This window comes from Microtus pennsylvanicus, chromosome 2 (genome assembly GCF_037038515.1).
Source record: "Microtus pennsylvanicus isolate mMicPen1 chromosome 2, mMicPen1.hap1, whole genome shotgun sequence".
Taxonomy (NCBI): domain Eukaryota; kingdom Metazoa; phylum Chordata; class Mammalia; order Rodentia; family Cricetidae; genus Microtus; species Microtus pennsylvanicus.
In genome coordinates, this window is record NC_134580.1 from 12,178,391 (window position 1) to 12,297,114 (window position 118,724).

Genomic DNA, 118,724 nt, shown 5'->3' on the forward strand with positions numbered 1-118,724 from the left:
GGGCAACCTCGTGGGCTGGTTCTCTCCTGCCTTTCCATAGGTTCTAGGGATTGAACCCGGGTTGCCAGGCTTACATGAGTGCTTTTACCTGCTGAACCTCACCAGTGCCTAAAATTTTTTTCTTTAGATTATTAGTTATTTATTTATTTTTTGAGACAAGGTCTCTCTTTGTAGCCTTGGCTCCCCTAGAATCCACCAAGTAGACCAGGCTGGCTTCAAGTTCACAGAGATCTGCCTGCTTTTGCCTCCCAAGTGCTGGGATTAAAGGTGTGCCACGATGCCTGGAATTTTTAATTGTTTTAGGTTTATTTTATGTGTACAAGTGTTTTGCTTGGATGTGTGCATGTGTGCCACATGTGTATCTGATGCCTGTGGCGCTCAGAAGATGGTGTGAGAGCCCCGGGAACTGGAGTAGCAGACAGTTGTGAATTACTGTGTGGGTGCTGGGAACTGAATCTGGGTCCTCTGGAAGGCTGAGTACTCTTACCTGTTGAGCCATCTCTCCATCCTCACCAGCCCTTTAAAACAGTTTTCTTTTCTTTTTTTTTTAAACTAACAAGGCATTTTTATATAAGAAAAATCACCCAAGCATGGAGACTCTCACCTGTAATCCCAACACCTGGGAGGCTGAGGCAGGAGGATTGCTGTGAGTTTAAAGTCAGCCTGGACTACAGTGTAAAACTTTTTCAAACTCCACTATCCTGCCCCTCAAAAAGTGGTAAAGAAATGAGGAAAAAGCAAATTAATTAAACCTGGTGTGACAGGCAGGGCAAGCCTTGGCTAGGTGCAGGGTATGCTTCAGACTCAGGGGCTGGCTCCTGCTAACAGCTCCAGGTACCTTGGCAGGGGACAAAAGGCTGCCTTTCTAAGGGTTAAAAAAAGGAGGACTCTTTTGTTTTTCTTTTCTTGTAAGCCCTTAAATTGGTTTTCCTTTATACTCTGGGTTAGGTAATGCTTTATTCCATAAAATAGAATGTGCTCTTGGAGAATGCTGTTTTTAACTTCAAAGCATTGCAGATCCAGCTGAGGTTGGCAGGACCCATAAAAGAAGCAGCTGCTGCTACCTCGCAGCAGGCCCTAGGAGGTCGGGACACTCAGTAGGTCCAGTTCACGGTTCACGTTAAGTAACACAATGAATACCTGGGTGCTAGGCCAAGGTAGAATGTTCAGGATCTCAAGGGCAGGGCATTTCAGGTCTACAGCAGACCCAGCTGGCACTCCCCACACCCTCTCTTCTTCCCTCCCCGCCCCCCAGCATGGCCTGACACAGAGGTGATAGTGTCACTCAGAGGGAGGGTGCTGCTTTGTTGGAGAAGGATGGAAAGATGGCCCATAACCCAGGCAGAGAAGAGGTGGGTAAGTAGGAGGTTGGTGATGACACTGTGCAGGGAGGACAACTAGGCAGGAGGAGCCTAACCAGAAAACCAAGGACAGCGGCAGAGCCACTTAGTAGAAAAAGCCTATTGGACAAGTGTAGTCCCAAGACAAATGGTTACTCTAGCAGAGACTTGGGCATCAGAGAAGAAGGTAGGCAGAGTTGGGGGAGGCTATCTCAGAGCCTGGGGGAGAGGACAGCTCAAGCACCTTGCCGACGGGAAGCAGCCCCTGCGGGAAGCAGGTAGACAGGTTAACTCTGGGGCAGTTCACACGTATCAGGTCACGGATATAACTAGACTCTGTGGTCAGGTTTGGGATCCACACAGCATGAGGGGAAAGTAACAGGACTGTCATCCAGGACAGTCCCAGAAGGGGTGAGTGCCTGAACTGTGGGCTGAGTGATAAGCAGTCCTGTTTCCCATCGCTTGGTTCCTCAAGGCCTGCTCTGATACCAACACTTCCTCCTGGTGTGTGTTCTGGAAATGTGCAGAGGAAACATCTGCCCCAGGATGTGCTATCACCATGGCAACAGTTAATCTCACACAAATCTGTTTGGCAGGGCTTCACTTACACCTAGCAACCCAGTCATCAACAAACTGCCTATCACATGTTCAAAACAGCTGCGCACCCTCAGTCCTTCAGTGGGTCAGCTTGCCTGGCCAGGAACTCCCCCACTCCAGACCGCCTGAGAAGCAGGACCGTAAGAACCAAGCAGGCACACAACTGGAGAAGCTAAGCGTGAGTCGTCTCATCACCAGGTGCAGGGCAGAGGTGGAACCACGAGCCTTGCAATTCTTGGAGCCAAACCATGAGGGAAGTGAACCAGACACAGCCTGTGCAGCCCTTGTTGCTTTTTGAGTAAAGACATCTAACCTCCATTCTGCGGTTGTGGAGTCTGAGACAGAGTCTAGCTATGTAGTTCAGGCTGGCCTCAAACTTGCTATGTAGCCCAGGCTGACTCTGAATGCATGGTGATTATCCTCCCCTAACCTCCCCAGTGTACGAGTATAGCCATGTGTCACTGGATGAAGACGACATGGCTGCTCCAAGGTATGGTTGATGAGTTGGCCTCAAACTCACAGAGATCAATGTGTCTCTGGCTCCCGAGTGCTGGGATTAAAGGCATGCACCACTACCGCCTGGCTGGACTGAAGAGGTTTAAGGTAGGGGGCAGGGTGAGAAGCTGAGAGGAGCCACAGGTACTGAGTGGGCCTGGCAGCCAGTGGTACGCGACCAGGCAGCCAGTGTGCCTTTGGTATGCGACCAGGCACCCGTTAGTCTTTTGTCCTGAGTTTCTTTGGGACCACACCAGGTTCTCTTGTTTTCTATTGTAAAAAACACAAATCCCCACAGGACCACACAGAAAGCAGCTAAGAAGCAGAGCCAGGCTCTAAGCTCAGTTCTGGGTCCCATCACCAGCTCACAGCACTGCACCTATGCGGCACAGGGCACACAGAGTGTGACCCAGGAAGCCACATGGAAAAATCCCGTACCCCAACTGCAGCTTTTTCAGATTCTGGCTTAATGCCTGCTATATGACTGAGCCTCTCACCTTACATAGCCCCAAACACACTGAAGACGGCTTTTCCTTTATTAGCAATGACACATTAAAAACATGCATACATGTGTAGGGAGACAGGCACACATGATATGACACCCATTGTCCAACACAGCTGAGTATGGGAGTCTTTTTAAAACAAATTCCAGGTAGTGGGGAACATACACACCAGGCCGCAGGTATCAGATGTGACTATGAAAAACAGGCTGTGTTGCCGGGTGGTGGTGACACACAACTTTAATCCCAGCACTTGGGAGGCAGAGGCAGGTGGAACTCCGAGCTTGAGGCCAGCCTGGTCTACTGAGCGAGCTCCAGGACAACCAGCTACATAGAGAAAACCTGCCTCGATAACCAGACCAAACCCCACTTGCAAGCAGGGCTTATGTACGTGACTGCTGGTCTCTGCACATACGACTCCCTGGTTTCCAGGGGACTCCTTGCAATCTGCCGCCAGCAGCCAGCCATGCTGACAAAACCAGATGCCTGAGCCACACAACCTCCCCTCCGGATCTGTCTGTGCTCACCTGCTTCACTGTGCCTTGTCTCCAAACTGAAGTGGCAGCAGCAGGAGACCTGTACAGATAAACCCATCTGCCCCCCAACGCAGCAGCAGGAGACCTGTACAGATAAACCCGTCTGCCCCCCAACACAGCAGCAGGAGACCCTGTACAGATAAACCCGTCTGCCCCCCAACGCAGCAGCAGGAGACCTGTACAGATAAACCCGTCTGCCCCCCAACGCAGCAGCAGGAGACCTGTACAGATAAACCCGTCTGCCCCCCAACGCAGCAGCAGGAGTGAGGCAGAAGGGCTGATTAAGCTTTTTCACGGCAGCATTGCTCCACGAAACATGTCACATTTAACCTACAGAAAAATGTTTAACCTTCTTTAAAGTGAAAAGTTTAATGAATGGGAACCTTTCAAGAAGCTGCATCAGGGAGCTGGAGAGATGGCTCAGATTTAGTGTACTTGTTGCTCTTGCAGAGGACCCAAGTTTGGTTCCCAGATCGTACTTTGGTTGGCCTGTAACTCCAGCTCTGGGGAGTCTGGTGCCCTCTTCTGTTTTCCTTGGGTGCCACACACACACATACACACACACACACACACACACACACACAGCCAGATATGGTGGCGTACATCTTTAATCGCAGCACATGGGGTCAGAGGCAGGTGGCTCTCTGAGAGTCCCAAGCCAGCCTGGTCTACACAGTGAGTTCCAGGTCAGCCAGGGCTATCTATCTCAAAAAATAAAAATAATAAAATAAATTTTTAAAAAGAGGATGTTCCGCCACACAGTGACGCTGTCGTTTTCGTGAGCGTGTGTGAACCCTGAAGACATGGACTTCTCCACCTTGCAGGCTCTTTATTACAAGGGTGCAGGAAAGCACGCTAGAAAAAGGAAATTCCGATGTGTCGAGCAGGGTCCAGGTGGTGCAACTGCAGGAAGGCTGGGGGTCTTTCTTCCCACGGCTGGTCACTTCCAGGTTGTGAGGACACTTCTCCCCGAGTCTCTCGAACGGCCTGCTCTGGGCCCCACTGGCTGCCCTGGGCGGCTTCTGAGTTCTCTATCGGCTCCATCACCCTGGGCCAGCTCCTCATCGTACCTGCAACAGATCACTGGAGAATCACACAGAGTCTTGTTCAGGGGTGGTGACACAGAGTGGCCCCTGGGCTGCTGCAGAACAAACATATTCCTGGAAAGAGCCAACGAGGCTCAGATCCTCCACTGAATACAACACAAGACCACAGAGCCTGTGAGAGAAACCCAGTTAACTGCCATCGTGGACAGTCTGCCTGTCCTAGGCAGATGACTTTCTAACGGGCGTCTGGGCAGAACACGGCACTAACCTCAGAGGATCTGTGAATGAGAAACAAGTCAGCCCAGGGTGGGGAGAGAGGGAGCCCCTGCATGCAGTCACTCCACATACCCTGTGGCGTAGGGCCTTATCCCACTTCAGACAGGGAACCAGAGTCAGCTCAACGGACTGCCAGGAAGGGCTGGGCTGGGACTCCCCCATCATGACGTCACTGTCCTGCCATTGTCCTCCCATGGCCTGTGTTCCAGTTGATGTGTGTACCTCAGCTCTGTGCAGTGCTGAGGGACAGCCTGGACATCATGCCTTAAGAACCGGATATAGGTTTGGTGTCTGTCAGCAGGACTCCTTCCTTGGGGCTCCTGAGAAGGGTGAACATGCTACCCAGAAGAGACTGCCTCTCCTCACCATGACTTCCTACTACCTTCTGGCTCCAAATTCAGATGTGGCAGAGGGAGGGTTAACACTGGGCCTGATTCCTAATCCAAGGCTTTGCCCCGCAGTTGAGCTGTAAGAAAAGCACTTTGGGACACTTAAAAAAATTTAAACTGCAGTTTATTTACTTATTGGGGAGGGCTTTATTTGTTACATGCAGTCAGAGAACAGCTTGCAGGCACTGGTTCTCTCCTACCATGAGGGTCCTGGGAATAGAACTTAGGTCATCGGACCTGGTGGCAAACACCTTTATTTGCTGAGCCATCGTGTTGGCACTTAAATTTTTTTATTACATTGGCTGATGATCGATTGATTGAGGGCATACGTGTGCCAAGGTATAGAGGTCAGGGGAAAGTCTGTGGAAGACAGATCTGTCCTTCTACCATGTAGGCTCCAGGGATCAAACTTAGGTTGTCAAACTTGGCAGCAAATGCCTTTGCCTGCTCTGGTGGTTTGAATGAAAATGGCCCCTAGAGGCTCATAGGGAGTGGCACTATTATGAGGTGTGGCCTTGTTGGAGGAAGTGTGTCATTGGGGGTGGCTTTGAGATTTTGAGTGCTCAAGTCAGGCCTAGTGTCCCATTCTCTTCCTGTGGTCTGCCAATCTGGAGGTAGAACTCTCAGCTACTGTTCCAGCACCATGTTTGCCTGCATGCTGTCATGGCAATGGACTAGACTAAATCCCTGAACTGTAAGCCAGCCCCAGTTAAATGCTGTCCTTTCTAAGAGTTGTCATGTCATGGTGTCTCTTCACAGCATAGAAAACCAAACTAAGATACCTGCGAAGCCATCTTTCTGGTCCTCTGGTCTTTTTAGGTCTTACTAGGTAGCCCTGGCTGTCATAGAACTTGCCACGTAGTCCAAGCTGGGGGATCTCTGTGAGTTCAAGGCCAGTCTGGTCTACAGAGTGAGTTCCAAGACAGGCTCCAAAAATAGACAGAGATACTCTGTCTTGAAAAAACAAACAAACAAAACAAAACAAAAAGATAGAAACCTTAGAAAGACTTACTATTGATAAGATGCAAGCCTCAGAAAGACTTATTAATGATAATAAGAATTTGACTAATAAGATACAAGCTTTAGACTTACTAATGATAATCTGATTGATAAGATAAAAGCCTTAGAAAGACCTACCAATTAAAATAAGACAAATAATCAGACACAGACTGAAGAACTTAGAGCAGAGCCTACCATACCATCGCATTATGAAATTGAAGAAGAGCGAACCTAGGTTATTAGAAAACCAACTTTAGTTTATCCAGTTATAAGAATGACCACCAGATGATAGGAATCTCCAAGGCTATGCAGATGTTGACTGGAATCCTGTAGAAATTTTAGATTTGAAGACATTTAAAGAAGTAGTCAATGACATCTATTAAAGAACCTCCATATAGAGTTTGCATTCAATGTGGCAAAGCTAGTCACGGGGCAAGAAACTGCCCTTGTCTAGACTGATGACAGTATGCATCCAAATTGGACAAGCAGTACACAAAAGAAGGCAACTGCCAAACTTTGCCAAGACAAGGTAGGACAGTTCTTCAAAATTCCTGCTTCAAAGAAAAGTCTGGAAGATATTCTAGGCCCATAGGTCAAAGATGGATGCCCTTATGTTGCAGTGGAAACTTGGGGTGACAGTCCAGGTATCCAGATGCCTCTGTTGTTTCTTAGTTTTAGAAGTTGCTTGCTCTGCACTTCCATTTAATTAGGTAATATTATATCCTTCTTGGGTCTCTGATAGGGTTAAAGGTAGATTTTTTTTTTTTTGTGGTATTGGTTTTTGAGATGGGTTTTTCTGCGTAACAGCCCTGACTGTCCTGGAAGTTCTTCTGTAGACCAGGCTAACCTGGAACTCACAGAGATTCACCTGCTTCTGCCTCCCAAGTACTACACTACCACCACCTGACAAAGATAATTATATTAGATAATTATAGTTAACAGTCTTCTATAGATTTGATAAAAAGTAAATCAGGTACAAAACTTTAGATTCAACAAGACAGGATAGATAATGGAGTATTTTCTTTGAATTTGCCAAATACTAATGGACTGGACATTGTGAATATATATATAAAATTACCACCCAGCTAGTGATTCTTTTCTATCTCTGTTCCTCCTACTTAACATTTTTCTAATCCTCATGCCCTACCCTGGTAAGTGGTATCCTTGTTGAAGCATGATCCCCGACAGCACCTCACTCTCAGGAAGCTACACAGATGAAGATAGGGTACAAGCCTCATACCATGTGCACCCTGCCCCTAGCACCTCAGCAGCCTGTACAGGGGCAAGGCAGCGGGACTCAGATCTGGCATGAGGTGGATGCTTCGTAAGTATCGGCTTGCAGGACAGACCCAAACCACTGTTCTGTCACCCCTCACAGCAACAACAAACAGACACACTGCCTAAGAATAGTGAGCCCCCACACATCCAGAATAGCCAAAGGGCACCTCAGCACACCCTGGGCTAGAACACAGGACCCCTGCAGAGCCACACGCAGACTTACAGGATCTCATAGTTGCCCAGGACTTCCTTGGGGGGAGACTTGTTCCATTTGCAGTCTGGAATCTCACCGTTGGGGACCGCAATGTTGAGGGTGTCATTAATCAGGTTGTACTTAAGGATTCGATCATTGGCGGTGCTGGAGGTGAGAGATGGGGATGCGTTAACCTACAAGAAGAGAAACACACGTCCTTCACTGTGGCGCCTCCTCCTCTGGAATGAGAGGTGCAGGAGCCAGCGTGGCCCATGCACTCCAGGCTCTTGTCATCACACCTGCCAAGCACCTCACACAGAAAGCTGTCGAGAGTTAGCTGTCAACCTGACAAGCCCTACAGCTGCGTGGTGACAAACTGCTTCTTAGATCAGATTGGTCTGTGGGCACGTCTGTGAGGCATTTCCTTTTCCTTAGGCTTTTTTCTTTATGCATTGATTTATTTTTGTGTGTGATGTGTGTGCATTTGTGTGGGTACACACGTTACAGTGCATGTGTGGCGGTCAGTGAACCACCTGTGGGAGCTGGTGCTCCACTTCCACCATGGGGGTCCTGGAAATCAAACTCGGGTTGTCAGGCGAGTGCCCGAATACCCACCGAGCCATTTTGTTGGCCCTGTGAAGCATTTTCTTCAGAATGCCTATCTATGTAGGAGAGCCCAGCCCAAGGCGGGCAGTGCAATCCCTGGGCAGGTGGGCCTGGGCTGTGTAAGAAAGGCAGGGAAGGAAGCCAGCAATTAGCGTTCCTCCATGGTCTCTCTGCTCCAGTTCCTGCCTTGGCTTCCCTGGATGATAGACCATAGCCTGCAAGCCAAGTAAACCCTTTCCTCCCCAGAGCTGTGTGCTTTTTTTTTATGATTTTTTTTTTATGTTTTGTGTATGGGTGTTTTGCCTGGTATGTCTGAGCACCTCCTGTGTGCAGTGCCCATGGAGGTCAGAAGAGGGTGTTGGATGCCCTGGAACTGGAGTTCTAGACAGTTGTGAGCTGCCATGTAGATGCTGGGAATTGAACCTGGTCCTCCGGAGGAGCAGTCACTGCTCTAACCACTGAGCCACCTCTCCAGCCTCCTCCTAAGTTGCTTTTGATCAGTGCTTTGTTTTGGGTTTGTTTTTCTTTGTTGTTTTGTTTTGTTTTTTCCTTTTTCAAGATAGGGTTTCTTTGTGTAGCCTTGGCTGTCCTGGGTTTAGCTCTGTAGACCAGACTGGCCTCAGACACATAGAGAACTGCCAGTCTCTGCCTCCCTACAGATGGGATTAAAGGCGTGGGCCACCACCACCTGGCTTAATTGGTATTTTATGTGATCTGTTTTAGTGGTTGTTAGGTGAACTATAAATAATAAAGAGAGGATCACATTGCCTATTAACTCAGCTCCAGGGGGGGTCTGATGCCCTCCTCTGGCCTCCACAGGCACCTGCATTCATGTGCACATCATCGCCCCAATCACTGAACCCCCAACCCCTAAGACACACACAATTAAAAATAAAACCAATCTTTGAGAGAAATAATAGCTACAATTAGGATCTCAGTTCATCAAGAGAAATGGGACTTCCATTCAAGTTACTGTATGTAAGAGGCAGGAAGCCGCCACCTCTAACCCCAGCCCCTGGAAGCCTGACATAGGAGGATCCTGAGTTCGAAACCGGCTACACAAGGCACTGGTCTCAAAAGAAAAAAAAGGAAGGGTTGAGGTAAGGAGAGAGGGAAATATCACATCTCCCCCAGGCCCCACTCCTACTCACGGAGGAATTTGCTCTAGATAACTTGATTTACCACACTGAGGCTGCCTTGACTTTCCCTGTAGGGGGCCAAGCTCTGTTCTACACACTCACAAGAATCCTAGACTTCCTGGCTTGAAGTGCAACTGAAAGGCCTGAGCTGTAGTCTCCAAAGGGACTCGCTGAGAGGGCAGGTGTCCCAAGTGACACAGTGGGGGCTCCTGCATGCTTAGGGCATCTTCCTTCCTCGTCCTCTTGGCCACTGTGGCCTCAGACAGAGGCACCAGTGCCCGCCTCTCTAAAAAGGCTGTGATAGTTTGTCTCTAGCAACCTGACGGGGTTTGCAGTCACCTAGGAGACACACCTCAGAGTAACTTTGGGGGTGATTCCAGAGAGGTTTAACTTAGGAAGGAAGACCCACCCTGAATGTGGGTGGCACCGTCCCCTGGACGGACCCTGGGCTGAAGGAGAAAGGAAACCGGTGATGCACCCAGCATTCATCTCGCTCTGCTTCAACTCTGGGCATATGTGACCTCACACATCCTCCGCCATGCTTTCCCACCATGAGGTACTGCACGCTCAACCCATGTACCAAATAAAACTCCCCTGGATTTGATTGTTGAGTATTTGATCACAGTGTCAAGAGAAGTAACTGATACAGGGGTTAGGCCAGGAAAAAACCCTGCTGTGTGGCAGGATGTGTCCACCTCATCCGCTCTAGATTGGCCACCGTGACACCCTCTTCAACGGGAGACGGAATCACTTCCAAATTAGGCCTTAACACCCACGAGAGAACAGTAAGAACGTCCCCTCTCCCATGGCACTGCTGGCCAAGGTGTCAGTGTGGTGAGTTACCTCAATCAGCCAGGGCTTCAGCTTGTCGTCGATGATGATGTCGTAGCCGTAGCATTCAAAGCAGTGCTTGTCATTGTTCATCACCGGCTGTGGGGTGACCAACAGGTTATAAAACCACATCCTGCTGGGCAGTGGTGGCCCATGCCTTCAATCCCAGCACTAGGGAGGCAGAGGCAGGTGGATCTCTGTGAGTTCAAAGCCAGCCTGGTCTACATAATGAGTTCCAGGACAATCAGGGCTACACAAAGAAACCGTATCTCGTAAAAAACAAAAATAATAAACAAATAAATAAATAAATAAAGTCATCCTCAGAGACCAAAGGGGTCCTCCCAAACTGCTGCTGTCTTCCTGTCCTTCACACACACACACACACACACACACACACACACACACACACACACACACACACCAGGCTTCCTCTTATTCCTCTCAGCCCTGTGCAACCAGGTTAAAAACCAGATTATAGACCTGTTTCCAAGTAAGCCTATTTCCTTTCAATTTCTAGATTTCCATTGTAATTTTTAATTCACTTAAATAAAGTTTCCATGTGTAGTAAACAAAGGAGTGGGGGCTGGAGAAATGGCTCAGAGCACTGACTGTTCTTCCAGAGAACCCTAGTTCAGTTCCTGGAACCCATATCAGGCTGCTCATAACAGTCTGTAACTCCAGCTTCAGGGGAGCCAATGCTTCTGGCCTGTGGGCAGCCATACTCACCCACATGCAGACACACCCACCCACATGCAGACACACACACACACACACACACACTTACACATAATCAAACAAAACAAAAATCCTGCCTACTTTGAAATCTTGAGAACTGCCACCCAGAGAGTCAAAGAACAGACACTAGACTGCAGCAGGCTCGCAGAGGGCCAGGAGAAGCGCCCCTTCTGTGAGGCAAATGTGCATAAGACTCTTCTCAGGGAGGAAGATGGGAATTCTGCAACCGTGGGGTCATACCACCATCCCATGTCCCCAGGCCCTATGTCCTCAGGTCCCACACAAGTGGGTGGGTCTGTCAGTGGCTAGGTCAGTAGCAGAGGGTGAACTGAGGAACTCTGGGTCCTGCAAGAGACCTCAGCAGTGAGTTGGCTGCCTTCCTGCTCCTCCTGAGAGAGGGCATGGGAGACAAGGCAACCGGCTTTGGGTCAGGCGCCTTTTCCTCTTTTCTTAGCTCTGGGGTCAGAGCCCTCATTTGCTTGTGGGTTATACGGGGAAGCTAAGACACCTCAGAGACACCATCTGTGAAGTCCTGAAGATGAGGCACAGCACACCAGTGCTTAATCCTATCACTCAAAAATAGAAACGTGTCTGCCTGAAAACTGCAACCCAGCAACAAATCACAGACCCGAGGTTTGGGACAAAAAAGCAGGCTGTTTCCAAAGGTGCTATTCTTTTTCAAAACTATAAGGGGGGGCAGTTCCACAAGGGGCAGCGGTCAATGAGGACAAGTACAAACTATCACATTTCTATCTTATGCTGCCTTTCATAGTCTTAAGGATACTTTTCATTATGCAAAAATATCAGTCATATCATAGTTATTTTGGTATAAATATGCTGCTGTTTAAAACTTACATTTTCACAAACGGCTCTGTAAGTTCTCTGTTGTTTTTAATCAATAACACAAGTAAAATTTTATCCTTCTCAAAGATCTCTGATGCAGTTTGACAGCTGAGAGGTTTTGCCAGTTTAAAAGAACAGCCTCACCAAACGAATTTCAGCAAACTACAAATACAAGTTATTAAGGTGTGTGCCTGCAAGTTATAAAGGTGTGAGGACAAGTGCATGCTATCAAATTTCTCTCTCATGCTGCCTTTCATCGTCTTAAAGATACTTTTTCATTATGCAAAATATCAGTCACAGTCATTCTGACATAAATATGTTGCTGTTTAAAACTTATGTTTTCACAAACTCAAAATTCTTGTGAGTTCCAGGGAGCCAAATTAAAGAATCCACCTTGAACAGGTTTAGACACACCCTTCTCAATTCTCTGGTCCTAAAATTTTTCTTCCTAAACTTAACTTTGTCCTCTGTTCTGCCAACACCTTGCCAGGTCCAAAGAGACACTGGACAGTTCCATACCACAAACCCTGGACAGGAGTAAACCAGATACCCCAGGATGTGACCAGCATCCAGCTTTCTCAGGTGCCCTCCCCCCCCAACAATACCCATAAATAAGCAGGAAGCAGTCTTGAGAACCCACCGTCCCAATTCCTTTAACCTGCTCTGCCTAACCTCCCACCTTTTTATTATAAGAAAGAGATGGGAATATTATGATCTACTAGCCTGTCCTGTCACCTGGGTACCCTGCCCCTTTAAGAGACAAGCGCTGTCCACTCCCAACCCTCCCCTTCTACCAAGGCAAGATCTCCCACCTCCTCCAGCCTGACTCTCTCTCAGTCTCTCTCCTGAAGAGGTAACTTTCTCTCTCTCTCTCTCTGCCTCTCTTCTCCCCTCTGCACGGTGTTTCTGTCTGTCTCTCACCCCCTGCAGTCTTCCACCCGCCAAGGTGACCCACCTTGGTCTCAGGGGACCTCATAGGACCGGCTTTCTACCCTCACCCTTATATCTTAAAAAAAAAAAAATAACACCAGCCTTAAAGAGCCATGAAACAGCAACATCAAGTTGCCCGAAGAGAAGACTGTGCTGCAGATTCCGTCCCCCAGGAGTATCATCTCATGCCAATACCCACCAAGAAGGGCTGATGGTGGATAGGCAGAGGCAGGCGATCTCTGTGAGCTCCAGACCACCCTGGTAACATTGTCCAGGCCAACCCTGGCTACACTGTGAGTCCAACTCTCCAAAAATGAATAAAGGAAGGAAAAAGACGATGTTAATGGGACTCTATACTTCTGCAGAGGCTTCAAGCTCTGTGCCCATATCAGAGGCTGACCACGTGCAGAAACAGTCCCTTCCCCAAACTGTTTCAGCCCCTGGCTGACACATGGGCAGGCTGAGTGAACAGAAGCACTCTAGGCTGTGGAACACTTCCTGAGGACCACGGCTTAGACCAGGGCCTCCCACTGAGCTTTCGGGGCCCCCTAGCCCTAACCCAACCTGTCACTCACTGCCACAGCCTTGAGAGATTGCACGATGATCCAGTGGATTTCGTCAAACAGCTTGCTGGTCACCTCTCTGCCTCGGGTGCTCTCCAGGTAGAGTCGCAGGTTGTTGACAGTCCACTTGCCACCGTGGATGTGGTTGTAGTCATCCTGGTGAGGGAGGGGGGGAGGGAGGGAGGGAGGGAGGGAGGGAGGGAGGGAGGGAGGAGAGCAAGTGACCTTGAAGACAGCCTGGAGGAATTCAGTCTGTAACTGAGCGCCCCCTGGGTGTGAACAGCTACCCTGCAGCAAGACAGGGGACCCTGCCCAAGGCAGACTGTACTATCTACTAGACACACTGTTAGATGTTCAACTCCCGACTAATCTAAAAGCAACTCTTTCTACTCAGTAGCCCACACTGTAAAGTGCCACCTGGGTCCCCTTCCAGACCAAGGTACTCATCCCTCCCTCCCCAGAAGCTGCTCTAGGTTAAGGCTTTTGGTCATGGTGCTTCATCACAGCAATGGGGACCCTAACTAGGACAGATATGGATGCTAATAGTTCTGGTCCTTGGGAGACTGAGGCAGGAGGACAGCCTGGGCTACTTAGCAAGAGTCAATCTCAAAAAATGAAACAAGGAGGGCTGGGCATGGTGGTACACTCCTTTAATCCTAACACGCTGGAGGTAGAGGCAGGCGGATCTCTATGAGTTCTAGACCAGCCTGGTCTACATAGGATAGTCAAGGTAAGACTTTCTCTCAAAAAACAACACACACACAAAAAAAAAAAAACCCCAAAAAGACAACAAAAAACCCCAAACCCAACAATAATAACAAAAACATGAAAATGCATAAATCAGTAATGCATAATTTTAAGAACAAGAGATAAAAAGGAGGAAGGGTTTTGAGGGATGAAGTACCTCCAGCAATATATCACCTTGCACAGACGTGGATGTGAAAAGCAAGCATGCCTCCTGGTCCTTGGTCCCCTCAGAACACCTCATCCCACTAGTCCACAGGTGTCTTGGCTCAGGCCTGGCTTGCTCTTCTGTCTCTGCCTGCTAAGCCTGTGCTTTCCAGGCCTGCAGTAACCACGATCCATCCCCTTGCTTGTGAGCCCTGCCTACACAGCACAGAGGCTCCTCGGCCATACTGACTCCTGCTCTCACCAGAAGGGGCTGCCTTACAGTGCTCAGGGTAAGAGCTGTTCTCTTTCTAATTCTAGAAATTCTAGCCACGTAAAACTTGCCCACAAAGCTCAAGCTGCGCTTTCAAAAAAGGAAGTGCTTTGTCATTCAAAAACACTGCACAAAGCAACACACACACACACACATGCACACAGATACTATGATGTTCAATGGGTTAGATGAACTGAATACATTTTCACTCATACATACACACCAGAAATAACAATAACAGGCTGGGTAGTGGTGGTACACACTTTAATCCCAGCACTCGGGAGGCAGAGGCAGGTGAATATCTGACTTTGAGGCCAGCCTGGTCTACAGAGCGAGTTCCAGGACAGCCAAGGCTACATGGAGAAACAGTGTCTTGAAATACCAACCAACCAACCAAACAAACAAAAGAAATAATAATAGTAAAAGACAGGTTTAGACTGGGTCTGTTGGTACCGGTCTATAGCTCTAGCTACTCAGAAACCCAGGGAGGGGGAAATCACAACTCAAGACCTGCTACAGCCTGAGTTTAAGGCCAGCCTGAGTATCTTGGTGAGACAATGTCTCAGAGTAAAAAGCAACAACAGGCTAGGAGTCTGGAAATATAGCTCAGTGGTAGAGGGCTTACCCAACATGCACCAGTGCACCAGGCCCTATGGCCAGTTTCAGCACTGCTGGTGGCCAAGTCACAAGAACAGCAGGTGGCAATTGAAGTTCAAGGTGTCAGTCCACCAGGAGGAAATCTCTCTGATGGATGAACCTTGTTAAGCAACGCTATAAGGCTACAGACTCCGGAATGTCTTTTGCTTCTGTTGTGCCTTTACATGTTGATGCTACAATCTTTCCCTGGTATCTGGCATGGTGTGAGAGGGTGTGGAGAGACACCCACTGCCTATACAGTAGTGTGTTTATCTCATAGAAATATCCCACTTCCCTGGGCATTTTTATCTGTGCATTGTCAGGAAGATGACCCACCCCTCAGCTGTACTGTCTAACTGACAGTTATGATGATCGTTTATACATACACAGTTTTGATGACCAATAATAAATGCAAGGATATGTTCCACAGCTAAGGCTTATGAGTTCCACTTAAAGAGCTGCTTTAGATCGCAGCTCAGGTTAACGATTAAGATAAACAACTGGCTTTCCTCAGAAGCCAGGCTGGCTCTAATTTTCTTAATGCGGAAAAGATGCAGCCGCAGGTTTCGGTGTGCACCATTAGCGACAACAAAGCTTTAAAATAACTTTAGGTTAGACCAGATGCCTTGTTAATAGTTTTTAAGATAAACAACCCTAGAAGAATGATCTTAAACTTATAAGGGCTCATGGTTGAGCTGTCTGCTTTGGAGGGCTAGGGTTGAAAGCACAAAGTAGCCCAATTGCTGTGCACAGCACACTTTCCTTGCTAGGTCTGGTTGATAACCTAGGACAATGATTAATTCTCTACACAGATTCCTGACCTCAGTTTTCTGTATGTACCTTGAAGGTTCAAAGTTCAGCTGACTGTTTTTTATGTATAAAAATGTTGGGTCCTGGAATTGCACAGGTGACAGGGAGCAGAGAACTGAGGTCTAGAGACAGAAACAAGTTTTGTTCAGCAAGGCCACGGCGAGAGAAGTTCTGGCTGGCCAGGGCTACAGAGACTAACTTGACTCTACAGCCCTGAGGAAGGGCTACAAGTTTCTTTTCATGGTCAAGAGTGACACACAGGGAGAACGTACATTTTGAGGTTTAAAGTGCACGGTGTCACAGCTTCTTGGGAGTGCTGACTTGCGCTGATGCTAAAAGGTTTACAGTAGCTCAGGAATCTTGACCTGAGCCTGAACTAGAGGATTTATGACACCCTGAGCGTCTCTCTGTCCGAGACTAGGCACCTATGGGAGATTACAGGGTGATGGTTCAAAGTGTTTACATAGTTGTGCATCAGTTTAAATTGCCTTTCCTCTGCCTGGGAAAACGCAGGGCAGAAGATTGAAGTAGCTAATACATTCTAGGTTGCAAGTACACACAATTTTCTCATTTTCATGTGTTCTCCAGCAGTTTAGGTTTGTGATTCCTTCAAAATTTCTTTTAAGATTACTTCTCAAGACAGATAATGAAGAGACTGAGTTCTTCTTTATAACCACAATTTGCAGCCTGCCAGTGAAAGAGGTGATTAAGAAAACATGCTCCTTCCTTGCTCTGTGACAAGTTACTTAGCTATATTGCACGGGAGTTGTTGAGATGACTTTTTTTAAATCTACAATCATTCTCTTGAAAAATGAATGTAACCCCTTTGCGATGCTTGCATTGCCTAAGAGATTTTTGTTGGAGTATATAAGATGTGGAGAAAGCGAGAACGAGAAGAATACAGAGAGGAACCATCAAGAGAGTGTGAGTGTCTTTTTCCCCAACCCCCTCAGACAGAAAAGTCTTGGCTCATGCCAACACTGTGGATTCCGTTGGAGCCCTGTGAAGCCCGGAGGCTGGTCCCCCAGGTTGCGGTACAGGACAACAACCAACAGAGGTTTATCCGGACATCACCCATCTCAGATCAAGGTCCCTTTCTTTTACTGAAGGAGAAAAGGAGCCTCCTGCATTGAGCCAACTTGCCCATGATCACAGAAGCAGAAAGGTGGGGCCTCAACCTATACTCTTGTTTCTCTAAGTACCCCCACCTCTACTCCAACCCTAAGCAGGCATTTGGATAATGTGTCTGGGACATTCATACCTGCTACTCTGGGTCCCTTCAATGTTGGGTCTCAGGCTACTGGGCTGTGAACAGCTCTCCTAGAGCTAGCATGGTCCTCTCTTGCAAATACATGACAACGAGTACCACAAAGCCAGCCTACCTCCTGACGCACAAGGAGGCACTCACCCCGTGCTTCTGGATGGCTACATTGGTAAGGTGGACGAACATGTTGTCCAGCTCGCTGGTGCTCGGGGTGTACTTCACTGTGCAGAATCGGCAAAAGCCAAGCTTGTACCTGGGAGGGAACTCAGACTGAGACACGGGACATGAGAAAGAAAATACACCAGTCCACTGGATGGAGGAGTGGCTGTTAGCCTCCAGTGCTTTCCGTTTCACTACGTAGCCCAGGGTAATCTCACACTCATGACCTCCCCATCTCTACCTCCTGAGTGCTGGGATTTCAAGTGTGCACACCACACCCCACTTTCTTCAAATGTCCAAAAGAGTGGCATTCTTATCTGTAAGATTTACAATACCTTCTAGGCCAACTGTTCTTAAACAAGAGCTACCCACCTGATACCCACCCTGAGCCAGGAACGGTGTGCCCCCCACATCCCTGAGTCGTTAAGACTCGAAGTAGCACTAGGAAGTGAGCCCAACGGAAGAGGGGCCAGACTCTTACATATAGCAGCGCAGTGGGCGGTATGTGGACACCAGGACATACAGACGCAGGTCAAACTTTCTCCCACCGATGAGTAATGGATTATTGATATAGAGGGAGATCACGTAGGCTTCTTTTGTGGACTGAGACACGAACCTGCACACGTCAGAGGAAGTCACAATCAGATTATAAAAGCTACAAGATTAAAGGCACAGTTTGCAAAGGAGAGGAGTGCCAGCTTGCTGGCCACTGGGATGGTCTGCTTTCCTTTTTAATTAATCATTTAATGTACACGGGTGTTTTGTCTGTCTGTATGTCTGTGTACCACATGCAGGCAGTACCCATGGACGGACTGAGGCTACAGTTGTGAGCCGTCATGTGGCTGGGCTCAGATCTGGGTCCTCTGGAAAAGCAGCCAGTGTTCTTAACAGCTGAGCCATCTCTCTGCCCAGGTAGCTTCAATGATCAAATCCACCCAACCTAGGATCAGCTGGGAAGCGTCTCAATGAGGCACTCTCTACATTGGCTTGTGAGCATGTCTGTGGGTCTTTCTTTCCCTGTGCACCATAAGCATGCTGTGCCCGTGGAAGTCAGAAGAGGTAACAGAGCCCCTTGACCTAGAGTGATTACATGCAGTTGTTAGCAGCCATGTTGGTTCTGGGAACCTAACCCAGGTCCTCTGCAAGAATAGCAAGGGCTCTTAACCCCTGAGTCATCCCTCCAGCCCTCTGTGGGGGACTGACTTGATTATGTGGGGGATTAAATTAATTACATGGGAAGGTGGTCTACTGTGAGCAGCACCATTCCCTAGGCAAGAGGTCCCGAACTGCGCGTGAAGAAAGCCATGGAGCACAAGTAAGCAAGCGGGCACGCATATATTAATTTCTCTCCTCTCCTGACAGTGGACGCGATGTAAACAGATGTCCCGCATTCCTGCCCCCCTTGACTTTCCTGCGATGGAAGGTAACCTGGAACTGAGAGCTAAAATGGATTAACTCCTCCTCCTGAGTTGCTTTTCGTCAGTGTATTTTATCACAACAACATAAATCAGAGACAGCCATTAAAATTAACAACCTGTATACAGCTGGGGGTGGTGATGCACTCCTTGGCATTCATCCAAAGGAGCTGAGGATCTGATCACACTCACACACACACACACACACACACACACACGTATGCACGCATGCACGCACGCACACACACACGCATGCACGCACGCGCACTCACACATGCACACGCACACCCCTGCAGAGTGATGCTGACAACAGCATCAGTCACAGCTGCCAGGACATGCCAGCCACCAAGGCGGCCTTCAGGAGGTGAGGGGTAAACTGTCAGGAAACAAGCCAGACGATATTCTGAAAAAGGGGAAACTAGTCAATCAGTAAGAAGAGCGACCATTGCCAGAGGATGGGCCAGAAAAACAGGGGGATAGGCTGGCAAGAGGGGGAGGGGAACAGAGGCTATCAGCCCAGCGAAATTGCTTTGTATGACCCTGCGGGGGTAGCAACATCATCACCCGCTGTCCAGAGACACAGAATGACTAAGTGTGAGCCTTGACACATATGATAAACTGTGTGTGCGACTCTCTTGGGGTGGGATTTGGGGCGACAAGGGAACCATGGAGGATATCTCAGCTGGAAGTCATGGCAAGAGCCGCAAGGACAGCCCTCTGGGAACCCACCCAAGGAGGATCCTGAAGCGAGGTTAATCAGACTGAAACATTCCACACAAGAAGGGTCCTCTGCCACTCTGGGGACTACTGACGGGCGCCTTCACGCCTGGGAAATTGTCATACAGTGTCCTACTGAGACCTTGCTCCAGGCTCTCAGGCACTGCCAAGCAGGTTAGGATCCTCAGAGGCAGAAGAAAGCTGGCAAACCCAGGGGCGGACTCCATCTGCTAACCAACCTGCTGCCCACTCAGGTGTCCCTAGCAGGACACTCCTACTCTCCCCCGGGCTTTACCCTGGTGACCCGCTCCACCAGGACAGGAGACTTGACTATTCTTGGTCCCCTCAGACACAGGACACAGGCTCAGGGGCATGGACTGGACATGGGCCTCACTATTACATCTGTGCCTGCCTCAACCAGCTTGGGAACCAAGCGGCCTGTAAGGCCACTACCCAGGACCACTTCCCCCCATGGCTTACCATGGGGAAATCTGTGGTTAACGACATGTCTTCAGCCACAGAACCCTGCTGGGGTGCCACATAACAAGCACACAGCTAGAAAATCAGGCAAGGGCTGCCCAGGCCGTGACTGAGGGGGCTACAGGACAGCAGGATACGGCTAACCGGAAGCGTACATGCAGTTCGGGGTTTGTCAACTCACGAGGACGTCTTGCTGTCCCGGGACCACTTTTTGATCTGTGAGAGCTTGTTGATAAGGAAGATGCCCTTTCCCTGGGCTTTGCCGCAAGGCTTCATGATCCAGGTACTGGATGGGCTCTTCCGGAATTCCTCCACAAACAGGTTGTAGTCCGCGGGGAGCATGTAGGTGACCGGGACAAAGTCTGAAGTAAAGACACCCATTGCCATAAGCAGATGCCTGCCTGAGGCCAGGGGCACGAAAACATCACTATAGGGGCTGAAGAGATGGCTCAGAGGTTAAGAGCATTGCCTGCTCTTCCAAAGGTCCTGAGTTCAATTCCCAGCAACCACATGGTGGCTCACAACCATCTGTAATGGGGTCTGGTGCCCTCTTCTGGCCTGCAGGCATACACACAGACAGAATATTGTATAATAAATAAATAAATAAATAAATAAATATTTTAAAAAAACATCGCTATGGTTCAGGGCTCCTCAGCACCCTGTCACCTCAGCCCTGAACCTACACGACAGGACAGCTGCTGTCCTGTTCCTGTGTATACCAGGAAGGGACCCTGCTGAGCTATGTGCACAGAACTTTCAGACACACAACACCGAAACCCCCAGGAAGCTGTCCACTAGACAGCTACCATTCCCACTTAGCAGATGGGGAAACAGGCCAGAGAACTTGGTGATCAAATTCTGCCTAGGGCCTGGAAAGATGGCTCAGAAATTAAGAACACTGGCTGTTCTTGCAGAGGATCTGGGTTCTATTCCCAGCACCCAAACAGTGGCTCACAACCATCTGTGACTCCAGTTCCAGGTGATCCAGCGCCCTCTTCCTTGGACACTGCACACAGATGGTACACATACAGGTGGACAAAACACCCATATACAGAAAATAAAAAGAAGTAAAATCTCAAAAAAAAAAAAAAACATTGTTTTCATTCTGCTCTGGTGTGGGATCCCGAACTACCAAGCAGCTAGCTTTGATCCCTAGGTAGACCAGGAACACACACCATCCTGAGTGTGGCTCAAGGCAGTAGTGGCACTGGGCACACCCTCATCCATACTAAGTTTTTCTCTCAGTAACTCTGTGATCACAGAAACTCAAGCGTCCAAAGCAAACTGGGTCCCACCCATCCTGGAGAGACATCTATAGAACCTGCCCCAACCCACGCCCCTGGCAAAGCTGCCACCAGTGCCTCAGGGCCTTGCGGTCCTGAAATGATTAACTCAGCCTGCTGGCTAGGTTTTGTCAACTCGATACAAACCTAGACATATCTGAGGAGAGGACATCTTTTTTTTTTGTTTTTCATATATTTATTTTTCTTTTATGTACATTGGTGTTTTGCTTGCATGTATGTCTGTGTGAGTGTCAGATCTTGGCGTTACAGACAGTTGTTAGCTGCCATGTGGGTGTTGGGAATTGAATCTGGGTTCTCTGGAAGAGCAGTCAGTGCTCTTAACTGCTGAGCTATCTCTCTAGTTCTGGAAGAGAAAATCTTTTTGCTGTTTGTTTTTCTCTGTGTAGCCCTGGCTATCCTGGAACTAGCTTTGTAGACCAAGGTGGCCTGGAACTCAGAGAACCACTTGCCTCTGCCTCCCGAGTGCTGGTATTAAAGGTGTGTGCCACCACCGCCCCTGCGGGAAGAGGAAATCTTAAGAAAAAGCTTTCATTAGATTAAGCTATAGGCAAGTCTGTGGCGGTATTTTCTTGATTAATGACAGATGTGAGAGGGCCCAGCCCACCATAGGCAGTGTCATCCCTGGACAGGTGGTCCTGGATCATATAAGAAAGCAGGCTGAGCAAGCCATGGGAAGAAAGCCAGTAAGTGGTGCTCTTCCGTGGCCTCTACTTCAGCTCCTGCCTTGAGTTCCTGACTTCCCTTAATCATGCGTTGTGATCCGAGAGTTGTAAATTGAAGTAACCCTTGCCTCCCTAAGATGTTTCCGGTCAGGATGTCTTTCTTTTTTTAAAAAATATTTATTTATATATTATATATACAACATTCCTTCCACGTATGCTTGCACACCAGAAGAAGGCACCAAATCTCATTATAGATGACTGTGATCCACTATGTGGTTGCTGGGAATTGAACTCAGAACCTCTGGAAGAGCAGTTGGTGCTCTTAACCTCTGAGCCATCTCTCCAGCTCCCTGTCTTTCTTTTTTTAATACTTATTTACTAATTTTTAATTGTGTGGGTACATACATGTGTGTGTGTGCGTGTGTGTGTGTGTTGGGGGCTATGCATATGGGCATAAGTATTTCAGGAGGCTAGAGGTGTCAGATTCCCTGAAGCTGGAGTTACAGGTGGCTGTGAGCCACTATGTGGATACTGGGAACTGAACTCAGGTCTTCTGGAAGAGCAGTACATGCTCTTAGCCACTGAGTCATCTCTCCAGCCCCTGGTCAAGATATCTACCACAGAAACAGAAATGCTCACTAAGACACTCAGCTACTGACTTAGGACCCAGGGCAAACGGGAAGGCACCAACCCAGGTAGAGGTATTTCCCATTCTCGTCTTTTTCTGCCAGAGGACTTCCTTCCTTCTCCAGTTCCTTCCTGTATCTTTTAATGTTCTTCACCATCAGGTCCTTGCGGGTCAGTTCATAGTGGTTGGGGAAATGGTTGACGATCTGGTCATCTGAGAGCCGGTACCCAGTTTCCACGCTGAACACATTGCGAATGGTTTGCACACTCATCCTGAAACAGAGGTCAAAAGGGACAGGGGCTCAGAGCCATGTCACCCACGTGTGTGCTGGTTCACAACACTGCCCATCTTCAGGGAGCATGTAGGTGACTGGGACAAAGTCTGAAGTAAAGATACCCATTCCCATAAGCAGATGCCCGCCTGGGGCCCGGAGCAGGAAAACATCGCTATCCTGTCTCCTCAGCCTGTGACTGCAGCAAGGACTGCACACTCAGGGAGGGGCTGTTGCCAGGCTGAAGGACAGGGTGACTTTGACTCTGTGCTTCACATATGCATCAGGCTCCACGTGAAGTCCACTCACTGCTCAATGGTTGATGCCAGGCTTGTGTGTGTGCATGCTGTGTGCTCGGACATCAGAAGAGGCACTGGGTCCCCTGGAACTGGAGTTCCAGGCACTTGTGAGCTGCCGTGTGGTGCTGGGAATCAAGCCCACGTCCTCTGGAAGCCTGCCACAAGTCCCCTCTGTGGATTCTGTCCTCCTCGACACTGTCCCACCCCACAGAGCAAGGCCACTGGCACGGTAGGTCTAATGAATGGTCTCATTGGATACCTGCCGACCCAGCTTCAAGTTCAGCTTAGCCTCTCCCAGAGCTCAGCAGGTGGAGTGCTCAGCTAGTGTCTCAGTCACTCTCTTGTTTCTGTAACAAAACACTCTGACCAAGGCAACTTAGAAAACAGAGGTTTGCTTTTATTTGGTTTTTGGTTTTTTGAGACAGGTTTTCTGTGTAAATAGTCCTGGATGTCCTGGAACTCACTTTGTAGACAGGCTAGCCTCAAACTCACTGAGATCTGCCGGCCTCTACCACCTGAATGCTGGGATTAAAGGCGTGTGCCACTACCACCCTGCTAAAACAGAGTATTTAATTTGGGGCCCACAGTCCCGGAGGGTTAGAGTCCATGGTCATCATGGTGGAAAACTCTGCACCAGGCAGGTAGGCACAGCACTGGAGCAGTGGCTGAGGGCTTACATCTGAACGGCAAGCATGGGGCAAAGACAGAGACAGAACGGGACAGAGAGAGAGAGAGAGAGAGAGAGAGAGAGAGAGAGAGAGAGAGAGAGAGAGAGAGAGAGAGAACTGGGCTCTGGGTTTCTCCATGCCACCCAAAGAGGACAAAAATAAAGATGCCAGATAGTCAAGAGAAAACAAAGACCCAGCAAACACAACATCTGAGGGAAAAGGTCTCAATGAAGTGGTCCAAAGAGTAGGCCAAGCCCAACACCTGGTCCTACTGAACGAAACTGCAGGTGAGAACCCCAGAGGACGCTCCCAGCCACAAGCTTCTCACATCAGCACGGTCCCTGAGAGACTGACGTGTCATCTGTCCCTGGCCCGGCCGGCGCCTTAGAAGCTCCTTAGATAACTGGTTCCGAACACCAAGCTCAGGTTATTTCCACAGAAACACAGAAGGTGGAAATGCCTCAAAAGGTTCAACTGGCTATACGTTTGGAAAACTCAGACTTATTAATAAAACAAAAAACAAAATACAGCTCTTTACTCTCACCAGTAAAAATTCCAGTCTTCATTCTCTGTCACTTGGACCCACCCTCTCTTCTCAAAGTTGTTGATTAGCACCGACTTCTCGATGTCGGTGACCCACTTCACCCGTCCCGCCATGATCCTGGAAGAGACCCAAAGTGTCACATTTGTAAACTTCAATAGCAACCAACTTTCCCCAAACCAAAGGGATCCCCTAAGCACCACACAAAGTAAACATGGCCCCCCCCCCTCCAAGCTCACACTGGTGTTTCTTACACCGGGCTAATCCAGTCCCAGGGGCTTCTGGTGACATCCTGGTCACCATAAACGGGAAAGGAGGAGATGCTTCAGGCATTGTGTATGGGGGTTGGGGATACTGGTCAACATCCCACAGGCAGACAGGCTTCCATTCCTCCATAAAGCCCCCAGCCCCCATGTCAGCCAGGGATAATTTAACTCTCAAGCACCCAATGCACCTGTGTCGGGAACCACAGGAGAAGCTTGAAGCACCACAAGGGCGGGAGGGGCTCTGATTGGAGCAGGTGAGGAAGGCTGTTCTGGGAAGTGGGCTGCTGAGCTGAACCCCGATGAAGTAGCAAGGGTTTGCGCATCCACCCTGCTCTGGGCATCTTCATCCCCCTCCCACACTGCCTATCTCCCTGCCTCTCTTTTATCACATCTATTCTAACCATGCTCTTAAAACAAAACAAGGAACTGGAGAGATGGCTCAGTGATTAAGAATACCGGCCGATCTTCCAGAGGTCCTGAGTTCAATTCCCAGCAACCACATGGTGGCTCACATGAAATCTGGTGCTTTTTTCTGGCCTGCAGACATACATGCAGACAAAGCACTCATATACATAAATAAAAATTAAAAAAACAAGAGCACTTTTGCCAGGTGTTGCCTGGCACCTGGCATGCCTTTAATGCCAGCACTCAGGAGGCAGAGGAAGGCAAATCTCTGTGAGTTTAAGGCCAGCCTGGTCTACAAGTTGAGTTCCAGGACAGCCAGGGCTACACAGAGAGACCCTGTCCCCCCAAAAATTAAAAAAAAAGCATAATCAACAATGATTTTATTTATTTTTATTTTATGTGCAAGAACATCGCCATTCACAGAACACCTGGTGGCTGTAGATGTGACATACACCCTCACCCTCATCCTGCGGGGAGGGAAGCAAGCCTGAGCCTTGGGAGGCCAGAGCTTCAGGGAGACCAGCCAGGGCTCTTCCCAGACATCTTATTACACATTTTCTGTTCCCAGTGTTAGTACTCACAATAGGTCCTTCTGCAGCTCCTTGAGTGCTCAGAATCTCTCCGTTTCACTGACAAAAACACGGGGGACACAGAACTGAGTTCATTATGGAGCAAAGCTTGACCACACAAACAGACACCCAGGGGTGGCGTCTTGGCTAGCCAGTGTGCACAGAACAGGCTCTTAAATGATAAAGGCTTTGGAGTTGCCACCCATGGTGAGTCACATGTCATCCTAACACGTGGAGGGCAGAGGCAGGAAGATGCCATGCAAGTTTGGGGTTAGCCTGGTCTATAGGTCAGGTTCAGGCCACTCAGGGTTATATAGGGAGACCCTGTCTCAAAAGAAAATACAGCCAGGCACCTTCAACCCCCAGACTCAGAAGCAGAGGAAGGTGGATCACAAAGAGTTTGAGGCTAGCCTGGTCTACATAGTGAATTCTAGGACAGTTGGTCTATACAGTGAGACTCTATCTAAAAAAAATAAATAAAATAAAAATACAAAAAAATGAAAGAAAAAGGAAAGAACAGAATCTCCATGATCACTGCACACACATGCCCATCAATGCCCAGAGGCACATACACACAAGTAATAAAATAATAACTAATATATAGTTTAATAAGTTATTTAATAAATAATTAAAACTAATCTAATAATAGTTTGATAAACAATAAAAATTAAATCTTGCCGGGCGGTGGTGGCGCACGCCTTTAATCCCAGCACTCGGGAGGCAGAGGCAGGCGGATCTCTGTGAGTTCGAGACCAGCCTGGTCTACAGAGCTAGTTCCAGGACAGGCTCCAAAGCCACAGAGAAACCCTGTCTCGAAAAACCAAAAAAAAAAAAATTAAATCTTAAAACATTTGCGCACGATGAAAACTAGATCAAGACAAAGCCATTAGAGGTGATCAACCACAGGCAGCCTACTGGGTGCTTACAGAGGACAGTGCCACCCATCTGTCCCAGGTGGCGGGGTATGGCCTTTGCAAGGAGAGCAAGGCTTCCTATGCTCCTCCACAGCCTCGCTTTTAGTCACCCACTAGGCAAGGACCGACACTTGGCACAGAAGAGAGCTGAGATGGTCCCGTCCCAGAGAAGGTGACCTACACATAGGGCAAGGTGACTTAATCACACCGTGACCAAGCCCAGCTGTGGTCCTGGAGGGGACAAATCAGGGGTCAGCTGTGTGCCAGCAGACTCCCAAGTCCATATAGGGCTCTCCACAGCCCTCAGCTCTGCTGGACAGACGCAGCAGGCCTGATGGCCCTCCCTGCTGCTGCCTTTGTGCTAGTGTGAGCCGGCACTCCGGCTCTTGGATACACACATCAAGTGAAGTTACCAGCTCCTAAGCCTACAGCTTCTGGGCCATGGTTTTCAGAATAAAACTAACAGTGTGCTCGTGACCTACAAGGCCAGCCTGGTCTAAGGAGTGAGTTCTAGGACCACACAGACAGACCCTGTCTCAAAACAACAACAAAAGGGGGCTGCTGAATGGCTCAGCAGGTAAAAGTGATCATCAGATGAGGCAAGCAACCCGAGTTTGATTCCCAGTTCCTCTGACATCCACATGCGTGTGGTGGCACAAACATGCCCACACACAAGCATCATACACATAATAATAAAAACAAATAAATGATAGATAATAAAAGAAATAAGTAGAATCAGACATGGTGGCACAGGTTTGCAATCCCAGTACTTGGGAAGTAAAGGCAGGAGGATCAGAAGTTTTAAGGTGATCTTCAGGCATACGGAGTTCCAGGTCAGCCTAGACTACATGAGGCCTTCCCATAAAACTCAAAAACAAATTCCCTCTGTATAGGACCAAGTAAGTGCTACTTGGGGAGTGAATGCAAGAAGTCCAGTCCTAGTGGGGGCAGGCCTTCCCCCTCCAGGGTTGAGAGACCAGCACCAACAGTCCATAAAGACTTGGCTTTCTAGGAACAAGCAAAATGCTACTGGGGGAAGATCCACAATGAGAACACTTGACTGTTGGAGTAGGGTACAACCCCAGAGGGAAGACACAGACTAAAGAGCTTCACCGCCTGCTGTGATTACAGCCCTAGGCAGAGCAGTCAAGGCAGCCTTCCTAGAAACAGCAAGAAGAGAACTTACCAGTCTCCTCATCCTTCGTGTCCAGCCTCAGAAAACAAGGACCCTCTCTGCTTCCCACACTTGGACGTTTTTACAGTTCTGTTGGTGAAGTCCCAACACCACCAGGATTCCCAGTGTCTAGATTCTTTTCAACAAGCTTTCAATGAAAGGTAGAAGAAGCTATCTCTAAGAAAACAGAACTAAAGAACTGAAGAGATGGCTCATCTGTAAAAGGGGGCACTGAGCTTGCAGAAGACCTAAGTTAGGTTCCCAGCATTCACATCAGGCAGCTCACAATGTCTTGTAACTCAAACTCCACAGGCTTCATACGCCCTCTTCTGGCCTCCACTGGTATCTGCACTCACATGCACACACCCTCATAAAACACACACACACACACACACATTAAAAATTAAATAATGAAGCCAGGAGTAGTGGCTCACACATTTAATACCAGCACTTCAGGAGGCAGAGGCAGGCAGATCTCTGTGAGTTCAAAGCCAGTGTGGTCTACAAAGCGAATTCCAGGACCGCTAGGACTGCTACCCAGAGAAATCCTACCTCAAAAATAAATTTTTTAAATAACGAAGAATACTTAAATAAAGAAAATAGTATATAATACTGCATACCCGTGACCTACATCCCTATCCCTCTCCACACCACAGTCGGTTGCCAGTGTCATGCCGCAAAGTGGCTGTCAACCAGCGTCTCCAATTCCTTGAGTGCAGATCAGGACCTCTTTCTGTGCTGTCACATACAAGACAGCACTGTAATACGCTCATTAAATGTTTCCTGAACAAAGCCTGCTTTACAAACTCCAATTCGGTTTGCAGCGCTACACTTCCAATTGAGGACGCAGTCCCAGCAAAGCCCCCTCTACTCCACAGAGAACAACCATTCCTAAACCCCTTAACAAAGACACCTCAGCGGACGCAGTCTAGCAGAGGAGTGGAGAGGGACCCTGAGCTCCCCGCACAGGTGCCGCGACCCCACCCCCCACAACAAATGCCACCGCAAACAATACAGACTGCGAATGCACTAAAAGCCTAGGAGCCCGCGAGCCTGAACTAGCCGGTAAGAAAGATAAAGGTGCAATTACAGCAATCGGACGGCTCAAGGCAAGTCACAGGAGCTCAGAAGACGGATGCTGAGCGGTACAGGCCGGGACTGGGCAGCAGGAGCTAAACCGCCTGGATCCTCCACCTTCGCGCCAGTCTGCGCGTGCGCAATCTCCACGCGCGGCCACGCCCACAGTGCACAGGACCCCGCCTAGTCCTTCTACTGTAACCAGTGAGCCCCGCGCGCTCCACTTCCGGAGAGGTGTCCTAGCAACTGAGGATGCGCGACTGCTTCCGGATCTGGCTTTTCTAACTGGGTGTCTGCGGCTTAGAGCCTAGAAAGCGCAGGGCACCCTGACTGTGCACCCTTCAGAGCGCAGAAATGAGAGCTTCAAGGGTATGGGCCAGCGGAGAAAGGCTTGCCGCTAAACCTTATAACCTCAGTTCTGTCTCTGGAATCTACCTGCGTGATGGAAGGAGAGAAGAGACACTTGCTAGTAGTCCTTTGAGTCCCACTTGCGTGCTGTAGTGAATGTGCACACACACACACATGCAATAAATGAAATTAAAAAAATTAATACGTATGGAGAAAGGGCTCAGAGGTTAAGAGTGTGCTGTGCTTTTGCAGAGGACCCGAGTTCAGTTCCCAGCACGCATGTCAGGCTGCTCGGGACCACCTGTATGTAACTCCAGTTCAATGTGATCCAAAGCCTGAAGTCATTGCCGCCATGGGCACCTACCTGCACACATGTCACACACACCACACACATCACATACACACACAATAAAAAATAAAAATAGGACTGGAGAGATGGCTTGGCAGTTAAGAGCTCTGACTGTTCTTCCAAAGGACCCAGATTCAATTTCCAGCACCCACAGGGTGGCTCACACCCTTCTATTAACTATGCATGTGGTGCACTGACATCTATGGAGGCTAAACACACACACATATATATATATACATAAAATAAATAAGATTTAAAAATAAAAAATAGCAGGCGGTGGTGGCACGCGCCTTTAATCCCAGCACTCAGGAGACAGAGGCAGGTGGATCTCTGAGTTCGAGGCCAGCCTGGTCTACAAGAGCTAGTTCCAAGACAGGCTTCAAAGCTACAGAGAAACCCTATCTCAAAAAACATAAATAAATAAAAATTTGAAAGACAAGACTCAAGATGGCAGAGGAGTCTGGGTAGCTGGAGGCCAAGTGCGTCCTGGGCAGGGTGTACCATTCCTCTGTCTCCGTCTACCTCTGTTGATTTTACCATCCAGGAGACAGAGATGAGAACCAACTCCTATTCCTGAAGTTGTAGGGTAATGTATTTCATTCAGGGTGTAGTGATGATGAGAGGCCTCCCTCTCAGAGGACTGTGGAGCATTCCACACAGTGCACGTTCTGTGTGCATTTGCTGAGCCGTTGTGCTTGTGTGTGCATGGGTGCGGAAGCCAGAGACCATCCTCAGGTGTCTTTCTTAAGACACAGTGCGCCGTGTGTTTTTGTTGTTGCGGTCCTCCCTTCCCAGGGCTAGAAGCTGCCATGTGGAGAGACTGGCTAGCTAGCAAGCTCCGGGGACCTGCCTGCCTCTGCCTCCCCAGCTGTGGGAGTACAGCACATGCTACCATGCCCTGCTTTTCTCCATGGGTTCTGAGGTGAAATTGAGGCTTTCCTAATAGCATGGCAAGTGCTTTACCAACTAAGCTACCAATTTACTTACAGCCCGGGGAGTGTGAGTGCATGGTGCCATGGCTACGTGCAGAGATCAGAAGAAACTTGACGAAACTAGTTTTTTCCCTTCTATTATGTGGGACTCGGGGACTCAAACTTAGTTGCCAGTCTCAGCAGTTGCCACTTTTACCTCTTGAGCCATCTCACTGGCCCCTCAACTGTATGTTTTAAAATCCCTTTCTTTTTTTAAAAAAAAATATTTATTTATTTTGTATACAATATTCTGTCTGTGGGTATGCCTGAAGGCCAGAAGAGGGCACCAGACCCCATTACAGATGGTTGTGAGCCACCATGTGGTTGCTGGGAATTGAACTCAGGACCTTTGGAAGAGCAGGCAAGGCTCTTAACCTCTGAGCCATCTCTCCAGCCCCCTTAAAATCCCTTTCTTGCCTCGCCAGGCATGGTGGCCCAAATCCCAGTGTTCGGGCAATAAAAACAGGTTGAGTGAGACCCAGTTTACATAGTGAGTTCTAGGACAGCCAGGGCTACCTAGTGAAATCCTGTCACAACAGAACAAAAACAAGAGGTTTTTGTTCTCAATCGTTCTCAACCTGTGGGTCGCAACCCCTTTGGGGCTGAACAACCCTCTCTTTTCTTTTTTTTCTTTTTTAAAATTTATTTATTTATTATGTATACAGTGTTCTGTCTGCATGTCAGAAGAGGGAACCAGATCGAATTACAGATGGTTGTGAGTCACCATATGGTTGCTGGGAACTAAACTCAGGACCTCTGGAAGAACAGCCAGTGCTCTTAACCTCTGAGTCATCTCTCCAGTGCTCTGAACAACCCTTTCACGGCAGTTGCCTAAGACCATCGGAAATATAGATATTTCCATTGCTGTTATGAATTGCAATGAAAATATTTTGTGGTTGGGGGTCAACACAACATGAGGAACTGTATTAAAGGGTTGAAGTATTAGGGTTGAGAACCACTGGACTATAGAGATGGCTCATTCATGAAGAGCACTGGCTTCTCTTCTAGAGGATCCGCATTCGATTCCCAACACCCACACAGCCTCTCACAAGCATCCGTAACTCCAGTTCCAAGAGATCTGATGCCCTCTACTGGCCCATAAGCACCAGGCATGCTTATAATACATACTTACAATACATGCTTATAATACATACATGTGTGAAGGCAAACCAGACAGGGATTTTTTTTTTTAAAACTTTTCGAGACAGGGTTTCTCTGTAGCTCTGGCTGTTCTGGAACTCTCTTCTGTAAACCAGGCAGGCTTCAGACTCATAGAGATCCACCTACCTCTGCCTCCTGAGTGCTGAGATTAAAGGCGTGTACCACCACCACCTGGCAACAAACTTTTAATTAAATAATAAAAGGTATTTTAAAAAGCAGAGCAATCCCTCCCTTTTGGAAGAGATAGGCCACCAACCCAAAAGGAACAGATCTGCATCGGCTCTGAAGCCATGTGGTTTAAACTGGTTACTTCACCTTTCTGGGCCTCAGTTTTCTTGTTAGTAAAATCGGAAATAACGGTTTTTACATAGAAGCTTTGTTGGGGCTGGGCCTGGTGACCGAGGCAGGAGGATTACCTGAGTACATGAGTTCTGGACTGAAATGCCTTATACTAATCAATCATCTTCACTAAGTTTGGTAGCAGCTGCTTAAGGAGGGTCAGGTTGGAAATGAAGGGCGTTGGAAAGGTTCTTGGAAAGAAATAAGTAAATGAATTAATAAGCCATAGTTGGTTGGAAGCTTGCCTGTGATATTAACACTAGAGAAGCTGAGGCAGGAAGATTGGGAGATCCTGGGTAGCCTAAACTACACAGCAAGACCCTAATCCAAATAGAAAGAGTCGTGCCCTTGGCATGGCACATGGTAGCTGCTCAAATACTTGTTGGGTTAGTTCATAACAAAGGAGCCACACGTTTGCAGCCATGCCTCCCCTATGAAAGAGCATGCTAGAGACAGCAGGAAAAGTTGTGGCCACAGGCTTGCATGCCAGCTCTGATAGCATGGGCAAAGCCCTGCTTTCCAACTGCAGTTTCCTTACTGTGGAAACAGGAATAACGACCTCAGTGGTGCAGGAAAACTGTTTAAGCCCCTTGGGAAGAACAGGTAGAAAGGTGCCCTGCAGGTTTGACCAGTTCCTTTGCATGCAGCCTACAGGGCCCCTGGGGACTCACCAGAAGTCCTGAGGGAGGAGACTGCTCCGAGGAAGGGTAATGGGAGGGACAGTGCAGCCCCAATGTGGAGCATTTGCTGGGAGCTTCGTGGCTCCATGAGTAAAAGATCAGAAACAAACGACAGACTGCCTCTCTGTGCTAATCTAATTATGTAAATTTAGTTTTTAAAAAAGCTTCAGGAAGTTTGAGACCAGATGAGATAGCGTGGTGAAGCTTATCTCAAATAAAAGTCAAAGCATATAATACACATACACAGTACACAAAGTCAGCAAGGAAAAGGAAACCTAATACAAAACAGGCAGCTGGACCTACACACACACACACACACACACACACACACACACACGATACACTTCAATAGGCAGAGGGGTGGAGAGATGGCTCCCATGGCTCCACGGTTAAGAGCACTGGCGGCTCCACTCACAACCATCTGACAATCTGACACCCTCTCTGCCTTCCATGGTCACGGCACACATGTGGTGTACAGACATACATGCAGGCAAAACACTCATATGCATGAAAGAAAAATAAATCTTTAGATAGATAGCAAAACATAACAAACCTTAAGCCCAGAGCTACTATTTGAGTCAAAATCTGACTACTCTTCTGGCGTGTGGGCATACATGGACGCAGAATGTTGCATACACAATAAATAAATAAAAAAATCTGACTACTCTGTCTGTGGGTCTTATTCTCCTTCCTTCTTTCTCTCTTCCTCTCCCCTTTTCCTCACAAAATAACAGGTGTCTAGGATGTCTGTGGTGGTTTGAATAAGAATGGCCCCATAGGCTCATAGATTTGAATGTCTAGTCACCAGGGAGTGGCACTATTAGAAAAGATTAGAAAGATTAAGTGGTGTGGCCTTGTTGGAGGAAGTGTGTCACTAGGGGTGCCCTATGAGCTTTCAAAAACACACGTCAGGCCGGGCGGTGGTGGCGCACGCCTTTAATCCCAGCACTCGGGAGGCAGAGGCAGGCGGATCTCTGTGAGTTCGAGACCAGCCTGGTCTACAGAGCTAGTTCCAGGACAGGCTCCAAAGCCACAGAGAAACCCTGTCTCGAAAAAAAAAAAAATCAAAAAAAAAAAAATCAAAAACACACGTCAGGTCCAGGCTCTCTCTCTGCTTTCAGGTAAGGATGCAGAACTTTCAGCCCTTTCTCCAGGACCATGGCTGCCTTCCTGGTACCATCCATGTTCTCCACCATGATAATGACTAATTTCTGAACTGTAAGCAAGCCCCCAATTACATGCTTTCTTTTATAAGAGATGCCTGGGGGGCTGGAGAGATGGCTCAGAGGTTAAGAGCACTGACTGCTCTTCCAGTGGTCCTGAGTTCAATTCCCAGCACCCACATGGTGGCTCACAATTAAAGGTGTATTTCCGTGGGTACAGTGCTCCCCTAGTACGCATGATGCCCCAGGTTCAATCCCCAGTACTAGACAAAATGGAACATGGTGGGTGACACGTGTTTATAATCCCAGCATCTGAGAGGTAGAAGCTGGAGGCTTAGAAGTTCAACGTTATCATTGGCTATTTACTAAATTTGAGGTTAGCTGGGGCTACACGAGACCCTCCTCAAAAGCCACAAAAAAGAGCAGGAGAGGTGGTTCAGACTCTCACTTTTAAAACCACAAACAGGGGACTGGAGAGATGGCTCAGAGGTTAAGAGCTCTTACTGCTCTTCCAGAGGTCCTGAGTTCAAATCCCAGCAACCACATAGTTGCTTTACAATCATTTATAATGAGATATGCTTCCTTCTTCAGGCAGGCAGGCAGGCGAGAACACCGTATACATAATAAATAAATAGATCGCTTAAAAAAAAGGTGATTGTAGAACAACTCTAGACTCTTAAAGAAAAAGTAAAAAGAAAGAAACCCACAAACAAGAAAGTATTATGTTAATATCTTAATTAAATATGAATTTATTTTTTGAGATGAAATCTCACTATGTCACTCGGGTTGGCCTGGAATTCTCTGTAGAGACGAATTCACAGTGATCTAAATGCCTCTGTCTCCCTAGTGCTGGGATTAAATGTATGTGGCACCATGCTTGGCTAAATATATCTGATTTTTTTAAGTGATCTGAATTGTTATTCAGACTTTAAAGCTATGTTGAAGAACACAGCTCTCTCTCACTGTTAAGATGTGTAAACCGAGGAACTAGTCTTAGTTGAGGACGGATCCCCTTTTGGATCTGGCTTTCTGCCCAAGTGGCCATCTGCTTTCAGTCTGTGCCATGACTAGAAAACTAGACAATGTTCCCAACAAACAAAAACATCAAGCAATTCTGGGAAGGTTCAAAAACAGATGAGTGTGGAAATCCCAATTTAAAAAGGAGTATAGGCCAGGCGGTGGTGGCGCACGCCGTTAATCCCAGCACTCCGAAGGCAGAGGTGGGTGGATCTCTGTGAATTCAAGGCCAGCCTGGTCTACAAAGTGAGTTCCAGGACAGCCAAGGCTACACAGAGAAACCCTGTCTTAAAAAACAAGCAAGCAAGCAAACGAACAAACCAACCCACAAGTACAAATAGGCAAGAATAATATGAGACTTCTGAGCAAGCCCTGGAGGATGCATGGAAGGGGCTGCCAGAAGGCAGTTAGGCAGTCACTTGCTGAGGTAGTCCATGGGGGAGCAATGTCCATATCTGATGCTCAGACAGAAGCCATCAGAAAGGTTAGTAGCCCAGCTAACAACCCTTCAATGCAATGGTTCTCAGCCTTCCTGATGTTGTGATCCTTTAATACAGTTTCCCACGTCGTAGTGACCCCCAACCATAAAATTATCTTGTTCCTACTTCCTAAATGTAATTTTGCTACGGTTATGAATCGTAATGTAGATATCTGATATGCAGCCCCTGCGAAAGGGTTGGGTTGGTCAAACAAACCCTTACAGGTCGGGACCCACAAATTGAGAACCACTGTTTTAAGGAAAGCTGGCAATTTTGAGAAATGCCCAAAACTGAGCAAATGAACTGAGCAAAAGCAGGGAGTGCAATCAACACATTGGACAGGACTGACCCACGGCCAGAGCCAGCCTGCTGCCTGCTGTCCCACAGAGCAGTGGGTCTCTGACATTTTCCCATCAATTCATGGGTAAGGAACTACGATGATATTAGTGCCGATGAACTGAATCCCCTTCCTTCCTAATCCAGTTTCATTTCTGGTGCTTTGATAAAATACCCTGACCAAAGGTAACGTAGGGCAAGAAAGGGTTTATTTAGCTTATAATTAATTCCCTCATCAGGGAAGCCAAAGCAGACATCAAGTCACATCCTACCTACCGTCAGCAACGGGGAAACAGTAGGTTTTTAACCGCCTCTTCTCTAATCTAGCTCTTTCCTGTCTTATACAGCTCAGGACCCTGCCAGGGGAATGGCGCTCCCTGCAGTGGGCTAGGTCTTTTTTCATTGGTTAACAAGCAGCCAGGCCTCCACAGATAATCTCACAGGCCAAGCTGGTGTACGGGATTCCTCCAGAGAGGAATTCTTCTCAGGTGATTTGTTTTAGGTTGTGGCTAGTTAATGATCCCAAACTGACCAGCGGGTTACCCTAAAAAGAACTCACTCTTGGGCTGGGTTAGTTTTCTTAAACAGGAAAGTCAACAACTCAAAATAACTTTAGGAAGTCCCTGAAACTGACCAGCATCACTAGGCCACGCCCTGCCAGAGTAAATAATAAAAGCTGAGCGTCCCCTTCAGACTAGGAAAGCCAAGCTGCCAAGAGGACTCTGACACCAGACCTGCAGCCTCAAGGAGGCAGAAACCAGCCGAGCTGCCTGGAAGAGGCTTAGGTCAACCCAGGGCACCTGGAAAGGGCACTCTCCCACACGTTGAGCTGCCCGTAGGCTGTGCAGTGTTCCCGGCTTTGTGAGCTGTCACCTGTGCTGGGTGGGCTTTGGTGATGCAGCTGTCTTTGAGTCACTTCTGCTCCTATAAGGAGCCCCCCACCCATATCCATGTTAAGTAACCCAGATAAAACTCATGTCTCACCAAGTTGTGCTTTGGTGGACTCCATCCTTTGGTCTGTCATGAGCTCCTCATCTGGGGTGAGTAGACCTGTGTGTAGTGTCTGCCCCCCAAGGAAAGTCTTATCAAACAACACATGCTTAGCATGTACATACAAGGTGCTGAGCTTAATCCCCGGAGGACCTGTCGGGCGTGTGTGTGTGTGTGTGTGTGCACGTGAGTGTGCGCGTGTGTGCGCACGTGTGTGTGTGTGTGTGTGTGTGTGTGTAGGATTGTTCATTCGTCTTACAGCAAATCTGCATGACCCGCATTTTGTATTCAATCCCTATTATATTTTCACCAATAAGAAGGTTGTAAAAACGGACTCAGCAGCTAAAAGTACTTACTGCTCTTGCAGAGATGAGGGTTCAGTTCCCAGCATCCTCATGGTAACTCACAACCATCTATAATTTTAGTTCTAGGGGGAATCAAATGCCCCCTCTGGCATTATATGGACACAGTACACATACATACATGCAGACAAAACACCCAGACACACAAAATAAAAATAAATATTTTAGGGGAAAAAAAAAGAGGAAGCTGCGAAAATGTGCACCATTTGTCAACAGAAGCACCTGGATTTGAAGTGCTGATTCACGCTACAGAACTTTCTGTAGAAGAAAAAAAACCCATCCCCACCCACCTCCCGGCCCCAATGCCTTTTCTATTCCTAATCATTTGCCTTTAGCGCCATCTAGTGGAACCGTTTAATATAATCCGCTACTGCTGTTGGATGGCCAGAAGTCTTCTGTGCTTTCATGTAGGGCGGGTGAAGAGAAAAGACTGTATGACATTCCCAGATCTTGCCCCGCTGCCTGCTGGAAGGTATTCAATAAGCCTTGCTCTGTGGATGAGCTGCTGCAGTGGGCGTGCTGAGGCCTGCACTCTAGCACGGTGTAGAGAAAGAAGTCCTTGAAAATCCCTGCACGAGGGCGCTATCCTAGGACAGTCTGCAGTCCAGAAGTGAACTTGGCCCACGGACAGCCAGAGATGCTCTGAATGCTATAGCCCAGGCCTCCTGTTCTGTTTGTTTGTTTTGTTTTATTTTTGTTTTTTTCCCATATTGCGTGGGGTTGGACCACTGCAAGCCACAGGGAGTCAGAAGATTCCAGAAAACTTTAAGCCTGCCAGGAGGAGGCTCCATATTTGATGTCCTTGGAGCTATGTAGCATTTGCTACCATGCCCTACGTTTCTCCATGGATTCTGGGTGGAATTTAGGCCTTCCTAATAGCTCCACAAGTACTTTACCAACTAAGCTACCAATTTATTTACAGCCCGGGGAGTGTGGGTGCATGGTGCCATGGCTATGTGTAGAGATCAGAAGAAATTTGACAAAATTAATGTTTTCCCTTCTATCATGTGGGACTTGCCAGAGGGGGATGTGGATGGTCAGAAGAGGGAATGCAGACCATAGAGGCTCAGAGTATCATTGATCCTGTTATCTGGAGCCAGCCTGTCACATGTCTGTCCCCTCAGCCTGTCCAGGGCTGTTCATCTGTGTCCCGGGGAGTTACAATAGAAGACTGTGAAGGTCTGAGGAAGACTGGTTTCCTGGAACCATCCCTCTTCTCCCAGTTCTGGGATCCCTCCTAGGATGTAGTGGGACCCACTCTTCTGAATCCCATGAACCGTGTCCTCCAGGAGCTTGGGTCTTGGGCTAATCTTGGGGAAGGAGTTGTGTATCTGGCCGTGTGTGCTATGGAACATCCAGGCTTATACCACTGCAAGCCATGTGAGGCATATAGCCCTTGCCTGTGACAAGACCTGTCCTCCCTCCAGCCCCTGTATTTTTCATACCTCCTGCCTGCAGACAGCACCCAAGGCTCTTATAGACCAGGCGACTGGACAGGTGAGTTTTGCCATCTTGCCATCGAGTAAGTCATGAGGCCTGGGAAGTGTAAGACAAGAGCCAAGCCTTCTCCACAGCACCTTCCCATGCTACTCCAAGCTCCACGCCCTAGCCCTGTGGACCACCTAGTGGTTGGGAGGCTGAGTAGGGTCTCCAGCTCCTCTGAGTCCCACATAATTAGACTGGGGCCAATGGGAAACCAAGTAGGTGCCCTCTACTTGACAGACTGTGTCTCCATTTTGTTCCTTTTCTCAGAACTCCAGTCTTGCCCCAAAAGAAGAGAGAGAAAAAATAGAATTCAAGGGGCTGAAGGGATGGTTCAGTGGGAGAAACACTTGTTTCTCTTGCAGAGGGCCCAGGATCAGTTCCCAAAATCTACATGGCAGTTCCCAGCCACCTGTAATTGCAGTTCCAAGGATCCAATGCCTCTCTGACCTCTGTGAGTATCAGACACACATACATACATGCAGACAAAACACTCTTACACATACAATAAAATAAATCAAAAAATAAGATAAAAAGGACTCTGGCTTCTATGGTGGGAGTTAGACTTTCTTTACCAGCTGCAATTGCTCCTCTAGATCAGGAGTTCCCTGAGGATAAGGGTGCTAGGCCTTCCTTATGTCCCCAGAGTCACACCAAGGAGGTGCAGGGAGCTTTGTGGATGCTAGGAGGGACCTAGAAGTTGGGAGTCACACACTGATGAGGCCACGGAGGAGCCCCGCTTACCAGCCTGCTTTCCATGGCTTGCTCAGCCAGGCTCTTCATAGCCCGCAGGACCACCAAGCCCAAGGGTTGGTTTATGAATCATCCATCAAGAAAATGCAACAAAGCCATTCTGACGGTGGCTTTCCAAAATGACTCCAACTTGTCAAGCTGACATAAAAACAGCCAGCACAGGGCTTACTTAACACAGGCCTCCTTTGGACTGTCTTACCAGAACCACCAACACCACACACTCCTGCTCGGCCCAGGCCTTGCCAAGGACAGACAGTACTGTGCTTGACAGTGGCTTCTGTCTCAGGCAAAGTGCCAGGTCATCTTTTTCTTCCTTTCAAAAAAAAAAAAGTAAAAAAATTCTCAGCAGGGAGGTGGTGGTGCACACCTTTAATCTCAGCACTTGGGAGACAAAGGCAGGTGGATCTCTGACTTAGCAAAGCCAGTTTGGTCTACAGAGAGGACAGCCAAGAAATTCTGTCTTTAAAAACCAGCACCATCACAGACACACCCCCACGTGCGTGTGTGCGTGTGTGTGTGTGTACACAAGTGTGTGCATGTGCGTGTGTATGCATGCATACCTGTGCCCTCAGAGGCCAGAAAAGAACACCAGATCCTGATCCCCTGAAACTGGAGCTATAGGTAGTTGGGAACCAGGTGGTGAGAACCGAACTCAGATCCCCTGCAAGGGCAGCAACTCTAACTGCTTCATTGTCCCCCGACCCTGAGAGACTAGCATTTCCTGAGTAGGCGTACTCACACTTGGGGTTTCTAACTTTCTTATCCTTGCTCACATGAATCTTCCCATGTCCTGACCTGAAATACCTAATATGATAGTGTTAAATGTCACCTGGGAGATGGGTCTTTGGGCATGCTTGGGGAGATCTTAATTAGATTAACTGGGGTGGCATCACTCCCAGGCTGGGATTCTGGGCTGTATAAATGGAGAATGGGAGCCAGATAGCAAAACCATCTTCATTGCAGTCTGAGTGCAGACGCAAGAGGAGCCAGCCTCCTGCTCTTGCCACCATACCGTCCCTGCCTGCTGCCATGTCCCTGTGCCCCCCACCCAACTCAGTCCTATAACTGTGAGCAACTTTTGACCCTGAAGTTGCTCTTGCCAGAGTATCTTGTTATGGTAAAGAGAAACTAGCCTGGTGGTAGTGGTGCATGCTTCAATCCCAGGACTCAGGAGACAGAGGCAGGTGGGGTTTGAGGCCAGCCGCCATAGAGTGAGTTTCAGGATAGTCAGGGCTACACAGAGAAACTCTGTCTCAATCAAACAAACAAAAAAGAAGGAGGAGGAGGAGGAGAAGGAGGAGAAGAATAAGAAGAGGAGGAGGAGAAAGAAGAAGAAGAAGAAGAAGAAGAGGAGGAGGAAGAGGAGGAGGAGGAGGAGGAGGAGGAGGAGGAGGAGGAGGAGGAGGAGGAGGAGGAGGAGGAGGACAACGACGAAGACATGACGACATACAGGTCAAAGAACATAAAGTTCCAAATGTTTCAAACGATCTCTGGATACCCCAACTAAAGGTGGCATCCACATCCTCTTATACAACAGGCTGTGGCCTGACCTGCCTTGCCCACTGTGTCATCCACGCTGGCTGGCACCCCTGCTGCTTTTATTTACGGACTGGGGAGCTGGCTCAGTGGGTAAGAGTACTTGCTGTGCAGGCATGAGGACCTGAGTTCAGACCCCAGCACCGTGTGGAGAGTTGGACACCCTGGTGCTGTGGTGAGTGGAGACAGGAGCTTTTCTGGGTCCTTGCTGGTCACTAGCCTAGCCCCTGGTTCAGTGAGAGACCTTGGTTCAAAGGAATAAAGCAGAGCGATTGAGCAGGATGTGAGATCCCACTCTGGCTTCTCTGCACACGCACCTGTACCTAGATGTACGCACACACCACGAACTATAGAATAGAGCTCTATCTACATACACCACGAACTATAGAATAGAGCTCTAGCTACATACACCACGAACTATAGAATAGAGCTCTAGCTACATTTCTCTCCCAATTCGGGGGAACACAGTAACATATAAACTTCCCCAAAGGAAAAGACACACCTACAGAACTTTAAAGACAAACAGATGATTTCCCGTGAGAGGAAAAGTCCAGAAACGCCTTCTGTCCCTCTTGGTCTTCTTCAGTCTTGGAGGCAGGAGAAGCAGCAACTGAGAGAGGGAGGCCTGTGGGCCAGTGTGACAAGCTGGTTCCTGCCTCCTGTGGAACCTTGCAGATGGCCTGCCTGATCTCCCTCTGTGACACAGGGAAAGCAGGGCTGGGGGGATGGATGAGGTAGATCCATTGGGAAGCAGATCTCTGTTTAGGTCCCTTTGTTTGCAGGAGAGGAAGGGAGCTGGGCCGGAGGAGGCCTGTCTTGGGGTGCCCGGAGAGCAGACCTGTGGACATCCCTAACTGGCTGTGTTTGCTGAAGGCACATGGTGGAGGTTCTGGAGCTGGGACTGTTTTGAGAAAACCTGCTATCACACCGATAAGCTGCCTGGTAGAGGATGTTATTTCTGGATGGGAGGAGATTCCGCAGGGCTGGGGCTCCTTCCTGTCCACACCATGTGGGTTCACTGCCTCCCACCAGACCTGACTTGAACGATTACCAGGGGACGTCCACAGCCTGTTGCTCAAGGCCTCCACGATGCTGCGGGGCCAGCTATCACAGGACCCTGGATTCCTGGAATTGTCTGACAGAGTGGTGGCCTGTTGTCCATCCCCTGACAGGCCATGCACGCCAAAACAGGTTATTTTGGTCACTCCAGCCACTGGCTTTTGGCCTGACGCATATCTATATTAAATTGCTATGAACTAGCCATGGCAAGCCGCATTGCCTATTCTGCTGGGACTGTTTTCAATTACAAGGTTCTTTCTGTCACCAGTGAGTCTGACCTTGCCCAGACACCATGCACTCAGCTAGCTGAATCTCCCTAACAGCTGTCGATCCAGATCTCGGTGAAAAAAAATCCTCATCTTGAACATTGTGAGCCTAATCTGTTGTTCTTTGTGGACTTGGTTTCTAGCTAGTATTAAGTCGGCAAACATCTGACTCGGTGCATGGCACACTGTGTGTGTGCCGAATAGGCTCACCCCTGTCACCCAAGAAGTTCTCTTGTGCTTTCTTTTCACCAGCACCTGTCTCCATTCTTTCCCCCTCTGTCCATAGATGAGCTCTGCCTTGCTATGAGCTTCACGCGAGTGTAACTGTAAGGCTAGGAAAACAGTCGAGTTGGTAAAGTCATTGCTGAGTTCAATACCAGCACCCATGTAAAGATCTGGGCATGTCAGTGCTGGCTTGAATACCAGTGTTGGGGACACAGAGACAGAGGGATCCCTGGGTAGCCAGTTTAGCCTCGTTGGTGAAGGACCGGTCCAGGAAAGGCGTGCTATGATGGTACTCTACCAAACCAACCCATTTTTGTTTTTGAAGGCAGGGTCTCACTGTGCAGCCCAGGCTGGCCTGAAACTCTCAAGCCTTCTGACTCAGTTTGTAGAATGTGGATTGCACTGCCCCAGTCTCTACTAGTGTGTGTTAAACAAAAGCTCCAAAGTCAGCTCCAAGCTAAAAGTTGACTTGAAGTCAGTGCTCTTCCGTTGCAGCTGGGCCTCTGATCCTTGCATGGACACAAGTGTCTCCATGGGCACCAAAAGCAGCTGGGTTGATTATGAGGACCCAGAGGTCACCGCGGGCTGCACCTCTGGATAAATGCCCTCAGAGAAGAAAGGGGCAAGTCCCTGAGTCATGGTCCTCTCAGGTCACACGTGGCTCTGGGACAGAACATGGGACTTACATGGTGAAGGAGAGAACTGCCTCCTGAGGGTGGTCCTCTGACCTCCACATGCTTGTTCTTCCCCTCCCCCACAAAGCAGAAAGTGGAAGGTAAGAGAGCTGAACCTGGGGACCCGACAGCAGTGGCCTCCATTATTATCTCTTTTATTATTTCTTGCAAATGACCTAGGGCCTTTGGGCACTCTAATGGGAAGTCTTCTTCCTTCTTCCTCCTCCCCCTCCTTCTTTTTCCTAAGGTTTTTTGAGACAGGGTTTCTCTGTGTAGCCTTGGCTGTCCTGGGACTCGCTTTGTAGTTCAGGCAGGCCTCGAACTCAGAGAGATCCACTTGCCTCTGCCTCCTGAGTGCTGAGAGCTACACTCATATTTAAGCAGTTCTGCCCTATTTTCCTTCATTTGTCTCTTTTTTGTTTTTTTTCTTTCCTAAATTCATTTTAGACAGAATCTCACGGATCCCAGGCTGACCTGGAACTCACCATATAACTGAGGACGGTCTTGAACTCCTTGATCCTCCTGCTTCCCCTTCTCAAATCCTGGGATTATCGATATGCCCAGCTTTCCTTTCTAATTTAAGAAATGATTTCTCCTTGTCTTGCCCAGAGCCCATCCAACCTCCCAGCCTCTGGGTTGAGCCAGTCCACCTGCCTACCCTCTCCATTTGATCAGTATGTTGCCTTGGGGATCTCCCAGGCTAAATATTTTCTAAATATTTTCACTCACCCCTCCCCTGGGCCCTTAAGTCCCCATCTGACCTCAAATTGGCCTCCTTCCCCCATCTCCTCTGCTAATGTTGACGGAACACTTACTATGCACCTGGCATTTTGCCTCCAGATGCCGTTGCTGGCATCTTCCAACACGGCAGGTCTTTCTGAACCGTGAGACTCCTTGTCATTGCCTCCCTTCTTAGTCTCCATCAGTTCATCTGTAAAATGCAGTGACGCAGAGGCCTTGAGGCTTCCTGCCCCCCGCCCCCCAGGCTGTAGCAATCCCTGGTGGCTATGGGCAAATGTCAGGGTTAAATTCGTTTCTGAGCTCGGAGGTGATGGAAGAACCACAAAGCTGGAAGGGTCCGAGTGGCAGTTAGGAAGGCGTCTGAGATTAAATTCTGACTGGGACCCCCTAACATATAGTGGGGGCTCTCATCCCATGTCAGGAGAACATTTAGGGAGCCCCAAGCATCACCTCTCTCCCGACAGGGGAGGGAAGCGCTAAGCCAACAGCATGGTGAAGCGCCCTGTAGGAAGCACCTGCCCCAGACCCTGACCTCTGCTACCCCGAGAAGAGCTGATTTAGGGTAAACAAGCTTTGTTGTTGTCTAGATAATGGTTACTTTGTAATTCGGTCAAGCCCTCCATCTCAACACACCTCGGATGGAGCTCCCGGGCCAGGGCACTCAACTCCTCCCACTCCGTCTGTAATTCTAGATTTCTCCTCCCATCGATTCCCTTCTTTACCCTTAGCCTTAGCTGGAGGGCTAGGCGTGCTGACACGACCTCGGACGAGGGGAAAGAGGAGGGGAGGCTGGGAGGTGCCGCGGGAAGCTTGCAGCAGGCCAGAGCACAGGAAAGCTATGGGGCTTCACGGCTGATTTCTGGGAAGAACTTTCGACATTCGTGAAGATTTAAAGACACCCAAGTGTGGGCAACCTAAAGAGCGCGGAGTTTTAAACATTGACTTCACTCGTTTATCAATCAAACTGTCGCCTGTCCTGAGCCTCAGTTCCTTTGTGGGTAAGTGGTCAGGATAAAAAGCACAGAGCCCTTGGGAGTACTGTGAGGACCCTAACTTGGATGACACACGCAGACCTGGCCCAGCGGCGATGTCTGTGGATACTCGGGTGCGGAGCGCGCGCTCGCAGACGCACTGGCGCGGACACCGTGGCAGGTCCGCAGGTGACGGAAAGGCGTCGGCAAGTTAACGGCGCTCTTTCAGCGGTCCTGTAGCCACTTGGTGGGGCCGGGGATCTCGAGCTGGGTCGGGAAGGGAGAGGGGCGGGGCTGGCGCGGCTACCTATCAGGGCCCAGCCCGCCGCTCACATTAACCCGCCTCAGGCCAGCGCCCCCGACTCTGCTAGCGCCGTCCGGACCGAGAGGTGTTCGGGCAGCTCGCCCACCGCTACCCAGCGCAGCCCGGCAGGTAAGCTCCAGGTAGCCTCAGGCCAAACGGCTGGAAGGTTGGGGACTGGTGTCCAAGTCCCTCGGTGGCCCCGGCTCCGAAACGTCCCCTCCCTGGCTGCCACCCCAGAAAGTGCTAGCCGCGTCCGCGTGCCCCGCCGCGCATCCGTGCAATGGGGGTGGGCCCCTGCGTCTCGGCCCCAGGACACGATGAGCAAGTGCCCCTCGCTGTCTCCGCTCCCTCGGTGTCGAAACCTTAAGGGGCGCGAATCGAGGCTCTGTGCTGTGCGTCTGAGATCGGGGCGCGGCACTGCCAGCGTAGGGCGGCCAGGCTCGGCCCGGGCCGCAGGCGGAAGATGGCGTCGGCACCTGTCCCCGCCAGGACCGGGGAGTTCGCATCTGTCCCTCCCTCGGGGATCCTGGGATTTGCACCGTCCCTGCGGCGACCTGGTGGTTTACACCTGTCTCCGACAGAATCCAGGTTTCGCATCTGTCCCCGCTGGGACCTGGGGGAAAGGGAAGGGGGGATACACGTCTTTGAGGGGACAGCAGAAGGGCCTTTTTAAGAGACTCGGGCAGACCAAATCGGTACTTCTTCAAGTTCTTTGTCACTTGCCCACGCTCAGGAGCAAGGACCCGCCGGACTGGACACCCCAGAGGAATCTGCCTTGCTTGTGACGTCGGATGTTTGTGTGGGGGTTAGGGACCCTCAGGAAGGTCGGCCGTGCGCTACTCCGGGTCAGCGCTTTGTGTTCGTGCTGTCCTCTCAACCCTGTGGTCTTGCAGATGCATGTGGCTTTGTAAACTGTTAATTGCTGCTCCCAAGTGCAATGAGCCACCTTGCAAAGTGTTGCTGTTTCTTGTTGTCGTTGCCCCTGCAGTTCGTAACACTGTTACTGACGCCTGGAGCCAGCTGCAGCTTCCTAGAAGGCCAATCTCCTTCCTACTTTGGGAAGAGGTCAGTGAACCTTGCTCTAAGCTGAAGAATCGCCTAACCTCTGCGGAGCAGGAGGTCCGGTTTCAGATAGAGAAGCTGAGGTTTATGCCCCAGTGGTCTCTTCTTGGCTGTGTGGCTTCCTACAGGCTCCTCCGCCATTCTGCACCTCAGTTTGTTGAGTTTGTGAAATATTCCGGTCTAGTGTGGTGGGAAGGAACCCCACCCAGGAGACTGCTGAACTACTCAGCAATGCTGCTGCTGTCTTGAGTTCCACCCCATTTGAGCATATTTTGGAGGAGTAACTTTCTGTATGCTTATTGTTGCTGTTCTGCAAATATCCACTTGGATACTTGAATACATCTGGGGCAGCTGCTGGCTTTGGATGTAATGTCCTGCTGTGGGGCAGGTGTGTACTCCTGACCTTCCACGTGTGCTCCTCCCCACCTCTTCACTTTCCCCTACTTCCCCCATTTTGTCCCCCTCTATTCTCCAGGATTTGAGGATTGCTTTTTTGGTTTGCGGCAGTGTCTCATGTAGCCTCGCCTGCCTCGAGCTCACTATGTAGCTGGATATGGTATGGTCTTGAATGCCTGATCCTCTTCCCTTCACCTCTGGAGTCCTGGGATTCCAGGTGTAGTCATTGTGCCCAGTTTATCTGCTGCTAAGGCTGGAACTCACGGTTTTGTGCGCACTAGACCAGCACTACCGACTGAACCCCCTATTTAATTTTTTCTAGACACAGTTTCTCTGTGTAGCCTTGGTTGTCCTGGAGCTCGTTCTGCAGACCAGGCTGACCTCGAACTCACAGAGATTCACCTGCCTCTGCCTCCCGAGTGCTCGGATTAAAGGTGTGTACCGCCCCTGCCCAGTACCTTCTTTATTTTTTCTTAAGTAAGCCCTCACCATGTAGTAGAGGCTAGCCTGCATTTTCAGTCCCCTTGCCTCTGACTCCCGAGTGCTGACTCTTAGTCTGTTTTCTGTTACTAATAACACAGTGCCCCAGATGGAGTGACGGCCATCTTGCTGGCAGAAGACACTCATTGTGTTATGTGATACTTCCGACTCACAACCTTGTCTCATTTTGGTCACCTGCCTCTAAATACCACAGTGAGGTTGAGTTCTAAATACCTCACAATGGGGATTAAATTTCAACACTCCAAGCTTTGGGGACCCTCGGGTCACACCTAGCCACCACACTGTCACCTTCTGAGCTCAAAAGCACCGGGCTGATGCTGATCTTAGCTGCTGTTTCTCTGTAGTTTCCCAGTTAGGTTTAAAGGTTGTCTTTGGTTTTGCTTTGTTTTATATTTTAGAGACAGGGTCCCACACTTTATAGACGAGAGTTTCTTTGAACCCTCGATCCTCCTGCTTCTGAGAGCCTAGGTTTATGGACCGATGGCACCAGGCTTATTTTTTTATTTTTCTTAACTCAAAAATGTTACCCTGCCAGAGGATGCTGGCTTCCAGCCCAAGCTTGAAAATGCAGAGTGTCATTTTCCAACCTGGTGACAAGCTCATTTAACTAATCTTCTTCTAAGCTGTCTTCTAGTTAGTATTTAAAGTTACTTTTGTTTTCAGTCCTAGCGCTGGGACCCTGGGCTTTGTGTGTTTTAAGCAACACTGCCTTTGAGTTCCACCCCAGCTGCAGCTGATCCTTTTTTGTAGGGATATTTCTTTAAGCACTGGGACGTTTGTTGGTTGTTTATTTGTTTTTCAAGACAGGGATTCTTTGTGTAGCCTTGGCTGTCTTGGAACTGCTTTGTAGACCAGGCTGGCCTTGAACTCAAAGAGATCTGCCTGCCCCTGCCTCCTGAGTGCTGGCGCTAAAGGTGTGCGCCATCACCATCCGACTCCTAGGAAGTTTATAAGACATCAGCACAATAACCTTTGCGGGTGTCTAGCTGGAGCGTCATCTCTTTTTTTTTTTTTTTTTGGTTTTTCGAGACAGGGTTTCTCTGTAGCTTTGGTGCCTGTCCTGGAACTAGCCTTGTAGACCAGGCTGGTTTCGAACTCACAGAGATTCGCCTGCCTCTGCCTCCTGAGTGCTGGGATTAAAGGCGTGTGCCACCACCGCCCGGCTGGAGCGTCATCTTTTGACACCTGTGAGAGGTCCTCTGTGTCTAACGCTTCTTGTCGTCTCACTGGTCAGTTGCTCTGTCCTAAACTCTTGGTTGTCTGAAGTGGCCTCATGTATTTGTGTCCTGACTCACGGTAGTCTGCGGGCTCTGTGAAACAAGGGATATCAAAGGGTAGGTCCCTGGTGCCTGTCATAGCTTGGGCATTTGGAATAAGTAACTCTGGATAGAGGGGTTGCCTGCATGCTGGGCTCTCTGTAAGATGGGTGACATACAGAAATGAAATTACTGCTGGATTCACTGAAAGCAAAGAAATCTCCGTGGACTGGAGATGTAGCTCAGTTGGTAGAGTGACTGGATAATACACACAGATTCCTGAGTTCGACTCCCAGCACCGAATAAACCAGGGATAGCAGAGAACATCTGTAATGCTAGCGTCCTGGAACTCCCTCTGTAGACTGCCCTTGAACTCACAGAAATCCACCTGCCTCTGCCTCCTGACTGCTGGGATTAAAGTGGTGCGCCACCACCACCGGCTATACTAGCACTTGCGAAGAAATAGGAGGGGCAGAAGTTAAAAGTTGCTCATTTTTGGCTACATATTGAGTTGGAGGCCAGCCTGGAATACAGGAGACCATGTCTTGAAAGAAGAGAAACAGGGTACAGCTAGCCATCCTGTCTCATGTTCCTGTCCCCTCACTTCTCTCTTAGTGGCGGGAGGGGGTAGTTAGAAGGACATATTTATTGGTCCATGAGACTTAGAGCGGTCCCTGCCACAGACAGTGTTTCCCCCTCTCCCTGGAAAGCATCCTGTTTTTAGTGAGTCAGTTACATTCGTGGACAATTGATGGCTCTTGCTTCCCCGGCAGCTGACGGAGAGGATCCCACGAGAGAGTCACTGTTTTGCTGTCTGCCTGGAACAATTCAGAAACTGTTTCAAGGAAGTTCTGAACGATGCCCGGCTTTTGTTGGTAGCGGCCACCAGGAAGCCGCAGTGGGTCTGGACTGGACGTGTGTGGCTGCTTTCTTTGTCCTACCCTTGGTTGGCTGAAGCCAAGCCTTAGGGGAACAGTGTCAGCAAATACATTCCCGGCCCATTTCTTGTTGGCCTTGAGGCAGGCAGGAGGGGCGGGCAAGGTGGCCAGGGCACAGGGTGGCTCGAAGAGGGCAGCTGATTTACCTAGTGTCAACATTAGGTTGTGACAATACAAAACAGCCTCTGGGCCCTGCCAAGCAAACCTGTTTTTCTGGAGATGGGAGAAAACTTGGTGCCCAGTTACTCTGCCTGCGAGGAGACTTGCCATGCTGGGAAGGGCAGGGAAGGAGAGCCCACCTGGCTATCTGGTGAAAGACGGTGCGCCGGAAAAGGTGAAAGTTAGGGAACTGAGCAAGTGTTTTTTTCATCGGAAGAGGAAACATTCACAAGGAAGGGATTGCAGTGAGGAAGCACCCCCATATGGGGACCAGGGCAAGGCCAGCTATGCGTAAGGACAGCCAGAGAGGTCCTTAGGTATGGCAAATGAGAGATGGTACCTAGACCCAGTGGGCAGGAGGTGGTTAGCGTAGACATTACCTCTGTGGGCCTTTAATGAGCATATCCTCCTTAGGGCACGTCTCCAGTGAGGCTCTCTTCCTGTCCTAACGGGTGACCCATGGCCCAGCATGGGTATATGTCCACTCTAGGGTCCTCCACACAAGGGCGTTGTCTGCTCTGTCCCTGTGTGCTGCTCATTCTCGATGTTTTCCAGAGAACTTCCTCTGCTGCCACATGCTGCCATGCCTTCTCCCTGGGCAGACAGACAGGTAAACATTGATTGAGGCCATAAAAGGCCATGTGTCCAATCCAGGTCAGCTGGCCCAAGGTGCTGGAACAACAGGGTGAGGAGAAGTTGAATCCTGTCCTGGACATGGGAGGGCTGAGGAGCAAGCGGGTCCCTGGCCTACCTGGAGCATGGGATGCTGAAGGCTTAGTAAAAGGATCTGGGTGAGCCCAGTACCATCAGAAGGAAGGAGGAGGATGGAGTCTGCCTCCCAGAGGAGCCCAGTAGGTTCTGGGGTTTTGTGCTAGGACTTGAACTTTCCAACAAAAAGAATAAGAAACTGAAGGGGAAGATGGTAGCTTATCACTCTGTCCTCTAATGGAGACAGAAAAGCACAGAATTCTGGCTTTGTGTGTATGTGTGTGTGTGATTTGAGACTCAGGAGAATTGTTACATCACAATACTCTGCTAACTAGAATACTTTCTAGACTTTATGGTGGAGCTGGGGGTGGAACTCAGGGCCTTCTGTGTACTGGCCAGGTGCTCTCTCATGGAGTTGGGGGCCCCAGATGGCAGTATTCTCAGAGAGGATTAACCAGGCAAACATGCCCTGAGCTTCTCTTTCTTCCCTGATGAAGAATTAGGCGTCCAGGAGGCCTAAGGAATCTGTCCAAAGTCACACAGAGCCCAGGGGTCCAGAGGGCCATTTTTGACAAGGAGTTTACACCAGAGAAACACTTGTTAAACCAAACACTTGTGGGTTGGTCTCCTGTCACGTGCTCAGCAAGAAGGCTAGAGGAAGGAAACAGAATCCAGATGGACACAGTCCCCTATACATAGCTGAATGTCCTTATGTGTCTTCCTACAGTTCTCAGGCAAATTAAAGATCTGTGAGCAGCCAGGTGCTGGGGTCAGGGATGATACGCAATTAAATGCTTTTTGTCAGACATTTAAGTGGGCTGAGGCTGTGGCTCAGCTGGTAGAGTCCTTGCCTCTCATCCACGAAGCCCTGGGTTCTTTTCCCAGTACTGAATCAAACTGGACACAGGAGAGTGACTGAGGAGGTGGAGGATCAGAAGTTCAAAGTCATCCTAAGTTATATTTTGAGTTCAAAGCCAGCCTTGAAACACAGGGTACTTTGTCTCAAAGAAAAGTTTATGTTGTCTGTAATCAAGTGTGTAAGTTCCATCACCCTCTTTGAAGGTTTGCTTCTAGATCTTTCTTCCATGAGGTTCCATTTACAGATACTGATGAACATCTCCGTGATCTATGGTAGGCCACTCACAACCACCTTGTAACTCTTTTTCCCCGGAGCCTAATGCCCCCTTCTGGCCTGCAAAAACATTGTGCCCATGGGATGTGCATACATGCAGGCAAAACACCCAGAGTAAAATAAATCTAATAGCGACTTTGCTCAGGGATAGCGCCGAGGTTGGTGGTGACAATGTGCCGGCGAGACCGGGGCTGAACCTTCAGGGTTACTTCCAGGCCACTGCTTTCTGTGTTGCTGGACAACACCCACAGACACGAATGCCCCTTTTTATGTCCTTCCCTTTCTCTCTCCTCCCTGTCTTCCTTCCTTTTTCCACTGTTTCTCTGTCTCTGCTGGGAAGTCAGCCCAGCCCAGCCCAGCCCTAGCAAGCTGTTTGGATATCTGCAGGTTCCTGGGAAAAGGGGGTCCTGAGTCTGGAGGAGGATTGGGGACTGCACAAGGTTAAAAAAAAAAAAGAAAAAGACAAACATCTCTCTATTCCCACCAGTTTGAGCCATTAGTTTTTCTTTGAATTGATGTTGCCAGCCACAGGCATGGAGTCAGACATTTATGGTTAAAAAATAATGCCATGTCCCTCCCCTGGCTGTCATGCTCCCCCATCCTGCTGTCTCTCCTCCTTTGAGAGAGAAGTTTGTGCTAGTAGGTGTATCTGTCTGTCCTGTGTGTGTTTGCGAGTGGGTAGATTTGTGGAGGTCAGAGGTCAGTGATGGCTGTCTTCCTCAATCACTCCCTATATTTTTGGGGATACAGTTTCTTACCGAAGCTGAAGTTCACCAGTTTGTCTAGATTGGCTGGGTAAGGAGCCCCAGGGATCCTCCTGTCTCTCTCAAGAGTCAGGCTAAGAACCGTCATGAAAGGCTTTTGTACGGATGCCAAGAACTCATGGCCCACCCCATGACTGCGGGTGCCTCCAGGGACACATGGCACATGTACCCACAACTCAGAATGTGCATGTGCAACTTTGGTAGCTGCCGTTCGAGCCCTCCTGAGAGAGGGAATTTGCCTGTTCAGAGTGGAGTACTGGGGCTATGGTTGTTCGCTGGCTGTGGTTCTAGCTGCCTCTGAGTCTGCCAGTTCAATAACCCAGCTTTGAAGGGGGAAGGGCAGTTTCGAGACAGGGTTTCTCTGTGTAGCCTTGGCTGTCCTGGAACTCACTCTGGCTGGCCTTGAACTTACTAAGTGGCCTGCTTTAATGGAGGCCCTGTATGGTGGTGGTGGTGGTGGTGGTGGTGTATGATATCTCATCTTTTTGCAGACCTGGGGTGGTACTGGTATCAGCTGGATTCAGAGAGTTTAGGTGACTGGTCTGTGGTCACAAAGCAGGAGCAGAGAAGGAACTGGAGCCTAGTTCTGTCTGTTCATACGTTCAGGACTTTTCCCAAGTTGTGCATGCTACTAGCACTTGGTGACATTCCAGTTTCATGGTCTGGGGCTAGGGTAGTGCATAGGAAAGGCAGCGAGGAGCTCTGATGTTCAGCTAGGGATGCTCAGCTGGTCCATCCAGCTACCACCATCCAGATGACTTTGGGGCCCCTGGCTGGTTCCATCTGCTCTTAGTTTGAATATCTGTGAGGTGGGCAGCAGGGTCCTTCCTGCTTGGTGCTGGGGGCGCCAGATAAGACATAGCTAGCGTGGGGCCGGGTGGTGGTGGCGCACGCCTTTAATCCCAGAACTTGGGAGGCAGAGGCAGACGGATCTCTGTGAGTTTGAGACCAGCCTGGTCTACAGAGTGAGTTCCAGGACAGGCTTCAAAGCTACAGAGAAACCTTGTCTTGAACAACCAATAAGAAAGAAAAGAAGAGGGGGCTGGAGAGATGGCTCAGAGATTAAGAGCACTGGCTGCTCTTCCAGAGGTCCTGAGTTCAATTCTCAGCAACCACATGGTGGCTTACAACCATCTATAATGAGATCTGGCGCCCTCCTCTGGCGTGCGGGCATACATCGAGGCAGAATGTTGTATATATAATAAATAAATAAATCTTTTAAAAAAAAAGAAAGAAAAGAAGAAAAGATGCACTGTGGGAGTCTCTGCCAGGGACTGAAGCCCCAATGCCTGCAGGGCCACACTGGCCAGATCTGTCTTTGCTCCTGGGAGGGAGAGAGCATGCCCCGGTTCCCAGATAAGCCTGTGGTCACACAGCTGAGGGCACAGGGGTCACCAAACATGGGCTGGCCCGTGAGGCTCGCTGTATTGCCCATCTAAGCTGTGGCATGGCACGCTTTGCACTTAGATTTGCATGCTGACACACTCACGGCAGCAAGTTCTTCTGCCATGAGTGTGCAGTAAGGTCACTGTGGGCTGCAGCCTGGGTGGGGACACAGATAGGTGTGTTCTCCTTTCACTGAAGGGTTCCAGTACTCATCTGTAAGTTTGTTGGAAGAAAAAAGCAAACAAACAACCTAGATGATGAAAACCAGTGCCGTCTCCTGGGGTCACACTGGGTCTTCTGGGAATACCTGGCTTTCATTTATTCACTCAGCAAACACTTGCTCCTCATCTGTCCTGTGTTGAAGTGGGACACAGAAACTAATAGCAGTCCGGTTTTTCAGCTGCTTGCTCCCTACCAGGTCCATTTGGATTGTGTCACTGGCCCCGTGACAGTATCCCAGTGTAGAAGTGAGAATACCCGAGGCTCAGATCAGTTTACTGGTCTGCCCAAGGACACCCCGCAACCCGTTTCCATGATCTAAACTACTAGGGAAACAGCCATATCCCGCGTGGTTGGGTGGAAGTAAAGGGAGGCAGAGAGCGGCTGTGAGGGCTCCTAGTGTCTGGGAATGTGATGCCTAGGCTGAGCTCTTCGGGACCCGCAGGAATGGCCAGTTTCCCGAGAATGCCCAGGTGATGGGCACTGCATTCGCAAGGGTCCAGGGTCACAGCCTGTTCCAGCTCATGGTTGCTGGGTGTGGTCAGAGAAGGGACCAAGACTGGGTGACTGGCTGGAAGAGAGACCCCATAGTGGTTGTTGCGTGGCCCTTGAAGTCTAGGAATCCACACACCACACAGTTGTGGCAGGTTAGTTGTGGAGGTCTACTAAAGACAGTGTGGCCAGGGTGGGGGTGGGGCTGGCAGGATGACTGACAGCAGGGACCCAGTCCCAGGTCCACAGGTGTTTGCCCTCTCCATTCTGATTCTTGACCTTAGGTGGACGCAGAGGCTCATGGGAAAGGCTTAGGTAGCTGATTTCTGATGGCGGTGGAAGGGTTACCGTGGACATGGAGGAAACTAATCCACACATGGAACGACGCCTTGTTTGCATACCCATCACGTTCTAACAGGGACAAGCTGGGGCCTTGTGCCTGGACAAGGAGCCCCAGCAGTGTGGCTGCATTATCTCCACTCAACAGCAGGTAGGGAAACAGAGTCCCAAGGACGGGAAAGGTGAAGTATTGGGATTAGAATGGTAACCCGAGATGAGAATGGGGTCTGTCCCAGGCCATCAAGATGGGAGAGCAGTGGAGCTCAAGAGTCTTCTAAGGAAGACACATGGGTGGCTGACCCTCCAGCAGGGCCTGTTCTCTCAGGCCTCCGGTAACAGCAGCCATCCAGTGCTGGGGATGCTGGGAATTCAGGCTGAAGGACTGAGGATCAAGGTTAAGGCCAGGTGTCCAGCTTCAAGGCTGAATGAAGTTCCATTCCACTGTGGCCCTTGTCTGGGAGCAGGCTGGGAACAGGGTCTGCTCTGAGGTGGAAACAGTCTAGCCTGGAGGTGAAAGAGAGGTGGAGACTGGGTTTAGGGAGACAAGGAAGCGAAGGAGGGGACCGATGCAAATGAGGGCCTGGTCTGCTTTCCCAGGGAAATGGCTTTGCATGCTGAGTCACTCGGGCTGAGCCTCCGGGCAGCGAGGTTCTGGACATGGTTTCATAAGGACCACCCAACATATGTGCACGTGTATGTACATGCACACGCAAGCACGTGTATAAGCACACATTTGCAGAGGCTGCTTCTAGTCTGTACCACTCTAAGACATCTTGGCCATAAGCGAGTCTGTGTCATTCTTTATCTGCATCTTTAATGTTACTTCTTTATTATTTTGTTTTTAGTATTGTGAGATGAAGCCTTGGGTAGCCCAGGATGTCCTTTAACTGCTGTGTAGACCAGGTTGGCCTTAAACTCTTGATCTTCTTCCTCCACCTCCTGAGTGGGGGGATTACTTGTACCATCACCCTGCTTCTTTTGCAGCCTTTATGTAGGAGTTTTAAGAGTTTCTGCAGGGAGGTTTTTTTTTTTCAAGACAGAGTATCTCTGTGTAACAGCTCTGGCTGTCCTGGAACGTGTTGTAACTAGGCTGGCCTCAAACTCCCTGAGATCCACCTGCCTCTGCCTCCCTAGTGGCTGGGATTAAAGGCATGCACCACCACTGCTCAGCCTGTATGAATATCTTGACCTGAAGCCTTCTTTTTCACTGGGATTATGGGTGAGTGCCACCATGACCAGTGACATTCTTGCCTGATGTATGGAGCTAGTGACTTTGGCACATTGACTTCTGTCCGCTCTGACATTCCACAATACCATGAGTGGGTGTCTGGGGTGTTTTGTAGACACACATACCTGCTGACTTGTTGAAGGAGGCTTAGCGGGAAGGAAGGAACCCCCTAGGTGTTCGTGCTGAGCGTTGCCCTTGCCCCTTCTGTGGCTTCCGCTTCCTGACTTTTATGTGAGCTCTGTATTCTCCTCTCTGCTTCTCAGTGAACTGGCAGTACAGTGACATGGTCAGTGAGGTCAGGCTGCCCCTGGGAGATGGTGACATTGCTGGCTGCTGGCCAGAGTTGGGAATGGCTTCCATGAAATGCAAGTTCAGTCTGGGAAAGGGCCTATCGTGGCCCATCAGGGCTCTGAGTGGCTCTGAGCCAAGCTAGCTAGAGACCTGCTGGTATCTCTATATTGCAAATCCTTGATCTCCTTTTTTGTTTTTTAACTGCTGCCAAGCACGCCCTGGGGCAGATATGTCAAGTGTTTTGAGTACGGTACCTGTGTGAGCACCCCGGTGACACCAGGTGACCTTGCCTGGCTCCTTCCCCGGGTCACAGCCTAGTGGTGTTGGGGGGAGGCATGCTCCCACTTTACAGCTTTGCAGCTCTGCCCGCAGGTGCACTGAGCAGGTGGAGCCCCCTTCCCTCCTGCTGCAGCCCACAGCTTCCACCTCCAGGCGAAGGTGTTGCCCGGCAGGTGCGGCTGCTGGGGCTGTGTTTACACTTCTGGTCCTTGCTGCCGTTGTCCTGTGAGACTTGAGCTGTCGTTGGGAACAGATGTCGGCCTCCCCTGTGCCTTCCTCTTAGGAGGGGAGACAGCCACCTCTTTGTTGAGACAGAAACTCTGGACAGGTATTCTTTTTCCACTTCTGGAAGGAAGAACAATGCTGTCCTTATATGGCTTCTCAAAGCCCGGAGCTCACCACGCCTCCCTACCTGCTGTGGTAGCTGATGATGTCACCTCGTGTGCACTCGGCTCCTTGATCGCACACGACACTACACGCGTTTGGGCTGCGCTGCTGACAGTCACCTGTCTCGAGTCAGCCCTGAGACACCTGGAGGGTCCCAGGTTACATTCTAGTCCCCCGAGTGCCTAGGCTTCCAACCATCTCTTTCTTTAATGCAGGGAGTGGTCAGCGGGACACTTCGGTGTTTAGCCTCCGGTGGCCTCTGGAAAATGGTTTTATGCAGTGTGCCTGTAGTCGGCTCACCTTACAATGGACATTGGTCTGCCTTGGCCTAGGGACGGGAAGTCTTGGGTCACTGTTTATTCTTAGCTCAGGCATGAACTTTTCCAAGACCATGTTTAAGCTGGTTCTTGTGTGTCAGCGTGTATGCTGGGGATGAAGCCAGGGTCTTGTGCTCTGCCCCTCACTCGGTTGTTGGGAGGTAAAATAATGGAATCTCCAGTCTGGACACAGCCCAGTGCAGGGTAAAGAAACAGGCTCGAGCCAGCAGGACCTGTGTACGGTCTTCAGGATGGGTGCCAGAGTCTTTTGGATTTGAGACACCACCTGCTTATATGTAATGAACCAGACTAAGGACTAAGGGAGATGGCTGCTAGTATCCTCAGCACCAACTCAGAAAACCAAACCTGGCCGTGCTTGCCTGTAATCTTAGTGCAGGGGCTGCCGAGGCAGGAGGATCCCTTGGGCTTGCTGTCGAGTCAGGCTAGCAGAAACGAGGACAGTCAAGGAAGGGCAATCAAGGAAGTCACCAACATTGATCTCTGGCCTTTTCATGCACACCTGTACACACACACATGCATATATACACACATGTGCGTGCATACAAAAGATATATATATATTTTGAGACAGGGTTTCTCTGTAGCTTTGGGGCCTGTCCTGGCTCTTGTAGACCAGGTTGGCCTTGAACTCAGAGAACCACCTGCCTCAGCCTCCTGAGTGCTAGGATTAAAGGTGTGAGCCACCAACGCTTGGCTCAAAAGAGCTATCTTGGGGATGAGGTCAGAGTCTACATAGGAAATTCGGGTACCTTTCTATGCACTTTCACATATGATTATATGTAATATAATATTCACATATTATTATATGTAATATTAAGTGATTCTGTGCATGGGATAAAGTTCCTATACTCTGAGTCACCACATATGCTGTGTGATGTTAGGGCTCAAAGTTTTTAATTTTGGATTCTTAGCTGTTCAATCCCCCCCACACACACTTTCTTGTGGATTTTCAAGACAGGGTTTCTCTACATAGCCTGTCCTGTAACTCGCTCTGTGGACCAGGCTGGCCTCGAACTCACAGAGATCCACCTGCGTCTGCTTCCTGAATCTGAGATTAAAGGTGTGCGTCACCACCGCCTGGCATTTTGTTTTTGTTTTTGAACAAAGTCTGTGTGTCACACTAAGGTTTATCTGGGCTGGAACTTTCCGTGTCTCCCTAGACTGGCCTTGAACTCAGATCACTCCTCCTGTCTCTGCACTAGCATTTGATTGGGCTGTCAGAGCGTCTAGATCACACTCTCGTTGCCTTGATGCCACGGACCTAAGGCTGCCCGGTCCCATGTGGGGTTCACTCTGGTGAGTCAGTCACAGAGTCCCACTCAGCCCGTCTCAGTGGAGATGGAACCAACCATTACTAAAGTGTGAGTCACCACTGTGAGCGGTCCAGAAGCTTCTGACCACAGGAATTGGAAACTGGGAATTTGAACCTTGAGTAGGCAGGGTGTGGCTTCCAGTCTTGAAGTTACTTGGGTCAGGCTTTCAGTCTACCGTCCCTGACTGGCTGCTGCAGCTCTGGCCCTCAGCCCTACGTTCATGACAGTCGGGTGGGGAGCTGTCTTGTCCTGGATGGTTCCTTTCCTTTTTTCTCTTCTGTTTGAATCATCACTTCATTGCAAGGTGATGTAACTATTTACAAGCTCATAAGTAGTTCAGTTTAGCCGGGCAGCACGTTGCTGCAAATCACTTATTCAGAATGATCACCAGACAATTCCAGATGCAGAGCAAGGATCGGAGATAACCTGCTGACTGAGTGGTGGGTGTAAGCCACCAAATGGACCTTGATCGTTTCTTAGGAGGGGTACAGTGTCATTGCAGTAGAGCATAGAGGAAGAGTTCGCCATGCAGATGAGTTCTCCCTTAGTTAACTCTCTATTTCGTCTCAGTTGAGATAGATGCACGCTCATAACTGGCTGAGCTTGAGCCTTGTTTTAAGGCGGCATCAGGCCGGGCGGTGGTGGCACACGCCTTTAATCCCAGCACTTGGGAGGCAGAGGCAGGCGGATCTCTGTGAGTTCAAGACCAGCCTGGTCTACAAGAGCTGGTTCCAGGACAGGCTCCAAAACCACAGAGAAACACTGTCTCGAAAAACCAAAAAAAAAAAAAAAAGAAAGAAAGAAAGAAAGAAAGGTGGCGTCAGATCCACAGTGCCCTTGGGGCTGCCTCCCTTTCCTGCAGTGCAGAGAGATGCTCTCCACCACACACTTCTCCACCCAGTCTGTTGTGCTCTTGCCCCTTGCAATCCATCATGTCCCGTGCAGAGATATGGTGGTCCAGGCGACTCTTGACCTCCTTACGTGTTCTATGTAGCTGTCCCCAGTAGGTGACCTTCCAGGCCAGGGCACTATTAGTCCTCCGAATGTCGCAGAGGTAATGGCGTTTCTGAGCCAGTGCCTGCCGTGCTTTCTCCATGTACTCTGCCTCCTGGATTTGTGTGATGGTCTACTGCTTTACTTTAGGTGAGCAAGTTTTCGCTCATTCAGTTTACCAACAAGCCAGGCGGTGGTGGCGCACTCCTTTTAGTCCCAGCACTCAGGAGGCAGAGGCAGGCAGATCTGTGTGAGTTTGGGGCCAGCCTGGTCCATAAAGTAAGTTCCAGGATAGCCAAGGCTACACAGAGAAACCAATAATAATAATAAATAAATAAATAAAATAAAAAGTTTATCAACAAAGTCTCCAATAAAGGTCCCATGTTTCTTAATCCCATAGCCAATGGCCCCTACTACTGAGATGGAAGAGAAGGTCTCTGGGGATAGAAAACATAAAATAAACCCAGTTCTAAACACGCAGGGTCCTGTTACACCAGTTTTAGGACAAAGGATGAAGAATTTCTCAGGCGTCAGTCCAAGATGTACTTTTCCTCAGGAAGAGGTGGTAGAGGGGCCAGCCAGATGTGCTGTCCTGTGTGAAAGACCCTTGTTGCCTGTAATATTCCTGGTCCCAGGAGCTGCCTTCTTCAGACATGGGGCCGCTGTGGCGGTGGCAGAAAGTTCCACCAGGTACAGCATGGCCTGCAAAGGTTCAGACGGTGGTGTTTGTGTCCCAGTGACACAAGCTTGGCCTTTGCTCTTTTTCTCCCAAGCCTGTCTCTGAGACCTCTCTGACCAGGTTTGGTCACAAGGGATACTGGGTAAGGGAGTGGGTAGGAGGGTCTTGATGGGCCTCCATGAGGGAGGGTGCAGAAGAGTTGTCTGAGCAAAAGTTGAGGGATGCTGAGAGAGCGACACGAAGTCAGAAGCTTGAGGGAGGGGGGCTCTGAAGCACTGTGTGGCCGCTTTGGGTCTGAAGATGCATTGATAGCTACAGATGTGTTTAGATAAGGAAAGTGTGTTCTTGTGACAGACTGGGGTGGGAGCAGTGGGGAGTCTGCTCAGATTCTTTGGGTTTCCTGGTCTTCAGGGGACAGCGGGACTAGAAGCTTTATGACTTGCTTCTGGAGAGGCAGTCCAGCTTGTGTGAATGGCCTCGGTGATGGCATCTCTGGTTTCTGTGACTCATTCTGGGGGCAGAGGAGGGTCAGGAACGTTCAGATTCCAAGGCCTTGCAGTCCCCATGAGCTCTGCTGTACCCAGCATGCCAAGTGCCTGCTTTGGTCTTGTGTTCTGAGCCCCAGCGGCCCCCATTGCATCGTTTTGGGGAACCTAGTCAAGCTCGGCCTATTTTATCCCACAGAGGACATGTCGGAGGCGAGACTCATGGCCAGAGACCTCATCAAGACTGTCCTGCATGACCAGGTCCCCCAGCCTCCAGTGGCTCCTGGGCCTCCCAGCGTGAAGGAGCCCATGGAAGAAGAACATATTAGTCCTGTGAGAGATCTGGACCTCGTGGAGTGCCTGGAGTACAGGTAGGGCCCGCTGACCAGTGTCCTTCTTTGGACGTGGGGTGAAGCAGCACCTTCTGTATAGAGCAGAAGTGGGGTGGAGGTTGAGGAGGCTCCGCAGCCCACAGGGCTCCTGACAGTGATTCCTGGGTCTCAGGACCAGCATGCCGCAACCTGGGCCATCTGGCTTCACTAGGAGGGGGCATGTTTGCTGTTGCCACTGTGTCCAGATAGGGAAGGCCCCTCCCTGCTCAGGCTGTGAGACCCATCACTTCACTTCCCAGTGGAAAAAGAGCCACCATACTGGCCAGGGCAAGTCTTTCTGCACACAGGCAGGCAGGTCAGTACAGGCTCTCTCTGTGTGCCCTCGGCTTCAGCGTTCACTGTCACTCTGGTCGTGGAATTAAGATGGGACTGTTTGGGTGCCTGTCTCACTTCCTGCTCCATTCCTGAGTGAGTTGAAGCCTGGGACAGTGTTTATTTGGGGGGGTTCCCAGGGTATAGGTGGGATCAAAACTTCCCAGCCCGGTTGCCAGGCAACCAGCCGTGCTGGCTCCTCTCACTCCTGTCACCACCAGAATCGAGAGACCTGGGACACTGGGTCAGCGGTGCAGGTGGCTCCTAAGATCCCCTCTGCAGGGACTTTCCAGGAGCTGCTGAGGCATTGGTGTGGAATGTTCGGGCAAACCCCAGAAAGGGCTTAATCAGGCTGGTTTCAGTGTGTGTATGTCTTAGGTAGGGTTTCTGTTGCTGCAATGAAACACCATGGCCAAAGAGCAAGTTGGGGAGAAAAGGGTTTATTAGGCTTACACTTCAACATTGTTGGTCATCACTGAAGGAAGTCAGGACAAGAACTCAAACAGAGCAGGATCCCGGGAGCAGGAGCTGATGTAGAGACCATGGAGGGATGCTGTCTACTGCCTTGCTTCCCCTAGCCTGCTCAGCCCACCTTCTTATAGAACCCAGGACCAGCAGCCCAGAGATGACATCACCCTCCATGGGTGGCCCTCAGTAAATGAGAAAATGCCTTATAGCTGGATCTCGTGGAGGCATTTCCTCGGCTGAGGCTCCTTCCTCTCTGATGACTCTAGCTTGTGTCAGGTTGACACAAACCCCAGTATCGTGTATGTGTGTTCACCACACAAGTGTCTCTCATTTCACTGGAGAACTTTTGCATTTTTTTAAAGATTTCTTTTACGTGCATGAGTGCTTGCCTGTACGTATGTCTGTGTACTGTGCAGAACTCAGAAATGTTGTGTCCCTAGAACTGGAGGTACTGGTGGTTAGAAACAACCACCTGGGTGCTGGGAGTTGAAGCTGGGTCTTCTGCAAGAGCAACAAGTGCTTTTTGTTGACTGCTGGGCTATCTTGTCAGTTCCTAAGATTCTTTTCTGTTTTTCAAGACAGGGTTTTTCTGTAGCTTTGTAGTCTGTCCTGGAACTAGCTCTTGTAGTAGACCAGGTTGGCTTCGAACTCACAGAGATCTGCCTGTCTCTGTCTTCTGAGTACTGGGATTAAAGGCGTGCGCCACCACCACCCAGGGAGATTTTCATTAAATTGAATGTGTGCACCATTACACCTGGTTCACTCAGGAATTTGGTTTAGCAAGTGTGGCTAGACCAGGGCCTGTTAGTCACTCTCGGTCTGAAGAGGGTGCAGATGCAAGTGTTTCAGGACTGGGACAGAGGCAGGTCTTGGAGCAGGAAGATGAAATGAGGCCCAGTTGAAGGGGGCTCAGAGCACCCCACTGCTCCTACCATCCACTGTTACCATCAAAGCCCACCAGGTAGCACCCCCTTCCCCAAGATCCTCTAGGGGAAAGGTCAGGTGATGGTTTTTCTGGCTTCCAAACAGGTACATGAGACACTCTTAGTATTAATGTGTGTCTGAGTTCCACAAGAGATGGACATGGGGTACAGACTGGGGTCGGTCCCCTATTGGCCCCTCTGATGTCTCAGTAGCCCGTGGCCTATCCTGTAGGGTCACATTTGAAATGGCCTTTACTCCAAAGTGTACTCATGGATGAGAGGGACACCAAGGTTTGCTGCTGGCCCCCAGCAACCCACTGCCCACCTCTCTCTGGGCCTTGAGTGCCCCAGGAACACCCGGGTGGGTGGATGGTATGACCTCCCAGCATAACCGTGCCTAACTTCCTGGCATCTTTCTGCAGAAACCAGGTGGCCCTGAGGCTGGCCTACATCGGTGATGAGATGGACCTGTGTCTGCGGAGCCCCCGTCTGGCCCAACTGCCCGGGATTGCCATGCACAGGTAACCAGCTGCCCAAGTGGGCAGGTGGAGCCAGAACCAGCACAGGCCTGGGCCCTAAGGGTGGTGCCCTGCAAACCTTGGAAGAAGTGTGGGAGCTCCCAGGCAAGCTTGAAACCCTTTGCTTCCCAGCCCCCAACCTTTGCTGGGTCCCCCATCCTTGCATCTGGCTGTAGCAGTAGGTCAAGCTTCACCCAGGGTCTTTCTGTTGCCCCTCATCAGGCTGGACAGTCCTGAGAGGTCCCAACTCCCAGGGCAGTGTGGACTAGACCCCAGTGGCAGCCCCTCGTTTGGTCTCCAAGGAGGAAAGGTGTAGGTAGTGACTTACTCAGTGGCCTTCAGAGTGGTGAAGACCACTCTGGGCAGAGACCCAGAATGCAGTCTAGGAGACTTTCTTAGTCGAGAGAGCAGGGTGTCCGAGGACCACAGAGGCTGTGTGCCATGTTGTACGTCACGCTGTAATGAGTCACATGTGCAGGTATCCAGTGTCTGCTGCTACAGTAACCACCTTGCTCATTCCATGTCTTACAGACTCGCTGTTACCTACAGTCAGACGGGTGTCAGGGGGGTTTTCAGAAGCCTGATTCGCGGCCTCACCAATCTCAGGGAGAACATCTGGTCCTGGAGAGTTCTGACTCCTGGCACCTGGGTAAGAGCCTTGACACCTCTGGTCCACTGTGTGTGCTGTCTGGTTTGCCATAGTCTCCACCCCTCTCTAGAGCTTCCTTCCACTTCCGCCCCATCCCAGAAGCCTTAGTGTGTGCAGCAACTGCTTGACTGGCTGCTGAACTCGCGAAGGTTCAAGTACACACTCAACAGTGCCTTCCGGTCTCTGCTGAAGGGATCCTTCCTCTGCCAGACGGGACCCTCTCTCAGCCATGGTCTCAGTGCAATGACGGCTCCCCTGCTCACTTCCACTGGCTTGAACGCCCATGTTCACATTGTGACGCAGGACCCCCACTTATGCTTGGTCCCAGTCCCCAGGAGTGGTCTCTGCTCACCCCAGATGGTCCCTAGGCCTCATTCTCCCTTTCCTCTTGGTCCCACAGGTGTCACCTGACCAGGCCCGCGGACAGCTGTTTCCCATGGTGCTGTTGGTCCTCTTACTGCTGGGCGAGGCCTTGCATTTGCAGCTTCAGTGAAACCCAGTGGGGCGGGGCTGGTCCCTGCCCCTCAACCACCCCCTAGAGGTGCCGGCACCCTAACTGTGGTGTTTCCTGACTGTCCCCCTTTTTTTTTATATTTAACTCAGGATAGTGCTGAGATTTCATACAAGTTTTCTGGGTTTTTGTAAGGCAAATGAATTCACCGTACCTCAGGGGCATTACTGGTTAAATGCCCTTAAGGCCTGGCTGGCTCTTGACCCCTGCCTGCCTTTCTCTCTGCAGGCTGGGCCTGTGGCCACCAGTGGGGGGAGTGCTGGCCACACCCCTGTTTGTGAAGCCTTGAGGCACAGAATCTACTGGACTAGATTCTTTGGGGTGAAGAGTTCAATAAAGTGTTGTTTCCAGGAGAGTTCAATAAAATGTTGTTTTCAGCCAGCTTCCCCTTAGGTCCTCTTGGGGGGCTGTCACAAAACTGAATATAGATGGTGATAGGGGGAAAGGGTGTCCTTTGTGCCTAGTCCTGCAGATCCTGCCTGCACCCAAGGGCCATAAGCACCCCAAACCCCTAGATATGGTTTCTCTGCATAGCTCTCTCTGCCTGTCCTGGAACTATGTAGAGATCTGTCTGCCTCTGCCTGTGCCACCACACCCAGCTCCACAGCACTCTTGTCCCCGTCCGCCTGTGAGCCTAAGGGGAGTCTGTCTACCTCCTGTGTGTATGTGGGGGGTACAGCTGTCATGAAAATCCGTGGTGCTGGGATGTGCTGTACAGGGAGCACCGACTCCCACAATGGGGCTCAGCACCCCCACCCCAGGCCTGGCCCATTCTCTTTCTAGACCAACCAGGGCCTTCACCTGGAACTTTGCCCATTCCCATTGGACACCAAACAGTGCCCCTCCCCAGTGCCTGTGACTTCAGGGTCCACTTTCTCTGACCTCCTCCCAAATGCCCTTCTTATGTATACTTGAGTTGTCCCAAATTCCCCAGGTCTGGGTGAGGTGCTTTTTCAGTCTCTGCAGTCTTGTGTCTGTTACCACCTTGGTCATATCTTGCAGCCTCGGTGCCCTTCCTGGGAGGACAGGCCCACATAGCAAAACCTCCCTGAGAAGAGCCATTTTGGGAGATGAGGCAACCTGGCATCCAGACCAAGGGTCAGGAGACTGATGGTGGGATGTTAGCCTGCAGGGCTGTGACCAGGGGTGGCTGTCAGGGCTGGCTCATTCCTGGGACAGGAACTAATTCGCCTGTGGCTGTGAGTCCTCCACCAAGGTGGGGGAGATGGTAGGAGCTGGAATGAACTCTGCTCCAGAGACGAGGAAAAGGCCTTCCTAGCCTGGGCAGATGTCAGTTAGTTCCCATCCATGTTTGCCACAGCCCACCATCAGCCCCAGGGGCCTCAGTGAGCCTCCTAGCTGTGTGGCTGCAGGCTCTAGGCTCTCTCTTCAGCAAGACAGTTATGGCCCTCACGCTGGAACCTCACTCCAGGCAGTGGGAACCTGAGGCCACACCAGAATACCTGCACTCCCATCTCGGTTCAGACCAGAGCTAGCTTCTCTGGGCTTTCCTCAGCTCCTGAGCCTTGGGTATTTCTGAGTTGGCACCAGCCCAGTAGGTGTCACCTCCCATCCTGTCCCAGCTGCCCCAGGCCTCTAGGGTGTCCACAAATGCTGTTTAGAACAAAAACCACCTGCTTTGGGTACTCCTCTTTCAAGACACAAAACTAAACACCAGAGCCCAACCCCAAGCTATGTTCCAGGTTCAGTCTTCAGTGAGACTAGTCCTGGTTACCAGCAAAACTGGGATGGCTCCCCAGTGCTCACTAGTGGGGACAGAGACTTGTCACACTTACCACAGCGGCTTCAGTCCGAGAATCTACACACCACTCCCCTGCAGCAGGCCCAAGGAGGGATGGAGGGTTCTGGGACAGTGGGCAACTTCCCTGAGGTGATAAGGATGTGGGAGCATCTGGGGTCTGTCTTGTGACCACACTGGATGGGACTGACCACGCCCCATGTGCTGTCACCTGGCTTGCCCTGGTTCAGGTCAACCTCATGCTGGGCTGGGGAGAGGTGAGTACAAGCTTCTGAGGGGGCAGCTGCCCTATAGACAGCCAGGCCATGGTGCTCCAGACCTGGAGCCCAAAGTGAAACCACAGGAGCCAATCCCCAGCAAGCAAATGCTGATGGCTGTCCAGAATCCTCATTTATAGATTGTTCTTCCTGCTTGATGTCAAGCTCAGTTAAAGCTATTCTCCTGCCTCAGCTAGATGGATGTGCTCACTTGGGGGTGGTGCAAACTACACTCGCACTTCTGTTGAAATCCACAGGGCATCTGGGGGTCACAAGGCCTGAAAGTACCACTGGCCAGGACCAAGGACAGTTGCACAAGCATGGGGACAGTTGGGCAATAGGACAAGTCCTGTCTGGAGGCTGCTGTCCAGATTAGATGCAGGTCTCCCCAACAACAGAACAAGTTCATGGGCTCCCTTCCCAAGACTCCCAGCATCACTTGATGGGGGAGTGTCATATATCAATCTGTTGATTTCCTTGGTTAAGCAATAAAGAAACTGCTAGGCCCATTGGATAGGCCCACCCTTAGGTGGGTGGAGTAAACAGAACAGAAGGCCGGGAGGAAGAGGAAGTGAGGTCAGACTCCACAGCTCTCCTCTCCGGAGCAGACGCCTTCAGAGAGACGCCATGCTACCTGCTCCAGGGAAGACGCACGCTATGAAGCTCCAACCCAGGATGGACTTAGGCTAGAATCTTCCCGGTAAGCGCACCTAGGGGCGCTACACAGATGATTAGAAATGGGCCAGAGCAGTGTTTAAAAGAATACAGTGTCCGTGTAATTATTTCGGGCCATAAGCTAGCCGGGCAGGTGGCTTGGGTTTGGGGGACGCAACCCTGCCGCCGCCCCTATTACTACAAATGACGCCCAGACGTGTGGCTAACTAAACCCACTTAAAAAACCTGAGAAGGCTTAAAAATAAGGGAGAGAGCATTTAACACAGATTTTTGCTGTTTGTTGGTGGCGTGCTGTAGAGAGATTTCCTGATTCGGCAACAGCAGCAGAAAAAATGCTGTGTCCTGGGGCTTCCTGGGGCTGCAAACTCTGGCTTTATGTTTGTGTTCCCGCTTGGGATCGGAAGGAGAGTGCTCTGAGACCTTGACGATGACTCAGAGCTCCCCGCCTGCTCCTGGGCAGAAGGCAGAATCAGGGTTAGGCAGGCGGAAGAGCATGGCGGATTCCTGCCGCCATACAGAGACGTGTTTTCAGACTGCGCAGTGCTCTGCCTGTCAGATTTGGATGTTACTTGGATGAAAAGAATTTCTGTGCTGCACGCTCAGTCTCAGAATTAAAGTGCTGAGTGCCGCTCCTACCTGGTAGCCCCAAGAGGCTTCCTGACTCAGCTTCAGCTGCAAAACCCTGCAGCTCATTAAGAGGTCCTGCCACAAAACACTTAAACAGTGTTGATGAAAAGCTGAACGCATGCTTTTCGGTTTTCAGGCGTAGCAGGAAAAAAGCTGCGCCATTTAAAAATGCTGGCTTTCTGGGCCATCCTGCCAGGGCAAACTCTGACTGTTTGAGGCAGGAGGGCCGGCTACCGAGAGAGGACTTGAGTGTTGTCTGTTGTAGCTCGCTGGCTGGCAGGGACCTTGCAGCCAGTACCTCAGCCATGAGGCTGGAAAGCTAAGGAATGGACTGGATCTAGCTGGCAAAGCCACGCCTTTAGTCCTACTGATATTGCTTGGTAAATTAAAGACTCATGTGGTCAGAAAAACAGAAAGAGATACAGTAAAGAGAGCGTCAAAGACAAAGAAAAATTTTAAATGATTTACTGTGTGTTAAAAATATACGCAAGCTAAAAGTTAAAGTTCTTAAAGTAAAAAAGAAAAGGAAGAGAGTTGTTGTGTGTACACACCTTTAATCCCAACACTTGGGAGGCACAGGGAGATAGAACTCTGTGACTTCAAGGTGTGGTAGCACACGCCTTTAATCCCAATGCCTGGGAGGCAGAGACAGGCGGATCTCTGAGAGTTCAAAGACAGCCTGGTCTACAGATAAACGTCAAAAAGCAAAAAGTTAACCTAGGAATGTCACATCTTAGATTCTTAAGCGCCTAGTGATTTAAAGGCGCAAATCAAAAGTGCTCCTGGATAGTAAAAAATTGCAGATTCACAATAGGACAGATTCAGACCACTAAACGAGTCACACTGTTGGATGAATGTACGTAGGCTTGGGAGAGAGAAGAAAAAGAATATAGAGAATAAAGTTAATGTTAAAAAAAAAAAAAGGTAAAGTCTTTAAAGAGACAGAGTACAGATAGTTAAGAGATTAAAAGAAATAAAGAAATATAAGCCGCGTAAAGATGAAAAATTCACAGACAGTCTGGATTCTTTGTATTATTGTGTTTTCTTTAAAATTTTTGACTGTGAAGGAGCTAAGTACAGAGAGACATTTCATTACATGGGCTGCCAAGCTAAACCAGAATGGATATAAGGGTATGACTTCAGAATTTGGGTCTAAGGATATGATGCTTTGGAGAGAGTCTTCTTTTGTTTTCACAGAGGATGAGACTCTATGGATTTCTTCTATTCCGATTTGGTATGATGGACCACGTCCTCCTGAAGGGTTGCTGTGAACATCTTCAGAAAATTGCCTTGCTCAACTGCCAACTGAGATGACCCTGGCACACAGGTTATACCATGAAAGACCTAATTAACGACGCCCCCATTCAGCAGGAAGCAGTTTGGAGAGAAAAAACTGCGCCCATGTTCCCAAATATGGTTTATAAAACGTTTTTACATTTAAAGGGGGATATGATATAGACATGAATAATTTGCATTAGTATAGATTTTGCTTTATTGATAGAGATTCACGGTCAATTTTGTTATATGTATAAATGTTTCTGATGTAAGTTTTACTTGATAACTGTTTTGTTATATGTAATTTTACTATGTTAAAGTTAAAGGCTTTCTTTTTTGTTTAAACAGAAAAAGGGGAAGTGATGGGGGAGTGTCATATATCAATCTGTTGATTTCCTTGGTTAAGCAATAAAGAAACTGCTAGGCCCATTGGATAGGCCCACCCTTAGGTGGGTGGAGTAAACAGAACAGAAGGCCGGGAGGAAGAGGAAGTGAGGTCAGACTCCACAGCTCTCCTCTCCGGAGCAGACGCCTTCAGAGAGACGCCATGCTACCTGCTCCAGGGAAGACGCACGCTATGAAGCTCCAACCCAGGATGGACTTAGGCTAGAATCTTCCCGGTAAGCGCACCTAGGGGCGCTACACAGATGATTAGAAATGGGCCAGAGCAGTGTTTAAAAGAATACAGTGTCCGTGTAATTATTTCGGGCCATAAGCTAGCCGGGCAGGTGGCTTGGGTTTGGGGGACGCAACCCTGCCGCCGCCCCTATTACTACAATCACTGAATGAGAAAGCCAGCCAGGCAGCTGAGAAAGGCTCTCATTTATTAGGCGTCCTCCCAGGAGCCCCATTCTATTCCTGCTGTGGAGCAGGCTGTGCTGTGAGGAAAGCCATAGACACAGCTGATTCTGCAGTGACTACTGTCCCGTGGACAGTTTGGTGGTGGGGTCTCTCTATGGATGAACTGGGGTTGGCCTAGGGCAGTCAGGATCCCAGGTCATCCTTCTTGCCCCAGATACACCCCGCACCTTGCACCATGCTCCAATTTTCTTCTATGAGGGACCACCCACTCTAGGGCAAACAGTAGGCACTTAATATGTGCTTCTTGGATATGTACAGTATGTGGCACTCAGTCTCCCAGCTGTCAAGTGAGGCAAGGACAAAGTGGCGGCCAAGGCCACTGGACAGATTCAAGGCCAAAGAAGCTATGACCTCAACCCTGGGTGAGCAGCATGACACACGTAGCTGATGGGCCCCTCTGGCACCAGGCCTGGATTGAAGCCAAGCAGTGTGTCCATGGCACCAACAGGGCAAGTCTAAGGCTGCCCCAGGCTTGCCCTTGCTGGATTCACTGAGGGGCATGGCTGGGTGCGGAGGCAGAGCAGCTGGCTGGGCAGGTGGTCTGCGTAGGAATTCTTACCCCTGCAGCCAAATGTCTTGTCAGCTGTGGGGATGGGCTGAATCACACAATGTGGCACTCGAGGGCTGAGTGACCACTGTCCTCTAGTCTGAGGAAAGGGGACAGGTAGAGAGGCTCACGCTGGGGCCATTCCACTCAAGGCCCTCAGTGATCAGGATCCACGCTGGTCTGCATCACATCCACGTGGCTGTAGGACTTCCATGCCTGCCCGTTGCAGCTCTTCAAGATGCTTCCCAGCTGCCGCCCGGGGCCCACCTCAAAGGTGCTGGGGAACTCCGTGCCCTTCTTCCGCTTGTAGATACAGTGCATTGTCTGTTCCCACTTCACTGGAGACACCACCTGCTGCCCCAGCAGCTTCCTGATGTGTTGGGGATTCATGTATTTATGTCCACTGACGTTGGAGTGGACAGCAACCAGTGGCTTCTTGATGTTAATCGTGTCCAGAATTTTCACCAGGGGCTCCACGGCTGGCTCCATGAGGCAGGTATGGAAGCCACCACTTACCGGCAACATCTTGGTGCGCCTGAAGTGATACTTAGCAGAATTCTTCCGGAGAAACTGCAAGGCCTGATGGGGAAAAATAAGGAATCTCACTCACAGAAGCAAAAGTTCCAGCTTCTACTTGAATCCTTATGTGTGTGTGGTGAGGGGTGCTGGGATGGAACCCAGGGGTCTGTGCGTGCAAAGCAAGACTTCTACACTGAGGTGCATCCTCAGCCCTTGGCTTTTTGAGACAAGGTCACTGTCCAGAGCCCAAGCTAGCTTTGTACTCAGAATCCTCCGGATGAGCTTCCTGGGTGCTAGGATCACAAGGTGTGCATCACCACATGTGGCCACAAGCCCTTCAGCTATCACCTTAGTTCACTTTTTCAATTCTATAGTTAACCTGGTTGCAGTCAATGCCCCAGCAATCTGTGTTTTTTTTTTTTAAAGACTTATTATTATGTGCATGAGAGCTTTGCCTGCATGGGTGCCACACTCATGCCTGGTGTCTGAGGACAATAGAAGAGGACGCCTGATTCCCTGGAACTGGAGCTATAGATGGTTGTAAAGATCATATGGGTTCTGAAAACCAAACGTGGGTCCTCTGCAAGAACAAGTGCTCCTAACCTCTGCACCACCATCTCTCTAGTCCCCTGGCGGTTTGTTTGATTTATTTATGTATTTATTTATTTTTGGAGGGAGTTGACATGCACTTGCTCCAACTAAGATGTGACCATAACTGACTGTTTAGTAGAAACCATTGGCCAGTGTGACCTACCATGTCAGATACCAAGGGGCTGTGGTGCTCACAGGTTCAGAGGTAGTATTTGAAGACACCCAGCAAAGGTGGCCCAGATAATGGGAGGAAACCACCAGGATGAGGACATGGGGTTAGTGGCAAAGAACTGTGCGTGTGTAGTTTTGTTTGGATTTTGAGTCAGGGTCTCACTATGTAGTGAGCTCGCCTAGAACTCACTGTAGACCAGACTGGCCTTGAACTCAGATATCCTTCTGCTCCCCTCTGAAGCACTCACTCTACCACACACGCCCTCAGCCATCTTCTCTAGGCCGTGCTCAGCAAGGCACGCACCCTCCCACTGGGACCTCACAGGTGTACAGACTCCCTGCTCCACATGGACTGGAGTTGGTAGCGCGGCTTCCCATCAACACTAACCTCAAGGTGTCCTGAGATGACCCTGCAGTCAGGAAAGAGGTAGTTGGACACCTGGCACACCGGGTTCTCTATGCCCAAGGACTTGCAGTGCTCCTGGGCTTCCATGCAGGCAAAGGCGAAGTTGGACTGACGCTGGCCAAGGACAGACAGCATCCCACTGGGGACAGCTTCAGAGGCTTCTTGCATGGCTTCGGCTCGAACTTTCACTGCATACAGACCTATCCAGATAGAAGTGCGTTTGGAAGTCTAACTGAAATGGAGGGTGAGCCATCATCAAGGGCAATAGTGACAGTGGTGCTGACTGCCAGTCCAAGGGCCACAGTTCTGACCATCTTTATCTGCTGTGCTAGTGGTCACAGCGTAGGGGCGCACGTACTGCACGGGATCGACGTGAGTTCAAATCCTTAGCGTTTCTCATACAAGAGAAGTCAAGCATGGCTATGTAAGGCTATAACCCAGCAAAGCGGGATGATGGGGCAGAGGCAGAGACTGCCTGCCGAGCCCTGGGCAACTGTGGGAACACATGTAGAACTGTTGACAGGAAGCAGGAGAAAAGGCAAAGAAGGTAAGTGTGAATATCTCTCCCATGTTACTGTGACAGATGCCATACAAAGACATGGAGCACACACCTGTGATATGCTGTCGTTCTGTAAACTGCACACGCAAAACTACAAAGCTAGTGCTTTCAACAGGAATGGAGACACTGCCACCACGTCCATAACAGCAATATGCTTTTGAAAACAGCACTGGGAAGCCAGGCAGTGGTGGTGCACAACTTTAATCCCAGCACTTGGGAGGCAGAGGCAGGTGGATCTCTGTGAGTTCGAGGCCAGCCTGGTCTACAGAGTGAGTTCTGGGACAGTCAAGGATTATACAGCAAAACCCTGGTCTCAAAAGCAAAACCCAGCATTGGGGCTGGAGATATAGCTCAAAAGCAAAGTGTTGCCTAACACCCTTCAGGCCACAGATTCAATGCCCAGCACCAATCCCTTAAGAACACCTCATTACCTTTTCCTCCTCCAATCCCTGGAGGATCTGCCCCTTCTACCAATTGGATTCATGTATTGTGGACACTTCATATTACAACCTAACTGTACAGTGGCTGTACTATTTATATTCTAAGAAGCTGGAACCTGGGCTGATTTCTGCATTCTCAACCCTTCTCTCCCATAGGGTATGAAATGATGTTCATGTGGGCTGACCTGCATTTTTTTGATAGCACTGTTGATAAACATGTACTTGTTGGCTACCTGGGTCTCAATTCTCGAGAAATGTGCATTCAAGTCCCTTGCCTGTATTGACCTATAAAGCAAACTTTAAATCTATGAACTGATCAGCCAGTCACTTATATCTGCTCTCGCTCTCTCACTTGTGTGTGTATTCAAGCCTGTCTGTCTGCCTGTCTCTGCCTCTCCTTCCCTTCCACCCCCAACTCTCTCTCAGATAGAATGTTACCTAGGCTAGAATTGAACTCAAATCCTCCCTACCCCCTTTGAGACACAATTTCACTATGTAGCCCTGGTGGGTACAGAACTTGATATGTAGACCAGGCTGGCTTACTCACATAGATCCACCTGCCTCTCCAAGTGCTAGGATTAAGGGCACAAGCCCCCAGCTCAGTTCAGGTGAGCTTCTTGCTACAATCTCCCAAGAGGACAAGGCTACAAACATATGCTACTGTGCCCAGCTTCAGCAAAAAAAAAAAAAAAATCTTAGGAAAAAATCTGGAAAGATGGCTCATCAGTTAAGAGAACTAACTGCTCTTGCAGAGGACCCAAGTTCAGTTCCCTGCACTCATGCTGATGCTGGGAGTGGGCTTTGCATACACACACTAGGCAACGAGCAAAGTACTCATTTACTTTTGTTTTCATGTAACACCTACTGAGCATCTTCCAGGTGTGACAGGCACAGAGAATGAATGCCTTAGGAATGAAAAAGAGCCAGCAAGACGGCTCAGTGCGTAAAGGTAACTGCGGCCAAACCTAACAACCTGAGTTCCATCCTGGAAATTCACATGCTGGAAGGAAGGATAGACTAATTCCTCTGACCTTCTTACGTACGCCACATGGCATGAGCATGCATGCGCACACGCACTCACACAAGCACAGTTTTATGTAATTAAAAAAAGAATGCAGAGGGCAGTGAAGAAAGGTGACCGAAGGACCAGACTTCATGAGATCACACGTAAACAGTAAACCTGCATTGAATCCTTCAGGCTTCAGAGGGGATCAATGGAATTCGGTCTTGAGCTTCAGGGTCATCTTTAGCCCTGTGCTCCCTTCGTGATAACCTTGGAGTGGGTCCAGCACCACTGTCCAGAGTCCCCTGTCCCCACTGAGCCCAGCAAGAACACACCCTGCACAAGCCAAACTTCTGGTACCTTCAGAAAACTCCATGGCTCCAGCAAACACGAGGGCTGCAAACTCCCCCACACTGAATCCAGCTGCAGCAACACAGTTCTCAATAACCTGCGGTGACAGAACAGAGCATGAGGCTGAACCCGCAGCAAGAGTTCAGTCCCGGGGATGCACCTGGGAATTGGCAGGGCAGTTAAGTGTCACCATGAGCCGATTCTAACGGCCTGGTACTCCAGCTCGAAGAGGCCACACAGAGCTGGGCCGGCAACCCAAGTCTAGCCCTTTATGGACAAGGACCTTCTGGAGAAAGACGGACGAGAGCCAATCCTAGTCACACCATGACCCAGAGCTCTCGGTGCTCTTGCCTTCTCTGCACTGCCAGAGCAGTTTCTTGGGCACACAGGTGAAAGAAATTACATGCACACTGCCAAGGCCACTCATGGCTGTCATCGCAGCACTGAGGGAGACCGAAGCTAGAGGATTTTGAGGTCACTGACAACACTGCCACATTACAGTTCATCGTCCCATGCTCCCAACCAAAGCAAAAGTATGATTCTCCAGGCCACAGAGAACTGGACTTCAGTCCCCCAGATCTACTTTATACTATTAAGTAGATAATGTTCATCTCTATAAAAAGCACAGCCTTGGCCCAAAGTAAACACAGTAAACATTTAGTAAATGTGCCACAGGACCATACTTATTCCTGTAACTGAGCCTTCTGTCACTGCATCTTACAGCGTGGCTGTGAAGGTAAAACAGAGGTCTCAGCACCAGCTAACATGGATTGCCCTGGTATTACTCTATTTCAACAGCAAATAAAGTCACATGCTATAATATCTGCCATGTCATTTTCTTTTTCAGACAGGGTCTCACTGTGTAGCCCTGATTGACCTGAAACTTCCTATGTAGACCAGGCTGGTCGATCCCCTGGAACTGGAATTACAGACAGTTGTGAGCTGCCATGTGGTGCTGAAAATTGAACTTGGGTCCTCTGGAAGGGCAGCCAGTGCTCTTAACCGCTGAGTCTTCTCTATATTGAGTCCCCCAATACATAAATAAATGAAATCTTAAAAAGATTTATGTGTATTTATGTTTTGCTTGCTTGAATGTTATGTGCACGTGGTGCATATACTTGGTGCCCACAGAAGTCATAAAACAGTGTCGGATCCCACGGAACTGGAGTTATGGATAGTTGTGAACCACCACACAGGTGTTGGGAACCGAACCCAGGTCTTTTTTACTTCAGAGCCATCTCTCCAGCCCAACACATTCATCCTTAATGTACTATATTAACTCGGTGCATTAAGTGTGGATTGTCTGTCTCTTCTAAGATGCAAACACCCCTGGAGCAAGGATTCTTGTTTTGTGCAGGGGGTCTAGAATACTAACAACGGGGACCAGTAAGAACCAGACTGAAGACCCCGCAGACCCAGCAGACTCTCCTCCGCTCACCGCCGGCTGCAGATAATGTAGCTTCTCCACGGCAGCCAGCGAGGCCACGAAGACGGCGGGCTGGCAGTGCACCGTGCGGTCCAGGTCCTCCTGAGGCCCGCGCAGGCACAGCTCCAGCAGATCGTAGCCCAGCACCCGGTGCGCGGTCTCGTAGAGCTGGCGCACGCGCGGGAAGCCGAGCAGGCCGCCTCCCATGCCGACCGCTTGGCTGCCCTGGCCGGGGAAGAGCAGCACCGAGCAGCGCGCGGGCGGCCGCCGCGCCACCGCCTCCTGGGCCCCCTCCTCGGCCGAGCTGGCGTCCCGCAGCAGCTCCGCCACGTCCACGGCGTCCGGAGGCGGCTCCCCGTGGCTCGAGGCGGCGCGGAGTCCCCAGAGCCCCCGAACCCACCCGGCCCGTGCTACCAGGGCGTTCATAGCGAGACACGGAGCCAGCGTTCGTTACCGCGGCGACAGAGGCACACTGCGGCTGCGCAGCCGTGCGGTCCTTCGCGTACTTCCTGTCGGGTTGCCTAGGCAGCCTGGAAAAAAAAGTTCCTATGTTACCAATCCACCCCAGCTCTCAAACCATTTGCTGTTGTGTCTTGGTCCTGGAGTGGTCTGTGAGTTTCCTTAAATTTCTACAGCCAGGAACCACAAACAGCATTCCAGAATGAACCCCCAATAGCTATTTACGTACTAAATTGTGCAACGCCGTCCACTAGAACGTGGAAGAGTACTGCGAACCCCTGCACGTTGTTTTATTTTTGCTCATGATTCTGCCAGCTGTACTAAGTAAGCAAGCAGTTCTCATGTTTCCTATAAGACGCAACCAGGTGTCCAGCTCATAATAAGCAGTCAGTATATTTTAGTGCTATGGAACCAAGTCTGGGATAGTTTTCAGATTCGCTTTTTAAATTTCTCATTTAACAATCGAGAAGACAAACGTGTCAAGATTGAGAGACATATGGTTAGTGACAGAACAGGGAAGTTGTATATGTGCAGTCTCTGAGAGCTTTTTTTTTGGGGGGGGGTCCTGGTCAGAGTGATCCTGATCTCGCCCCTGTATCCCATTTCCGGAACTCTGATATTTTCTCATTTCCTGCCAGTCTCTGTTAAGGCACCCAGGGGACAGGGACACACACACACACCCTACACTCACACATACATCCCACAGCACTTCATAATGAGAAGATCTATGTGGAGGTATGTTTCAGTGTACTCTGGCTGGCATACCAATGCTATAGACTTAAGGGCCTAAATAATAGAAATTATATCTCAGAATTCCGGAGACTGAGAAGTCCAGGGTCAAGCGAGACACTTGCGGATGCAGTGTCTGGATCAGCATAAGTGCCTTCACCAAGAATTTGACCTTGGGAAGCCTCAAACCCTTTTGCTTTTCCCTGTTGTTCTAAAATTTTTGCCTCTTCTCTCCAATAGCATTTCAACAGTAGTTGTGACCTGTCTTCCAGTACCTCTGAGACTAATTGAAGCCAATCATGTGGGGTAGCCCATGTCTTTACCAGTTCCCTAACAAATAGTGAATGCAAGCCATAAGATACTACTGCATACCTAGTTTCTTTCAGATTGTTCATACTTATAGGTTTCCATCTACATCCTTTGAATCCTTTTGGGTATTTAGTACTTGATGGTTTGTCAGAGGTGATTTCAGGGTAAGTAGCTAAAACTCCTGGTAAGTTATCTCTGACTCTGACAAGTACTGGTGATGTTAATTCCTTTCCTTGTACCTCCTCTCCTTGCTTATCAGTTTTGATCATTTCCTCAATTGATTTAAATTTTCTGACCACCATCTTTTGTAAAGCCTGAATCTCTTGACTTTTGTATATTTCCAATTATTTCATCAATTCAAATAACTTTTGGTCCTCATTTTGCACATATGATTCCAAGGTATGAAATTTTTCCATAATGTTAACTTTTCATCCTTGGATATTATTTGGATGGTGTGCAGTGTTGTGATAAGAGCCGCGGGGCTGTGTCCCTGGCACATGGCCGCCCGCATGACTAGCTTATGCCTGAAATAATTACACGGAAACTGTATTCTTTTAAACACTGCCTGGCCCATTAGTTTTAGCCTCTTATTGGATAGCTCTTACATATTGATCTAACCCATTTCTAATATTCTGTGTAGCACCACGAGCTGGCTTACCAGGAAAGATCTTAACCTGCGTCTGTCTGGAGTGGGAGAATCATGGTGACTCACTGACTCGGTTTCTTTCTCCCAGCATTCTGTTCTGTTTACTCCACCTACCCAATTTTCTGTCCTATCAGGCCAAGCAGTTTTCTTTATTAATTAACCAATGAAAGCAACAGATAGATACAAGACCCACCTCCATCAGTGCAGATTACCTTCCTGGAGAGATACTCTATCTGCTAACTTATCATAACTTTTTAACAGATTTTGATTGTCAATTTTAACAGTGTGAATTTTTTAAGATAATTTCCCAGAACCCTTTTGTAAGGTTTCATAATCCATTGACATGGACTGAATTTTGTCTGTCAAATTGCTGTTATCCTTTTTAATGGTATTAATTGTTTTCAGCTAACTTTTGATTTTCAATTATATAAATCCTGTCAGTTATCTGTTCATTATTAGTCTGTAAAGACTGTATCATTTCTAAAAGTGCCTCATTCTTGACTCTGCTATCAAATCATATTTTTAAGGATACAATGTAAAGAACAAAGCTAAGTCCCAATATCAGAAGAATGAATGTATCAGAAAAACCACATAAGCCTTGCAGAATACCATCCATAGTATAAAGTAAAAAAGGTTATTAAATTCGTGGGTGGTGATATTATCTGCTATTATACAATATTAAAATGTATTTATTAATCAAATGAACTTTTCAGTAAATTGTTGTAGGTGTAATGATCTCTATTGGCCAGCAGGTGTCGCAGTTGTGCATGACCGGGAGTGGCAAGGCCACAAAAGTAGTTCCTTCTACACTAGCTCACATCTGTTTTTATAGTACCAAAGATCATGCCCAAAGTGCTTCAGCATCTCAAAGGCCATTGGCTGAGGAGTTTCCACAGCAAGGGTCTCTAAACCTGGAGGTCACTGATTTCATCTGGAGAGGATGGGCAGCAGGCTCTAGAGAGCCTCGTGTCCCTTCCTCCCCAATGCTAGCATTACAGGTGCACACCTCCACATCCAACTTATTCACATAGATTCTGGAGATCTGAACTCAGGTCCTCAAACTTGTGTAGCAGACACTTTAGAGACTGAGCTATCTCCCTGGTGCTAATGAATCTTTTAAAGACAGAAAGAAAATAGAGACCCCAGTAACTGAACGTCTGGAAACTGGAAAGAAGATAAGCTATGTTACCGGTCTTGGCTGGCCCCAGACTCTTTCCAGACACAGAGAAGGTGAAAGAACTGGCCTCATTCCCACAGCATCTGCAAAAGCAGCTGCTTCTCGAAAAGGGAGAAAGAAAGCTCAAAGCAACCTATTTGCAAATATCCTTGTGAAAAACTCTAGGACAACTCTGAGGCCTCTCAGCAGTAATGTTTCCCCCTCCCCTGGGAACCAAGGATCTAACAACTACGCATGCACGTACTGGAATGTTGGGGATTTTCCATCTCCCTGTGTCCTTGTGGATGTTCTCCAGATAGAACTCAGTTATTGAAATTGGGGCATGATAACCCTTAGATGTTGACTCAGTTCCGTGGCCTTGGTCAGGGGATATTGACTCAGTTCCTCAGATAAGGTTAGGATGACTCACAGATGTTTCCCCCTTACCCCACCTGATCTAGCAACCACTCTCTCACCGTGGCTCAGACCAATCATTGCTAGTAGCCCTTTGAATCAGCCAATCCTAATAGTTGGAAAAACAACCCCCAGACTCCCCCCTTGTTTCTGTGGCTTTTTACTTTAAAAGTAGCCTGTGCCAGCTATTCGGGGTCTTTTGGCTTCTCCAATGCTGAAAGATCCTGTTGCAACAGAATTAAATCCTCATGCTTTTACATCAACTGTGGTGTGAGAGTGGTCTCTTAGGGCAACTCCTCCTCAGTGATTGGACTTCAGGGTCCAACACTTGAACATTGGTTAGATCCTTAGAAGCGTTTCCTCTCCCCAGCCACTGGTTCCTGTCCTGGGAGACACCTGAGCTTCCATTTGGAAAAGGTCAAAGGAGGAGAGGCATGGATGTGGGAATTCCTCTGAAGTAGGTTGATACTGAATGCTGGTTGCGGAGACCCCCTCCAGTGCTCTGCCCCAGTGAGCTCCCAGAATCCTAAAGTCAGACAGACCCTTATCCTGGAGTCCTGGAGATGCTGTCCATTCCAAAAGGAAAATCCTGAAGTCATTGGTATTCCAGGAATAATGAACCTTAACTGCCAAACTTCCACCCATAGACTTTCCTCTCTCTCTCCCCCCCTCTTTCTCTCTTTCTCTCCTTCTCTCCCTCTTTCTTTCTTTCTTGTTTTCATTTTTTCTTTGAGACAAGGTTTCACTCTATAACAGCTTTGGCTGTGTCCTGTAACTATCTCTGTAGATCAGACTGACCTCAAACTCACGAAGATCAGTCTGCATCTGCCTCCCGAGTGCTGGGATTAAGAGTGTGTGCTATTACAGCCTGGCTTATTCATTTCTTTTATTGTGAGAAGACATCCAAGGATTCCTGGTCATCTGAGAAAAGCCTGTTACAGAATTTGGAAAACAAAAAGAGGAAGCCAGCATATAGAATTTGGAAACCGAGGAAAGAAGACAACAATGGTTTTTAAACATTAACTGTGGAGCCAGTAAGATGGCTCAGTGAGTGAGATGCTTGCTACTAAGTCTGACAATGGAGTTTGGTCACTGGAACCTACATGAAGGAAGGAGAGAACCAACTTTTGCAGGCTTTCCACAGACCTCATATACAAAATAAATACATATAAAATATTTAAAAAATAGCCAGGCGGTAGTGGCGCATACCTTTAATCCCCAGCACTCTGGAGGCAGAGGCAGGAAGATCTCTGCGAGTTCAAGGCCAGCCTGGACTACAAGAGCTAGTACACAGAGAAATCCTGTCTTGAAAAACAAAAACAACAACAAAAAAAATTAAAAAAGAAAATTATCATCGACTTCTGCAGGAGGTAAGACAGTGTGCTTATATGACTAAAATGGGCAATGATATAATCGTGTGCATGAAAAAAATAGCAAAGCAGAACTGAAACAGTCAAGTTCAGAAGCTGCTGCTGGCACAGCCTGCGGGGCGGGGCGGGGGGCAAATGGGCAAAACATAGGAACTAAGGCAAGACCAGGGAGTGAGGGATCAGCACAGGAAGTCCAGGGCCTTGAGTGACAGGTGTTCCAGAAAGAGAAGTGAGGAAACAGAGGACAGGAAACAGAGGGGGATGGGGGAGCAATTCAATTCTGAAAAGTAACGACCAGGCCTTTCCACATTGATGGGGCTGTTGAAGCCCAGGCCAGGTGGTTCACATCTGTAGCCCCAGTACCTGAGAGGCCAGGATGGAGGATCATGAGTTCAAGGCCTGCTTGGATTACAAAGGAGACTCCAAAATAAAGATAAAAAACGGGGACTGGAGAGATGGCTCAGAGATGGCACTGGGTTCGATTTTCAGCACCCGAATGGAGACTCACAGTCATCTGCTAACTCCATTCCCAGAGTGTCCAGTGCCCTCTTCTGGCCTCTGTAGGCACCAGGCATAGACATGGTGAACAAACATACATATGGCAAGACACCCATATATACACAGAAAATAAAAACAACACCCGGGAGGCAGAAGCAAGTGGATCTCTGTGAGTTCGAGGCCAGCCTGGTGTACAGAGGGAGTTCCAGGACAGCCACGGTTACACAAAGAAACCCTGCCTCGAAAACCAAAACCAAACAAGTAAATAAGTAACAAAAATAAGAAGAGCAAGCCCTTTGGGTGACGACTTAATGGGCTAAGCTTAAACGCACATGGAAGTTTGTATTTGCAAAATTTCAAAACTTTGCCGGGCAGTGGTGGCGCACGCCTTTAATCCCAGCACTTGGGAGGCAGAGGCAGGCGGATCTCTGTGAGTTCGAGGCCAGCCTGGTCTACAAGAGCTAGCTCCAGGACAGGAACCAAAAGCTACGGAGAAACCCTGTCTGGAAAATCCAAAAAAAAAAAACAACGAAAAAAAAAAACAAACCAAAAACAAAACAAAACAAAAAAAAAAACCTTTGCAGCTCGACTTAAACTTTTCCATAAGAAACCAGATAGAGCCGGGCGATGGTGGCGCATGTCTTTAATCCCAGCACTCTGGAGGCAGAGGCAGGTGGATCTCTGTGAGTTCGAGACCAGCCTGGTCTCCAAAGCTAGTTCCAGGACAGGCTCCAAAGCCACAGAGAAACCCTGTCTTGAAAAACCAAAAAACAAAAAAAAAAAAACAAAAAAAAAACCAAACAAACAAAAATAGAAACCAGATAGATTACATCCAAAGGCTGTAGCAACAAGGTGGCTTCAACAGCTCACTAGACCAGCAACCTGTCCAGTTGCATGGTGGTGTCCCAGGACAAGCAGCCTGAGGTCACTTGATCACAATATACATTCAGGGTTCTGAAGGACAGTGGCCTTCTTCGCGAGGCATAAGTCCACCACGGGGGAGGACAGATTTGTAAGGTCACCTTCCAAGCACACCGGAATAGATTTAGGAGGTCTGGCTCAAGCCAGACAAAGTAGGGCCACTAAGGGGGAAGATGCTGTGGTCCACTGTCTGTTGCTATTACTGAATGTCACAGGCTGGGTCATTTATATAGAGTAGAAGTTTATTTTAATTATTGTTCTTGGGTTGGAAAGTTTAAAGTTAGAGGCTGTGTCTGACAAGGACCTCCTTGCTGGTGGGACTCGGATGCAGGGCATCACCTGGCAAGAGGGGCCATATCCAAGAACCTGCACTGCTGGCTTTGATAACAGACCCACACTCGGGATAATGGATGGATCTATTCTGCAAGAATCATGACTCGATGGGGTCACACAATGAGTCCTCGGTACTGAGTCCCCTCTTCAAGTCTCACCTGGTCCCACCTCTTGGTTCTTCAATTTGGGAACTAAACTTTGGCAAGAGGATCCCCCAGGGGACATTAATTTCTTGGCAAATACACAGTCGTACGTGAAACCGATCCAGGAGGGAGACAAGGGTGTCACAGAGGGACACAGAGAGACTGAAAGGTGATGGGCATGTACCAGGCTTGTACTGTCGTTGCCACAGGGACTGGCAAGAAACAGAGGTGTGCTGAGAGATGTCACAACCAGCCCTTCTGTTTTTGTGCAGCTGCTTAAGAACAGGAGGCCCGGGATTGGAATGTTGTCTAACGGATCACAGGCTCACCTTGTAACCCGCTGGATCTGAGATTCATTCCTGGAACCTGTGTAAAATCACTGGGTGTAGTGATGCCCAGTTACAAGCCTAGGAGGTTGAGAGAGGGAGATCCCGGTGGGGCTCATTGGTCGGCCAGCCTACTCTAATTGACTCACAGGAAGAGGTCGAGGGCTGCCAGCAAGTGGGTGTGGCCAGGCATAGTGCCTAGGGCTTTACTACCACAAGGGGCAGAAAGTGGTTAGTTTTGTTTTCTTTTGTTTTGGATGGTGCTAGGGATGGAACTCGGGGACCAGTGCGGGCAAAGAAAGCAGCACTCCACCACGGAACTATTATCATCAATCCCTCATTTAAAAAATCAGAATAAAATGATAGGTAGAATTCAGTCAGGCACAATCGAAAAAGAATATAGTATAATATGCAACCTGGACTGACCGCTCACAGTCATCCTCCTGTCTCGGCCTCCAGTGGTGGCACATGCCACCACACCCTGACATTCATTGTTTGCAGAACAGTGGCCTGCCGGCTGTGCCCAGAGCAGGGATCACTCCACTTTGTGTCCCTGCCCACCATGGGCTGAGTAGAAGACAGGGATGCCTGACCAAGGGCGGGCATGAGAAGCCAGGGTGCCTCCGGGGGCGGCGCGGGGCGGGGTGAGGAGGGGCGGGGTCAGCGGCCACCACCTCTGTGCGCAGTGTCCTTCGCAGAGCAGCCAGCAACTACGTGAGTGGGACTGCGGATAGGTGAGACCCCGACAGTGAGGAGACAAAAGGGAAACTGAGGCCGGCACCGAGCGGGCGGGACTCCTCCCGAGACAGTGAGCAGCTCAGGGTGGTTGGCACCCTGGGGACAGCTGCCAAAGTCCTCCTTATCGGTGGGGACTGGGTAGGTTGCTGCCGGCAGCAGCTGGGCGTAGAAGGAAGGCAGAAGGGAGAGGGCCTCTGGCTGCTGGGAATCCTGCCTCCCTTGCAGGGGAGCACTGAGATCCGTGGGAAACTGAAGCTTTGCAAAGGTTCACCCTGGCAGACTATAGGAGTCAGGACTTGCGCCCTGGTTTTCTGATGCCAAAGCCTGCTTCCTCTGCATGCATGCCGATGCCGTGGCCGCCTCTCCTGCGCGGTGATGTGTGCACTCGGGCACTGCATGCTCAGATCTGTGCCTAGCAATGGCTGGACCGAGACCCGCTGGGGTCCAGAAACTCCGGACAGTGGGTACCTGACGGGTGGGACCGACAAACTTGCTTTTTGCTCTAGTCTTCGGCTTCCTCTGTTCACGTTCCCCTTGTTAGGGGTTGTGCAAGCGGCGCCTGAAAGCCTGCTTTGTTTGAAAAAGTTGCCACTGGGGTGTTGGGAAATGGCGTTGCCCAGACCTCATGATGACCGGTTCCTGCCGGTCCTATCCGATCTGTTGCTGGCGCTGTAATTACTTTCAGTATGAGAAAGGCTGGCTGGCAAAAGGTATTTATAAGGATTTGCAGTTTTGTTAAGAATAAAAAGCCCCGAAATTCCTCGGGACAGCAATGGTTCGCTGGAAGGAAAGCTCAAGAATGGGGCGGAGCTTCAGGCAGCGCAAGGAAGAGGGCTGGCTCCATTCTGTTTCTAGGTCACAGCCTCTAGGGAGGTCCCGGAGCAACAGGTGCCCCAGACCCACTGGCCCTGTCCTAGCTTCACAGACTGGGACACTGACGTCCCTGCGTAACAGAAGGTCTGGACTTCCCTAGCCAGGGGTGAAACACTATAGAGGCTGCCGGCTCCGGAGCCTCCGTGAAGGAGGGCTCAGGCATCCTATCTGGTCCGGGGCTCCAGATAGCACCATGGTTGGTGCTATTGGCCTGAGACCTTTTGGACACTGGGAAGAGAATAGTGGTGGTCTATGGGCGATCCTTGCCCAGGGAGCTATAAGCCAAGCAGAGGTGACAAAGCTATCCCAGAGTGGCTGTGTGCCATTGTGGGCTTAGAGACACAAACCTGGACAATCTCTTGGACCTCAGTTTCTTCACCTGGAAAGTGGCACTAGCAAGAAGCCCCCATTGGGTCCTGAGCAGGTTGTGTGGTGGCTGAACGCTACCTCGTGGCCACTGTGAGGGATGCAGGAAGCTTTGGAAGGATGAAGGAAGAGTCCTGGGCTACTGGGCAGTGAGGGAATGGTGCCTTGGTTCCTTCCCCAGAGTCGTGGGGTAGTGAAAGTGGAGAAGTCCTATAGTCATGGCTCTGATCTCTATTGCCCTGCACCCTCTGTCCAGAGTGTTCTCCAGAGGTGGAGAGGTAGCCACTTCCTCCCCCAGAGGAAGCAGTTGAGTGGTCCCCTGCACGGATAGCCATAGCCCTGTATGGAGTTTTCCTGGGGGATCTTGGTACCCTGTCTTTTATTCTGGAACATCCCAAGGCCCCTTAGCAAGCTGGCAGCAGGGTGCAGCTCTGGATGTTCCGTGCCTTCTGGAAGAGGCCAAGATAGACAAGGGTGAGCAGACTGGCTTTGCCCCCTCTGAGTATTCCTGCCCTGGTCCTCTATACCCTCCAGGGACTCCACCCTGGGCTGATCTCCTACCCAGCCTAGCCCACGGTGACTCAGCTTCATGGGCCCCACCCCTGCCTGTCTGACACCCCTCCAGGCGGGTGACTCAGGAACCGGGCAGTCTCCAAGAGGCCCCTTTCTCCTTCAGTCTCAAGCGGGGTTGGTGACTGTCCTGTTTTGTGACCTTGAATGGGAATAGGGGTCCTCCTTCTGATCCCCTCAGTGCAGCAGAGTATAAACACAGCCTGACCATTGGAGGATGTCAGCAGAGCCCTAGAGTTCAGTGTCCTGTACCCAGATCCTAGCCGCATGGTATGTCCTTGGGATAGCCACCACCCTTTTCTATATAGTGGATGGATAATGGGAGACTTGACAGACTCTGGAATCCATCGATAGAGACATTAGTTGATCCCATTTGTGAACTTCCTGGGCACAGAGCATGGGCCTGCCTGCCCACTCTGCTGGGCGCTGTGACAGGCGCACTTTTGCCTGCAGTGCCTGCACAGAGGTAAGGAGGGAAGAGGTATTGCTTCAGGGTGGGAGGGGGCGATTAAGGCTGGCAAACCTCTAAGGCGGGGTTCTCAGGAAGGAAGCCAGCTACACAGGTTCTGACCTGGTAGGAATGTTCAGAGAAGGTGTTGAGGGACCTAAAGGGGTTCCAGATGGCGGGAGGGGCTGGGCTGGGTTGAAGCAAGGAGCGACTGCCAGCAGGCGTTGGTTTCTTTGTGGGAGATGAGTATGTTTAGAACTTGATGTTGGCCCGGAAGATTGTTAGTTTAAATTTGGGGAGTTTCACCTCAGCCAATGAAACACGCTGCTGCTGCTACTGCTGCTGCTGCTTGCCTATAATCTAAGCCTTTGGGAAGTTGAGGCAGGAGGACTACTATCAGTTTGAGGCTAGCCTGGGCTACATAGTGAGTATCTTTGTACACCTAAAAAGAGGAGAGGAAGCCACAGTATAAGCTAGGCCACAGTCGTGCAGTCCTGTAATCCTAGCCCTCAGGAGTTAGGAGGCTGAGGCAGGAAGATGGTGCTTTCAAAGGTTAGCCTGGGCTATAGAATAAGTTCCAGGTCATTTTGAGCTTCTGCCTTATACAAACAAACAACAAAAGCAATAGCAAACGCTGACAGGGTCAGCCAGCTCTTGGAGCAGGAGTGATGCTGTGACAGGGACTTGGCCTCAACTAGGGACAGTAACTCTTTCCTTGCTCCCCTCTTAGCCCCTCTGATTAAAGCAGAATCTCTCTGTGTACCCCATGCTGGCCTAGAACCTACAATCCTCCTGCCTAGGGCCCCCCAGTGCTGAGGGGTTACAGGCTGCACCACAGTGTTTGCAGAACACTGCAGTTGCTAGTCCAAACTTCGACAGATGCATAGCAAACGGCCCTCAGGCCCCACCTAATTCCCTCTCTCCTCAGGCAGCCTTTCCAGACCCCCAGGTGCCCCCTACAGCTTCTTAGAGCCCCAGATGCTCCCGCCCATACAGCTTCTCAGGTTTGACCTCCAGAACACGCTGCTCCTCACCCAAAGCCAAGTGGGCCCACCCTGCTTCTGTCACTCATCCTCCGCAGTTACCTGTCTCCCCCTCCCTCCCCAAAAGCTTATGTTGAAAACAGTTTTCAACTCATTAAAAATGTTCTCTAAACCATGACTCAGTGATGTAGGTGAGTCACCCCTGCTACACAGGAGTCTGACACAAAAAGTTCAAGATCTGTCTAGGCTATTCTAGTCCCTCCCTCCTTCCTTCCTTCCTTCCCTCCCTCCTTCCCTCCCTCCCTCCCTTCCTCCCTCCTTTCTTTTTTTCCTTCCTTCCTTCCTTCCTTCCTTCCTTCCTTCCTTCCTTCCTTCCTTCCTTCCTTCCTTCCTTCCTTCCTTCCTTCCTTCCTTCCTTCCCCAAGACAGGGTTTCTTTGTATGGCCCTGGCTGTCCTGGAAATCACTTTGTAGACCAGGTTGGCCTCGAACTCACAGAGACCTGCTTGCCTCTGCTTCCCGAGTACTGGGATTAAAGGTGGATGCCCCCATCTCCTAGTTTACTTTCTATTGCTCTGATAAAGCACCACGACCAAAAGCAACTTGTGGAGGAAAAGGTTTAGTTGGCTTGCAGCTTACAGTCCACCGAGGAAAGCCAGGGCAGGGACCTGGAGGCAGGAACCGAGGCAGAGGCCATGGAGGAGTGCTGCTTACTGGCTTATTCCCCTGCTCAGCCTGCTCTTACCGAACCCAGGACCTCCACCTGCCCAGTAGTGGCACCACCCACATTGGAATAGATTCTCCCACATCAATCATTAATCAATAGAATGCCCCACAGATTTGCCCACAGGCCAGTCTGATGGAGGCATTTGCTCAGTGGTGGTTTCCTCTTTCCAGACTCTCATTTGTATCAAGCTGACAAAAACAAGCAAGCAAACAAAACTAACCAGGACACTTAGTGAGACTTTGTTTCAAAATAAAAAGTAAAAAGACAGCTGGTCATGTAATCAGTGGTAAAATGCTTGTCTGGTGTGCGTGAGGCTCTGGGTTCGGTGTCCTCAGGGTCAGCAAGAAAAGGAGGAGGAGGAAGAAGGAGCAGGAGGAGGCAGCAGCCTTCCAGGTCCAGGGTTGGGGTGTAGCTCAGAACACTTGCTGGCATACAGAGGCCCTGGCTTGGATTCCCAGCACTCAGAAACGAACAAATGAAAGTCCTTTGAAGCTTGACTGAGGGAGTGTTTGAGACTCCCTGTTGTTGGGCACAGTACTAGCGACTTTTCTGTTGCTGTGTTAAAACACCACAGCCAAGGCAAGTTATAGAAGGCAAGGCATTTGGCTTCTAAGAGCGCTGAGAGTCTATCTTGGTGGGGAGGCATGTGGCAGGCAGGCATGGCGGAAGGAGCAGGAAGCTGAGAGATCCCTCCTTCAAAGGCAAGCAGGGGGCAGAGAAAGCGAACTGAAATAGGAGAGGCTTTTGGCTTGCAAAGCCTGCCCCAATGATGTACTTCCTCCAGCAAGGCCACATCTCCTAAGCCTCCCCAAACGGCTCCACCAACCAGAAGCCAAATATCAAATATCTGAGCCCACGGGGGATGTTCTCTATCAAACCACTTCAGGCAGTGAGGTGGTTTTTGTTGTACTGTAGATTGAAGTTAGGACCTGGCTAACCAAGCCTTCTGTTTACCTACCACACTGAGCTACATCTCCAGCCCACAGAATTTCTATGTGGGAGGTTAATCTCTGTGTGTGTGTCTTTGTGTGATGCACATGTTTGTGTATGGGCGTGGAGGCCAGAGGTTGACATTAAGTGTCTTCCTTAATAACTGCCCACTTGGTTTGCTGAGGTGGTATCTCTCGGGGAGACGAGTTTGCCGATTCCTGCTGGTCTGGCTGGGATCCCATCTCGGCCTCCACAGTGCTGGGACTGCAGGTGGATCGCCATACCCACCCGTATTCCTATGGATACCGGGGATCCAAACTCCACTTTTCATACTTGCACAGCAAACGCTTGACCCTACTGAGTCACCTCCCCAGCGCGGCTTCTTATCTAATGCAAGCAGACACCCCCTGATTCTCCAGCTGCTGTTCGTGCGAGTGTTCATGGGAACCATTTTTTTTGATGGGGAAACTGAGCCTCAGTCAGGGTACTGACTGGCTTAGTACTCCCATAGCAAGCAGAGGCAAAGCAACCCAGGACTTCCACACTAGGGTCCCCAATTCTCTAGCTCACAGGGTTTTGACTCCAGCCGAGAGACTGGCTGCAGAGGGCCCGGGACCAACTATAAGACATGGCAAGAGGGCTGGCCATCAACCTTGAATGCTTTCCTGAGTGTCCATGTGAACATAGCGTTGTAAACAGGGCAGAGCCTGGCCCAGAGTACTGAGACTGACCCCTGGACAAGGGCATGAGTGTGGATGGTGTGTGGACTCTGCTCTCCTCCCTCGCCCATCAGGAATAGGTGGGCTGGTTGATCCCGGGGGACAGGACCTCAGAGGCGCTGAAGGCGATGCTGCGCTGCTTCCCATGGGTCTTTAGAATATCTCTCACCCGCCCTGTGTTCTCTTTCAGATCTTTTCAGGACAGCGGTTGCAGTAGCTATGGCTCCATCCTGGGTGCCTGCCGTGGGCCTCACTCTGGCGCCCAGTCTGGGGGGCTTCATGGGCTCCTACTTTGTGCGTGGTGAGGGCCTCCGCTGGTATGCTACCCTGCAGAAACCCTCCTGGCATCCGCCTCGCTGGACACTGGCTCCCATCTGGGGCACACTGTATTCGGCCATGGGGTAGGTGGCTGCAGGTACCACCTTGCACTGTCCTGTTCCCCATGGAATCAGGCTGGGCACTGAGCCCTTGTGCAGAGGGAGGCCCCAAGACAGAGTGGCATCATTCCCCCCTTAGGGAAGGGAGGGTGGCAAGGCTGCCAACCTATGCATTGCAAGATTGAACTTTTTCCTGCTGGCCTCTGGGAACCCTGCCTGAGCTTACACTACTGAGGCTGTCCCATGTATAAAGGTCAGTGTGGACAACAGCAACATGTGCTAAGACAAACAAGTGGCAGCCACATCCTTTGGTCATTCTGTACAGCACCAGACCCTGGTGTGGTCCATTCCCAGAAGCCCTCTGCAGTGGTTGCCTCATGGTTTCAACAGCCTGCACAACCAAGCTGCCATTTGTTTGGCCCCTTACCCCCAGCCTTCATCCTGTAACCACACACTGACTCAGGGACTCAATTCAAACCTCCAGTGATTTTTTTTTTTTAAGAAACAAAGGCCCAGAGAGGGCAGGCAGCTTCTCTGAGATCACACAGAAGTCAGTGGCAGGACATAACCAAGCTATCGCTGAGTGGTCTTGGGAGGGTAGCACTCTTGGCCTTGCCCTGGGATGTCCTGACCTGTTGTCTGTTTCAGGTATGGCTCCTACATGATCTGGAAAGAGCTGGGAGGTTTCACAGAGGATGCTGTGGTCCCCTTGGGTCTCTACACTGGTCAGCTGGCTCTGAACTGGGCATGGCCCCCCATCTTCTTTGGTGCCCGGCAGATGGGCTGGGTAAGTGTGGCCGTAGCTTGACTCTGAGGTCAATGGAGATGGCTCTGGGGGAGCAGGTGACAACACATCCCAGATGGGGTCAGTATCTGCAGCTGCGGGGGAGGCCGGTGGCTTGCAGACCCTTTAGGAGTTGCTTGAGTCAGGTGCAGTGGGGCCCCTAAAGCCCCAGCTCTCAGGAGGTTGAAGTGGGAGGATCAGTTGAGCTCAGAAGAGGGCTAGGCCAGCCGAGGTGACAGGGACCTCTGTACTAATGCCTCCTCTGTCCATCTTCCCTCCATGAAGAATGTCCAGAGGGCCAGGTTGAAGTGGGTGGGGCTGTGATCTTGGGTTCAGAAGCCATGGCAAGAGACGCCAGCATTACATCTGGTGCTGTGTGCATGCTGATACACGGGGACAAAACCTCTCCTTAAAAATGTTCTTGTTCAGCTTTGCTGATACATGCCTGGCCTGTAGTCTCAGCAGAAGCAGGAGGATTGCTTTAAGTCTGACAGTCTGGTTTACAAAGCTAGTTCAAAGTCAGCTAAGACGACATAGGGAGACCGTCTTGAAAAAAAGTTATTGCTAAGCCTGGGGAGTACACACCATGGCAGTTTGACCCCTCATATTGGCCTCATACTTGACAGTGTTGTATCTTCAGATCAGAAGCCTTCCGGCTGCTGCTTGAACATGTGTCCCCTTGGGGCTATCATACATGGGGCTGTCTCCATACATGGCACAGCAGGCAGGGACTTAGAGACAGGGAAACTGAGGCTGATAACGGAGAGCAGAGGCAGCTATCACACCTCATGGATGCTCTAGAGCTAAGAGAGACTTCCAACTTTTAGACCCAGCATGGCCTGAGTCTCCCCACCTCCTGTCTCTGCAGGCCTTGGCAGACCTTCTGCTTGTCAGTGGGGTAGCAACCGCCACAACCCTAGCCTGGCACCGAGTGAGCCCACCAGCCGCCCGACTGCTCTACCCCTATCTGGCCTGGCTGGCCTTTGCAACCACACTCAACTACTATGTATGGCGTGATAACCGTGGCCGAAGTGGTGGCTCTCGGTTCCCAGAGTGAGCGCACCCTACCCACCAGGACCACAGCACTGCCAGCCAGCTACCATGGATGGTGGCCATCATGCTTTTATGACCACCGGGCCTGCTGGTCTACCTGGGTCTTAGCTCAGGGAGCCACCAGGCAGGTCAGGGTGGTCCGTGCCAAGTCCCACCCAGGGACAGTTGTACCTGCCTTTCTGCACTGCTCCAGGCATGCCCCAGGATCATGGGGCTTTTAAAGCTAAATAAAGTCTTTATGTGTAGCTGACTCTGTAGTTAGTGGGGTACCCAGTCTGTGTGACGGCAGAGGCTGTGGCCATGCAACGTGGCTCTGTTGCTGGAGCTATCTAGGCTGCATCCCCAAGCTTCTCTACCTAGGGTAGCTTGCCAATACCCAACTGACAGGAAGAGGGTGTTGAGGACCAGCACCAGTCGACAGGGCTGCCTTGCTCGCCCAGACCCACTAAGACCAGGAGCCGTCACCTACCCCTACCCAGGGCTCCATCTGGATGACCTATAGCCTCTTTAGAGAGCAGTTGGCCGACAGGACAAAGTGCCTTTCACATAAGCATTGCCTCACCCTCCCCCCTTCCATATGCCTCATGGGTGTATATGGTCCCCATAGGGCACCCGTGTTGGAGACTTTTGGGGACAGTGGACCTGAGACATGGAGGGGCTTTTTGGCAGTGCTCTTGTCACATGCAGGTCACAGGTCACACAGCCCCAGCAGTGCTCCACAGCATGCTACCTGCTGGCCACAAAGCAATTCTGCTCAAGTGAGTCCTTTGTCACCTACGTATGTGCTTCCCTGTCAACCACCGGAGGCACCCTCTTCTCTTCCTGCAGCCTTTGGTGAGAAGGGCACACTACCTCTGCTGGCTTAAGTCACTCTGGTTTGTGTTCCTTCCTGCAGCACAGGCCTCAAACCTTCCCATTTATGTCCCCAGCCATCTGACTGACTACAGAGGGGCTGGGTGCCCACCTGTCAGCAGGGAGGCCATGTTGACTCTGGATAAGAGGGTTGCCCAACGTTGGTTTCTGGTCAGCAACTGGCATCTCCCCAGAGCCTGCCTGCACAAGGACCTCCAGAGTTCTGCCTCTTCTTTTCTCAGCAGTGTTGCTATGGCTGCCTGGGCTTTCCAGCCAACTCCACATGCCCAAGGTGGGCGTGTGCTGGTCTCTAATGACCTGTAGACAGAAAGTGTTCAGGATGTGGATGACTCTGACCGATAGCCAAGCCTGAGGGCTGCTGTTCCAACAGGAGCGACTGCTTCAGAAAAGTTTAAATTACTTTTGTGTGTACATGCATATACCACTCACATTTCCCATGGTGTACGCATGGGGGCCAGAGGATAACCTGTGGGAGTTGCTTCTCTCTACCATGTAGGTCCTAGGGAGGTCTTCAGGCTGGGCAGCGGGTGCTTTTTCCTGAGGAGCCACCTTGCTGGACCGCTATTCAACACCATCCCTGTAGGGCCGCTGAACAAATGTCCTGGCATCTCGGGTTCCTGAAGGGCACAGGTGACCCCTTGTTGGGTAGCTGCGCAGAATCAAGGTGGCTCAGTCTTGCTCCTGGGACTGCTGTGCTTTATGTTTTAACGTGGTACCACGTAAGGGCCTGCGTCCTTCATCAGCCCCCCTACCCTCTTGACCACCCCATGAGTTGGGGTCTCTCATTCCCACGTCGTAACAAGTAGACAACACAGAGAAAATGCCATTTCCCAAGACCACCGGGTAGGCCATGCCTCAGGCCTTATGATCCCCAAAGCCCCTGGGCTGGATATGGAGACACCACAGGTTACAGCTCTTCTCCAGCTTGCTGGGGCTATCACTAGGAAGTCAACTGGGTTAGGGAGCTCAGAGGTCTACTGGCTTTTTCTTCTCTCATTTCTCAGAAGCACACATGATGACGTGCTGGGCTGTGCCCACAACTGTGGGGGAACACAGCTGTTATGCCAGCCCAGGCCTATGCCTCCAGGGCCCCAAAAAGAAAAGACCAGGTGAAAAGGAGACATTTTATTGCAGTATAAAAGGGCAGGGAGGCCAGCAACTCTCCAGAGACAAACAATTAGTATCTGTCCTGCCTCTGGCAGGGGCTGAATCCAACATGGGCTTGCTAGCTTGTAGTCCGCACGCCCAGAGACGGGCAGGATGAACCATGTCCAGTTATGCTCAGGTCACGTTTACCTTCAAAAGTACAATAGCCACCACAGTGCTCCACCCTCCAGAGCCGCAGAGCACCCTGGAAGCGGTCCCCACCCACTCTAACTGGATCCACTTACTAGTGGGCTGGACCCAGGCACCTGGCAGCCACAGAAACAATTGTAGCTGACTTCCAATTCCAGCAACAAAATAAAGAACTAGATTTTACATTTTCTTTCTGTAGGTTAAGAGAAACACACACATATACATAAACACACATATACAAAAACCTCAACATTTTGACTCTAGGCTTTGGCAAGAGGCAGCCTGACCTCTTTCATGTAAAGTTCTCCCCAGAGCCATCTTGGCAGCCTTGGCAATCCCATTGCCTCCCTGCCTGCATTCTGCCATGGAGCCTCACCTCAGAGGACAGTGGAACTCGGTGAAGACGCCAGCACGGGACTTTTTTTTTTTTTTTTTGGTTTTTTGAGACCAGGTTTCCAGGTAGCTGTCCTGGAACTCACTCTATAGATTAGACTGGCCTTGGACTCTCAAGAGATCCACCTACCTTTCCCTCCTGAGTGCTGAGATTAACAGCGTGGGCTACCAACACCTGACAGCACAGAACTCTTTTAACAGTCCAGCTTCCCAGGAAGGGAAACACCAAGGGCAGGCATGGCGGGAAGTCTGCTGGTGAAGGCTCTGCTGGAGGAGGCCTAGGCCTAAGGCTGGGTTGGCAAATGTTTTCCCCTGGCTGTTCTGGGGCCTGTGGGTACAACACAGGGTGCTGACACCCTAAAAAGGAGGGCAGAGAACTCCCTGGGCCTGCTGGATACAAGGTTCCCAAACATTTCCCTGTGGAACCTTGTTTCTGTGAACACCCCTCCCTCTGTATGAAAACTCTGGATATTAGGTGTAAAGTCCTTGGCTGAGCAGGAGCCTCACCAGAGGACAGAGGGTGTCAGGAGGTGTGGAGAGTGCCAGGGGTAGCATCCAGCCCTGGAGACACCACTTCCTGTCCAGCTCTGCCACATGGTGTGGACCTGATGTCCCACGTAAGAAGCGGGAACACGTCTCTGACTGGGTGTGGGGGTGGGAGGAAGAGGAGAAGGCTGGGACCGCAGAAGCAGCTCTAGGAGCTGGGGCTGGAACCAGCTGTGAACACAGGCAGGAGGGCTCTGGGCACCTAGATGATGCGGGTGACGGGACAGTTGTCGGTCTCATCCAGAAAGAGGGTGCTGAAGACATCGTTGAAGAATGTGGGGTGGTATCTGCAGGCTCGCTCACAGTCAGGGTTGAAGTTCACCTCCAGGATCTGGGGCTGCATCACCCGCTTTCCTGGTGGCAAAACTAAGAGGTAGGAAGACTGCGACGGCAACAAGGTCAGGGTACACACACACTGTCTCGGAAGAACTGGGGGATGGGGGGCTGTGATGCGGGGCAGACTTAGGCCCCGATTCCCAATGTGTGGGCACAGGGTGTGACTTAGAACATGGATTCCCTGGTTTAATATACCTGTTCCCCAAATAAAGACTGGAGCTACCCCAACCTCATTTCCCTTAGGACAATGAGGGAACATCGCTTTACGCCTCGATGACTAGTGTGGTCAGAGGAGCAGCACACGTCCTGTCCCATGAGCTCCTGTGGCGCCCAGTTTGTCACCTTCCCCCTGTACTCCGAAGCAAATGTGTCTCTTTCTCAGTGGATCAGGCCAGGATACCTAAGCTGGACCACTGGGGAAATTTCTCCGTGAAACCAAAGCCGTGGGACTGGAGAGATGGCTTAGCAGTTAAGAGCATTTTATGTTTTTGCACCTGGATTCAGTTTCTAGAAAACACATGGTGGCTTACATACATTCTTAACTCCTGTTCTAGGGGTCCTGTGTCCTCTGACCACTAAGGATACCAGGCATGCACACAGTACACACAGTATACCCAGTACACAAAGCCCACACACACTCCAGGGGGCCTGTGTCCTCTGAACCCTGGGGATACCAGGCATACTCATAGTATACACATATACACATAAATACATTAGAAGTCCTGTGTCCTGACCCCTGGGGACACCAATCACGCACACAGTTCACACACATACACTCGTGTACACACACACACACACACACACTCACACACACACACCCGTTATGCTCGTGCGTGCAGAACTTTCAAACACATAAAACCAAAAGATAGCCAAGGGCTGTCCTGCGCACTGCCAGCAGGGCTGGGCATAGGGGTACTGGGTGGAAGGCTTTGGTGTGGAGAGGCCCCTTACCATCTGGATCGCTATCCCACTTGAGCATGAGGTCAACAGCGTACACAGCTCGAGAGGAGGGGTAGTCGCAGAGGCCCATGGGCGGTGGCTTGGCACATGCCACTTGGAACAGCTCTGTGAAGGCCTTCAAGATCTCAGCCTGGAGACAAGGAATGCTCCATCACAGGTGAACTCAACGCTGACTCTGGACTAACAAGACCACTATCCTTGCCTGAGCCCTGTCACCCAGGTTACTCCATCTACATTCCTAGTTGGTGAGATGGCCATGTCTGCCTGTCCCCACACTCCAGGAGTCAGTTTCTGTTTTGCAGTAAAGAAGGAGTCCAGAGCTTCATGCATTCTAGGCAAGCACTCACCACCAAGCCATGCCCTAGTGCAGGAATCTACCTCCAGTACATTGGTTGGTTTCCTGTCCTATGACTAGCCCCCCCGCTACTCCCTGTGGCCCCAAGGGCATGGATTTCTGGGGCTGACTGAGACTATCGCTCCCGGGCTACCCCAGGATACCCCAAATTCCCTCCCTCCTGATGAAGGACATCCGAAGAGCCTCCAGAAGCACTACACTTCCCCAGAGTACAGCAGGGGCGTGGTGGGTGGGTGGGGTGGTCTTAGTCCAGCCAGGGAAGAGAGTGATTTTCATAGCCCCAGCTTGACGGAGCCTAAGACTCACCTGGACACCACTCCAGGGAAACTCTGGGTACTGCTTTTCGAACTGGGGGATGAACTCATCATAGTGCACCTGAAACAGATGAGAAACAATTATGGTGGCGGCAGCTGTCTCTAGACTGAAGCAGGACATCAGGAGGCCCAGGTTAGACTCCAGGCAGGCAGAAGATCCACTCTGAGCCTCTGCTTCCCCTTCCATGAAAAGGAAGGCTAGGACTCCCTGCTCAGCTCACTGACTTTGCAGGCAGGGCTGCTGCCTTGATGGTCCTGGCTTTCAACTCAATCAAGGTAAGAGGACGAGAAGCAACAGGGCCACTTAGGGTCTGAGTCAGCACAGCCTCTCTGCTGGGGCAGCGCAGAGGCCTCTGAGAGCTGTTGGCCGTGGGAACCAGGTTATTATGAAGTCTACCAGCCTCTGCACCCAGGATTCACATGCAAAGTTGAGGCCCAGGAACTGAGAGTTCAAGGCTAGCCTGGGTTACATGAGACTCCCCCGCTCCCAAAAAAGCCAAAAAATAAATAACTGGCCTGCTGTCTGCCCCAATGCCTTTAGCCCTGGCATGCAGATGGCATTGTGACCCCATTGTGCCCACTATGTGGCAGTGAGCCCTACGGAGACCTCAACTCCGCTCCTACACCTTCAACACTGGGTACTCTTTAGCAGCAGAAAAAGACTTCCTGAGAGGACACAGGACCTGACTGTGACAGGAGAACCTACTTGCTCTTGGGCCACAGCAGACCCTACCTGTTTCAGCACCACATCCGGGTCATAGTTCATGACGGTGAAATGCTTCTCATAGTCATCTAGGTCACTGAGTGAGAAGGGCCTGAAACAAGTGGACAGGTTAAAGATGGGCTCCCAAGCTCCATGGGGAGCAGCCACACACTGCTGGCTGGGGCTGGGGTACAATGCTCCCCTTGTCTATGGGTTGGGACAGCCCCTCAGTCCATGTTGGAGTCAGGACCAATAAATGTGCTGGAGATTCTCTGTAAGCCTCAGTTCATCGTCATGATTCTGGGTTAATGACCAGCTCACGGGACTGTCACATCCGTTATAGTAATGATGTCACTAAACACTTGGAAGCTGTGGGCTGCGTGCTGGGGTGGGTGGAGTTCAGGGCAAGCTTTTACGCACCACAGCGAAGGGGTTTCTTTGTCAGCCCCTTCCCCGCCCTGCCCTGTCCCACTTACCTATTGGAGAAACGTAGCCAGAACACGTCATACACGAACAAGCTCAGCGGCCTCACGGAGCGCAGCAGCACCACGTAGCGGATGTCAAACTTGACACTCCCCACATCTTCTCGAAGGAACAGGACGGGGCTTTCAATGTACTTGGACACAACCTGGGGACAGATGCGGACTTGCTCACCAGTAGCTCACCTCACCTGGGCAGGACAGAGAACCTGGGAGGTGCTGAGCCCTCACCCCGAGCCCCAAGATGAAGGAGTCTCCTTCCCCTATGTCCACAGGACTGCACACAAGGCCATCACGGCCTTCTACATACAGCTGCCCCCTATTCCTGGCATTTTCACACTCTAGCTAAGGCACAGCAAATTCTTTATGTTCATTGCTACTTTATACTTTAAAAAAAGATTTATTTTTATGTGTTAAGTGTTTGTCTGCATGTATGTTATGTGTATCACATGCGTGCCGCATCCAGGGGCCAGAAGAGAGTGTTAGATGACCATTGGTGTTGCAGACAGCTGTGAGCCACTATGTAGGTTCTGGGAACAGAACCTGGGTCTTCTGCAAGAGTAGCAGGTGTTCTTAACCACCGATCCATCTCTCTAATCCCCACCTTTCTATTTAAAGGGAAAAAAAAAATTCCATCAAGTTTCAGCCTTTGTGTATGCGTGAGTCCAACCTCGGCCACCACTCCTTGGATGTTAATCCATGTTGACTCCCCCCGCCCCCTTTTAAAGACAGGGTCTCTTACTGGCCTGGAGTCTAACAAGCAGGCTAGACTGACCATGCCTGGCTTTTTGACACCCCCTCCCCAGGAATTCTAGGGACTGAACTCTGGTTCTCATGCTTGCAAAGCAAGCACTTCCTTTACCCACTGAGCCATCTCCTTAGCCCTAGTTTCCAGGTTTTAACGGAGGAATTCTCACCAATAATCCCATCCACTCCCACCTGCTGTCTCAAGTCGCTACAATGACTCACCGTCCTCAAAGCCCACTTTCTCCCAGCCTGTGCCATGAGAACCTTGTGTCTGAGGCAGCTCCTGCACACAGCCACTGCATGGCCCACAGGAGCACTACGTTAGACCTGGGGGCTCCATCAGTGATCAGCTCATGTACTGCCGTGGTGTGCTCCAGTCCCCACAAGCCGAGTGGCCCTGAGCCACAGCCGACTCTCCCAACCTCAGACCTAGCCGGAGGTCCCCACACCTGCTCTCTTTGGTGTCTCTGCCTATGCCTGGAGCAGCCGGGTGGGGGAGCTGTAAGCCCACCTTGGGGGTGCTCTCTCGGTGCCGGATGATGCTGTGGAGGTTGTTGGTGACGTGAGTGTCCAGGCTGCGGGCCAGGTTCCAGGGCTTGCAGATCCAATGGTTGTCTTCACCCCTGGGGGAAGGCATTAACTGAGCCACACCCACCTTTTAGACATGTGTCTCATGGACCTAGAAGCTGACTGGCGAGCTAATGTCTTTTAGGAAACTGTGTCACAGAGCACTGGGGTAACCAGGAAGAGTTTGCTGGAAGCTGAGGAATAATACAGTAGGGAACCTGCACTCCCCAACCCCACGACACAGAAGCAATGAGAGTGCTGGTAGGTGCTCAGCTAAAGAGCAGGCTGGGCATGGGGTAAGGATGGGCAGAGCTGCAGCATCCTAACAGAAGTACCCAGGAGTGTCCGCCCTGCCTTGAGTCTAGGGGACTTACCGCCTCTCCCGGTGCTGAAAATAGCTGACAAACTGGGGCAGCTCAGTGCGCAGGTTGAAGGTTCGGGGCAGCCAGGGGGGACCCTCAGGACCCCCGGCCCGGCGAGCGATGGAGGCCAGGCAGTCCTTTACAGTCAGCAGGTTCTCGCAGGGGAACTGGTTGAGTAGCACCTGTGGCCTCTCCTGGCTGAACGTCCTGTGGGTGGAGGCAGGTACGGCCAACACAGGTCAGCTCAGCATCCCCGAGAGGGGTGTGGGGAGTATAGAGGAAGGCTTGAGGTCCCGGGGAGAGTGGCAGGTAGTCAGAGACATTGGGTACGAGGCCCCGTGGGCTGCCAGGTACCCACCTGTAGTCCTTGAAGTGTGAGAAGTGGTAGAGGATGTCGGCGTCAGCCTCGCTTTCAGTAAAAGTGAAACGTGGGTGCGTGAGGTGGCGGAGCACCTGCTGCATATCTGAGTGGACCCTGCGGAGAGACTCGAGTGAGCAGAGGCCCGACGGCAGGCAGGAGCTCCTGCTCACCCTGGCTCTGTGTCAGCAAGTCCCTGGGAATTCCTGGTGTAGAAAGACACAAGCGCAGGTTCCCCACAGAGGATGAGAGCACAGAGCTTGCCTCCCATCTGCCGTCAAGACAACGGGATGGTTTAGGTGTTCTGTAGATGCTGGGTTCTTAGGAAAGCAGGATGGATATGAAGCAGGCCAGCATAGGCAGAGCTTAGCGTCCTGGACTCTGGCTTGGGCTATACTCTCCCACTCTGAACAGCAGACAATGGAGCAAATTTCTCCTCCCTGTTATGTTACTAAACCTGGACAGTTTCTATTCAGAAATACATCCTGGGAGAGGAAGGTCAATCTGGCCTAAGCGGGCTTAGGGAGCATGGCCAGTAAGTCGGAACTACTGTATGCGCCCATGAATAATTGGCAACATGTAAATCAACGTTGGATGCATTACGGGAATGGATGTGCACAGTGAATAAAGAGTAATCTAAGCCTCTTAGTTAAAATGGAGAAGCTGGGCGGTGTTAGCGCGTGCCATTAATCACAGCACTCAGAGGAAGAGGCAGGCGGATCTCTAAGTTCAAGGCCAGTCTGGTTTATAAATCGAGTTCCAGGACAGCCAGGGCTACACAGAGTAAACAAAAAAACAAAAACAAAAGAACACCAAAAAACCCAAACAAAACAGAAAAAAGGTAGAACCACCCAAGTTATACCAATAGAAACCAACTTTCTCTTGAACCCTATACAAGGAAACCCCAAACAATAACTGGGACCTTGAGTACCCTCAGTCTGTGGCCCACTCCATCAGTCTTGACAGTGGGTTCCTTTCTAGTCTCTACTTACCACTTTATTTTGAATAAACTTCCTTGCTACTATATAATCTGTGTGTATTATTTGTGTATGTCTGTGTGTGTGCAGAGGCCAGAAGATAACCTGTGGCAGGGAGTTGGTTCTCTCCCTCCACCATGTGGGTCCCAGGAACTGAACTTAGGTTGTCAGGCGTGTGGCAGGTTCCTTTACTGGCCAAGCCATCTTGCTGGCCCTTTTATTTCATTCTTGAATAAGGCTAAAAGCCAGGCTGGAGAGATGGCTCAGAGGTTAAGTGCACTGGCTGTTTTTCCAGAGGTTCTGAGTTTAATTCCCAGCAATCACATGGTGGCTCACAACCATCTGTAATGGGACCTAATGCCCTCTTCTGGCCTGCAGGCATACATGCAGACAGAACACTGTATACATAATAAATAAATCTTTTATTTATTTTTTTTAAAAAAAGAAGACTAAAAGCCTGAAAACACCCCAGTCACTGCCATTAGGTAGACACCAGCAACCTCCCAGTCCCCCTTGATCTGTGAGAGTGTTGGTGTCCCCAGAGGGCGCTCCTGAATCTGCAGGCCTCCCGTGGGTGTGCTGTCAAGACAAGCGTCCTGGGACAGGTCTTATGTCACACTTCAAACCCAGGACAGAAGTGAAGACGGGGCCTGGAGGTGACTGTATTTCTAAAGGAACAGAGTATGAAGGCAAAGGGGACACAGGGCATAGGGTGAGGTAAGATGCTGCAGTGGGAGGACTCGCAGTGAGGCACTGGCCTGCTGGAATGGCTGGCACCAGGCAGGTAACCCGCCTGAGTCAGGAGAGTGAGCTTGAAACATGGCCGCAAACAAGACTCTGCCTGGGTCTCCATCTAGCCCATTCCAGAGGGTTCACAGCCAGATCTGTGTCTCAGGACACTCCCTTACCCACTTAGCAAAGGCCAGGGTTCTCTCTGGCTTCAGGCAAGAGCAGGAGGACCCAGTAGAGAGAGGCCATCCCTAAAACCAGACAGAATGGTGCACACAGCCCTATTCTAGATGAACCAAGTTTCAGCAGCCACGGATCTAGCACCTGGGGGCTGTAGAGAGGGCTCCTAGGAAGGCAGAGGCCCTGCTCAGCACTAGTGGGTGTGGCTCTGTACCCAGGCCCCGTAGCGTGAAGTACAGCTGTCTTTTCCCTGCCACTGCCTGTCCCCTCAACTCCTTGGACAGGTGCTTCCCCCACTTTTTTTTAATTTTTGAGACAGGATTTCTCTGTGTATCCCCAGCTGTCCTGGAACTTGTTCTGTAGACCAGGCTAGCCTCCAACTCAGAGATCTGTCTGCCTCTGCCTCCCGAGTGCTGGGATTAAGGGTGTGTGCCACCACTGTCTGGCAACCTTTATCCTTTTTTGAGACAGGGTTTTACTCTGTAGCCCAGGATAGCCAAGAACTTGTGGTAATCCTCCTGCCTTCATCTCTTATGTTGAGATTATAGGAATGCGCACTGTGTTTGGCTTTTCCTCATTTCCCAGGGTAAGTCCAATAACTGCCTTCTCCAGGCAGCCCCGCCCACCCTCTACTTTCCTCAGCGGTTCTAAGAACTCCATGACTGGCACTTCTGCCAACATGCCTGGATTCCAAGGCCTGCCTGGGCCACCGACTTGTTCTGGAACCCGGGAATGGCAATGACTGAAGGTAGTCTCAGTGAGAACAGAGAATGAGGGCTATGTGTGTACCTGAAGACGTGGCCTTGGGGACGCGTCACTGGGCTAATGGCGAATGGCAGTTTCTCCTTGTTTTCCTCCAAGACGGCCTAGGATCAGAGGCAGAAACAGACCTCAATGAAGACAGCCAATGGCCAATGGGCTTTCCCAACACGTCCGTAACTCTCTCAGTGGCAGCCCAGGGCTACCTGACTCAAGGCTCTAGACTCAGGCCTCCCAGGTCCCCAGGAGTCCAGGATAGGCAAAGCACACACACATTGTTCTCATTCTCCATGCAGCCGTGTTCCAGACTCAAGTGGTGAGAGGTGCCAAACCTGTGTCGGGAGGGGCCGTTTAGTCTGAGGAGTCCTGAGGGCTGTTCCTGGACCAGCGTGGGTAACAGTTTAAAACAGGTCCACAGACTCTGACACTCCCTTGTAAAGCAGAGCCTGTCCCGGGACTCAAGGAGCTACTTGTGAGGGGCAGCAGGGACAAAGGGACAGTGCTGCTCTTGAGCCCAGAACACAGGCCCCTAACTCCCTCCTTCTTGTTCCTGGATCACTCCCTTGAAGACAAGCTAGCTGCCATGCCTCCAGGACACCGAGAAGCCCATGTAGAGGCACCTATGTGGAGACTGATGCTTGGGACAGCCAGCCTGACTCACCAAGTCTGACTGCCACATACTAACGTCTCAGCTCCAGGAAGGCTCAGACTCTTCAGCTTTGGGGGGACAGTCTGTATGCCCAGGAAACCCTGAACCAAAGCACTTGTTGAACACTGTCTCTAGTTCCCGCCCCCCCAGAAACTGTGGGAGGCAGTAAAATATCTGTTGTCCTAAGCTGTTGAGTCGTTTGTTACCAACACAGGTCACCTCAGGGTCAGATCGCTGGACCCGTGGTCCTATGCAAATAAGGTTTCAGGTGAGCATTGTCTGGCCTCCTGGTCCTCTTTTCCTGCCTGCAACAGCTTTCCAAGGAAGGTGACAATTCTTCACCGTTTACTGAGAGACCGCTGGAGGCCAGTGGGACCTTCCCTAGTCACCCTCAAACCTCACCTACAGCACCCAATTCCACATTCCCCTAACCCTGACTAAATACGAACACTGAGGAGGCTGAGAGCCCAACTCTGAATCCCCAGCATGCGGTACGGCACCTCCTGCTCTGTCTTGCTGGTTCAGCAAGGTGTCACCAGACCATGACTGCGATCTGCCCCCGCCAATCAGCAACTCCCGGAGCTTCCATTACAACCCAAGTTAATGTAATTCCACAATCTCCCAAGACTCAGTGGTATCAGATTTCTGCATGCCAGAGTAGACACAAGTACAATAAGGGCAAGGTTTTTGGCCCTGCTGAGTCTCTGTGGTTCCTTGATTTTGGACTCCTAACTCTCCCCACCCCAGCATGTTTAACATCAACAGAATTGTGAACACTAGGCACAGCTCCTGTGCGTAAAGATCTGAGGACAAGGAAAGTTTCAGCCCCACCCCCACTTAAGATGTTTTTATATTATTTTATGTGCACTGAGTATTTACTAATGTGTGCATCATATGTGTGCAGTGTCCACAGAGGTCAGAGAAGGGTGCTGGATTCCATGGAACCTGAAACTGCCTGACCCGGGCACTGGGAAGCGAACACAGGTTCTCCGCAGTAGCGGCCAGTGCTTTCTAACCACTAGGCTATCTCTCCGGCTGCTAGGGGCTGTGTTCCTGATTCGTATAGACAGGTACCACTTCTTTTTTTGAGACAGGGTTTCTCTGTGTAACTGTTCTAGCTGCCCTGAAACTAGCTCTGTAGACTAGGCTGGCCTCGAACTCACAGACACCTGCCTGGCTCTGCCTCCTGAGTGCTGTGATTGAAGGCGTGCACCACCAGTGCTCGGCAGCCAGGCATTTCTGAGTGAACCCACAGGGTCCTAACTTACAGGTTGCTCAGGACTCCTTGAGGGCCTGCTGTGTTGTGAAATGTACTACAGGGCAGTCGGCCCTCTGAACCTTTGGGCCCCATGACTTCAGACTCAGCTAACAGTAGGTCAGAAGTGTTTTCGGGGGGGGGGGGGGGGGCTCTGTAGAGAATGTGTGCAAACATCCGTGTGTCGTCATTCCCAAACCACACGACTGTCCACAGAGCACTGCTACTGTACCGAGAATTACAAACAATCCAGAGAAGGACGGACACTGGGGGCAGTGCTGGCAGTTCTACGTAGCAAACCTGAGCACCCACTGCCTTTAGCATCTGTGTGGTCCCGCAACCCATCCCCATGGACATGGAGGAACAGCTAGTATCATTCTGTACCCTGTGAAGGAGCATCATGAGAAGAGGAGGGACAGAGGAGCGTGTACAGCCAGGTCTAGCTGCATAGGCCACCGATCCCAAACCCAGGCTACCCGGAATCAAGATCAGGACAGATGACAAACTGCGTGGCTTAGGCAGCTGGCGTGCATCAAGCCCCTTATCTCTCAGGTGTTCCCCAATGATTCCCTCATCCCACAGTCATTGGTCTGGAGCCTGGAATCCAGCCGACATTAACATTTAGTGACTGTATAGAGAACATTCCAGAAACCACCAAACACTACACCTGATAGTACTCGGCGGGAGGCTCAGGCGTAGAGGAGCTGAGGTCCAGCATGTCGGCAGGGGCCCAGGGCAGCAGCATGCATTTCCGGATCAGAGGGTCTGCCTCTCCGTAGGCAAAGTCCCGGGTCACCTCCTCTGCGCCAAGACACGCACGCCCATCAGTGGGGGTGGCAGGAGGCTTGCCCAAGGCCCATCCTCTGGGGTATGCAGGCACCTGACTTACCGCCCGTGTCTAGGTCCCTGAGGGGCCACAGCAGTGTGTAGGCCACCTGCTGGGGCATGTAGAAGAAGGGAGCAGTGGCAAAGCTCGGCACATCTGCGTGCTGGATCCTGGAGCCAAACTCGTCCATGATGTACCACACCGGGACTTTTTCTTCAGCTGTCTGTGGGCAGAATGCAACAATCCTCGGCCACACGTCCACCCACCTGCACACCCAACATCAACCACTCTTCCCCTCGGCCTACTTTGGAGCTTGGAGGCTCCCCCAATCCCACTGACTGACCCAGGCCTGTGGAAACAAGGCACTAGCCCAGTAATGGCAGGGATGAGTCCCATATGCTATGCTGGGTGGGTGCGGCTCAAGGAGCTGGACCGTAAGAAACAAGCATGGCTTTCCCCAAGCTGAGAGCCAGGAGGATGAGCCTGCAAGGGTGGCAGGGAGGCAGATGAAGGCCTACAGGTGTGTCAAAAGGTTTTGCTCTCCTAACAAGGGTAGTGAGAACCACGGAGGGCAACATTTTGGAAGGAGCAGCTGAGTCACCAGAACTCAATTTTAGAGGTCTGAGGGAGGGAGGCCTGTGTCCCTTAAGTGCAAAGGCAGAATAGGTACCTTGGTTCCCAGCCTTGGTTGGTCCCAGGTACCAAGATAAGGTCTTCTATGTAGCTCTGGCTGGCCTACAATTAGCTACACCAGGTTGGCCTTGAACTCTAAGAGATCCACTTATCTCTTCCTTCCACATACTGGGAGAAAAGGGTGTACCCCCATGCCTGGCTGTAACCTGACTGTTTGGCTTTGCTTTATTATTGGTAACATACATCTGGTAAAGGTACAGGGACCAAACAGGGCTTCTACCAGGCCTGGGAGAAAGGGAGATGACTCACCCCATGGGCCAGCTGATAGGTCTGATTGAACTTCCACATCTCCTCCAGCACCAGGGCCACAACTTCTGGGCTGGGCACCTCACCATGGAACTCGATGCCCATCAGGTTAGCCATGCGGTGCAAGAGTCCAGGTATCTGCTGCAGCTGTTTCCGCGCATGCTCCACACGGCACGTCCAGGCGTGGTCGATGAGGAAGATGCTGCAGGTACAAGGCACCCATGAAGCCCTAAATCAGTGTGGTTCTCAAGCTTCCTAATGCTATAGTGTGGTGAACCCCAACTAAAGTTATTTTCATTGCTACTTCATAACTGTAATTTTGCTACTGTTAAGAATCGTAAAGTAAATTTCTGTGTTTTCCAGTGGTCAGGTGACCCCTACGAAAGGATCGCTCGACCCCCAGGTTGAGAACCACTGTACTACGCAGTCAGGGCAGAAAGTAGATAACACCCAAACTCTGGTACCCAGCCCTCCTGAGACTTACTTTCCACAGCACCTCAGTTATGGTGCCCCGGCCCAATGCCACCTTTCTGCCACCCACTCAGTGTGGCTCTGAGAAGTAAGAGCTCCTCTAAATTCTAAAGGAGGACACTGGGAGGTCCCTGTTTCCAACCCCAGCTGAACATGTGTTTCACATGGAACAAATGTGGTCACGCTCACTGCAGCCACTTGGGTCAACGTCAGAGCCAGGCTGCAGGCACAGGGCAAAGGCTCATTCTGCCACCCTGCTGGCTGCAGATCTAGCAGCGACAGACATTCAACACAAGCAAAGGCTCTACCCACTGGGAGTGGCAGCAGGCAGGTGACAAAGCTGCATGCATGCGTGTGTACCCCAGGACCTAATGGCACCAAAAACTTCACATGGGAGAGGCCAAGCCTGTCTTTCTTTTCCTTTTCAAGATAGGGTTTCTCTGTGTAGTCCTGGTCATCCTGAAAGTCACTCTGTAGACCAGGCTGGATTCAATCTCACAGAAATCTGCCTGCCTCTGCCTCCCAAATTCTGGGATTAAAGGCATGCACCGCCACCACCACCACCTGACCAGGCCTGTCTTTCTAATCATGGCTCCAGCAAGCTTTGCTGGATTAAGGGACTCCACATATACAGGTGCCCAGTGAACAAGGCAGCCTCTCCCTGAGCACACAGCCCCTACAAAACAAAAGGAACAGCAATATTCTAGGTAATTTTCGAGACGAAGTTCAGGAATCTATCAGTATGCTGTTAGTCCCCTAGTCTGTTTGCATATCCTCAAAGGCTGGTTTATTCCTGCACAATGCAGTGTGTGGCACAGAGCCACACGCTCAGAGGTGTGCATTTGGGAGTGACCATGGAGTGTGACAACAGTCATGGCCAAGTAGGTGTGGGGTACTGAGGACAGAGAAACGGGACCTGGCAAATGTAATACTCAGAGCGACAACGTTCTTAAGAGCAGAGAGGGGGTTGAAACCTGAAACAGACTCTCGTGCTCGGTGAAGGCCAGAGCTGTCAACTTGACAGAGTACAGAATCACCCAGGGGATGGGCCTCTGGGTGTGCCCGTGAGAGGCTGTCTTGATTTTGCTAATTGATGTGGGGAGACACGTCTTAACTGTGGGAGGGACCATTCCCTGAGCAGGCCATCCTGGACTTCATAAACCGCAGAAAGGCAGCTGAACACCAACAATGCATCCAACAATGCATTCGTTGTTCTGTTTCTCCATTGCAGATATGAGAGACTGCTTCAAGCTCTTGCTAGGGGGCTCCTGCCCTGTGCCTTCCCTCCCCCACCCCACGACAGACTGTATCTTACACTGTGAGGCAGAACAAACCCTTTCTCCCTCAGCTGACCTGGCGGGTATAATTTATCACAGCAACAGGAGAGTTACTAAGACAGGTTCCAAAAGGCTAGTGTATGGGGGTGGTCCATCCCCAGCTACTTCCCAGGTGCTGAGGTGTGGGCGGCACTGGGCAGAGTGAGGCCTGAGCTTCTGGGGAGTGCTCATCAGTAGAGCAGTCTCTACAGCTCACTTAGGGGCTGGTGAAGAAAAAGACAAAGCTTGGTACAACACCAGATGCCAAGGAAACTCAGGAAGTTCCTTCCTCAAGGTTTAGACGAAGCGTCTGGGAGAGGGGTCCATAGGTTCACCCCGGTTCCCTGGAAGATGGGAAGTCTTGATTCTTAGATTTGGCCCTGGGCAACACCAGGCTTGGTCTAGTCTTCCTGCTTCCAGGATTGTGTCAGCAGGCTTCAAGGAGAGGGGACAAGGGCCCTTAGCAATGCCAGGCTCAGTTAGGCGTAGCTGGGTTCGTCTTTAACTGACTGGACAACTTCATGCAAGTCCTTCCCCTGGGCTTGCTTGCTCTCAGCAGAACCAAGAGCTAGAGGACCCTGCAGTGAGGTTACAGGGATGTGCTTTCCAGGAGCATCAAGCAGGATTCCTGGCAGACTGTCAACAGCACAGGCGCAGACACTACCCCCAGAGCCCGTGGGAACACCACAGGCTGGTCACTTCACAGGGAAAACGAGTCTGGGTGAAATCTCTCTAAAACGAAGTCAGAAACTTAAAAGACCGATGCTTAGACTCGGGTCCTACCTGTTGGGGTCATCAGCCTGGACGCCGTTCTCACTGGTCACGATGACCTTGTAGCACAGCTCACTCCCAGGATTGGGCTGCTTCCTCTGAGCCTCCCTGGCGGCCTCGTCCTCAGCCTCCTCCACCTCCTCCACTTGCATTATCCCAAACATGTCCCCAGCATCGAAAACCTATGGCCAGAGCACAAGGAATCAGGAGTGTGGGCAGGAGACCTCTGACCCCTTTACCTCCAAGGAGCAAGCTCTATTTACCATACAGCCTCTTAGCAACATCTAACAGAACCAAGCCCTCCTAGGGATGTCACCAGCACAGCACACTTTAGAAAAGTCACAAAGTATCCATAGCAGAATTGTCTTAGTCTGCACCCCTTGTTTTACAAGGGAAATGAGGCCCCAACGGCAGAGGGTATGAGATGGGGGATCAGGATGGTGGCTGGCAGGAGAACCCTGACTTTACTTTCACAAGAACTATTCTGATACCGGACAGCTGAGGTAGCCCACAGGCACCTCCCCATACTGCCGCACAGAAAGTGTGGCCGGAGGATGCTGGGACAACTCTCTGAGCAGAGCGGGAACTGGAGGATGTGGGGATTGGATCTCCCAAACCAGGAACAGTTGGGAGTCAAGGACAGCTAGAGAGGCAACAAGCCGGCCTCTTCTCCCACACTCCCTCCCAGTTCCCACCACAAAGGCACCTCAGGTGTGTCATAAGCCAGCAAGGGAGTGGGGGTGGGGACCTTTAGAATATGAGGCCCACTTGTGAGGTTTGAACCTCAGAGCTTTGCCATATCTTATACATGCGGTCCCATATGGAGGCCCAAAAATGTGAGCCTATATCCACGCTGACCAAAGGTCAGAGTTGAAACTTACCTCTATTCCTTCAAGGTTACTGTGCCCACCTAGATTTAGGTTCTCAGAATTGTGCTCGCTCAAGGTTACTGTCAAAAGGTGAGGCTAATAGCCAGGCCTTGTATTTCAGGAAGAGGGTAAGCAGACACATTTCTGTCTCAAACAAAAGTCTCAGGAGCCAACTAAGGTTCCAGTTCCCTTAAGGAGATAACATAGATTCCACCCAGGGAATGGTGTGCCTACAGAATGTTTTGTTCTAGGATGTGAGCATGACTTCCTTTGTTCTAGCAACAGAATCTTTGACTACGGTAGCTGGGGACCTTCAATTTGTCTGCACATATCCTTGTATCATCTTTATGCAGATTTTTGGGGTCGGAGTATTTTAAGCAGTTGGAAATTAAACGTGGGCGATTTCAGTATTCAGTGGAACTCTCTCCCAGTACTATTCTATATTTTTCTGTCTTATTATTTTCGTGTCTTCGTATTCTTCATTAATATTTCTAAATCCCAACGCCCATACCCCGGCGAGTGGCATTTTTGTTGAGGCTGGTCCCCGATAATCCTGGAAAAGTTAGCTCAAACCCTCTGTGACTCGGTTTCCCCATCTGTCTGGCAGGAAGGTCTGGGTTTGTTGGGCAGTTTAAATTACTAAAACAAAGAAAGACATGGAACGGGGCCTGGGCTGTGGCAAAGACTCTTACAGGCCAGGCCAGCTGCAAGAACCAGATGAAATGGGATGCAGCAGGCAAGTCCATCCCTCCAACCTCTACCACTCTGGGGCAGCTACAACCTTCTCAGGCACAGACACACTCCCTGAGGCCAGAAACAAGGGGGGGCTCTCTGCAGGGACAAGAGAGCTGGACTCTTTTAACTCCTCCGGACCTGGGAGCCTGTGGGGAAAGAGTCAGACCTGCAGTTCTAGGGTGTGGAGAGGAGAGGAAGGGAAAGGCATGGGGTGGGGGTGGGGGGAACCACTGGTGAGATGGCTCTTGGGTAATGGTGATTGTGACCAAGCTTGATGATCTGAGTTTGGTCACCGATATCTCAAGGTGGAACCAACTTCTGAAAGTTGTCTTCTGACTCCCAGGTATGTGCCCGCACACAAAGTTAATGTACAAAATGTGTGTGGGAGTGGGAAGTTGCCCTTCTCCAGAGTGGAGTCTGGCAGGCCAACCAGAATATAAGGGAAGCTCTAGGTGAAGAACGAGGGCAGAGTCTCAACAAAGTCCTCCTTTGATCCCTGAAGCAGCCCTGGGTTGGGGGAGGTTTGCCTTCATTTAAAACTGGGGGGGGGGGGGCTGGAACCCATACCTCAGGTATCAAAGGTCCTCCAACTAACTCCCTGGCTTTCACCCCAAACTTTCTAACCTGAAGCCTGGCTTGGCTTTTCCTCTGCTGGGGTGTTGGGAACTGTGGACCCCCTACCTGCCAGAGAAAACAACTTGTTTTCCTATGCTTCCAGCTGCTCTGAGCAAACAAGCTGCTTTGCAGCTGCTCTGAGCCCGAGATCCTCAGGAGTTCCTGATGGCAGGGGAGTGGTTTCTGGTGGCCTGAGAGTCAGGGTGTGGCCATTAGTCTAGGAGGCCCTATATAAGCTGTCCTGGAACACATAAAAGGGGCATTCTTGGTGTTACCCGTGTCTCTGTTTATGTTTCAATCTCCAGCCCCTTGCCCGACTCTGGAGGTATGCAGGAACCAACCCTGCCTTAGCCCCTTGCCTGACTCTGGGGGTATGCAGGAACCAACCCTGCCTTTTAGCTGTGACCCCTAGGGAGGTAACAGCTGTGGATGTTCCTCCGAGTGGGAGGGAGGGTGTTTTTAAAAACACCTCCTGTCTTTTCTGTGGAACTGATCAAGGTAAGGAACCATGGCTGAATGCCTGGTGGGGGAGGGTGGCTCTCTGCAGGCAGGTACACAGTCCTGCTGAGCATTCCCTCTGGGTCTGGTGGCAGGTCTCACTGTGGTGACTCAGCTTTGTCTGGAAAGCCTGGGACCAAAAAAAAAAAAACAAACCAATAACAAAAAAACAAAACCCAAAAACAATGGCTGTCCCTGGCTAGGCCACAGCAGCCTAAGTGAGAAGGCACAGGACATCTGGTGGAGTTCATTTGTTACCATTCTCCCCTCCCCCCCACGGGGAGCCAGGTGCTAGTGTTTCTTCATCCCTGCTTTCCAAGTGAGACATGGCTTAGGTGGGGTGTCACCTGTCCAAGTGAGGGTGCCCTTGGAGGCTGGCTGAGTTGGACCCCAGGGCATTCCTGAAACAGTCCTTTCAGGCAGCCTCATGGGTAGCCTTTTAACCTCACTAACACATGGGGGTCTGGGTTCTAGCTCAGCATTGGCCTGGGATTAAGGCAAGTCTGCAGAAAGTGGCCAAATGGGTGGGCCCAGCACCTGAGTAGAGGGAACCACCCAGTTATATGAAGTCCACTAACAATGAGCATCAATCTACGACCACGGTAATGCCCGAAAACCACACTGAAAGTGGAAAACGCATCTAATACCCCGACCAACCACACAGGTCAGTGCAGTCGCTTTGCTCTGCTGTCTGGGTAGACTGGGAGCTGTCAGGTCACATTCTATCTCTAGCCCGCTGAACGCTCTGCACCTCCGTTCCCGTAGGACTAGGGATGGAGCAACCTCCCATCAAGGCTAGATAAGCACTCCACACAGTGAGCTGCACCACAGCCCTATGTACAGGCTTTGAGCAGTAACTATCTGGCTCATATATAGCGTGGAACTGGATCAAAGAGGGTGAGTCGGCCCCACAGCAAGACTCGGGACTCCTAGTACTTGGCTTCTCCTGATTACCTGCAGCTTTAGTGGGTTTCGGGTGGGAGGCGGTGTCCTGAAGTGACACCAAACTCTAGGTTCGGAAAAGACCCTCCGCCCAGTCCAGCCTCTACTGTTTTAACACTCAAACCCACGGCCCAGTTTTCAGGCAGCAAAGGCCGTACACCCCTACCTAGCTCAGGTGAAAAGATAGAGCTACTCCCTCACCTTTGAAAGGGAACACTTTTCACCCTCTCTTAAGCGTCTTCTCCATCTCGCCGGGCCTCCTTAGTTTACAAAGGGTGTGACCGCCGACTCGAGCCGTGGGAAGCAACTCTTAATCTATATGCCGCAGCAGAGGTGTTGGGATGCCGAGAGCCAAGTGCATGCCAGTCTGCAGATCCCAGCTCATCCTTGGCAGGGTCCAGACCCTGCAGGATGGCAGCACACGCGCAGCTCTCGGCCGGTCGCCCAATGACTCCCAGACACACACCACTCCTGAGCCTGTAAGTGAGCCCTTTGGAGCCGCTGGGCTGCGCTCCCCAATCGTCTGCATAGCCCGCGCTGCCCCGTACCTCGTGCTCCAGCTTGTGCAGGAGGCTGCCCCATAGCCGCTCCGGGACGCCAGAGGCGCGCAGCGCGGGACCGTGCAGCGACACGAACTCGTCCAGCAGCCGCTCATTCAGCCTCTCGGCGCGGCCCGGACTGCCGCGCCGCTGACCCGGGTAATCCTCCATGGTGCTCGGATGCGCACAGCGCCGCCCACCGCCTGAGTTAAGAGTACGGTGCGCACGCGCCGGCCTCCCGGGCTGGGAGATCCCGAGAGTGCGCACGCGCGCTAGGGGCGTGTCTTCCCATTCATCCCAGGACTGCCGCGGAGGGTGCTGGGAGTGCTGCTTAGAGCGCCCCACGTGGTCAGACCCGGAAGAGCTTGTTCTCGTGGGGCAGGTGGGGTTGGGGTGGGGGAGGAGGTCAGATAGCCCTCGCGCTGGTTACGATTTTGTTGTTCTAGAGTTTTTTTTGGTTGTTGTTCTTTTAATTTTAGTTTTAAAAATTTTTAAATTTATGTGTATGAATGCTTACTTGCATGCATGTATGTGTGCATCTCGTGGAGGCCAGAAAAGGGTGTCAGGTTCCTTGGAACTGGAATTACACATGGGGTGCTGGGATCTGAACCCTGGTCTTCTGCAAGAGCAGTTACCACTAAGTCATTTTTCCAGCTATTTTATTTTATTTTGGTGTGCGTGTGTGTGTTGTGTATGAGAGAGAGAGAGAGAGACAGAGTATGTGTGTGTCCTTGTGGACATCAATGAACAAACATCGTGAAGTCCGTTCTCCTTCTACTTTTATGTGGGTCCCAGGGATCATCACCTCAAGACATCAAGGTTGCATGGCAAGCATTTTTGTTAGGATCTGAGAGAAGCCTGCAAGAAAAGACCAACAGTCATGTTGCAACAAACAGGGACGCTTTATTAATATTAAAAAAAAAACTGCCAACATATTGGGGTGGCAAATGGCAACTCCCAAAAGAAAGTCGCAAGCTCCTTTTAAATGGAGTTAGGGGAATTGCAGGGAGAAGGGATTAATCTGGGGCTGATTGGTGGGAGGTCCTAGTGGTTAGAGACTTTCCGACAGCAGGGTAGGGAAAGCTGTCTTTAGTTATCGGGAGACTGGCCATCTGCTGAGCCCGCAGAAGGTCAAGGGGCACCTTTGATTGGTTGCCCCCTGAGTTGCTCCCCCCCAAACTGTTTGCTCAGCTCCAGCCACCTTTAGGAAACCAGAACTAAGGCCCTGTCCCTGGCAGGGTCTATTAGAAGCCTGTTGTCATGGTCTGGTCTGGCTCCCCTGCCCTCTCACCTTTACCACTGAGCCATCTCCCAGGTATTGGCTATCATCACCATCATCGTCATTTTGCCACAGGGTCTCATGCAGCTCAGACTGACCAATAAACTCACCTTGTAGTGGAGGCTGGCTTTGAACCCATGATCCTCCTGCCTTCACCTCCCAAGTGTTGGGAGGTACCACCGTGTGTGTATGGATCCTAGCCATATCTTGAAGGCTTCACTGAATTCAGAGGCTGCAATATCTTGGTAACTGGGGGTGCCATCAAAAGAGTTATTCCTCAAGCTCAGAGGTTCACAAGTGCAATTAAGGGGACAACAAGATGCCTCTGGGGATGAACGCCCATGCCTGGCCTCGAACTCATAGAGATTTGCCTGCGTCTGCCTCCCCAGTTTTGGGATTAGAGGTGTGAGCCACCATGTCCAGCTCCCCAGTTCTGAGGGAAGTGGAGACGGGAGATCACTGGATCTTTCTGACTTGGGGTCTAACCAAGATAATGGGAGCTCTTAAGGAGTACGCAGAGAACGGCAGTTGAGGATACTCTGCCTTCTTCCAGCTGCCACGTGCACATAGGTATGTACCCCTGCCTGTGTGCATATAGACTCATAGCCACATAACCCCAACAACCAACCAAAAACATCAACCAAACAGCTCACACCCCTAACAACCAGTCAACCAGTGAGTCCATCAAAAGAAAGAACCAGAGAAGGTGGCTGACCCACTCACTGGAGGGAAAGGACTGAGCTCTGGAATGGTGGACGGTGCTTGTTTGTCCTTTTACCCCCCTATAATTTGTTGGTTGGAAATGAGATACAAGGTAGTTCAAAATCTTTTCAATAGATTTATTTTACGTGTGTGAGTGTTTTGCCTGTATGTATGTGTGTGCCCAAGTGTAACAAGCCCTCAGACTTTAGCACAACTAACACCATGTTAGAGGCACCATTCTGACTGTAAAATCCAGCACGTAGGTCCCAATACCTGCCCACCTGGGAACAAAGACCTCATCCATCAAAGAGCTGACCCATAGTTACAGGATCCAGGCAAATCCTTAAATGTCCTAACCTTGCTTTCTGATTTCTGTAGTTTTGCTTCTTACTAACTGAAGTGTGTTGACTAGGATGTGATTTTTTTTTCATAAAAGAGATTGGGGCTGCATGATTTGGGTTCCCTGTGCAGCTGCCGGCCAGCAATACAGACTTTGTAGTCAACTTTCAGAGTGTCTGTGTGTGTTCTCCGGTGGACTTACCTCACAACAGTGGAGGGCAGAAGAAGGTGTAGGATTCCCACGAACTGGATTTATGGATGATTTTGAACCATGCTGTGGGTGCTGGGAACTGAACCCCTATCCTCTGTGAGAGCAGCTCGTACCCTTAACCACTGAGCCACCTCTCCAGCCCCCAACCCCATTTAAAGTGTTAATCCACTGCCTTCTCTGATTTCTGACTGAATAAACCATAATTTAGAAGATTCGATCCCTGTCCCTGGTGATTGGCTTCTGAGTGGCAGTTATCACTAATTCTGGTACTCCTGTTACATAGCCTAGTGTTGGCTGTCTACCCAACTGGAGGTAGGGAGGGGGGCGCTGGGAAACAGCAGTCAGGTCTTCCTGGCTCCCAGGGAATCCTCCCACAATTTTATCTAGCAAATTGAATCACTTTGTATTAAGGATTGATTCTGGTTTAAGGTTTGTTTGGACTCCCCATCCCCCAGAGTCTCACTATATAGGTCTGGTTGTCTTGGAACTCATTACGTAGACTAGATTAGCATGGAACTCACAGAGATCCACTCATCTTTGCCTCCTGAGTGTTGGGATCGAAGTCATGAGCTGTTACACCCAGATGGACTATGGTTTTTGTTGTTTTTCAAGAAAGGGTTTCTCTGTAGCTTTGGAGCCTGTCCTGGAACTTGCTCTGTAGATCAGGCTGGCCTCGAACTCAGAGATTTGCCTGCTTCGGCCTCCTGAGTGCTAGGATTAAAGGCGTCTGTTACCGCCGCCCAGCTAGACTATGGTTTTTAAATGGTTTTATGGGTTTTTTCTAGTCTGTTTTCATTCCCAGGTTATGGTGCCATGGAGTATCCACCAGAGAAGACTACTGAGACACAGGTTTAAGCCAATAGAAAGTCTTTATTAGGTGGCCCATGCCTACAGTGGATGTTTGGGATCCCAAGCCTTCCTTAGGCTTTTAAGCACAAAAAGAAAGAAAGGAAGGAAAGAAGGAAAGAAATCAAATCATATCCTGGATTGATATATTTCAGTTAGCAAGAATAGTTACCCAGAGACGGGCAGTGGTGGTGCATGCTTTAGTACCAACACTCGGGAGGTGGAGGCAGGCAGATTTCTGTGAGTTCAAGGTTAGCCTGGTCTACAGAGTGAGTTCTAAGACAGCCAAGAGCTATTATACAGAGAAACTCTGTCCTGAAAAACAAACAAAAAACAACAACAAAGAAACAGAAAAGAATAGGTAGACAGATGTATAACTACAGAAGCCAAAAAGCAGGTTAGTACATTTAGAGACTTTCCCAGAGCTAAGGACTTTGATGGACTAGGTCTTTGCTTTTGTTGTGACAGGTGATGCTGTCTACATGCTGAGGTTTATGACCCGAATGATACTTCCATCATGGCGTCAGTTGTGCTAAGGGGTGGGGACCTGCCACAAGGCTTGATTGACCTCTGATTTAAAAGTTCCTTTCTGTGTTGTTCTGCCCTGTCAGATCTCTGACTGAGAAAGGAGGTGCCATAACTTCCATTCCTGGTAACAGTCCATTGGGCCATGTTACGGCAAATCCGTCTGTCTTTGTGTCGCTATGACACAAAACAGGGTAGCCCCTTACTCTCTCCTCCCTTCTTCAGGGAGGCAATGCCTTTTGTAACATTTACACATTTGTCTCTATATTTTTTCTCCTATCTGCTTTCTTGCTCTGAACAAGATGGTTTGCTGTCCAAGGTCATTGGAAATTCTGTTCCCTTGGCCAGTTCTTACTGCTGTGTAACACTAAACTCCCAGGAATTTGTGAGACCAAGAGTGGAATGTATGAAATATTCCTTTTAAAACTCTAAGCAACAATAAAGTGTGCCTAAGACCTGCCACAGACAGGAAGCTTATTTAGCAATATATGCACCCATGATCTTAATTTGTTATGTTACAAATGTGATTTGTATTCAACTGACTCATAATCAATTACTGGGTTTATTGTTCTGCTATTACATATTTATATATAATATATACTATATATACATACATATATATATGTATATATAATTTTATCTGTGGTTGGTCAAAATGGAAAAGTAAAGGTGAGAACAAAATTAGGATCTAAGTATGCCACATTGTCACATAGGGTCCAAGCAAAACTTCATTTAGTTTGGTTTATAGATATACTGATTTTAGATCATAGTCTCCTGGCCCTGCTGCTTTGGGTCTGTGTTGGGAACTCTTGTGTGAAAGATGTTGGGTAATAGCCTCAGGTCATGATGAATTGAGTCAGGCTCTTTTAGGTGATAGCACCTAGCCATAAAGAATTGCTTTAACCTGACCATTCTGCTCCACTGTAGAATCAGTATGCCTGGGTATCAAAATTAGCCTTCCAGCCTGGTGGTGGTGGCGCATGCCCTTTATCCCAGCACTCGGGAGGCAGAGGCAGGAGGATCTCTGTGAGTTCGAAGCCAGCCTGGTCTACAAGAGCTAGTTCCAGGACAGGCTCCAAAGCTACAGAGAAACTCTGTCTCATAAAATGCCTTTGGCTCTCTATTGACGTATATCTGTGGTTATATATCAGAGCCCATGCTAACCCCCCAAAGCTCCTCTGGTCCCTAGTAACATGCACCCCTATGAATATCAACACCCTCATTCTAGCCTCCTGGCTGTTCTCATTCCCCCCCCCACTATGCTAGTTCCCAGGCTGTTCCAGCTTCCATCTCCGCCCCCTCTGCAGCTACTTCCCTCTTTATAATGGCAAGGTCCCACCCATTCACCCCAGAGAGATAGCCCTGACTCTGGCCAGTCTACTCCCCTCTCTGCCCTCCTTTCCCAGAGGTAGCCATAGCTACTCTGAACTCCACATGCCTCTGGCTGCTCTCTCTCACCTCTACAATAAAAACCTTCTACCCATGGAGGCATCATTTCAGTGATTTTACTTTGATTTTACTTACATGCTCAACCTTCATCCCTCAGAAGGTTGGGACCCCTCGCTGCTCCAATAAAGCAGTCTCACCCTGTTGAGATTGAGTCTGAATGCTGCTCTGCCTCACTCTTCTTTTGTTTGTTTTTTCGAGACAGGGTTTCTCTGTAGCTTTGGAGCCTGTCCTGGAACTAGCTCTTGTAGACCAGGCTGGCATCGAACTCACAGAGATCCACCTGCCTCTGCCTCCCGAGTGCTGGGATTAAAGGTGGTGACCACCCGGCTTCTGCCTCACTCTTCTTAAAGAGGAGGCCCCTCATGGCCCCACACAGTCTCCACCACTGTAAGCCCTTGCCCTGTGCTCTCTCCAGACTCCTTGCCATTCTCTGCCCCCCCCCGCCAGTCTCAGCTCCCCCCCCAGCCCCAGTCCTCCCCACTGGCCTTTGGCTGCATTCATCCTGCTGCTCTGTCTGCCACAGTTCTCATTACTCTCCAGGCTCAGATGAGAAGTCACCACCTTATTTAACCATGAATGTGTATTTAATCAACATAAGACTACCTGGGATGGGGGCTCATAAAGGCTCTTGCCTTG

The 118,724-nt window shown here is 50.3% G+C and overlaps 5 protein-coding genes and 1 pseudogene across 13 annotated transcripts; 2 read left to right on the forward strand and 4 right to left on the reverse strand.

Annotated features, from left to right (window-relative positions):
- Positions 1-4,277: 4,277 nt before the first annotated feature.
- On the reverse strand, positions 4,278-28,865 carry Ttll1 (TTL family tubulin polyglutamylase complex subunit L1). 2 transcript variants are annotated; one of them, XM_075960168.1, is made up of 12 exons: positions 28,731-28,847; positions 27,653-27,788; positions 25,565-25,612; positions 24,316-24,432; positions 22,597-22,805; positions 20,121-20,301; positions 17,809-17,943; positions 17,313-17,421; positions 13,309-13,452; positions 10,238-10,324; positions 7,680-7,843; positions 4,278-4,538 (listed from the first exon to the last, which is right to left on the reverse strand). In XM_075960168.1, the coding sequence occupies exons 4-12, from the start codon at positions 24,426-24,428 to the stop codon at positions 4,409-4,411; spliced, it is 1,272 nt and encodes a 423-aa protein (XP_075816283.1). In that variant the 5' UTR covers positions 24,429-24,432; positions 25,565-25,612; positions 27,653-27,788; positions 28,731-28,847; the 3' UTR covers positions 4,278-4,408. The 2 variants fall into 2 exon arrangements, with proteins under 2 accessions (XP_075816283.1, XP_075816282.1); XM_075960167.1 differs by lacking the exon at positions 27,653-27,788 and having other exon boundaries at positions 28,731-28,865.
- A 15,578-nt stretch (positions 28,866-44,443) lies between these two features.
- Positions 44,444-64,417, forward strand: Bik (BCL2 interacting killer). 2 transcript variants are annotated; one of them, XM_075960180.1, is made up of 5 exons: positions 44,444-44,646; positions 60,467-60,638; positions 62,785-62,883; positions 63,412-63,529; positions 63,930-64,417. In XM_075960180.1, the coding sequence occupies exons 2-5, from the start codon at positions 60,472-60,474 to the stop codon at positions 64,020-64,022; spliced, it is 477 nt and encodes a 158-aa protein (XP_075816295.1). In that variant the 5' UTR covers positions 44,444-44,646; positions 60,467-60,471; the 3' UTR covers positions 64,023-64,417. The 2 variants fall into 2 exon arrangements, with proteins under 2 accessions (XP_075816295.1, XP_075816294.1); XM_075960179.1 differs by lacking the exon at positions 44,444-44,646 and adding an exon at positions 44,973-45,052 and having other exon boundaries at positions 63,930-64,415.
- Positions 56,141-59,802, reverse strand: LOC142842921 (ATP synthase peripheral stalk subunit b, mitochondrial pseudogene; annotated as a pseudogene).
- A 5,023-nt stretch (positions 64,418-69,440) lies between the features above and the next one.
- On the reverse strand, positions 69,441-75,979 carry Mcat (malonyl-CoA-acyl carrier protein transacylase). 3 transcript variants are annotated; one of them, XM_075960181.1, is made up of 4 exons: positions 75,520-75,979; positions 74,091-74,178; positions 71,711-71,928; positions 69,441-70,620 (listed from the first exon to the last, which is right to left on the reverse strand). In XM_075960181.1, the coding sequence occupies exons 1-4, from the start codon at positions 75,931-75,933 to the stop codon at positions 70,198-70,200; spliced, it is 1,143 nt and encodes a 380-aa protein (XP_075816296.1). In that variant the 5' UTR covers positions 75,934-75,979; the 3' UTR covers positions 69,441-70,197. The 3 variants fall into 3 exon arrangements, with proteins under 3 accessions (XP_075816296.1, XP_075816299.1, XP_075816298.1); XM_075960184.1 differs by lacking the exon at positions 71,711-71,928 and having other exon boundaries at positions 70,444-70,620; XM_075960183.1 differs by lacking the exons at positions 69,441-70,620; positions 71,711-71,928 and adding an exon at positions 71,935-72,241.
- A 7,480-nt stretch (positions 75,980-83,459) lies between these two features.
- On the forward strand, positions 83,460-91,623 carry Tspo (translocator protein). 5 transcript variants are annotated; one of them, XM_075960189.1, is made up of 4 exons: positions 83,460-83,545; positions 89,355-89,565; positions 90,190-90,328; positions 91,194-91,623. In XM_075960189.1, the coding sequence occupies exons 2-4, from the start codon at positions 89,384-89,386 to the stop codon at positions 91,380-91,382; spliced, it is 510 nt and encodes a 169-aa protein (XP_075816304.1). In that variant the 5' UTR covers positions 83,460-83,545; positions 89,355-89,383; the 3' UTR covers positions 91,383-91,623. The 5 variants fall into 5 exon arrangements, with proteins under 5 accessions (XP_075816304.1, XP_075816303.1, XP_075816300.1 ...); XM_075960188.1 differs by having other exon boundaries at positions 83,503-83,525; XM_075960185.1 differs by lacking the exon at positions 83,460-83,545 and adding an exon at positions 83,567-83,687.
- A 1,738-nt stretch (positions 91,624-93,361) lies between these two features.
- Ttll12 (tubulin tyrosine ligase like 12) lies at positions 93,362-112,947 on the reverse strand. The gene is made up of 14 exons (XM_075960190.1): positions 112,747-112,947; positions 108,552-108,721; positions 105,985-106,183; positions 105,106-105,265; positions 104,884-105,017; positions 102,343-102,419; positions 99,668-99,784; positions 99,322-99,516; positions 98,892-99,003; positions 97,631-97,782; positions 97,185-97,266; positions 96,444-96,512; positions 95,774-95,912; positions 93,362-94,840 (listed from the first exon to the last, which is right to left on the reverse strand). The coding sequence occupies exons 1-14, from the start codon at positions 112,906-112,908 to the stop codon at positions 94,689-94,691; spliced, it is 1,920 nt and encodes a 639-aa protein (XP_075816305.1). The 5' UTR covers positions 112,909-112,947; the 3' UTR covers positions 93,362-94,688.
- Between the last annotated feature and the right edge of the window lie 5,777 nt (positions 112,948-118,724).

What these genes read in the sequence shown, in the direction of transcription:
- Tspo (XM_075960189.1), top strand. Translation starts at nt 89,384, where the DNA reads ATGGCTCCATCCTGGGTGCCTGCCGTGGGCCTCACTCTGGCGCCCAGT. An exon ending in ACACTGTATTCGGCCATGGG is followed by an intron (nt 89,566 to 90,189) that starts GTAGGTGGCTGC and finishes TGTCTGTTTCAG; the next exon opens with GTATGGCTCCTACATGATCT. An exon ending in GTGCCCGGCAGATGGGCTGG is followed by an intron (nt 90,329 to 91,193) that starts GTAAGTGTGGCC and finishes CTGTCTCTGCAG; the next exon opens with GCCTTGGCAGACCTTCTGCT.
- Mcat (XM_075960181.1), bottom strand. Translation starts at nt 75,933, where the DNA reads ATGAACGCCCTGGTAGCACGGGCCGGGTGGGTTCGGGGGCTCTGGGGA. An exon ending in AGCCATGGAGTTTTCTGAAG is followed by an intron (nt 71,929 to 74,090) that starts GTACCAGAAGTT and finishes CTATCTGGATAG; the next exon opens with GTCTGTATGCAGTGAAAGTT. An exon ending in TCATCTCAGGACACCTTGAG is followed by an intron (nt 70,621 to 71,710) that starts GTTAGTGTTGAT and finishes TTTCCCCATCAG; the next exon opens with GCCTTGCAGTTTCTCCGGAA.
- Bik (XM_075960180.1), top strand. Translation starts at nt 60,472, where the DNA reads ATGTCGGAGGCGAGACTCATGGCCAGAGACCTCATCAAGACTGTCCTG. An exon ending in GTGGAGTGCCTGGAGTACAG is followed by an intron (nt 60,639 to 62,784) that starts GTAGGGCCCGCT and finishes ATCTTTCTGCAG; the next exon opens with AAACCAGGTGGCCCTGAGGC. An exon ending in TTCTGACTCCTGGCACCTGG is followed by an intron (nt 63,530 to 63,929) that starts GTAAGAGCCTTG and finishes TTGGTCCCACAG; the next exon opens with GTGTCACCTGACCAGGCCCG.
- Ttll1 (XM_075960167.1), bottom strand. Translation starts at nt 24,428, where the DNA reads ATGGCGGGACGGGTGAAGTGGGTCACCGACATCGAGAAGTCGGTGCTA. An exon ending in TGGGAAATACCTCTACCTGG is followed by an intron (nt 20,302 to 22,596) that starts GTTGGTGCCTTC and finishes TCTTTACTTCAG; the next exon opens with ACTTTGTCCCGGTCACCTAC. An exon ending in AATCTCTCAAGGCTGTGGCA is followed by an intron (nt 10,325 to 13,308) that starts GTGAGTGACAGG and finishes GTCACCCCACAG; the next exon opens with CCGGTGATGAACAATGACAA.
- Ttll12 (XM_075960190.1), bottom strand. Translation starts at nt 112,908, where the DNA reads ATGGAGGATTACCCGGGTCAGCGGCGCGGCAGTCCGGGCCGCGCCGAG. An exon ending in CAGGCTGATGACCCCAACAG is followed by an intron (nt 106,184 to 108,551) that starts GTAGGACCCGAG and finishes TTGTACCTGCAG; the next exon opens with CATCTTCCTCATCGACCACG. An exon ending in CTCCCGCCGAGTACTATCAG is followed by an intron (nt 102,420 to 104,883) that starts GTGTAGTGTTTG and finishes CTCTGATCCTAG; the next exon opens with GCCGTCTTGGAGGAAAACAA.